Source organism: Acipenser ruthenus, chromosome 24 (assembly GCF_902713425.1).
Source record: "Acipenser ruthenus chromosome 24, fAciRut3.2 maternal haplotype, whole genome shotgun sequence".
Classification (NCBI taxonomy): Eukaryota; Metazoa; Chordata; class Actinopteri; order Acipenseriformes; family Acipenseridae; genus Acipenser; species Acipenser ruthenus.
Window position 1 is genome coordinate 15,629,553 of NC_081212.1, and position 144,179 is coordinate 15,773,731.

At 41.8% G+C, this 144,179-nt stretch overlaps 3 protein-coding genes across 7 annotated transcripts; 2 read left to right on the forward strand and 1 right to left on the reverse strand.

Moving 5' to 3' along the window:
• The first annotated feature begins 24,825 nt into the window (after positions 1–24,825).
• LOC117429066 (uncharacterized) lies at positions 24,826–44,434 on the forward strand. Its single transcript, XM_034048219.3, has 3 exons — positions 24,826–25,110; positions 29,205–32,585; positions 38,699–44,434. Exons 2-3 carry the CDS (start codon positions 29,249–29,251, stop codon positions 39,799–39,801), a joined length of 4,440 nt encoding a protein of 1,479 aa, XP_033904110.3. The 5' UTR covers positions 24,826–25,110; positions 29,205–29,248; the 3' UTR covers positions 39,802–44,434.
• Positions 44,435–47,821: 3,387 nt separating this feature from the next.
• On the forward strand, positions 47,822–75,034 carry LOC117429167 (mucin-2-like). Of its 5 annotated transcripts, none has more exons than XM_058998441.1 (15): positions 47,822–48,017; positions 49,552–49,642; positions 49,977–53,197; positions 55,162–57,969; positions 58,574–58,638; positions 61,856–62,016; positions 62,723–62,847; positions 64,230–64,288; positions 64,755–64,891; positions 65,916–66,040; positions 66,855–66,916; positions 67,725–67,879; positions 68,639–68,748; positions 69,896–69,967; positions 73,783–73,872. In XM_058998441.1, exons 2-15 carry the CDS (start codon positions 49,588–49,590, stop codon positions 73,786–73,788), a joined length of 7,161 nt encoding a protein of 2,386 aa, XP_058854424.1. In that variant the 5' UTR covers positions 47,822–48,017; positions 49,552–49,587; the 3' UTR covers positions 73,789–73,872. The 5 variants fall into 5 exon arrangements, with proteins under 5 accessions (XP_058854424.1, XP_058854425.1, XP_058854423.1 ...); XM_058998440.1 differs by having other exon boundaries at positions 47,823–48,017; positions 73,789–75,034; XM_058998442.1 differs by lacking the exon at positions 69,896–69,967 and having other exon boundaries at positions 73,789–75,034.
• A 24,479-nt stretch (positions 75,035–99,513) lies between these two features.
• Positions 99,514–117,344, reverse strand: LOC131700633 (mucin-5AC-like). Its single transcript, XM_058999170.1, has 3 exons — positions 115,570–117,344; positions 99,970–101,413; positions 99,514–99,578 (listed from the first exon to the last, which is right to left on the reverse strand). The coding sequence occupies exons 1-2, from the start codon at positions 117,148–117,150 to the stop codon at positions 100,088–100,090; spliced, it is 2,907 nt and encodes a 968-aa protein (XP_058855153.1). The 5' UTR covers positions 117,151–117,344; the 3' UTR covers positions 99,514–99,578; positions 99,970–100,087.
• Between the last annotated feature and the right edge of the window lie 26,835 nt (positions 117,345–144,179).

Consider the following 144,179-nt stretch of genomic DNA (forward strand, 5'->3'; position numbering starts at 1 on the left):
ATGATATTTTTAAATGCAATAAAAGATCTGTGTGTGAACACTTTGATAGGTCAGCAATGTGAGAAAGCTTTGCATTTTTGGGATGTTCTTTATCGGTTTCTCTTGCTTTTAAAAGAGAATTGGAGAGGCAGCTTCGGGGGCGGTTTGCTGCTGATCTGCTCAGCAATGGCAGTTAGCTGACGGTCATGCTGATTAGTCCTGGTATGAAGAGTCTGGTAAGACATAGATAAACCAGCAACACCAAAAAAGGGCACTGTCAGTGGTTGCCTGTACATTGGCCTAGGTTTCTCCCCCTTAAACCAATGTTGTAAGGCACTCAACAAGTAAATGCAAGTTAGTCGTGTCCATCTGTCAAAAGTAAATATATTATAAATGTGTTATAAGATCAATAGCTATTTCTGTATGAGGCTGTCTGTGTGTTACTGTCTGTATAAAGTGCAGGATTAGGGTTACTGTATCCTTTCTTGATTGCAATGTTCAATTGGTACAATTTCTATAAAAGAAATAGACAGTTAAACAGTTATTGCCAACCTTAACCCTATACTGTCCAAGCATTTTTGAATTGAGAAAAGCTACTTTATTTATGTAACTAGATTCTATGTCTTGTACAGAACACTTTTGTCTTCCCGTCTGGCAACACATAATGTACTGCAGATAAAAAAAATCTGGTTTATGAGGCTGGATTTAAAAAATAATAATATAGAGGGGTGGCTAAGCATTGTGCCAGATGTGACACAGAAATGGGCATTACAGTTAAACAAACCATCACAACTGTGCTTTCATCTACAGTAAAATTGGTGTCAATTTTTTTGTCTTACGGTAGGGCTAAGGAAAGGCTTAAAAAATAATTAACAGATAGATTTTTTTCCATTTTCTCACCAATCATTATTTAAAATGTCTGAAGTAAATTACCAACAATTCATTAAGATTAGATCATTTTATATGCATTCTGGAACCAAAAAAAGGTCAATTGTCAAAATGCATGTCAGTGCATTTTAAGAAGACCAATACATATTACAATATGTGTTCTTAACCGGTATTTGTGGTCTAAAAAACATTACTGTACATTGATATTTTTTTCTGGACTTTTGGAAAGATGAACCTCATTTGTTTTTGAAAACACATCCAAATAAAACACAAATAATTGTCAAAAAAATAGTAAACACGTCCGCTTTTTTGAATATGGTGACCTTTCAATTTTCTAGCTTTAAAACATTTCTATACATCTGTTCTTTGAAACAAAACAACAACAAAAAAAATCTGAATGTGTATGCTAACTGACAGTTAAAAATCAATATGCCCTTCATAGATAATCTGGCTGGAACAACCATTTAAGTCTATGCTGTCCTCCATACATTACTCAAATGATTTTTTCTTTTTGTATGGAAGTGTCTGTTTGACAAGAGAAGGTGACAAATGACAATGAACTTACAAACTGTAAGCATTAGCATTATTGCAATAATTTAAATGGTAATAAATCATCTCTTTGAAGGCATATGGAAATAAGTTATGCAAAGGTTGTGTTAAACGGTCTGGCTCATGCATGTTAAGCATGCAGACATGCATTAACACTAACCAATGGTAACATGTTTTGCATGTCAGATAATTTTACTTTCTGTAATTACAATTTTAGATCCTGTATTTGAATAGAGCAGATAACAATAGACAAAGAACAAAGACTGGGAATTCCAACAATGCCAAACACCACATCAGACCAAAATGATCACACAGTTATATCAAATATGTATACAAACACACAAGTGTTGAAAGATCTACCATTGAATAACTAACCATATACCTCACTTTGGTATCAACCTTTCACTCATTCAAATCCAACGACAGAATTGGTAAAGCAGAAATAGAGCTGTGTGGCAGGGCAGGAGAAAAGCCCTGCACATAATGAAAGGGGCAGGGTTAAGCTCTGCATGTACATATATTGTATTGTGATTTAAAATGTATTGTGATTTTGTAGTCCACAGGAGGGGTGTCATGGCCGAAGGCCTAAAAACTACATTTTCCAGAAGCCACTAGTGGAAAACACTGAGGTGCATTTGAGGGAATGGTACATTTAATTATTGCTTGGTTGTAATTGTTGGTATGTGCACAGATATATAAGCTTGGCTATTGTTGTATGGGTTTATGGTTATTTAAAACGAGTGAGTCTTTTGTTATTGTTTGGCAGCCTCATCCTTGTAAACCCCATGCAGAAGGTGACCATCTCCAGATAATTAATTGATTAATTTTATTGCTAGTCTGGAGATGGTCACCAGTCACCTGCAGCTTTCCTTGTTTGGGGTAGGTGTTCAGGAAGGAGAAACATGTGCAAGAGAGAGAGAGAGAGAGAGATAATAATGAAAGTAAAAAAGTAAAAGAAAACTAAACTAAAACAATTGCTACGCGTGCAGGAAGCACAGTGTTTGTTTTGAGTGTCAGGAGATTTTGTGCTCGTGATTTGTTTTATTTAAAACTTTTACTTTGCTCTGTGAGCAGTGTTTTTGTTCAAACTTTTGATTTTATTTTTGTTAATAAAAACGGCGCAAGAACACGCCTTTCACCCGAGTACCTGCCTGTATGTTGTCTGTCAGCTTCTGGTCTGGGACCGTCACCCTCGGTTACCCTGTCACAGATGGATATCAGCTTTTTTATTTAAGTTTAGGTTGAAAGGGCTGTTATATAAACGTACACGGAGTGATGTGTTTATTTCACAAGTGGGGACGCATTGGTTATTTGGCCGTTATCATTTGTGAAATAAGTACGCCCCTTCTATATATCAAAATTGCAACACTGAAATGTATCTGCATTTTGTCTTTGAGACACTTAAATATATACTAACGATAACCTACATATATCTTGGATATGTGTAAAGAATGCATCCGTAACTGCTATTTTTTTGTATAGGGCCCTATTAACAAAGCTTTAACTCATTTAAATAATTATTATAAGTAATTTAAATAAGTGTTTTGAAGAATAAAATAAGCCAACAAAGTATTTAGAACAATTAATGTACAACTCTTTTTTTTTTTTGTCCAGACATTGTTTAAATACCTTATTTGGCATTGTGAATTGCCATTATTACCAGCATCTCAACTCATAACATCCTGTTATTACAGTATCTGCATGTTGACCTCTTTTCATTAATGTTTTTGGTCAAAAAGTCATTGAAAATGATTATTGTTATTAATGATTGATGTAATGTGATATAAAAAGCAGTGGCCTGGCTGACAAAGAAACAATGCCCTTTTCATTGTACATCTCATCTGATATATAGAAGGGCAGATGTGTTTTTTTTATGACGTGTTTTAAATATTTATGACGTGTTTTAGCTGGTTATTTACATAATAATAATCCAGTTTCATAAAGCACCTGTGATACCAACACCTCAAAGAGCTGAACAAAAAATAAAAAACTGTTACTAAAAATCGACTTTTAAACGAGACTTGAACTTTTTTTATTTAAACCATTGTTACGCGTTCATGCATACATGCAGTTGTCAGTTTATGTTGAACTTTGTAATGGCTTACATTTGGGGCTGCCGACATGGCGTACACACTTGTTGATTCAACAAGCACCTGTCATTGACGTAGTAAGGACTCACACATCGTCATTTTATAATTGCAGACCACACAAAATAAAACACAAAATCATTTGTAAAGGAGTCATAAATGTTTAAAATGCCTATTTGATACCAGGAAAAAAAAATCCATGCCTTAGGTGTACACCGAAGAGATAATGCAACATTAAGTATGAATGCAAATAGCAGTAGGACACACAATATATCAGACAATGGGGTCATATTATTCAGTTTCTAAAATAAAACCCACGCAGTGTGCCCTGTGATAAAGCTCCATTTAATATCTCTATATTTAGCTACTTGCTTCTGTATTAGGCGAATTTCCTTTTGGAGCCCCATAACATGATCCGGCACCCCAAACAAAGAGAGAAAAAAATAGCATAGTGCCGCTGGGTGAAGCGATCAAGAAAACATGTTCAGAATGTTGTTTCGTTCACCCGAAGGCTGAACAGGAAGAGGATTTGATTGTGCAGTGATAGGCCTCTAGGCTCTGCAGGTGAGTGTGCCTCGTGGTAATGGTTGCTAGGTAAGAAAGCCTCTAGGATACTAACAGAGCAGCAGAACGTTTCTGCCTCAGCCTCCCAGGGACCTGCTCAGTGCCTGGTGGGCTTATAGCACTGGTTAGAGCACCTGCCAGTCTAGACTGTGCTACTGTAGTCCCACCAAGGACTCCAGAAATGCCTCCTCCAATATAGACAATTAGCAGGAGCCTAGAGCGGTGGGACTGTTTAGATGATGCAACAATAGCTAGAAATGAAGGTATGTTTTTACATGTATCTTTACACACTGCTGTCCCCATTACCATCATCAAAGGGACCCCTCTCTCACTCATAAATTAACACTTGAAATGTATTTGCTTACGATTGTAAGTCGCCCTGGATAAGGGCGTCTGCTAAGAAATAAATAATAATAATAATACAAGGTCATACAAATTGTTGTTGAGCACTATCTCATTAAAACCAGTTTTGCAAACCAGTTTCTCAAAATGGCTTTCAGTCAATCAGCCCTTCAATTCCACCTGCACTGGCCACTCACATGGTTGGGTTGCTCTGGATACCTACCAAGCAGTAAGACATAGATAAACAAAAGCAGGATCACAACAACACCCCGTGTCCTGACCCTCCAGTTCATTGACCAGACCTCATGGGAACAAGCTCCACAACACCCATGTGAGAGCTGTTATGCAAACCTTAACTCTTTCCTCAAAGTCCATGAGATAAGCAGTGAGAAAAACAGGAAGTCCTGTCCTCAGGTACTGTATACAGGATTTTACTTGAGCACTATTTATTTCAGTGCATGTTGTGATGTGCATTAAATTGTTAACTTTAACGGCCACTAAATTCAAATCTACTGTACATTATACAATATAGCCGTCAAATTTTGTAAATCACTAAAAACAAGAGGCTTTTGATATAAATTTGTTTACAGGATCTCTTTGAAATATTTAAAAATTTCGTATGAAAAAGGTTTTTTTGGTGATGTATTTTTAATAGGATCAGTTAATTTAATTTTTAACTGACTCTCTGACAATTTCTTTGCCTTCAGTTTCCACATGGGGTTTGCCAGATTTACTAAGACACTTTTGTGGTCTCAAAAGGTAGTTTATATATATATATATATATATATATATATATATATATATATATATATATATATATATATATATATATTTATATATATATACAGTACTGTGAAAAAGTTTTAGGCAGGTGTGAAAAAATGCTGTAAAGTAAGAATGCTTTCAAAAATAGACATGTTAATAGTTTGCCTTTGCCTTCAAAACAGCATCAATTCTTCTAGGTACACTTGCACACAGTTTTTGAAGGAACTCGGCAGATAGGTTGGCCCAAACATCTTGGAGAACTAACCACAGTTCTGTGGATTTAGGCAGCCTCAGTTGCTTCTCTCTCTTCATGTAATCCCAGAAAGACTCGATGATGTTGAGATCAGGGCTCTGTGGGGGCCATACCATCACTTCCAGGACTCCTTGTTCTTCTTTACGCTGAAGATAGTTCTTAATGACTTTCGCTGTATGTTTGGGGTCGTTGTCATGCTACAGAATAAATTTGGGGCCAATCAGATGCCTCCCTGATGGTATTGCATGATGGATAAGTATCTGCCTGTACTTCTCAGCATTGAGGAGACCATTAATTCTGACCAAATCCCCAACTCCATTTGCAGAAATGCAGCCCCAAACTTGCAAGGAACCTCCACCATGCTTCACTGTTGCCTGCAGACACTCATTCGTGTACCGCTCTCCAGCCCTTCGGTGAACAAACTGCCTTCTGCTACAGCCAAATATTTCAAATTTTGACTCATCAGTCCAGAGCACCTGCTGCCATTTTTCTGCACCCCAGTTCCTGTGTTTTCGAGCATAGTTGAGTCGCTTGGCCTTGTTTCCACGTCAGAGGTATGGCTTTTTGGCCACAAGTCTTCCATGAAGGCCACTTCTGACCAGACTTCTCTGGACAGTAGATGGGTGTACCAGGGTCCCACTGTTTTCTGCCAATTCTGAGCTGATGGCACTGCTGGACATCTTCCGATTGCGAAGGGAACTAAGCATGATGTGTCTTTCATCTGCTGCAGCAAGTTTCCTTGGCCGACCACTGCGTCTACAGTCCTCAACGCTGCCTGTTTCTTTGTGCTTCTTCAAAAGAGCTTGGACAGCACATCTGGAAACCCCTGTCTGCCTTGAAATTTCTGCCTGGGAGAGACCTTACTGATGCAGTATAACTACCTTGTGTCTTGTTGCTGTGCTCAGTCTTGCCATGGTGTATGACTTTTGACAGTAAACTGTCTTCAGCAACCTCACCTTGTTAGCTGAGTTTGGCTGTTCCTCACCCAGTTTTATTCCTCCTACACAGCTGTTTCTGTTTCAGTTAATGATTGTGTTTCAACCTACGTATTGAATTGATGATCATTAGCACCTTGTTTGGTATAATTGTTTAATCATACACCTGACTATATGCCTACAAAATCCCTGACTTTGTGCAAGTGTACCTAGAAGAATTGATGCTGTTTTGAAGGCAAAGGGTGGTCACACCAAATATGGATTTGATTTAGATTTTTCTTCTGTTCACTCACTTTGCATTTAGTTAATTGATAAATATAATCTATTAACATGTCTATTTTTGAAAGCATTCTTACTTTACAGCATTTTTTCACACCTGCCTAAAACTTTTGCACAGTACTGTATATATATATATATATATATATATATATATATATATATATATATATATATATATATATGTTAGCTCAAAGAGCCAGCTGCCCAACATTTCGATATGTTGTACATATCTTTCTCAAGGGAAGGGAGCAATATGATTTCATACATATTTGAGCTCTTCTTAATAAAAAGCTATTACTGAAAAAACCTTGTATGTGGACCAGCATGGATTTTCACACGTAATTGAGTACATCAGGACAAACGTTCAAAAATATTATTGACAGCAAGAAGCAAGAAGCTTTGTATTTAGTCTTGCTATAAACTGAGCTGAGATATGCAAAGGAAAGACATGAATAGGACAATCATCCATTGCTGAAACAAATGCTATGGACCTTGCATTCATAAGGTTGGACTCTTGTTGTGAACGAGCATTTAAAGAGATGAAAAGCTGCCTGAGGTATCTTCCCTCTTCTTACACTCAGGGGAAGCACAGATAAAGCACAGCACAGGTTGCACTGATGTGTGAAATGCTGTTTACAAGTGGAGGCTGACTGGAAAGCAATAGCAATGTATTCCCTCACTGACAATAATTGTGTTTCTATGCTCTTCAGATTGAGCTGAGAATCAAGCCTGTTTCAAGGTGCTATTAGAAGTCGTAACTGTTAACTCAGGGCAATTCTGCATCATTTTATTCAACCTACCAAACAACATTATGATATTTTTAATGTATATTTCTTTTTGTCTATAATAATTCAAACGTTGTGGAAGTTGCATAAGACTAAACGGAAAATGTATACCCCCTGACTCTGTTTATTGTGTTATTATTGATGTCTTTAATCATCTTTCATTTCCATTTCTGAACTCTTCTGGTGAAACATCCAGGGCTCCAATAGCACACAAACTGAACACAGGTGGTCAGTAGCAACGAACTGGTCAATTGCAATGAGCTGGGATTTAGTTCTTAGTTCTAGACTAAGTACTAGCTAGTATGATAGTGCTGGGTTTTGTGTTTTGTTTACATTTTCATTACATGAGAGTAGCTGTTATCTACTTCATGCTAATATTGGACTTGGCTTTCTCACAGATAAAATGAGATAGTGGTGGTGGGGACCAACCAAGACGTAACTTCACTATAATATATAAGGCTTCAGTGCTTTTCCTCCAGGTAATGTGGATTTCCTATTGGCCCGGTGTTAATTGCTGAATTGTAATGCTGGCTTTAGGAATCAGCCTATTTGTGGCTTCCCTGGCACATCAGCACACACAACGGCGGCGATGCTGGCTCCAGGGATCGACCAAGGTGCGGCCTCCCTAGCGCCTCAGCATGGCAACTGTCTGGAATGGGCTGAGTGGAGCACTGAGGTCATCAGGTGGGCACCTCCCATCTTCAGTGTTTTGTCGAGTAGCCCACGACACCTCAGGAAGTTTAAAGAGTAAGTAGCGGGGTTCTGAAAAATATAGTGTTACGCATCCCCCCGTGTTGCTACAACTGTTTAAATAACGTACCTGTCATTTCCAGACAACTTTTTACACTTATAACCTTAAACTCTGTTTCTACCGCAAAATTGCTATGTGTTTTTTTACGCATTCAATTTAAATGTAGTGCATATTTCTGATTTTTCAATGCGTATAAATGGCAGGTACGCAGCTTATCTGGACCGCTGAGTGCACTACAGCGACCATTTTGAAAAGAACGTTGAAACAGACTTTAAAGTTGTAAGTGTAAAAAGTTGTCAGGATGTTAACAATTAAAAGAAAAATTACAGGCACGTAATTTAATCAGTTGTAGCAACACGTGGGGACGTATAACGTTGTGTTTTTCAGAACCCTGCTACTTTACTCTTTAAGTTTATTTAAACTATTTCAATTTAGCGTTCTTATAATTCCTGGGAATAAAATATCACAGCCAGTTAGTAAAATGTAAACACTTTTATTTAATCCCAACACCGTGGTTTACAGGACTGCAGTATACAGAAAGAAAACACAAGAAGTTTATTTTATAAGAACATAAGAACATAAGAAAGTTTACAAATGAGAGGAGCCCATTCGGTCCATCTTGCTCATTTGGTTGTTAGTAGCTTATTGATCCCAGAATCTCATCAAGCAGCTTCTTAAAGGATCCCAGGGTGTCAGCTTCAACAACATTACTGGGGAGTTGGTTCCAGACCCTCACAATTCTCTGTGTAAAAAGGTGCCTCCTATTTTCTGTTCTGAATGCCCCTTTATCTAATTTTCATTTGTGACACCTGGTTTCTTTTTTCAGGTCGAAAAAGTCCCCTGGGTCGACATTGTCAATACCTTTTAGAATTTGGAATGCTTGAATCAGATCACCACGTAGTATAATTCTGGTTGCTCTTCTTTGCACTCTTTCTAGAGGAGCAATATCCTTTTTGTAACGAGGTGACCAGAACTGAACACAATAGTGTAGATGAAGTCTTAATAATGCTGTAGCAGGGCAGAGCCCTGCCTGTAAATATTGTTGTGTGGTGATTTGGTGGTGGTTGGCAGGGATGGGGTTAATTTCCTGTCCCTGCCAAAATACATGTGAGAATGTGGCTGGAGCTAATTGAATTATTGATAATTAGGCTCCAGCCACATGCTATAAAAAAGGGGTAAAATCCTTTGTTTGGTGGAGGTGTTTTGGGTGAGTGGTTGTTGGTTTGTGCTGTGTTTATATTTTTGAAAAAAGAAGTGTAGTGAAGGCGAATGCCCAGCCTACCTTTTTGTATTTTGTTTAAACCTTTTGTTTTGGCCCTTGCGCCAGTTGTTTTGTGATTTGTTTTACTGTGAAAGTTCTGTTTTGTTTAACTGTTTTATTTTTGCTCTGTGAGCAGTGTTTTGTTTGTCTTTTTGGATTTCCCTTTTGTTGATTAAACTGTGCAGAAGCGCGTTAACTGCAGTTCCTTGTCTCTGAGTCTCCTTGCCTGCCGAATAACATCTGGGCCCACGACGCTACCCTGTCACAAATGCATTGTAAAGTTTTACCATTACTTCCCTTGATTTAAATTCAACACTTTTCATAATATATCCAAGCATCTTGTTGGCTTTTTTTATAGCTTCCGCACATTGTCTAGATGAAGACATTTCTGAGTCGGCATAAACTCCTAGGTCTTTTTCATAGATTCCTTCTTCAATTTCAGTATCTGTGTCTGCCCAGTTCTGAATGCTGTCTAGATCATTTTGAATGACCTTTGCTGCTGCAACAGTGTTTGCCACTCCTCCTATTTTTGTGTCGTCTGCAAATTTAACAAGTTTGCTTACTATACCAGACTCTAAATCATTAATGTAGATTAGGAATAGCAGAGGACCTAATACTGATCTCTGTGGTACACCACTGGTTACCTCGCTCCATTTTGAGGTTTCTCCTGTAATCAGTACTTTCTGTTTTCTACATGTTAACCACTCCCTAATCCATGTGCATGCATTTCCTTGAATCCCTACTGCGTTCAGTTTGATAATTCATCTTTAATGTGAGACTTTGTCAAAAGCTTTCTGGAAATCTAAATAAACCATGTTGTATGCTTTGCAATTATCCATTGTTGGTGTTGCATCCTCAAAAAATTCAAGCAGGTTAGTTAGACACGATCTCCCTTTCCTAAAACTATGCTGACTGTCTCCCAGGATACTGTTATCATATAGGTAATTTTCCATTTTGGATCTTATTATAGTTTCCATAAGTTTACATATAATAGAAGTCAGGCTTATTGGTCTGTAGTTACCTGGTTCGGTTTTGTCTCCCTTTTTGTGGATCGGTTGCAATTCTCCAGTCTGTCGGTACAACCCCTGTGTCAAGAGACTGTTGCATGATCTTGGTTAGCGGTTTGTAAATAACTTCTTTCATTTCTTTGAGTACTATTGGGAGGATCTGATCCAGCCCAGGGGATTTGTTTATTTTAAGAGCTCCTAGCCCCTTTAACACTTCTGCCTCTGTTAGGCTAAAGTTATTTAAAACTGGATAGGAACAGATTGACATGTGGGGCATGTTGTCCGTATCCTCCTTTGTAAAAACTTGTGAAAAGAAATCATTTAATATATTTGCTATTTTGTCTTCGTCTATGATTTTGCCATTTGTGTCTCTTAGACATTTAACCTCCTCTTTGAATGTTCTGTTGCTGTTATAATATTGGAAAAACACTTTGGAATTGGTTTTAGCCCCCTTAGCAATGTTCATTTCTATCTCTCTCTTGGCCTTTCTAACTTCCTTTGTGACTTGTGTTTGCAGTTCCAAGTACTCTTTCTGTGTACTTTGTTTTTGGTCCCTTTTAAACGCTCTGTAAAGTGTCTTTTTTCGCTAAATATATTTTTAATTGATCTATTAAACCATTTTGGCCATTTTGTTTTAGATTTAGATTTGTCTACTTTTGTGATGTAATTGTTTTGCGCTTCTAGTACTACATTTTTAAAAACAACCATCCTTTTTCTGTGGATGTTTTCTCTATTTTATGCAGCGACACAGAATTTAAATGCATTAGCAATCTAGTAAGAGAAAAAATACAGGGAGAGCATAGACACAGAGGACACTGGAATCAACCAGTGGCCCTTGTATTGCTTTCACCTCTGACCCTTTTCTACCGCTACCCACTTTCTTATTGTTTCTTATATACCTTATCACTGCTACTTTTCAGCTTACTTTATGACTTATTACATCTTATTTTTACAGCCTACTTTACAACCCTCCACCCTTTTCCCCCAGGAAACTGTTTGTTAATAGTTTCTGTGATTAGCCATTCATTTTCCTGAGATATGGTGCAATTGTTTCATATCCCCCTCTAGCTATACTTACATTCCTTTATAGGGAGTTGGTTACTAGGCATTGTAATATTTACCTTATTTTGAGAACAGAGAACACATGTGCAATAATATTAATCCATAACTTTTAATACCTTAAATTCACTATCTGCAGATACCAATTGCAATGAAAAAATACAGGCTGCAAAGTTCAGGATCAGCTGATCCCGTTTCAGTACAGACCTCAGGGTTAAACTGATAATTTTTACTTTGTGTGTGGGAAATGGCAATGAGTGGGGGTGGGGACAGGACAGTAAGAGGACTGGGGCCGGTACCGGAGAGTAAGAGGAGAGGGAGGGGGACAGGAGAGTAAGAGGAGAGGGAGGAGAAAGGACAGTAAGAGGAGTGGGACGGGGACTGGAGAGTAAGAGGAGTTGGTCAGTACAGGAAAGTAAGAACAGAGGGAGGGGGACAGGAGAGTAAGAGGAGTGGGACGGGGACAGGAGAGTAAGAGGAGTGGGACGGGGACTGGAGAGTAAGAGGAGTAGGGAGGGGACAGGAGAGTAAGAGGAGTGGGACGGGGACAGGAGAGTAAGAGGAGTGGGACGGGGACTGGAGAGTAAGAGGAGTGGGACGGGGACTGGAGAGTAAGAGGAGAGGGAGGGGACAGGAGAGTAAGAGGAGTAGGGAGGGGACAGAAGAGTAAGAGGAGTGGGAGGGGACAGGAGAGTAAGAGGAGTGGGATGGGGACAGGAGAGTAAGAGGAGGGCTGCATTCTTGTATTGCATATTTCAACTAGAATTTTAAAGCTTTATTTTATACGTTTTATTTTTTCTTCATTCTATATTTGTGTATAATTATAATATTACTCTTCCTGTCCAAAATAAATAGCCATATTTTACAGTATGTGTTAAAATAAAACATATTTTTAAAGATTACATTTTTACTCTTTCAGCATTCGAGAGTGAGATATCCTGTATATCAATTATATGTATCTATAACACTCAATGCAAAGATATTCAGCACCTGCTGTGAACAAGAATAGTTCTCAGAAATTAGAGAAACAGTCCTAAATATGATGGGTATGTATGTTGTTTATTTTAGGTTTGACGTGAATATCACAAATGCTAGTACATATAAAACGTTTTATTGCATATATGTATGTAATATAAATAGGAATACACAAGCGGAGAAATATATATATTTTTTATTTTTGGATCACTATCTGCACTTCAGTAACATATACTGGTAACTTTATACAGATAGAAATCTGTACTCCTGCATGTTCTCAATTGCAGTGAACACAGTGTATCAGTGTCTGCCCCTAGATGATTGTAAAACAAGGTGTGAAGTTAGTCCAGTGATTATTTAGAGGAAGAAGCTGGACTAGCTTGTTACTCATATGAATAGACAACCTTGTTGTGTATCTTCAACATATTAAACAAACCTAATCCTGTACATGTGAGTGTAGAGTAGTGGTTAGGGCTCTGGACTCCTTACCGGAGGGTTGTGGGTTCAATCCCCAGTGGGGGACACTGCTGCTGTACCCTTGAGCTAGGTACTTTACCTAAATTGCTCCAGTAAAAACCCAACTGTATAAATGTAAAAAATAATGTGTAAAAAAATAATGTAATATCTTGTAACAATTGTAAGTTGCCCTGAATAAGGGCGTCTGCTAAGAAATAAATAATAATAAATAAAGTGACCAGAAATTCATTTCAATTCTGTCTATTGTAACTGCTGATACTTTAAAAAACATGTTACACCATTAAAAGGTTACACTTAATAAATGATTTGAGCAAAAAGCCTGTCTTCTGGATTTTACTGACAAGTACTATAAATAATTGATTTCTTGCAGCTAGTTAAAATCCACTTTGTATTTCCCACATTCACAATGGGGACGCTTGTAAATGTACAGACCTCGCAAAGCCACCCTCTGGAGCAGGCCTCTTTTGAGATGGCTGGACCTATGATGGCTGCATTTATACTACAAATAGCTGTCCTAAGAGCTAAGCCGCCTCAACAGGGTATTAGGGGTTGGGCTCGAGCCTTAAGCTTTAGGTTGCTGTTTCTTTGTTGTTAATAGAGCCTTAAGTTTCCACTGTGTACAATGGGGTTCATGTCTAGGTGCTAAGTCAAGCTTAAGGGATTTTTTTGTTTTTGTTTTTTTAGGTTTAGAGATCGACAAATTGTTAGTTATTTTTCCCATGCATGTGCATTGTGACAGGGCAGAGGCCCTGCACAAGTAAAGTGTGTGTTTTGTGGCTGACAGCCATCTTGGCTCAGGTGTAGAGGAACTGCCTGGGGCCAAGATGGCTGCCTTTGCTCAGCCACACAATGCACATTGCTAAAAGTGTGGAATGTGGCCAGGTGGTAATTGAATGATTGACTGTCAATTACCCCTGGCCACATACTATAAAAGGGTTCAGTGGAGAATGGTTCAGTGGAGAATGGTTCAGTGAAGCAATGTTGCCCATCCTGAATGGAGAGAATAAGAGGAAAGTATGAGAAATAATACACTGAGATAGCTGAAGCTTGGGTGTTGTTTTGTCTTGTAGTGCTTAGAAGTTTTTTTTTTGTTTAAACCTTTTATTTGGTTTTAGTGTTTTTGTTTTCTGTTGAAAATATTTAAAGTGGGCCAAGGTGCTTAAACTGTGTTTCTGAGTCTGAGTTTGCTATTTCTGCCGCTGGCCAGCCTTGACCGCATGCCACTACGCCACAAGCTTCATGTGAAAGAGTTAGGATCTGGGTTTACTTTTGTTGGAGCTGACATGATGTGATCAGTTTATGTGTAGATGTCAATTCTTCTGGAGAAAGAAGTTTAAATACTGACCTTTTCAATTTGTGTGTAGATGTGATGTCAGTTCTTCTGAAAAAGGAAGTTTAAATATTGACCTTTTCAGTTTGTGTGTAGATGTGATGTCAATTCTTCTGGAGAAGTAAGTTTAAATACTGACTTTTTCAGTTTGTGTGTAGATGCTACTGGAGCCGTGGATGTTCACGTCACAAATTGGCAAGCCTGAGCAAGGTGGATAAAAAAGACCACATGGGGTTTGCACAGAAATGTAACTATGTAACAAACTCACTGTTTCTGTGGGGGAAGAAATTATTGTTGTGGTCATTTTAAAAGTCCACCTTGCAGAAACAGAAAGAACACACACTGTGATAACAGATACATACAGGTTATTCCTGTAACATAAGAAAGGGTCTACAGTAGAACCTGGGAGGGGATACCATTGGCAATCAGGAGGGCATCTGATTTAATAAAGATTTACAACTGAGCTCTACCCTGGAGCTAAAATAGAAACCGGCTGGAGAAACTGCTCGATTGACCAAGATGATACCCTTTCTGCCCTTGCTTAATCCTTGCTAAAGTGAACTGGTTTCTCCCTGCCCTAACTTTATTGAACCTCTGTGACTGAGATATTGGACCAGCTTAAGAGTAATTCTGCCTGGCCATAACAATGGATTTTGGGGGAACAGATACAGATTAATATCTTCATTATCCAGCCCCAGGAAGGAAAGCAGGGAAATGTAAACTGTTTTCATTTAAAGAAGAAAGACAAGGCAAACGCAAGCCTTTTGTTGTTAAAAACTGTAAACATAAGCAAAGTTAACATCCAACTTCTCAGAATTACCAGCATTAGTATTGTCATGATGATGCTAGAGAGCAAAGAGGTGTTGAGAAGAGAGGAGAGAAAAGGAGGAAGAGCAGGGGCAGCAGCCTGGAAGAGGTGAGTGGGAAGGGGGTCCAGAGCACAAGTGGTGGGTTTATGGTTCTGGAGCAGGGAGCAAAGATTGGCATCAGAGAGGGGCGAGAATAGTAGGGGGAGCAGAGGACAGGCGGTGGGTGGGGAAGGGGGCGAGGTATTTAACAGTTTGCAGATGTTTGTGATTTTGGAGGAGAAGGAGGCAAAGTCATGGCTCTGCTTTTTTATCCCAGGCTCTTCACTTTCAATTTTCATTCCCGGCAGGAAAAATAGATTTTGCACTTACAATGTCTTTCTGTTGGAAATTGTAATTGATGACAATTACAATGACATTCATAGTCAATAACATGTATGCCTCTTGCAGTGCACTGCTTTGCTGGTTCTCACTGTCTCTGACAGTCTTCTATCAGCGGTGTATGATACTTTCGACCATATAGACACTGGGAGCCAGCGAATTCACTGACGACACTGTTTTTAAGGGGAGTCAGCCAATAAGACTCAACAGAACACATGGTTTTAAAAAGTCAGTATGCTAACAACGTTGTCATTGCTATGCTCAAACGATTCTTTTTTTTGAGTTCTTGAAAGTGCTGGAGAAACACAATCATTCCTGCTGAAAAAATTGACCAGTATTGAATCTTTTAAAAATAGTAAAGTTATACAAACAACAGTTAGACAGAAAATAAGTCATTTGTATTGATGTTTGAAATGTATGTCTGCACCTTTTAATTAGAGGTTTGAATTAATGTAGAATTCAAGGGGATGCAGAATATTACAACACAATATTCTGTACCCCATAAAATTCTGCATCACCTGCTTATTGTACTATATGCAATCAAGTGGTTTTTAATTAGTAAAAAACATTGTACCGTAATAATGCAAACATAGACTAACCCTCACCCTTATCCTAATCTTAACATTAGAAAAAAGTGTTCACTTTGGGATTCCAACAAGGCAGACCGTGGCAAAAGAGCAGAAGGCGAATGCCAGACCATGGGATTGCATATAGTACAATAAGCAGGGGATGCAGAATTTTATGAGATGCAGAATATTACACAACACCGGAACCTCCGAGACGAGCATATTATTATTATTATTATTATTATTTATTTCTTAGCAGACGCCCTTATCCAGGGCGACTTACAATCGCAAGCAAATACAAATACATTCAAGTGTTACAATATAAGTCATACAATAAGAACAAGAAATACAATAATTCTCAAGTGTGACAAACCACAATTCAATAATACAGCAGATAATAGTGAAAGTTACATCAGGATATGATTAAGTAGTGATAGTTACATCAGGATATGATTAAGTACAAAATACTACAGATTAAACACTTGGGAGATTACAATATTCTGAGGTACAGGATTAAATGCAGTAAAATAGGGGGCAGATAAGAGCAAAATAAAGCATATTTAAATGAAGGGTGATAGTGTCCCAGGATACAACAGAGGAGTTCTACAGGTGCTGTTTGAAGAGGTGAGTCTTAAGGAGGCGCCGGAATGTGGTCAGGGACTGGGCAGTCCTGACATCTGTAGGAAGGTCGTTCCACCACTGCGGAGCAAGGGTGGAGAAGGAGCGGGCTCGGGAGGCAGGGGAGCGTAGCGGAGGTAGAGGTATTATTTTGTATTTTTTTTAATAGCGAGAGAGAATGTATGCATGTCTCCAGTCATATGTGGTTTTCACGATCATCTCGTCTTCTTGCCAAAATTGGTGCCATAGCCTTATGTTTTCACATATTTTCACTGATTTGCCCCATTGCCGCTGTACTTTTTGCATCCAGGGCAGGTCAAACATCAGAAAAAAAACCCTCACAAATTGTGCGTCCCTTCCAGTGATTTAAATCAGGCAGTGTGTGATGCCCGCTCGCAAAGATTTTTTAGACCTCCTCCATTGAAATGCGACGGTCGCATCGGGCAGTGTGTTCCGGGCTTAATTCTTGATTTTTTTTTATGAGTATTTGTGGCAAAGTGCCCCCCCTGTGTATGTTATATGTTACGTGTTGTGTGTAAATGTTGGTGTATAAGCATTGGTACACGGGATATAAGCGGGTCTGTGTTTCACGTGTGTGTAAATTGTGTATTTGTATTTAGGCACGGGGATGGCACATCACATCACGTGCAAGTAAATTGTAATAATATGTGAGCACGGGGAATTGCACTTTAATTAATTCACGTGCAGTTGTACCGAGATTCCAATTGAATGATTGACTAGCAATCGAGTCTTGGTACAACTGCATAAAAGCTGCATGTTTTCACTCACTGGTGGTTGGGTGTTCGGTGAGTGGAGAACGGGAGAGAGAGGAGAAAGTAAAGTAAAGTAAAGTAAAGTAAAGTAAAGTAAAGTAATTAGTGTTTTCACTCACCGTGTTTGTCCGTTTGTCTGTTCACTGTTTAGTCTGTTTTGTTTGTCTCTTTATTTTGGCGTATAGTGCCGTGTCCCGTGTTTTTGTGTTTAAAACCTTTTATTTTCTGTTCTGTTAATTATTAAATGCTGAGCGCTTTAACCAAAACTCCAAGTCTCTGTGTGTTACTTCCTGGCTCTGGTCTGACACCACCCACTCCGGCCGTCTTTGTGACAGTATTTCATGTCTGAAATTAAAAAGATGTTATCCCGAAGATGACTGGCTACTCTTGTAAATATACTGCATGTCTGTAAAATGACCAGCCCCTACGTCAGTACTACTGTAAAACGGCCAGCCCCTACGTCGGTACTACTGTAAAATGACCAGCCCCTACGTCACTACTACTGTAAAATGACCAGCCCCTACGTCGGTACTACTGTAAAATGACCAGCCCCTACGTCGGTACTACTGTAAAATGACCAGCCCCTAGTCAGTACTACTGTAAAATGACCAGCCCCTAGTCAGTACTACTGTAAAATGACCAGCCCCTACGTCAGTACTACTGTAAAATGACCAGCCCCTACGTTGTTACTACTGTAACATGACCAGCCCCTAGTCAGTACTACTGTAAAATGACCAGCCCCATGACAGTACTACTGTAAAATGACCAGCCCCTAGTCAGTACTACTGTAAAATGACCAGCCCCTACGTCAGTATTACTGTAAAATGACCAGCCCCTAGTCAGTACTACTGTAAAATGACCAGCCCCTAGTCAGTACTACTGTAAAATGACCAGCCCCTACCTCAGTACTACTGTAAAATGACCAGCCCCTACCTCAGTACTACTGTAAAATGACCAGCCCCATGACAGTACTACTGTAAAATGACCAGCCCCATGACAGTACTACTGTAAAATGACCAGCCCCTAGTCAGTACTACTGTAAAATGACCAGCCCCTACGTCAGTACTACTGTAAAATGACCAGCCCCTACGTCGGTACTACTGTAAAATGACCAGCCCTAGTCAGTACTACTGTAAAATTACCAGCCCCTAGTCAGTACTACTGTAAAATGACCAGCCCCTACGTCAGTACTACTGTAAAATGACCAGCCCCTAGTCAGTACTACTGTAAAATGACCAGCCCTACGTAGGTGCTACTGTAAAATGACCAGCCTTTATGTCGGTACTACTGTAAAATGACCAGCCCCTAGTCAGTACTACTGTAAAATGACCAGTCACTACGTAGAAAATGCGTAGTTAATTTACATTTATTTAGAACGCATAGTTTTTTATGTATTCTGGTTGGTTGAAATATTTGTCTAAATAACGCGTTTTTGACCCAGATGGCCTTCCATACACTATCCCCTTTTGCTCTGTAAACTAATAATGTATGCTCTCCCATTAAAGGTTTTTGAACGGACTTTATGTGTCAACAACTAATACACAAGCCTTACGCAATCTTCTCGATGCCAAAGGAATTTGTTATCAGAAACCACCTCAGAAGAACCTGTTGTTTCTGTTGGGATTGCGTAAGTTTAGCAGCAGATGTGTGGTAATGGAACATAAATATCACTGAGCGGGCTGAACTGTCCTGTACCGCAAGTTAGGGCAGTTTAAAATACGTACGTTCTATGCTCAGTTATTCTTGAGGCAAAAATACACTTCCTACAGGGGTAAGTTATCAAGGAGGTTATGTGCAATTACTTGAGTGCTTTTTATTTATTTTTAAATTTCTTTGGTTTACTATAAACGTACATTGTTGTTGCCTTTTAGTTATCGAGAATAATAATAATAAAACATGTTTGATAACGGCAGTAAAGTGCATTTGCATGGTGGCAGATGTTGGCAAATGAATGATGTCTTGTAGTTTGTGTATTTTATCCCCCCACTGGCAATTGGGCAAATCGCACCGACTGGGTGTTTATATAGAATCTGGGGTGAAATGTACACTATGACACACTTTCTGGATTTTAGTTTTGTATTGTGGGAGTGGCTACTTCTTAACGAATGTGTCAAAGGGGTGGATTTGCTTAACCAACACACTGCCAGGAAAAGCCACCCTGGATTCTGTTTACAGCATTGGACAATCACCCTAGATTTCATTAACCACCTGCTGTGGTTTTCCTGGCATTCATCCCTAAAAATAGGTGGTTGACAACCAGTGCTGTAAAATTCTCTAATAAAAGACGGTATATGAATATACTGTATTAAAACTTAAATCAGAAGAATTGTAGAATTAATCCATAAAAATATATGAAAGGCAAGTGTGTAGAGTGTAGGTGAATTTGCATTTTTCCATTGCCGAGAAAGAGCAACAGGAATACATACAGTGCCTGCCCACTTTATTAGTTTTTTTACCCATTTGCATTGGACCCCATCCACCATTGCATATGCAAACTGGGCTTGGTCCAGGGCACATGTGAAGATGATCGTGCCACAATCCATAGGGCTGGTATTGGTATGACCACGCAGACTCCAGGACGTCACTGCGGCAAAATGCAGGTGAAGCCTATATTAGGCTGAACCGTCTTTCCACAAGCTTGCTTGTACGGAGCTGAGGAGAAGGCCAGGGCCCCTGGTGAACCCGGCTAGCATTTGGCAGTGACTTTATGGATGTTAGTTTTTGCAACTCTCAAACCTGCCGGCACATTTATTGCAGGGAATGTTACGAATGGAAGAGAAAAAAAGAATTGTGCGGTTACAGCTTCAGTAAGTCAATTTTTATTGATTTTTTATTCATTTATTTTTTCAGTTTTACAAATGTCTTAGGTGCTCATGAGTGGACCAAACTACTAATATCTGTTTGATAAACTGAATAAATGAGTGAAAGAGTTTAATTGGAGTATAAATTCCTTTACCGACACTACTATATTGAGAGAAAGCATTTGTCGCATTGATGACTTCTGCATTCACCTCACCGGTGTGCAAAATTTGTTGGAATAGAAGACTCATTTTAACCACACTAAATATTCATTTTACATATTAACAGGAACAGCTATTTAAAATATACATATTATTTAAAAAAATACTTAAAAATTCTGTTTAACACAGATGGTCCAGTTTTACAAATGACTTCTTTATACCTGTTTCACAAAACAATAGTTCAAGACATAACAACCGTTTGGCAGACGTTAGTTTTGCTAATCTAAAGGATTAAAATATATTTTTCTTTCAAAGTATGTTTTTCTTCTATAAAATTTAACTAGATTTAGCAAGACTGTTGTCTAGAAGTGGTGTGTGAAACTGGCACCAGGTTTGCTGTATTGTACTTCCTAAACCATACTCAACAAACATTACTCAACAAACATTGCTACCTGTCTTAGTGTGTGTTCAGGAATATAAGTGAAACAATTCCTTCTGAAAATGGCACTTACTAAAACAAGTTGGTTCGTGTTCTGTATCTGGCATATCAATTTATTCTACGAACACTAATTATGTATGGTGCAATGTCTTACCTTCTAGATATTACAAACAAACCAGGATATGACTACATACAGTCCTGTGTCTAAGAACCAACTAGGCAAGCGGCAGACTTTAGAAGCCATTTTTTCAGAGGCAGATTTTTGTAACTGTTCATGGGGTCTATTCAGTCTATCTAAAGGGTGAAAAAATACTGCTACTGTTTAAATCATGAAAAATAAGCCCTTCTTGGTTTATATATAATACATTAAAGAGACTCACACCGTTAGAGATTTTTTGTTTTCTTAACCTTGATCTGAATGGAAACTATAGTTTTCTGGTATTTATTTTGTACAAAAACATATATAATCAGCATGTACAGTTGTTAATGACCAAAAATAATCCTACAAACGTTTCAAGGATATGTCTTTATAATGTAATGCAATGCAATTCATCATCTCCGATACTGTAGCGGATTCTGTAAGTTGTTCTATTTTTGTATGGACAGCAAGCTGTTTCTTCTCAAAACTAGTAGGACGATGTGTGTGGGTTACTCCATAAACAAGACAAAGTGCCGGAGAGGAAGTACCCCATTAATCAAGATTTGATGTAAACCCACAAGAATGAAGGTTAATGCAAGACCTTACCTCATGGAAATGTTATGGCCCCGCAGTAAACAGGGATCTTTTTAGTGAGGTGCTGTAAAAGTGATTGACTCCAGAAGGATCTGGCAGACTTCTTTTTCAGTGGAGGAGAGTATGTTACTTCATGGGGAGGAATATAAACTGGCAATATCCTACAAGATGAATGTGGGTCCTGTGATCTGGACAATGTCAATGTTGTGTAAAAAAGGAATACGAGGCTTCACTTGGGTTGACGGAAGTGGACGGCTCTGTTCCCCTTCAAGCAAAGTCAGCTCAAAAGTTGCTACGTTAATTTAATGAGCTAAAAGAGCCCCTTTAACTCTGTATTAATGACGTTGAGGTTTTCATTCAGGGGGAATTTCTTGAACCACGTATTAACATAAAAACGAACTCTTGAACTCTCCTTGCATACAACGTGACCAGATAAGATAACTGAGTAATATAGCACATCAGCACAATGTGTGTTGATGTAGGATATCACCAAGCCTCAGGGTGCACTGTGAGGCACACACCCTGGAGTGCCAGACTGCCATTATACAATGACTATGAGGTCATTTAAAATTATAACCAACTACAAAAAATGCAGAGAACCATAGCGATGTCCTGAGATTTCACCATGGCTACGACATCACCCACTGAAACTTATGAGAGGACAATCCATGCCATTGAATAATAACTTATATAGAGTTTCTGTAAATTGACATTACTTATTACTTAAATATCAATACAATTATATATGAATTCTGAACATTTCTAATACCCAATAACAACTGTAAATGTAGATGTGGCAGGGCAGCAGCCCTGCACGTGTACATAGTGTGGTTTGTTTAAAATGCATAAATAAAGTTTAATTAAAATCCCATTCCTGCCAAATACACATGTGGAATGTGTCTGGGTCTTGATTGAATAATTGACATGGTATATAAAGGGAGCCAGATGTTGATGCTTTGTTTGGGGAGGAGGGTTCATTGAGGCGAATGCCCAGCCTGAACAGTAGGAGCAAGTTTGATTTGGGGTTTGATTGGTTTATTTAAACCCTTTGTTTTTGTCCCCAAACATTGTTTATTTGTTCCTGTTTTGATTGTGTTTTGTGAAAAAAAGTGTGCAACTGCTCAATGAAAGTATATCAATACAATGTAAACTCAAGTGTTGTGGCAGGTTAAATGACTTGGAAACTTTGTTCCAACAATCTTGCGACGGTAATGAGATGATTGAAGATCATAGCTGAAGAATCAAAGCCTGATTTCAGGTAAATAATGAGCACAGACTGCGCGCTGGTTTAACTGCCGTGACATATTTGAACTTGGTTCTTGGTTTTATGTTAACAAACACCCACAGTGTATTCATATAAGATCATTAAATAGGGCTTTTTGAAGGGGTGGCAGTGGCAGGGTGAAAGCCCTGTCGGTGCACGGGTGTGTGGGGAATATTTGGTAGCAGGGAAGGGGTTAAATTCCTCCCTGCAAAAACATGTAGAATAAATAATGAAATTATTAATTAGGCTCCAGCCACAGGTGTATTTAAAGTTTGATCATGGGTAGTAGAGGAAGAATAGTGATGAAGTTCCTGTGTGGTATGGTTTGTTGTTTTGCAAATAAACGCGCGTGAGCACTTAAACTGTAAGCTTTCTGGTCTCTGAGTATCCTTGCTGACGCGACCCCATCACACAAGGTTATGCAAATTAAACTTAAAGCTTAAACAAAATATTATGGTCCATTTAAAAAAATGGGTAATTAAATAGCGCGTGGTTCCAAATACCTGTTGCAAAGGAGTTGAATACATTGTGTGGCAGCAGTATAAACTGACTTTGCCTTCGTGAAAATAGTCAAGGAAATGAAACGATCTACAGAGAATTGTTAAGGGATTTGTAGGAATTTATTCTGCTCATGAGTTAATATGATATTTTTTAAAGGCCTATTTATTCCTTACAAGGGTAATTTAACGTCAATAATGATCGTTTAAATAATACCTGATTCTAACAGATAACCTAGTCTGGGCACTCACTTGTGATTATAGTTCACACACTTTGTTTACATTCGGCAACAGCCTTGTGAATATGAAGTACATCCCTCGGGTTGCTTAAAACCCTAAGTAATCTACTTAGTCGGCCTCTTTCCTTTACAGTAAACGTCCAGTGTGAGTTAACATACTAAACTGCCACCACCAGGTCTGATTTCAGGAGGAACATTTGTATGCTGTTTGCAAAAATTCCACATGGTTCTAATTGCAATTACTCAAATACTGCGATTTTTTTGTTTGTTTCTTTTTATGTGTTATGTTCAGGATCCCTATGATAATCACCAGAAACACTGTAATGGTCATTTTTTAAGGATATGCGAAAGCCAGATATAAACTTTGAGTTTTAAAGTTGTCCTCTTTGTGGGATCGCTTCTATCTCTTAAGCAGATGTTTTTACTACTTTTTCCCCAGTTATCTTTAGATGCACACTAAGACCGCAGTTTATAATGCACTTCTGCTTCATGTCAAGATCTCTCACCTGATTAATTCCAACACACATGCTGTGATCTACACTGGGGCCCCTTCCTGCTGTCTCAGATAATTCTGTTAAGGAAATATGTGTTTAGCTTTATGATGCTTCTACAACTGAAGTTTAAAACTTCAATAGCTTACTTATAGTATAACTTATAAATACATGTGATGCTATTTAGTAATTACACGCACTAACGCAGGCACGCACACACACACACAGACTGCAGACTGACTAACACTTCCATATAACATCACATTCAGATATTCTCAATAGTTTATGCCAAAGAATATCCTTGGAAAGCATGGCTCTCTTCATGGTGTAGGTGAATTACAGTATCCACAAAACCAGTTAACTGGACTTTTATCCCCAAATTAGTCCTGTTCCTTACATTACTTTTATAAAAGGCACATTTATGATATTGACAACTATTATTGAACATCTAAAAAAAAAGCTTCGATATAACATTGGTTGCAGAAATTCCTGAACGTGCCCTGATGAGCCAATTTGAAGAGCGTGTTTGCCCCGACCTCAATGAATTTTAAGGGTAATTAAAACAGTACACGTTTAATGTGTAATTAGCATGAGCACTCGCATAACAGCAGCCTCATCACGATATTAATAAACAAAACAAAAAAACACAAAGGGCGAAAAATAGGACAGGTCGCCGCCATCAGAACCTCTGCCCCCGATTCAAAAGAAAAGGCCTCACTTTTCTTTTTCACTTGGCTGCTTCTAATTGGCTGCTTTGTTTCCAAAGTATCATGAGACTTCCCTCAGTCCCGGCAAAACATTCGCTAGAGCGCGCGCACACAGAGCGAGAGTGCTGGCTGCACAGACACTGCTACAGACAAGCAGTTGCATTTCTGCAGCGGGACGACTGCTGTGGATGTGTAATTAATAACAGCTTTGCGGATACGAAACCCTGATATTATTCACCCGTTTCATTAATATATCCTGATATTAACCTCTAAAAATGTGTTTTTTGGATACAAGAAGATGCAGGTGTTTGGGAAAAACTAGTGATCATCCAATTCGTAGCAATACAAAGGTACGGTCTTTTCTTACAGTTGTGTTTGATTTGAAACTGCCTAAATGTTGTAAAATGTTTAATTTTGATGTCAATAAAACGACAGTCGAGTAGAACATCTCACAGCGTAGTTATCCAGTTGCACTTAGTTTGTGAAGGTTTCGTTATAAACTTTGTTAATGGGAAATTTTATATACGCCCAGAATATGTTTTGAAATATTTTTTTTCCCACCACAATTAACTCGGCTGTTTTATTTTCAAAGTAGGCTTTTTTACTGTTTGCACTATGCACAAACTATAGGCTGCCTTTTGTAATTTGGCACTTTACAAATATACGGTGAGTAGCTGGCGTATGAATGTGTTTACAGCACAGAGCTGAAGACTTAACTGAAGTACGCTAATGGTTTATGTTACATCCTAAACAAACAAGACATGGTTTTAATAGTGGAAGGGTGAATAGCTGAAGACAACAAAAGCATACGTATTACTGGTGCTGCTGCACTGTAGTTGGTAACCGGAATAAGACATTAGTACCTGTATAACTAGATCTAGCCAAAATGATGCATGTAGAATGCGCTAAATTTCGATTAGCTCAAGTGTGTAGAATTCAGTGCTTCTGGGCTAGTGGTCTTTCATACATTTCTGCTTGGTAAACCTGCATTGGCCTCACGCGTATTTTTGGCAAATAATTAATTGTATGTGAGCGGTGAACGATACGTTTCAACCTCGATCTGACTTCGAAGAAGGGTGTTTTTTTCACTTACGTCAATTGTTATGTTTACATCGAAAAAGAGGAAGCACGCTGTGTTCCTGAAAATAATTACATTTGACCCTGTCTTGTTTAAAAAAAAAAAAAAAAAAAAAAAAAAAAAGCTTTGGGATTACAGCAAACTTTAACGTGCAGCGCCAACGAGTGGGTGTTGGTCTTGTATGCGGGGCTATGCTAATTAATTTGGGAGATCAGGCATCGTTACTAACGTAGACGTGTGTTTTAAAATGGTTGTTTATAGCAATGTAAAATATTATAATTTTGGATTATTTAAGGATTGTTGTGTGTGTGTGTGGAATGCTTAAGAAGTAAATTAGTTTAACAACTGTGGCCAGAGACTGATGCTGTTCTGTCCATGGTTGCGATTGTTAAATTTCTATTCCACGTTTCATTCCATGGCATTGTACCGTGCGTTGTTTGGTTTGATGTTGAGTTATAAGCGTTTCTTAACACGAGATCTGCAATGCAATAACAGAAGCCAGGAAGTGTATTATTTTGTGTGAGATGTTTAATCGAGTCAAAATTGAACTGGCCTACCCCTCCAGGCATAAGGCACTCAAAACAGCACCCCATTCAGAGTCTGTTAACGTTGATAGTTATCACGATACAGTAAATTACATGCGAAACATGCAAGTGTTTGTAATAAAACATGGTTTGCTTTGTGTTCTGATTAATCTTTTTTTTTAAAAAACAAACAAAAAAAAAAAAAAAACTATTACTTGTATGAGTTTTGCAAAAACTTCTGAACCCGACAGTGTTTTTTTAAGTTCTCTACAGTAACCAAATACTGAAGTGCCGCCCTCTCCATGACCTCTTGTTTTCTATACCGGTGTAATTCAAGAATTTATTTAGTAATATGTATAAGGACTGGCAAGCAGTACCTTGGCTCCAAAATATGTATGCATTAGTTTTCCACAATACTGTAGGGACACAAATGAAATGCACTAGGGAGTGGTCGTGTTTTTAGCGCTCACAAATGCTTAAGATAGTTGTGAATGATGCAATGTTTCCACTGTAGGTTATAGATACTGAGTAGTTGACGTTACCATATCCGCATTGGCTCAGATCTGACGTTGCCGTCTTCAGCTGCAAATGATCTTAAACTAATGTCCTGTCGGTCTGATGGTGCCGTTCAAAATGAGGTTTCTTGTATTCCCTGAGTACTGCTGTCAAACAGTGTCTCACAGTGGTAACAGTAAAGTAGTACTGTGCAATATGTTGTATAACTGTATTGATTTGATAATTGTTTTACATTCTTTGTTTCTGAAAATCAGAGAACATTTTACTGGTAATTAGTGCATTTTCTGCTGTAGCGGAGCACAATACTGTCTCCATTTACCCTTTGTGTGTAATCATGTACTGAGGATGCAAACCTAGCTCTCACTGACACTTAAAGTGTATTAAAGAGATTTTATGTTCTAGATATATATATATAAAAAATGAGATCCTCAGCAACAGGTTCTTGCAACAATTAAGGATGCATTGAATACGTTCGGAGCAAATCCATTGAAACACGTTTTCGCAGACAAGATTCCAAGATGGCGGAAAAAAATTGCATTCGCTGACTGCAAATGCAACACTTTTCTTCCAATAAAACTATTTGGCATAACACTGGCACTTGAGTCATGCTTCACAGTTTAGACTTAGCAACATGACTCTTAGCAAGAATTTAGGATAAGTCCTTAATGCAAAAAAAAAAATCCATTATTAAGGCCACACTGTTGATTTTAAACATGCCGATGTCACAGCCTAATCCTCACCTAACTTTCACCCCCATGAGAATTAGCCTAAAATACAATTCACAAGGGTGAGCATTAGGCTGCGACACCGGCACACATGTCCAATGTCACTGTGCTGCTTTCCATCGTTAAATTATTTGCTGTGGTCAACAATAACCTGCCTCCGCTTAGCTCGGGCTTGACAAAAACATCCTCTACACACAGTGTGATTGAAACATTGGGGCGAGGCTGCTAGATACATTACAGACTTGGCTTCACAAGCCTCGTTCATTTTTTTTTTTACTAATACATTAAATGCAGAAACTATCGATCTGTGCATGAACATTATTGTTTGCAGGTTACCGTGTTTTTTTGCATACAGTCTCACATTAAACTTTAATTCAGGAGTTAAGGGATGATTTAATTGTGCAGCAGATTCCCTAGTTAGATGATGATCTGATAATCTCTTCAGCCAAAGAAGCAAGCACGGTAATTTAAGACGTCACCATAATGAAAAACAGTATGTAGCGTGAGTTTTGCACTAAAGCAGGATCAGCTGTTGCAGGGAAAACCAAGTTTATTTCTCCAAACTGACCATTTTTAAGGTGAAAGCAGAATGCAGAGACAAGTGGGACTGTAGTGAGCAAGTGTACTGCTGAGAAAAAAAAAACATTTAGGGAAAAAATAAGCATGGGAGCTGCAGCATGCTGTTTCCCATATCACAGCTACACAATTAAAAGTGCATCACCAATCCCATACACATTTTCAGCCAGTCTTGTATTGCAGGGGCCTTGATACTCGGTCGTCCATTTTTCTTGTTGATCTTGCCTTGCTGTGAGCAGACCACTACTAGTCTAGCACATGCTTAAACCTTGCAAAAATGCACCGCTTTCCCACTGGGAACCTCACGGTTCTACTTGGGTCTTTTTTTTTTTTTTATCTGATTTTTAGAGAAAAGACAGATATCATTTTAGCTGTGTAAAAGTTTCTATGCTTCTGGCTTAAAGCCAATACTGCATCTTGAGAATGAAAAAAGTATTTACAATATTCAGTTCCAAGAAGTACCTTGTGACGTTTGACCTGAATTTCAACTTCAGGCTGTATTCCAACTGCAAGGCTGATGCCTAAGGGAAATATTTTAGTATTGCTAAACCAGCCCCAAAAGGTCCCAGAGTGGCTCACCTGATTAAAGCATAGCCATGTGGTGTGTAGGGCAGGTCAGACACATTGACTGGCAGTCCAGCGTGTTAGGTAGGCAAAACCGTCAAGGACTGTTTCTCCTTATCACACAACAATGGACACTATTAGCCTGGTGAGTTCAAGTGGACACTTCCAGGGCTGGCTTAGTCCTCCCACTGACCTTCAGTTCTCCTGAGCTGTTGGGAATTTTCTGTGGTGAAGGAATGTAATTGGACATTCTTAAAAAAAAACCCCGCAATACAGTGTTCTGTTGTCACACATCTGAGTTCCTTTATTTTCACTAGTTTCCACTAGATACTTGGTTCCATTTCTCATATAGGCTTCTTTTTAGCATGACATTTATTTTATTTTATGGAGATCATATTAAGCACAAACTAATTTCTTTGCTATTCTGTAATTCTCTAATGTGTGTTTCTCTTTCTCTGCAGTCCCCCTTCCTTCTGCCAAGAAATCCTCAAAGAATAAACAAACTATGATGGCCAGCAAGCGAACCCTAGGCTACGTGGACCCTCTGGTCCATAGCAAGGTCCCCCGTCTGGAGACGAGAGCTGACCATGGGATAGCTACCGGCTTGTGCAATCCTGGAACTTACTCTCCTGAGTACAGTGGGACCTACTTCACCTACTGCCTAAAAGGCCAAGATGGAGCTGACCTTCCTGTGCAATGGAGTTCCCCAGGGGCTTACTTGCAGAATGGAAGGAACTCCATTGTCCACCCCTTGGCTGCTGAGAGGCCCCTTACCAATGGTCTTGTATTCAGGTCAGAGCCAGAGATTGCTGGCCAGGCATTCCATACTGAGAAGAGTTCATCTGTTTTGGTTCAAGACCGAATTGCAAATGATAAATGGGCAGATTTTATTGAAAGGCACGAGAACCTTACACACAGTCCCAATGCCCCCGGACTCCATGCTCCAATGGCTCTAAGGAAGTTGGCAGTGGGAAATGCCACTGGGTCCCCACAATCTGAGCATTCTGCGGTCCTGGCTGTCCCAAAGCCTGTCTACAGGAGTAGGGTGTGCTGCACAGACCCTGGGTGCAAATCCAGAATGTGCTTCAGCATAGATACTGGGGCTGACCGGGTTCCTGGAAGACCTTACGAGGGCGAATGGACTTCAGGGTCGGGGCTCTGCTATGCACCTCTGCCGCCCATGGAAAAGAGGAACGGCTTGTTTGAACCAGGGGTTCTGCAGCTGGAGCAGGGAAATGGCTGTAGACCACATCCCAAGGATGCTGGTCATGGAGGTTACCCAAGTTCTAGGCAGCCAGGGGCAATGAAGCTGCCCACTTTTGCAGAGCGAGACTATAACAGCCTGCCATATGATGGCCCCTCGCGGCCTTTGCCCATTCCCCCCACCAAGAGTTATCGCAGCATACAGCCTGCTTCCAAAATCTATCACGACATGTCACAGTCGCCTCCAAAGAACTACCATGAAATGCAGAGGGTGACGGTCTCTCACTCACACATGCCTCCCCCAGTCTACCAACCGAGATCTCCTGTTTCCAAATACCCCCAGCTGCACCAGAGGCATGTGTATCTCTGTCCGCAGCGAGGTCTGAACATTGAGAAAGCTGCAAGCTACAAAGATTTGGGACTGCAGCTTATGGGGGATGCTTCTCCCAACCAGCCCAGTACAAGAAACGCATATCCTGCAACCTCAGAGCAATATCTTTTCCACACTCCCCCACCTCTATATAGCACAGTTTCAATGCCCTATTCAGTGGTTTCAGCAGGTGTTCGGAATGCACCGTCACAAAGGGACTATGAACTTCCTTATTCGGGATACAAAGTGCCGCTGAGCCCAGGGCATAAGGTGAATCTTCCTGACGCATGTGGCACACACATTCGAATGGATTTTGCTGATTGTCCTGTGGATTGCACTTCCCAAAATCTCCAGGTAATGCCACCACACAATGATCTTGGCAGGTACCGGCCAGCAACCAGTGCATTCCAACCTGTTCGTGCATCTTACAGGCTTGAAAATCCAGCACATATTGTCCCGAAGGATGCTTCTGTAGCACGGCAGACCATGCAAGAAAAAACTTCAAATAATCTCCTGGAAGATCAGTCTTTCTGTCGAATTGGCCTTCACAAGGAAAGGAGTATCGCTGCAGTGGGGAAAAATAGAGGGGTCATAGCAGAGCATGGAGGTCAGAAGACTAATAATGATGATGATGATTATAATAATAGTAGCAAACTAAGTAGTAAAGGGGGTGCATGCAGTCCAATTATAATTGACTCTCCCCCCAGGAGGGAACACAAAAGCAGCAGTGACCTCTATGAAGTCACAGTCTCCAAGAGAAATGAAGAAAAAATGTCTGGGAAGGAAGACCAGAAAGCACAAGATAGTGGCAATACAGATAAATCTCTCTCTCCCTCCTCCCCCCTCATGCCTGTTATCAATAACGTATTCAGCTTGGCTCCGTACAAGGCCTACCTGGAAGCATCAGGAATATTGTCTTTTCCAAATAGCGAAAAAGAGGAATCCTCTCCATGTTCAAGGCAAAAAACAGAAAGGCAAGCGAGTGAAAGTTACTCAAAACAGGAAACTGAGAGGCCTGCTTCTAGGTCGTCCCCAATAACTGGTAGAGAAGACTCTTGCAAAAGAGAGACAGAGGCCAAAAATGAGGCTGCCGAGTGGGGAAAAAGAGAGAGCAAACAGGCTGTCTATGACACCAGGCAGCCAACCGCCCATTTTGATTTAAAGGCTGACAAAAGCAACTTCATGCAGCCAAACCTGGATGGCCATGTGGTCGAGGGAGAAATGGTTGGTGGTGTGAGAATGAATAGTCAGGCTACTGTGCTGGATCTCAGTGTCAAAAAACCTGGCAGCCAGAGCAACCCTTTAACAGACAACATTAGTGACTATAAAATGGGGGATAGAGCGATAGTCCATGAGAAAAGGGAGACACTGTGTAACTTGGAACGAATTGAAAAGAGAGATTTCCAAACTGTAGTTTCGACTCCCACATCTGAGAGCCCTGTGAGCAGCAGTACAACCACTTTCATGCACAAAAAATTCCAAGTCCTTAAACCGGCCCCCACAAAGCTGGTTGTGACTCCACCTCTGCTGCAGAATACGAACAATGAACCATCACCAACTGTCGAAAAACACCTTTCTGTCCAGTCCCTTAAGTTGCCCACTTTCAAGCTCATCCTACCAGATATCATTAAAACTGTTTCCCCTCGTGCACCGGAGGTGTCCCATTCCTTGAGTGAGGCTGACAGCAGTGCAAAGACAAACAAGCATTCTCACCGATATTTTATGGAACTCCACCAGTCCCTCAACAGATTGATTGCCAACTCCATGTCCCACACTCCTGAGGAAGAACTGAAGGGCCTATTGGCCAAAATGGAGGAGGACCATGAATCCAAATCCTTACCATCCAAGACGAAGAACATCTCCCGTATTCTGGAGGTCCTCAAAGACCCCCGGGGTAAGGAAGTGTGGCTAAAGTCTGGGGAGATTGCATCAGCCCTCAGCTGTATCCTGTCTCAACTGGAGATCTACATTTACACCAAGAACTGCCCCTTCCCCCATGTGATTCGGGCAGGGACGATTTTCATCCCCATGGTGGTGGTGAAGGAGACGCTGTTCCCACAGCTCCAGGGCTGCTACATCGACCAGGTCCTGCAGGAGCACCGCGTGGAGCTCCGGCCCACCACCCTCTCTGAGGAGAGGCTGCTTACTCAGCTGCAGCAGCGCTGCTGCTCCTCCAAACTTAGGAGGCTCCTCTCCCTCAAGCAGCTTCCCACCATCTACCCTGACCTGCTCAGCCTGTACTACCATGACTGTGTCCACAAACACTTAGGTAAGGGAAAGTCATCCTAATATATACTACCACCTGGTTTCCCATACAAGCTTAAAGTCAGCAGTAGTGTAATTTGAAATGTTATGTTGCTACACACTATTTGTGATATACAGTAAAGGCTGCTACACACCAGATGCGATGCAACAAGCGAAAATGTGCAGTGATGCGAGAAAATGAATAGAACCTCAGGCTTCTCCCCAGGCCTTTTCAGGCTGTCGCCGCCGGGCTGAAAGAACCCGATCCGCCCGTCTTGCAGATGCTACTGTGCCTTTAACAATAAGGATTGATTGTGCTTCTAGCAGAGTAGGTCACTTGCGCGTTGCTTGATGAAAATTAAAATCTTGGAACCGCATGACAGCTGTGTTACGTCTTGACACAACATTTAACCAATCAGAGCGTTGAAGGGGCGGGTTTTGTGTTAAGCACTTTGAGAGGCTAAAAATAGTGACAATGAATGCAGGGTTTTCAAAATAAGCCGGCGATCGACGCAATCCACCGCCTAATTTTATTTGCGCCGGCTACTTTTTATTAAATATTATTATTTTCGGGTATTATCATTCAGTCCATTTTTTGTTGTATTATTGTACTGTAAGGTGATATATAGTGCATAATAGCTATACATATGCTCCAAAAAAAAAAAGCATATTTCTTTTGTTGTGACATTGTAAAAATATGTACCGAGGTGCTTGTGAGAGATATTGGGGGTTCATGTATAGAGGCTGTATGCCTTTAAGAAGAAAGGCGTGATGGGATATCAGCTGAACACTTGTCAGCTGATGTACAAATGAGTACTGTTGTGTGAAAAAAAATAAAAGGTTAAAATGAACAGTTGCATTCATAAAGTGTAGCACACGGAAAAACAGATAGACGTGCATTAACAAAATGCCCTGAACACTTAACGTAAAGAAAACAATTTAAATGAAGCAATAAGTTCAATAATTAAGCTAAAAAGGAAGTGAAAGGGTTACCGGTTTTTTGGGAGTTTTTTTTGTGATAAACCTCCGTTATCTTTCCCCAATCAAATCGTAGAGTGCCTAAATAAGCACAGTAATTTACCATAATAAAAAACAGTAATGAAAAAAAATGTAGAACATAAAGAGCAACCAGATATAGTCAACGAAAGACAACACATTATTCAAATTCTTTGTCGTATTATATATTTAAGGTAAGGCAAGTTTATTTTTCCGTTAAAAGTGCTCCAGGCTATAATGTTCAGAATTCCTGGGGAGGACTCTGAACCTATACTTTTGATAAGTATCTTTCCCACCACAGACGACACGACCGGTGATGTGTGAGTGACACTGTAGCAACTCAAAATAAATTGGATTTAGTTCTATTTTTTGCAGTTTGTCGTGCGACAACTAGGAATTGGCCAATCAGAGGACAGCTTCAATGCACTTGGTTGAGCAGGGTGAAGCAGTATCCAAAATGACAGAGGAAACAGTAATGCTTGCTGTGGAAAAATAAGACAAAGGTCATTGCAATTATAAAAATACAGATTTGAAACAAAATATGGGAGTCCATTTCAAAGGAACTGGATAAGCCTGTTATGTATGATTTATTGCCGTATGTGTTGAAATACCGTCACAAGACACTCCTAATTTCCACATCATGTTGACAAATATGTACCAGTCTTGATCATAGTTTTGGCAATAGCAATGGGTCCCTTCAGGTGTGTGTGTGATCATGTCGCTGTGAAAGTATCTTGTTGCGTCTGGTGTGTAGCGGCCTTAAGAGGGCATCTCTAAAGAGTCGGTTCTTTTAGTGCCTTGAATTCTTGAGGATAACATATGTCCAGAGATTCAAGACTGGAGTGTAAATGGATCCACATTGTTGTTGTTCTCACCCTTTAAATTAGAATAGGAATGTACGTTGTGTATTCTTCATGGTTCTGTAAGTAGTCAGACCTGTCAAGAATGTTTGGGCCTGGTAGGTGAATCTAACAAGCTTTCCGTTGATTTCAGGTTACTAATTCAGTGCTGATTTGGGATTACACGTTCAAGCTGGGCATGAACGGTTGCTTATTGTAGAGCTTGGAAGGGATTTTTAAAATCCATCAGCCTGAGATTGTGAAGCAGGTGGGCTCACTTGTGGCATAGGTCAATTGCGGGTTTAGTTTACTACTTATTGCTCGTAAATGTCTTTAAGAAATTGATTCTGTCTAGTTTAAAGACCAATAGATTCATATTTGTTTTTTAAGCTTAAGTTTTCATCTACTTTAGGGACTGGTCAATAAGACACTTTTTTTTTTATTGTTTTCCTGCAACACAATGCTGCTAGTAGACTCTTGAACACTGTGGAATCAAATGTTTATTGGTCAGTCACTTTTACAAGAAATTAATATGTTGGTCTTTGTGGTGGATGAATCAGTTTCAGTAACCCTTTAACAAACAAAGTCCTGCCCTGGGAAAAGACTCAAATGAGTAGTACTGCAGAAAACATGCAGATTCCTGATCTGTACTGTGGGTTATACTACTTATTCCAGTGCCTTGATTTTTTTGTTTATGGTAATTTTGTCTATGGCGAAAATGTAAAGGACAAGTGAGATGGAGATGATCCGGTCCTGAAATGCTGTATAATGTATGAGTTTGGATACCTCGTTTTTTGTTCACGCCAAGGTTCTCCCTTAGGTCATCCTGCTTGTGTTCTCCGCCAGCACGAGAGCGACAGGATCAAGCTGCTAACGCTCTTCATTTCTAATGAGGCAGGAATCCCACCACTACCACTGAGTGCTAATTTTATAAACTGAATGTCAAGATCCAAAGAGCCCTACTTTACATGCCAAGACATTGGTGCAAATGGGGATACAGGGAACCATTATATTATACATTTTAATGCAAATTTGATGTACATTTTGACTAATAATACATTAAACTAAGTGTCTTATAGTGTACATATATTAGTATACTATAAAAAATAAATTTAATTCATTACAAATCCCATTTATTTCTTGCAGGTTCGGGTTCACCTGCTGGCCTTCAAAACTCAGCTCAGGTATCTCCTATTTTCACCAACTGACTCAGGGCGGGATACATCCAGTCATAGTTGTGGGTGACCCTGGACAAGTTGAGGTAATTCAAAGAACAAGTTTACTTCTGGCTTCAGTCATTATCAAGATTTAGTGTTCCAGAAGAGGATCAGAAAACCTACTCCCTTAAAGCTGGAGGGTATACGCTGTGTGTGCTTCAGTATGTACACTTTTAGCAGTGCTAGGTTATGAGGGGAGGCGAGGCTTGACGTTGTGATGTTAGTTACCAGCACTGAAACTCCTGAGCATGAAATGCGTTTCTTGTCATTTCTTGTGAGGAGCATGCTAGGTGTACCGTTCATCAGGTTTGTTTTCATGGTGCTGATCTGCTGCCCTCCTGAAGTCTGAACTGTTCTGTATCTACAGTACACTCAGTTTTCTTCTTCTCTTCAGTCCATAAAGGCAGTAACCCTAACCCTTACGATAAATTGTTTTCACATCCCGTATTTTTCTTTAACTTAAAAGACCACACAAGTAACTTTTGCGGACGGCCACAAGACAGACTTTTGTTGCTAGTGTGTTGCCTTGTAAATAGTGTGGTCACATGAGAGACAAGCCTGCTGTCAACAAGGTGCCAACATTCTGGCAACAAAATAACGCAAACCAATCATTATTAATTTTATGTGTCCTGAATAAAACTCACCATCTCAGAGGGAAGAAAGGTAGCTGCTGCTGATGTAATAATGGAAATTTTAGAGAGAGGAGGAAATGAGAATAAAGTGACAGTTCTATAATCAATCCTGGATTATGAGATGTGATTGAGAGGAGTTGATAGGAATGGAAGCTGGGTTTCCAGTGGATCTCTTTTGCTGCACTGCGGTCTTTTCTTTTTGAGAAACATCCATTCATTCCATTGAATATGTTTTCTCCACCCGGCTGAGGACTTGACTGAAGAGTGATGGTTGTTAGAGCGAACGTGGGAACTACAGGCGGATCATAGAGGGTAGTGGGGGACAATAGATCAGACTGGCTGTTGAGTGTGGAGGGAAATGGCTGACAGACTTCTGATACTGAACAGAAACTGCCAGCTCTTCTGTGTCATCCACAGATTCGACTGCCAAATATTGACCTTTCACCATGTAAAACATTTCATAGATTTGTTTTTACTTTACCTTGAGCCAAAACAAACCATAAAATGTTGTCCCATCAATTGCAACCAGTATTATTTGCTCCATTCCATGAAGTTAAACTTAATGTTTAACGTGACATTTTCAGTTTGCTTTTTTTCAAAAGTCCAAAACCACATTTAGCGTGACTTGTGGCTATTATACTCTTAAAAGAATTTTGCTTATAGAATGAAAGATCGAAGCACTGTCTGTTTATGGCAACCCTGAGAAGCACGTGGGCATAAGATTTTATTTTTTATTGTTTCTAATATAAACCGTCCCCAGAAGTTTCTGTCGGTGCCAGTGCTCCAGATAAGGTTTTGGATCATTTGAGTAATTCTCCAATTAAGACACTGTGAATAAAATGCAGCATTACCTTGAAGTCATGAGTACTTTCAATACATACTATACTTTTAATGCTAACTTATGGGGTAACCACAGACTTACATTTTAACTGTAATGTTACTTTGAAGCACTGTACAAAAACGTCTTTTTTTTTCCCTTATTTTTTCACTTTTTTCATTCTTTTTCGCAGTCATTTAATTCTGCCTTAATACTATTAATAATAGGTTAGTGCAGGAAGCTGCTCCTCTCTGTGTAGTTATCTGCTGCGTTCAGAGTATCCTCCCACTAGTACTAGGCTGTTACAGTTTTTGTAGCTTTCTGCAAATGCTCCTTTCTCAGTCTCTTGTGCTGCCCATTTTAAACTGTACCGATGCTGCACTAATGCAAATAAAAAAAACAATATTTTATTCCTTATTGATCGCCTTGCTATAGCAATATGAAGCATCCTGACTCTCTCCAAACACAGAATATTATATTTATTATATCGATTTCCCTTCCAAAAATTCATTTGACAGATAGGTAAATTGGTAGGCTGAGTGGGATAGACGGCGCAGAGAGAATGCATTTGCTTATTCCTCAGTCACAAACATGCATTACAAGGGAGTGGATTCAGTCGTGCTTTATTTAAATTATTTTAAACCCAGACTTACTGGTCACGTGTTTCTGGCATGTCCCAGGCTACAGTTAGCTGCCCGCCATGTCTATGATCCATTCTGTAGCTACCGCATGCAGTATATTCACAATTGACCATTGAGACTCTGGGAACAAATTAAGTACAAGAAGCTGATAACATGTGAAGAAGCTGTGCAGCAAAATTGCTATGCGTATTCTTTACACATTCCATTTCAATATCATATGTAATTCATATTTTATCAATGCGTAAAACACCAAGTACGCAGCTTATCTTGAGTGTTGGATGATGCTTATCTATTCTGTGTAAGTACAGTTCTCATCCGGAGTGCAGTCAGATTTAGTGATTTTTACCTTGGTAGGCTGCAAGAATTTAGAAGAATGAGTGGATGTTTTATTCCCCTGTGTAACTGCAAAAGAAAAGGAGGGTCAATTCAAAAGGACATTCCTGTAACTTTCATTTGCAGTTATAGATCCAAAATATACTGGACCACATGTTGGTAATTTTTATAATGCTTTCAAAGTGCTCAGCTCAGTGTGATTCAATACTGCTTAATTTGATATTCAGCGACCCATCCCACTTTCCAAAACTTCTTAAACTCCTCACTGAATAATAGCAATCTTGCTTTCCATCTTGAAATGGACAGTAATGAAGCTGGCAGTAATCTGTGTTGTCTAGTTGAGCTGGGATATAGCTAAATATAATTTCTATGATGAGTTTGTTTGCTCAGTGAAGAATATGTTTAACCCACAATATTTGCTAGTTCTGGGGAGTGATGGCTACCCACTATTTGCTTATGTCTCTTGTGATTAATTGGAAGGGGTTTACTTTTTTAAACAGTTCTCTAAAGGGTCTAAAGGTGTGTCAGTTATCAGAACTTGTCCAGATTGCTTTGTTGGTTCTGTCCAGCCCTCGAAGGTTTCTTCAGCAGAGTCGCATGGTCTTTATTTTGTGTGCATGCGATTGGATGTTTTGTACTGACAAGGTGGCTCTTGTCTTTCAGATGCAGAGTTCCACAGTGGATTGAAGAGAGAGTGGGGAGAACCTCCAGCAGAAAAGACCTTTGACCAAACAATGAAAAGGGAGCATTCACAAACTGGGCATCAACTGCCTAACAAGAGAACACCAGGGGGGTTAAAGAGCAGAGAGAGAGGAGAAATTAACTTCAAAAGGAAAAGAAAGGGCAGAAGAAAAAATGGCTTAAACAGAACTTTTGTGGGGAAGGGAAATGAGGATTCAGAGCTTGATTCAAACAAGGAGGTGAGGAGTGATCCTGAAAACTCGACCAATGCAGAAGAGTCTTGTCACAAGTGGGACAAGTCAGAAATGTTAGAGATCAAACTTGAGGAAGCTTCCTCTGAGGAGGTGGAGATGCCTGAGGGCAAAACAGGAATATCTTTCTGTAACGAGCAGGAGGTGCCTGATGTTAAACCACTAAGAGCAGATCAGGAGGCCAGTAAGTCCCCAATGGTAGTACAGAAGAGCTGCAGTGGCCTGGTTCTGAAGTTGAAACGGGTACTATTTAAAAGAAAACCTGGGGGGAGAGGCCAAAAGTATTGCCCAGAGCCAGACTCTAGAATAAAGGGGCAGCTGAGTTCAAGAGGAGAAGAGGTGCAAGAACTCCAGCATCCTCCCAACCCAGAGGAACCTCGGGGGAAAGTCCAGCCTGACGTCCCCCAGCAGAAGAAACGAGCGGCTGGTGCTGCAGAAACTCTGCGGCCCACACGCAGCACCTCCAAGGTCTTGCACCTTCGCAGCTCCATGGTGCAAATCAAATTCCACCGCCTCCTGGCAGTGCACCGTAACTCACTACACCACAGTGCCCGCCGGAGGAGGAGAGGAGTGCGGCGACCGGCGGTCCAGAGAGTCAGGCCAGCCACGGAAATCAACTACCCTGCCCTGGTGGGCAAGCGGATCCGACACCTCTATGAAGAGAAGGACAAGTCTGAGGTTTGGTACCATGGCGTGGTGGTGCGAGTGCACGAGGAGCACAGCAACCCTTTAAAGACAGTCTATGAGGTGCAATATGACAGTGAGCCGGAGTGGCAGTACTATTTGGAGCTTCTTCAGGATTATAAGAAGGGGTGGCTGAAAGTGGAGGACTAAAGGACTATTTTTGTGTATTTTGTGTGTCTGTGTTTGTGTGAGTTAAGAGTTGGGACCCAACTTACCATATGTGCTGCAAAGTTCAGTTTAGATATTTTTGTTATCTGCATGCTGTGTTTGCAAAGCTACTTGCAGTGCTGTCATTGCTTTGCTCTTGTGCAGCAGTGGAGGACCCAGGGGGTAGTGAAGATGGACAGAACTGAAGCAGTGAGAACTTAAGGCTCACTGTGTGCTTCACCAGCAAACCCACTGCACAACAGCAAAGCAATTCTGACACTCTTAGAATTCATTGTAGGGTATTGGAAACAACTAATGTGGGTTTGTGCATTGGGATGCAGTCTTGTTTTTAAATGTTTGCCTGTAGTGTACAGTAGGAGTGATTCTAGTAAAGGAGATGCTAAAAACGTCAACTGGAGAAGTTCCCCCTAATGGCCTTTTTTTTTTTTTACCCTTGAAACACCATTATAAGACTTCTTCAGATTGGGGGTATTGTAATGTACAAAACCGTTTCCATGGGTTTAAAAAAAAAACAACAAAAAAAAAAACTTTGAACTGATGGATATCGCTGTCATGATAGTTTTAAATGTTTAAGTGTTCCTAAAGAGTATGCAGGGTGTAGTGCTGAAGAAAGACATATCACTGTGACCTGAAAGTTCTGTATTTTGAAAAATAGTTCCTCCACCATGGAGGCAAAACAGAACTTTGTGATCCTTTCCCTTTTTATCAGTGCCCTTTGGAATCGGCCGATAGCAGCTAGCAGTTTGGCTTGCAGTTGCCTGTGTTTGTTGCTCTGGTTTCAAAGGTGAGGTGCTGAAGAGCATAGCTGTGAGTGAGACTTTAGCATGGCTCACACAGCTAAAAGTAATTTTTAGCAGCTTTTCTTCTGTTCTTTTAAGCGTAACAGTTTAAAAGTTTAAACCTTTAATCAACCTGGTTATATTTCTTCATAGTGTGCTTTTTTAAAAAAATAAATAAAATCAGTGGTATTTTGAGGAAAGACGATTCTGCGGATGTGTTTCTCCAGGCCTGACATTAACCCTTTGCAGTCCATTTATTCAGCGCCTGTCAGGCATGTCAGGTTCAATTTATTTTCACACAAGCTATTTATTTTAGACGCGTTTTAAAAGTATTTTTTATTCACAGTAAAACCGATTTAAAAGGCACTGCATATCAACAGGACACTCGGTACTGCATCTCCAGCCCCGCCCCACCCCTTGTTCGATGTATTTATAACATATCTCTTCATAGTCGTGCATACCGATAAATCATCTCCTGATCACTCGTTTTATCACCAAACTCCTCAGTAAGCTATCCAAATCATTATTTCATTACTATAACATCTCCAAAAGCTTGGCAAATGTCTGCGATATTCTGTGAGCGCTGGATGCGGAAGCAGCTATCTTGTTTGTTTGTCTGTTATGTCTGTGGTGAAGGGACTATGCGTATTGCTCAGATCTGCCTCAGTTGTGTGTTATGTGTTGTGGTGTGTGTGTGTGTGTGTGTTTTTTTTTTTGGCTTCCATCGGCCTCACTCAGCCATTGAAAGCTTTTCTCAGCTTTTTCCGGAGAAAAAACTACTAGGGACCTGTGCTTGACATCTTTGTGATGGTGTCGGACATGGTCCGACATCGGCCTGGAAAGGAAAAATTGTAATGTCGGACCTGGTCTGACATAAGACCGCAAAGATTGTTGTCGTGCTGCTGTTTGTTAGACTGAAATGTTGTTTTATGATTGACGACTGGTTTCACAGACCCCAATAAGCACTAGGGATGGGCGCGTGTACTTGTTTATTCGAATAATTGATTAGAAATGTGTTAATTGTTTAGAAAATTACTAATTGTATAATCGGTCTTGTATTGCAACAAATATACGTGGTCTGAACAGACCCATTAACTATGCTAAGCCTGCCGCTGCACCACAAGGTATTACTATAAATACATATTACATAAATCATTATTTCTGTAAATTCTCTAAATTATTCAAGCTCCTGATAGATGAAGAGGCAATTTTTTAGAATTGCAGAGTGATACCAATACCGTAGCTAATAAAATACAAGAGACTACAAAATAGAGGTATTTTACAATGTGGTATTGCAAGGCTCAAAGTTAACATATATTTGGTGGCATTTTGTTACCCAAAACTCTTAATTTGCTACTGTTGTGTTTTGGTTTTTTTTTTTTATGCAGTAGCATTTTTCTGATGCTTTGCTTTACGCAGCAGTTTATATGACCGACCCAGAGTGAACATGTACATAATTATCTGCGTTAGTTTTTTTTAAACACGTACATTATTAGTATCTTGCCCCATGTAGATAAGCGCGAGGCCCACAATGCAAATTGTTTTGTACAGTGGAGTACAAATACTTACGGTACCAGAACAACGTGGGTAGAATTTCAAGGTGGGAAGTTTATTTTATAGACCAAAAGTAAAGTTAAATAACTGTTAGAAACATTACGATTTTATAAGATAACAGGCAGTGTGTATAAAATGGTAATTTAATCTCTCATGGAGAATGGTGGCTCTGGTTTTGTTCGAATGTTAACCCTGGTTTCATCCTCGTTAAAAATTAACACATAATAGGTAGATAATTAATTATTACTTTATCAAAATTCTGACTACGACAAAAAACAAAACAAGCGCAACTAGCTAGCTGTAACATTACCATGATCCAAGTAACGGCTTCCTTGTTTTATCAGTACAAATAAGATGAAATACAATCCTGAGGTGCATTAATTTATCTGTTTTTTCATTCTATAGTAGATTGTCACTACCTTGCGTATTTCTCCTGTTTAACTAGTGAAATGTGTGCATACAGCAGTGTGGAGTAGTGGTTAGGGCTCTGGACTCTTGACTGGAGGGTCGTGGGTTCAATCCCCAGTGGGGGACACTGCTGCTGTACCCTTGAGCAAGGTACTTTACCTAGATTGCTCCAGTAAAAACCCAACTGTATAAATGGGTAATTGTATGTAAAAACAATGTGATATCTTGTAACAATTGTAAGTCGCCCTGGATAAGGGCGTCTGCTAAGAAATAAATAATAATAATAATAATAATAATACAGATTTATGAACAAGCCAGTTGGTATAACACGTTGCATGAATCATTTAAATGTAGCGGTACCGTGCTGGAATTAGCTTTCATTTTCAAAACGGCTTGGTTGTAATTGTAACTTTATAATTTGTAAGGTCATACAGAAATGCAGGATTCGACGATAATGTGGCTAACTTCTAGCCCTGGGTATTGTTGCCAGTCATGGTATAATTATTTATACTTCAACTACTGTGGTTAATATTTATAAGCAAGTCGATATCAAACGGGACATGAACGAGATTGCAGCCGATAACTTGAGATTCCAGTCTAATGTTGAAAAAAGGTGACAAACAGTAAAATTCACACTTTGCATAAAAAGACTGATTTACTTGAACAGCATCGGGACACTTTTAGTATATGACATTCAATGATTTAACATTGGCTCTGTACAACATTCATGTAGCAAAACGTAGACCAGGACCTGGGGGTATGAACTCTATTTAATGAGATATTACTTCATGTGAATATGTATGCATACTGTACTTGTATTACGAAAAGCTGCTGTCATAATTCTGTGATTTTCTGTAATTTTTTTACAGATTGTTTTGGTTTTATGTAAGCATTGTTTTTGGCCAGTGGCACGTTGATGTAAAGTACAATAGTGTCATTGTTTAGGTTGTGTATTAGATTATTAAAATATACAGGAATGCCCATCCCTGCTAAGCACTAGTCTTGGACTACCATGCCAAGGGTAACTTTAAGTAGTTCAAGGTTAGTGGAAATCGAAGTATGTGAAACCAGCTGAGAATGGTTTAACCTGTGGCGCTTTTAAAACTGCTAGAACGATACTATAAAACACATGGAATACATGCAAAGTCATTTCAGATTAATCAGTGACTTTACCCCAAAGTTTAATCTGCTCCATTTTCAACTACGTACCGTTGATTCCCATTGATTGAGCTCCCTTTAACAGCTGTCAGTGTGTATTCTGTTATTGCCTTCAAAAAACACTTCCTCCTACCTTATGACACTTCAGATGTAGGTCCCTTTTTACTAAGATTTCTCTTTTGAGTAACCTTGAATGGTTTGTTTTTATTGGAAGTTAAATGTGTTCACGTGTGTGGTTTGTGTGGTTTTTTTTTTTTTTTTTTCCCTCAGTCTCTTTAATATTACACATTCCATTCTGTTTGGATATACATCTCCAAGTACAATTGGAGAAATCATCTTTATCAGCCGCTCTCTCCTGGTTGCTGAAACAGATTTCTGTCATTTCTTTGCTCACCATTTGCTAGTTTCCAATGTTGTCTGACTGGACAGATTTTTCCTGGAATACTCAAAAAACTGAACAGTTTTATATTGCTGTAGAGTCCTTATTTTTGTACTTTAAGATAGTGTTGATGATTTTTTTAAAGGTTTTATTTAAATCCAGATTCTGTGAATTTAGAAACGCTTCACACCCCATAGCGAGGCTGTGGTTCTAGGATCTATACTGCTAGACCAGTGTTGTGTTTTAAACTGTTTGTACAATAAGCTGTCCAAGTACAGTATCTTCACTTTAATTTAAGATGTTGTACTTTTTAATAAACCTTTTCCACATATACAAACTGTTTTGTTTAATTATTTGAAATCTAAGATGGAATATATTAAACTAATTACAGAACATTATTTTTTTTTTCAAGGGGACAATAATACCATAATCAATATTATGTTTGTTTCAAAGGAATGCATTTTTAAACTTTATCTAACCAGTGACTGATAAAGCAAGTATTTGCTCTTTGTCTATCCTATCTCTATCTATCTATCTATCTATCTATCAGTTACTAGCAGTGTTGTGGTGTTGCAGTCAAAAGAGGTCCCTTTGTTTCATTTTTATCTTTAGTTGGATAGGGAACAGAGAACCCCTTTGACTGCTGCCCTCTGACACTACCCTGAAACCAATTGCTATATAAATGCTGAACATGCCACTATGGTTGGACTTCCATCACAGAGAGAGCTTTCCCAGAGTACACTCAACACTTCTTGATGGATGGAGATATTTGCTTGCATAGCAGCAGTGCAGTGCTTTACACTTTCAACAATGTGAGGCACAGATCACGTGTCCAATGGTTATTTTTAATGGGAGTTCCACCTTGGCTAGATACTCCAAAACGTCCGTAGCACAACTATCTTCAGAAGAAGTTTCTCCAGGAACAAGATGGACACTGATTTGAGTGGCTTGTGAGTAGCTGAAGATAGGAATCGCTGAGGAATAGTCAGACATGTCTGTCAAACCTGTCGCTGGTTACCCGTGATGTCTTCCTTAAATCCTTTTGAGTGTTATGAAGTCATACTCTGCTAAGGTTCAGATATTTCAATCTAATGCAAGCAGTGTTTTATTGTGGGAGGCATACGTAGCGAGATGTCAAGGATCTCTAAGGAGGTATTTTCCCCGATGGACAGAAATTAAATACTTGATGCCTTGATCAAAATAAAATGGGAAAACGTCTAAGTAATCCACCAGGGGGTCCTATATAGTTGAATATCAATGGCTTTCTTTACAATACAAAAAGGACAAGGGTCAGTAGGATGGGGATTTTCCATAAATGGAAGTTACCATAGAGGGTATAATTGCAAAAATGAACTTCTTTTACCACAGTCTTTTTCCATCTGTACTGACTCCTCTGTAGGCCCACTTGGAAACAAATACAATGTTGCAATAGAGCAGTTTGTTTTTATAAATATACCCTGTGGTAGTCCCGTTTAAAGCTAAAGCCACTTCCATTGTAAATAACCCAAGTTTGCAAAACTCCCATTCTTGAGACCCTGATCCTTTTTGTAAAGAAATGCATTAATATTTAAGTTTATAGCGCTCCCTAGGGGATGACTTACAAGGGTTCCCACCAGGGAAATCAATTGTGTTTGTATTTATTTATGTATGTATTTTTTAAATATGCCTCTCAGAATTTCTGTAAAATAACCAAGCACTTTAGATAGTGGTGCTAGGGGTGATGGTGTGGCTGCTGCTGTTATGCTGCAGCCCGTGTGCTCTGTGCTGGAGAGGTCTTAGTTCTACAGAAAATAAACAAGATGGTTACACCAAGTGTTAATTCCCTCCGGCAGACATGCTGTAAGAAGATGTTTTAGGTTCAAAACATGTAACGTTATTCTTTCCATTCATTCCTTGTGGATCCATTTGAACCTTTCCAGAACTACAGTAAGATGCTTGAACCTCAAGGAAGAGTATAAAAAACCCCAGGTCACATGATGGTGTTTATACACTGGTGCTGAATTACAAAAGTCCAGTAGACAGAACCCTGGGTGGATATTATGAGCACAGGTATATGCAACAGGAATATGATCGCATTATGCCAGGTTGGATTTGTCTTTCTGCAGGACCAGAAGGCATGTACTGGTTTGTGGCATTGTTTACATATGGGAGAAACACTTGATAATAATATCTATTTAACAATCAGGTTATAGTTTGAGATAATGTTAGTGTAGTCCATCCAGAGCCCTGCCCACTCATGATATGTAATATGTGTACCTCTTATTTATATATCTAACGCAGGATTCCTAAGTGAACCATCAGTAATGTGTGCAGATTTCGATTTGGAAGCACCTGCCAACCAAGCACCTAATGAAAATCTTATCGGGTCTACTGTCTGGCCATACTGATTTCTATGTGTTACAGAATAGGCAAAACCCTGGGAAAGTGCATCAAACACTTGTATATCAGCATTTTGTTAAAAGACTTGTTAGTCCGTTATGCAATACTACAATTCAGCAGTTCTACACAGAAGGCGGACAAAACCATATACTGTTTCATTTATTTGGAAATTATAGGTGACAGGGGCATGGTCTAAAAGATGGTATTTGTAATTGTATTACATTTATTGAAATTACTTTATAAAGATAATTATTAAAACATTAGTTTTATATTATTTAAATAGAGAAAAAATGAATACATGTTTTCAATAAAGACTTTGTCTTAAAGTTTCAAGTAATTTGGGAAATCAGACGTTGGTTTTCAAACGTTCTTCATAATATGTTGTCAATCACCATAGTGGTATGAAACATTTCTGTTGTGCCTGGTATAGAAATATAGTTTATTGCACGGCAGAACTTATTTTTTGTCTCATTACAGTTCGGTTAATAAATTATCAATACACAACGTATAAAACTCGCAACGGAGAACCTGAGTTAACCAAACGAGCAAGATGGGCTGAATGGCCTCCTCGTTTGTAAACTTTCTTATGTTCTTATGAGTATAGTTTTTTTTATTACTACACTATTGTGCCTTATTACTTGTTTTCTCGATCATTTTCGCTAAAAACAGTATATATATATATATATATATATATATATATATATATATATATATATATATATATATATATATATAAAATTTACAATCGCTACGTTTTCAGACGTGTTTTAATGTTAGCCGTTTTGGCTAATTATCCCCCGTCGCGGCCTAGCGCATTTCAAAGCCTGCAACGAAATTTCGCCCTTCACCCGGGTCTAGCACGTTCTCGGCTGATCGTTTTAACTAGCTTCAGGCATTTGAGGTAAGTAGCTGGACAGGACTACAATTAATTATTTTGATCCCGACTGTGATAAAATATTATTTTATTATTGTATTTATTGTTGGAAATGTTGAAGACCTCCAGTTTAACCGTCTCTGATGGACTATTTGTTCTCCAAAGCTGACGAATATACAATAAAATTGTTGTTTTTTAAAACAAAAATATATTAAAAGTTTGTTTTTCTATGTATTATTGTGTCCGTTTATAAGCGGGATAACACACTCCAGGGCTTGCGGGTTGTGTTCTATTAACATACGCCTGTGGTTAGTTTGAATGCACTCAGCTTTGGTTCGTGCATTCAACCCAAACACTGCCGGTAATGCAACACAACCCACACCCTGGCCTGTGCTATCCCTATAACAAGAATATGTGACTGCAGTTAAAATCCATGATCACATCAGATAGATAGATCTGCCTTATACAGGGTCCCGCGGCAATTGTATACCATCGTTTCCGAGGAATCTAACTGTGTTCTTTATCTCTATTGGATAATTAGAGGCACTTTTTATTTAGTCAAGGCCAATTAACTAAGATTGACACAGCTCTGAATCTACTTAGGAGGGAGCAAAGCCAAAGCCGCGGAAAGAACTTTGAAGATGCAATCGCTGTTTCCTGCTTAACGGTAAGAAAAAGTGATTTTTCCTTTGGCTAAAATAAATGAAGAAATAATAATGCTTAAGTAAATTGGCAAACATTAAACTCCTATTAAAACATTACGTGGTTATCCAAAGAGAGCTGTACGTGTTAAAACATAAGGCATATATTGGTAAATAACGTATTTGTGTGTCGTTTTAAACTGTTAAAGTTTATAGCAATGTATGGGCATATTTTCTTTGGAGTTGTGTACATGAATAGAAGTTCCAGAAATGGCGTGGGCCATTTTAATCCCTTCTAGAAAAACAAAACAAACAAAAAATGTACAACGTGTTAATACTAGTGTTGATGAGTACGGATAAGTCAACTGGCCATGCTGGTTTGAGGGATTGTAATGTTAAAGAAAACACTCACTTTATCATCTCTGTCCTGTAAATTTATTTTTCTGTATTTTGTAATCAATACATACATTATCAAATGTGTGAGCAAATAATAATAATTAAAACGGGCCATTGGAAAATTCGATCTTTTCAGCTCAAAGGGACACGAGACATTTATTCAAACGCCCATGCATGTGAAAATCATAACGTTATACAATGAGATCATCAAACTTTAAAACCTCATTCATACACTACTTCATTGTGTATTGAAGGTACCTATTTACCTGTTTGTGTAAGACACCGTCAATCACAAATGTTTGAAGTATTTGGAATGACCCACTTCATTGTTTAAACCCCTTTGCGTGAATCCACGTGGTTCCCACAGGGTGGGTGTTGTTAACCAGCCCACCTGCATTCAACAGTTTTGTTAGAAACAGAAGAATGATGACCTTCCAACATGTGGCAATACAAACAAATTGGTCCTTTTTCTATAGTTTTTCTCTACCCTGGTCAAACTTGAGTCCACAGTCCCAGGATTGAACCAATATTAATAAAAACATAAGACAAATACATCTGAAGGGTGGATTTGTAAAATAATTCAGTAGATTGTGATTTGAGCGTGTGTCTTAGAGCTTTCTATTCTGTATGAATTTGTTTCATTTCTTAAGAAGCACACTGTTGTATATCCCGGGTACTTAAATCTTCACCGTTAGAGCAGAAACGCAAAGGGAATTGGGAATTTTGAAATTATTTAAACAAAGGAGAGGTTTAGAACTACAAACAGAGCTGTGTAGGGATGGCAATAAGTCTCCCCTTTCATAACAGTTTGAACCATTCCTGGCTTTACTGGGAGTTTAATAACACACACTTGAGCTTGTTACCTATATACTTGTAGTAAAACCTGAAATGCATGGAAGTGCTATGCGATAGGAGTTGTATTGTAACACCTGTTACAGTACCTCTGCAGTGGTGTAAAAAAAAGTTGTAGAAATAAGGCTGGCGCAATAGACCTGTAACATAGTTCTGTTTTAAAATGACTAAAAAGCCCTTCTATTTGGCAGCAAGTAACCTTTTTGCTGAACTGCATATCAATCATACTGTTCTGTAGTGAATAGTGTTTTGATTAGAAGGGAATATTAACATTTACAAAATGACCAGCACAGTCTCTTTCTCTATTTCTAGAAACCCTTCTCTTTTGAAGCAGTTCTCAATCTGAAAATGTTGCAGATTTGCCTTCTGAAATTCCCTTTGCTTTTAGTTTTATTTCTGACAGGTAAGTTGATCTCTATCTCTGTCACTATCTCAGAACACTGTCTCTAGCCGGTAGCCCATTTTATACCAGTTCAGAAAACTTCCCAAATGTTTATTTGACAAATGCTCAACAGCTTGATTTGAGAAGTTCTTTAATTTGAGAGAAAACCAAGTGATTTTGTCAAATTTCCATTAGGAGTTATTCTACTGTATTAACCTATACCCAGTCTCCTCAATTTGGATGGAAAACTAAAAGAAATTGCTTGTTGTATTCAATTAGCCAAGTGTGTAAAAAAAAAAAAAGTGTATTTTGCCTTTTCAAACTTTCAAATAATTTTTTAAAATATATATTTAAGGTTTTCAAGAGAAAGCATGGTCTTTCGAAGGAGAACTTTCAACCATTTTGGGAAAACAAAGAAGTAAAGACCTCTCAAATGCTCAAATGGAGTCAGCCGTTGCTACACATCACTTACCACCTCTGACAAAAAAAACGCAACCGCTGTACCTCCACTTTACACATATTCAGCAAGCATCTTCAAAGATATCAGCTTCGGCTCAGAATAAACAAAGAACTGCAAAACTATCTGGGTTCCTACCCAACAGCAGGTTCAGACGGGAGCCAGACTTCATCCCACCAGCTGCAGATGGTCCTCCCTCTTTTAGAGACTTCACTACTGAAACACATTTGGCCATGCTGGCAGCACCGCAGCCCAGAGAGACTGGAGTGGTTGACAGTGTAGAAATGAGAGCCTCAGAACATATAAGCTTGTCAGGAGAACTCCCTCTCTCGAGTTGGTTGGCAGATTCATCCTATTTAAAGATGGCTAAAGTGGGTCACACAAATCAGCTTTGCACAGGGATCCATTGTCCACAAAAGGATAACAATGTGCCATCTCAGCTTGCAGAAATAAAGTCTGTAAGCAGTGCTTTTACAGAAGAAATTGCCCTAGCACCAGCTTTTCCTCCAGCCCTGGATCGAGGTCTTTCTGTAGACCAGGACACTTCAGTGTCAGATACACCTAATGCCAAAATGGAGGCTGGACCTTTAGGTTCACACAGTAAAGATCAAAAGATTCATAAAACCACAAAATATATGCACCATAAACTGTTTAAAAGAGAAAACATTGACTTTGGACCCAGACTTGAAAATGATGTGTTGATACCTATGTTCCCATTACCAGTGAATATTGAGAAAGTCACTGAAGGGTCCAGCACTGTGAGGCCAGGCAGCTGTCATAATCGGTCCCATAAGAAAGCCACAATCCAAGGGTTCCCTTCAGGGCAACCTGCCAGTTTGCTGGAAGCCTTGGGCAAGTCTGCTGGGGGTCTGTCTTTGAATCAAAATCTAGTGGTTGATCCCAAGGATGAAAAGTTTAAAGATCTACAATATAGAAGAGCAATTGCAGTTTTCACTTGTACCTCAAACCCTTCTTTAAGCCCAAATACTTCTCATAAAACACCCAGCACACAAAGAACATTAACCAACAGTACTAGTACTTCATCTAAATTGGGGTCACTGAATGTTGCTGGCCATATGGTAACAGTGAGCAGTCCCACTGAGTCTATAACAACTCCCACTTTACCTTCTAACTTTCAAGGATCAATAGCCACCTCTCGGCAGGCTGAAATACAATCAACTTCAGAGCAGCACAATGTCTGGGGTCAAATAACCACGTCCAACAGAAATGAAGAAACGGGTTCACCTGACACTAAAAGCACCATCTCAAGTGGAAGATCCACAGTGTCTGCAGTGCCTTCCAAGATTGCTCCTACAATATCAGCCTTTCATAATGGATCTTCTACAACATTCCAGGGACAAGGCAGAAACCCTTCTCCTTCAAGCCAAAGTACTTCTCGTAAGACGTCCAGCACCCAAAGAACATTAAATAATGCTACTAGTGCTTCATCTATATTGGGGTCACTGAATAATGCTGGCCATATGGTAACAGTGAGCAGTCCCGTCGAGTCTATTACAACTCCCTCTTTACCTTCTAACTTTCAAGGATCAATAACCACCTCTCGGCAGGCTGAAATACAATCAACTTCAGAGCAGCACAATGTCTGGGGTCAAATAACCACATCCAACAGAAATGAAGAAACGGGTTCACCTGACACTAAAAGCACCATCTCAAGTGGACGATCCACAGTGTCTGCAGTGCCTTCCAAGATTGCTCCTACAATATCAGCCATTCATAATGTGTCTTCTACAACATTCCAGGGACAAGGCAGAAACCCTTCTCCTTCAAGCCAAAGTACTTCTCGTAAGACGTCCAGCACCCAAAGAACATTAAATAATGCTACTAGTGCTTCATCTATATTGGGGTCACTGAATAATGCTGGCCATATGGTAACAGTGAGCAGTCCCGTCGAGTCTATTACAACTCCCTCTTTACCTTCTAACTTTCAAGGATCAATAACCACCTCTCGGCAGGCTGAAATACAATCAACTTCAGAGCAGCACAATGTCTGGGGTCAAATAACCACATCCAACAGAAATGAAGAAACGGGTTCACCTGACACTAAAAGCACCATCTCCAGTGGACGATCCACAGTGTCTGCAGTGCCTTCCAAGATTGCTCCTACAATATCAGCCATTCATAATGTGTCTTCTACAACATTTCAGGGACAAGGCAGCATTACTGTCCCTGAAAGTGAGCCTACTACAGACTCATCTACTGCTAAATCAACCTCTGTATTCAGATTGCCTCAAAGTTCAACCATTGCAGCATCAACTGAAGCTTATACACAGTTTCCCCTAGTAGATTCTCTTGTAAGCACAGCATCAGTGCATTCTGGAATATCGAAGAGTTCACCAACAGTGTCCACTTCTTCAACAAACACACTATTTCCTAGTTTCCAGGGACAGGGTACTACACAGGAACCTCAGAGTAGATCCTCCAGACTGTATTCAAGTGCTGCATTCATATTATCTACGGTGTTTCCTACAATGTCAAAGACTACTGGCCATTCTAAAGGACAAACCTTTCCCAGACATTCCACCAGTCCGGTAACACAGTGGCCTGCTGCTCATAGCTTCCGTGGGACGAGCAATCCATTGACTGTGGCCCTCCCAGCAACACCCACAACATGGAAGTCTGGTCTGTCAACCCAGCCATCAATGACCACTCACAAAGCCATGCCTAGTAGTCATTCTGGGATGACTTCCGTTCTAGCTAAAATTACTGGCTTTATAAGAAATACCTCGGTGCCAAATTCATCTTACTTCGTTTCCCATTCCACCACAAACAATATCCTTTCTCTAACCACTGGTCAAATATCAACAACTGAAAGAAGCACAGCAATGTCTAGCATACTGGATTCCGGAACAGCAACAGAGTCCACTGAACTTTGGACCAGTAATACTGCCACCTCTACGGCCCCTGAAACCTCCACTGAGCTCAGTTCTCTGGTCCCGACAGTTACATCACCAACAAGCATGTCAGACAGGTCTACTACTGCAGATTCTGTCATTCTAAGGACCTTACCGGTACAGTTCATGCTTGGTGTTGCTGGCACCGTAGAGACCCGGAATATGATGTCTGAAAACCAGACTCTGGAGAGACAAGTTAAAGCTACTGTAAGTATTTTTAATATTCACAATGATACAGCAATAATAAGATTGGTGTAAGGTTAATGGGTCTGTACCAAAGTATAATTAAGTAAACCAATATGCTAGCTATCATTTTAAGTTTTGTTAATTCTCTGTGGCACATCAAAGCTTTTTTAGAAGATTTTAAAATGGTTATCCTCTTGCAACCAGAAAGATACCTGTTTGTTGGATTCTATTCCTATTGGAAGTATTGGTGTTTGAGAAATCAACTTTTAAATTTAGGAAATAGTAACAACCAATGGAAAACAGTACATTATAACATACACAAGGTTGCAAGAGGCAAAAAATCATAAAATATAAAGCCTAATAGAAATCTAATTGGAAGGTTTAAGCTTTGAATGTGCTAAACCTTTCATTCGGATATCAGAAACGATCAATGTTGGTAAAATGCATTTCTGCTATGAGAACTGAAATGCAAAGTTATTTAAAATCAGTATATTTAGCAAAGTTTGTTAAGATTAGCAGCTTTTGTGTTTTAGACTCCTATGAAAGTACCTATTTATTGAACAAATAGTTTTTCAACGGGGGAGAGGAACAGTGCTTTATATAATAATGGAGCATAACAAATTGATGGGTACAAGGAGAATGTATTTGTGAAAATTGAGTTCCTTTGTGCAGTGTGCTTACGAAATCATGCTAGTTCAGTTGTTGGCATTAGACCTGTATTGGGTAGAGAAACACTGACTTGATTGACTAACTATAATGAACAATCTAGGCTGTTATCACAGTTATAGCAGAGAGGCAGTCTGTGCTGTCACAGGGAAAATACATAGTTTGTGATCGATTGGGAGGCTAAGCCATTAAAGTGGTAAGAAGCATGATCTATGGTAAGGAGTGGAGGATTCTTCTGAAATGCTGCATACTTGTAGGGATTGTTATGAATTCTGTTTTACCCATCTCGTTTGTGTGTGTTGGTGGGGAGGGCTTATATGAATATATCTGTGTGACAACTTGATGCACTTTGGTAAAAAGGTCAAATGGTTGGGTAACTTTTTTTTAATGCAAATAATATCTTTCAAACTATCAGTTAATTACCCTTCATATTGTTGTCTGTTGAATCAATTTTGGTGAGAGTAGGATGATCGGTAGTTTTAAGACCAGCTTTATTCTGAAAAGCGTGCACCAAGTCATTATACAATTGTATCTTTGTATTGTAAGTAAAGACTTACTGCCTTTTAATTTCTTGGGAGAATTAAATCTGTGTAATGGCACCAAAAATAACCAAGTTACTATTAGTTTTTTTTTATATTCATAGTTCAGTTCAAATTTACACTTGGCTTGCAATACCACACTAATGTAGATGGCATACCTGATACAACTAATTAGTGCCAATTGAACAATGTTAATTTTTAGGGTGTAGTAATGATTTAAAATATTGTAAACATCCAAAAGGCAGGAACGCTTAATGCAAAAGGCTAGATCTTTTGTTTCTTGCACAATTGAAGCCAACTATAGTATACTAAATGAGACTATGGCTATTTAAAGTAACAATCATTTTTGGTGTCGCTATATCTCCAGATGCTGCCATCAGTTTGAATTTGTTTCCCAAAATCTTTTTTGTTACTTGGTCATTTTGTAGCATTTTGATATGGCAGCTGTCCTGAAACACTATTTATGAATGTGTTAATTAAATGGAATAGAAGCTAGCAAGCATCTGAAACATTATCAGGACAGTGCTACAGGTTGTAGTCAGTGAAGTGGTCACACCGTCACTTTGTTTGTGAAAATTCATCATGCATGACTCTACGAGAACTGTTCTGGGTGATACAGTATTCACTTCCTTCAGTGTTTGGGTCGTTGTGCAAAAAACACAAATGAAGCAACAGCATCAAGCGCCAAATCAAGTACCCGGTCAACCATATCTTCTATGCCTTGCAAGATTGCTCCTACAACATCAATAATGTGAGCTTTTATCTTCTGCAACATTACAGGGGAAAGGTAGCACACTACTCTCTGAAAGCGAGCCTACTACAGAATCATCTACTGCTAAATCCACCTCGGTCTCTGGAGTGCTTCAAAGTTCAACAATACCAATATCCAGATCTTCAGTTTCTCCGAATACTACACCACTTCCCATAAGACATTATACTACAAAAACTTCAGGTACTCAAGAAATGAGTGGCCCTCCAACAAGTACCTCTGTGTTCCATTCATCAACCTCCATATTCAATTTCAACACAAGTGATGGTCTTTCAACACTACAAATTACAAGTGGAACTAAAACAGTGTTTTCAAGCACTGTACACACTTTATCTAAACTACTTCCAGAGCTATCAAAGACAACTGACCTTTCCCTAAAGCAACCCTTTGACACAGATCCTACCAGATCTCGAGGTATCAGTGAAATGGGCATTCCAGTAAAAACACAACCAGAGCTTAGAGCAAAATTAACAACATGGCATCCAAGACTGTCAACACATTCCTCATGGATCACTCTTCATTTGATGGCTGGCAGCCAGTCGGGAGATATTTCAATCACAGAAAAGCTTCCTGGTACCCCAAGTTCACATTCCAATTCCGCCACCAGTGATGGGCTTTCAACAAAGTCAAGTACATTGTCTGCACTGCAGGGACAACCCTCCAGGAAGACTGCGACTCAGCATGTCAATGGATTAAGCATTCCATTGGCAAGATCTGCTAGCCCTCGAACAAGGGGGGCAAGTCTGTCTCCTCTGTCCTCACTGACCACTCTCGATGTTGGCGCTAGTACCCAGTCAGCTTCTACTTCAGTTACAGCAAAGATGATTGGCTCTCCGAGTACTCCTATTCCATGTCCTTCTTGCTCCTCTTCTCATTCCGCTGCAAGGGATGAGGTGTCACCTAAGGAACTCCAAAGTAATGCAAATAAACTGTTCTCAAGCACTGTATCCACTTTATCAGCAAAGCTTCCTAAAGTGTTGTATACAGGGTCAAAAATGACTGGCCCTTCTCCAGGACAAGCCTTTCTCACGGATTCCACTAGTGAAATGACTTCTCAGGCTTCTGTTGAGGGAGTTGATGAAATGAGACATGAAAGTCTTCTATCGATGTTCAGGAAATTGAAGCCTATCCTGCTGACCCGGTCATCGCTGACGAATGTTGATGTTTTAGGTACAAGCCAGCCAGTCAAAGTACGGATTACAAGTAGGACTCGACAAACAATTTCATCTTCCTTCACATCCTATTCTGCCGTAAGTAATAGTATTTTAAGCCAGGGCACTAAGAGTAGAACTTCTAAACTATTTTCAATACTGGGATTCACAATATCTGCATTGCAAAGACAGACCTTTCCCACAGATCCCAACGGTAAGATGACAACTGACACTCCCACTTCGGGAGTTGGTGAGACAAGCAATCCATTGACCAGATCTGCAGGTCGTCTTGGAACATTCATAAGCATGTCAACGCAGTCATCCAAGATTGTCGATTTGATGGCTCGTAGCCAGCTGGGGTCTACTTCAGTTCTAGCCAAGATGATGGAAAAAGGGTATGTTCTAAAGAGTTCAAGTTCATCTCATTCCACGTCCCATTTCAGCAGCTCTCCCACAGAACCCACCGAGACTACGCATTGGACGGGAACAAGCTATCCACTGAAAAGCCATGGAGGTCTTCCAGCAACATGGAGGCAAAGACTGTCAACTCAGCCTTCACAGACACCTCTTGATCTGACTGCTCGTAGCCAGTCAGGGCATACTACAGTCATGACAACCATAAAGGGCTCCCCAACAAGTACCCCCGTGCCAAGTCCATCTTGCTCCATAACACAGGAACCCAGGAGTACAACGGCTACACTGTTCTCAAGCACTGCCTATACATTATCTGCACTGTCTCCTGGCGTGTTGCCTACAGCATTAAAGACTACTGACTATTCTCAAGTCGGTGAAGCAAGCAATCCACTTGCAAGATCTGCAGGCCTGGAGCAAAGAGTGTCAAACCAGTTCTCGCTGATAGATGTGACTGCTAGCAGCCATTTGGGGGCTACGTCAGTCACAGCAAATGCTACTGGCTCTCCAAGTTCCCCAGTCCAAAGTTCATTTTATTCCCTGCCCCAATCCAGCACAAGTAATGGTCCTTCAACACCGCAACCTAGTACACAATTTCTGATTGCTAAAACAATCCCTGCGTTACTGTTGCCTACATTGCTTCCTGGGAAGTTCCATTCAGTGTCACAAACTACTGACCATTTGAAAGGACTAACCCTTCCCACTGATCCCACCAGTAAGGTACCATCTCTTCCTAACGGGCAAGCAAAGCTGACTTCAGCCATAGGCTCTCTAACAAGTACATTGGTGCCCACATCCTCTTACTTGACATCTCCTCCCACTACAGGAGATGGTCTTTCAATAGGGGAACCAAGGAGTAAAACGTCCAGCCCTGGGTTCATGTTGTCTGCTCTGACTGTTAAGCATTCTCCAGGACAAATCTTTCCCACAGATGCCTCCAGTGTGGTGACTGCTTCTCAGAGTGTCGGTGGAACAAGCAATCCACCGACAAGATCTGCAGGTCTTCCAGCAACATTCACCACTTGGAAGGCAGGGCAACCGCCAAGTAGTAGTCTGTCTCTGCTCATGTCAGTCAAAGCAAAGGCTACTGGAACTCGAACTACCTCTGTGCAAAGTTCAACTCACTTGGTATACAATATAGCCACAGCTCCAGTGAAGGCCTTGCCGCTGCAGTTCAGGTTAAGTGTGGTTGATGCCAGAGGTACTCGGAAGAAGGCTTATAAGAAAAAGAATCTTGAGAGACAAATCAAAGCAACTGTAAGTAAAATGAGAACCGGTTATGGCAATGGGGTGTGTTTTTTTTTTTTTTTTTTTTTTTTTTTTTTTTTTCTCCCCCCAAACTAGTGATGAGGCAGGAATTTATAAACCCTGGAATATGTATATCACTTCTGTTATGACAGTGTCATGCTGCGCTCTTTGTATTATATAGTGTATGTTGCCAGACAGCTATTTACATTTTGTGTTTGGTGCAAGGAACACCGTCTAGTATAGTACTCAGGAATGTCCATACCAAGTTTCATCAAAATTGGATGAGTGGTTGTGAAGGTTTTCTAAACCATATAGGGTTGAAGCATGCCAATACAACTGTGTGGTCATAGGCCTGTACTGTATCTCTGCAGTGCATTGCCATGACAACAAACCAGGATCAGCTTTAGAAATGTTATCAGTTACAAAAGACAATAGGTGTACATTTCTGTACTTTTTTGCCATTTTACGAAATATACTCTAATTTCACACTCTAATTGTTGTGATTTATTGCTATGTAATGTACATTTTTGCAGTGAACAAGGCATTTACCTTTGTCTCCCTCTAGTGGTGTGTAATGGAGTTGTTCATTCTGTTTTCTTTCTTTTTCCCTTAGATGGACTGGGCTTTCACACGTCAGTATGATGGTACATTTCTGGAAACGAGGATTCACACATTTTTGTGAGTTGTCTTTTTAAATTAGCTTGTGCTCGATCACTGGCTTACTGTAGATTTAGATTACTATGTTTTATTGTATTGCCTGACTGTCCTGATTGTCTGTCTGGTCAGCAAAACATACTATTTTAACTTATACCACCTCTTTACTGGTTATGAGTAATGCAAAGCAAGAAAGCCTGGAAACCAGTTAAGTTAGTACATTTTAATTAATTATGGAAACACAATGTTCATATTTTGTTTTTCAAACAATCGTAAAATCTTGAAACATATATTTAAAAAGAATTTGATTAGACACATGTTTTGGATAATGCCTTGTATGAAGTATTTCTGCAGCAATACTAATCCTGCTCCTCTCCCTGTTAGTCTGGATGAGGCAGATCTCCATTCCTCAAGCTGTGCAAGTCACTTCTCAATTTCTCCACCAGAAGGAGCCACTGAGTGATTGTGGCTGCACATTTTCTATTCCTGAAGCTGAGCTTCATTACACAACACCGCAGCTATTTAACAGTATATGAAGTTTGTTGTCTGTGTTGCTCACTTCTTTTTTTTTTTTTATAACCTGGGTCAGTGGGCCATGGTGTATTAACAGTTACCTGAAGCCATCTCTGCCAGTCCATGTCATTATGAGGTATTCATCGGCATAGAACTGGTGTAAACCCCTCAGTACTATTAGGTACAACAGACTCTGATTTGTTTTCATTTCTGTGTATTGTACTTGTCAGGGGAGTGTGGCCCTATTGGTTATAGCTTGGTTAGTCAACGTGGGGTTCAGGGGTGTCGCAACAGTTTAGGGGGTGGGCAGTTTCTCAGAGGGGTAATATAGTTCTGTTTGGGAGGCAGACACTGAGAAGCTGTTTGACCTATCAAGGCTTCCCCTTTGTCAAAACACCCTTTGCTCTGGGCTGAATGAAATTGTTTTAAATATTTAGCGCTAGTGATGAAATGAATGGAGCTTTCTCGTTCAAATATTCTTTCATTTGGAATTAGCGAGAATTTTTATAATAAACAGAAATCCCTCTGGAATGAAATAAACTTGGTACCCCATTAAATCACCTATGAAAGAAAGCGGGGAAATGCTGTTCTGGATACTAGACCATGTTTTTAAGACCGCATTAATGCATTGCATGATATCTGCTTGATAGTAATTGTATATGTATGCAATAAGGCCTGACAGGGTGTCTGGGTACGGATGCCTCGGGGCGTTGTGCCACTCGAGACTTGGAGTGCCATAACCCCCCCCCCCCCAAAAAAAGTCTGTATATTGGATTTAAACGGACACCCTGAAGGGCCTTATTGAATTTATAATCCAGATCAAACAGAAGTTTTATTAAATATCCTTGCATCAATAAAGTAGTCCCATTTATAACTTTGAACTACACAAAGTTAAGCTGAGAATTTAATTGAAACATGCAAAAGTAAGAATCTTTATTTGATAGTGTTGAATTGTACATTGCTGTTAAAGATCCACCAGGGGGCGAAGTTGAGACGGCACAGAGTTAGAGTTTTAAAGACGTTATTTGAAGTGACAGTCAGGGTGAGTGTGTATTGACAGATTCCCCAGTTTTGTTTTGTTTTAATTTAGACAGTGGTTTATTCCAACTCAGACTAATGTAGCTTGGAATGTTATATTCGTCTCCCATGGGCATTTCTTACATTTCCATAGAAATCCCTTAGTATTTTATAAAGATTCTTAAGATGTATATCTCCCACAGTTGAGAATTTGTTTTTTGTTTCAGCCAGTCCTGAAAGACAGCTTTTTTTTAGTGTGTGTGTGTTTTTTTGTTTTGCTATCTTGCAGTTCATTTAATTGTTCTTCATCCAGATCGGCATGTCTACTTAATACTTTTGAGATTTTTTGCTGGTAATTGGTCACTCAGTTTTATAGTTACTGTACATCTGTAACTGTAAACAAGCTGGCTACTGGTACTTCAAAATTCTGTGAGGCCGTGCAGTGATTTTCAAATATGTGACAAGGCTCCAACTGTCCGCATCCATCCAATATATGGACAGCTGGAACCCTGTTCGACCAATCACATTGGTTGTTTCACATTCCATTGCCAGACCTGGATCATAAATTCTGTTGTACTGTATTAACGAATGCGAACATGGTCATTTGTGGCAAATATATTTCAAGCAGAGTTTGTTCCCATATTAGAATATTTGTCCCAGCACTAGTTTTAGCTGTTCTAATAGTCTTATTTCATGTTCCACTGTACAATTTATTTTTTCTTGCATTCCATTATTGGTAATGGTGCTCCTGACATGGGGAGGGGTCATGGCAGGTGTCAAGCCACTTCAAAGGGGGTCCCAGCTACTGTAAATTTGTATGAAGGCCCAGTGACTCTGGTGAGGTTTCTCATTGTGGCTTTTTTTTACCTTGTGATTTCCTTGTGCCCTTCGCATGGCTTTACACCTGGGAGCAAAAGTATTCTCCGCTCCTATACTCTAAATGTCCTTGAGTCACAAGAGTGACTGCAGAAAGCAGAGATTACCCGATCACATCTTCCCACACAAGCCTTGGGACTTCTGTAGATAAGACATAATCCCACTCATTGTGTTAAGTTTTTGTGCATCACTCCCTTCCCATTAGAATTTAACACCTAGTCAAGCCCTCAAGCAGTCACACCCCCTCCAAACTCAATGTGTGTGTTTTGTTTTCCCCATTGATTGGCATGTCCTTATTCTACGTTTCTACGTTTTAAAGATCTTGAGCATTGAAAGTGTGTTGTGATAAGTTAAACAAAAGTGAAAGGATTGAAGTGAAGGGTGACACACATTATGAACTTGCCTTCTTTTTGTGTTCTAGAAACTAGAACGCTTAGTTTAATGCAGAATTTCTTATTTGAAATGTTATTTTCTGTTTATACTGGAAAATGTCCTTATCTTCACAAGAAGTGATCTGAGCTGGATAATGGCAGCGCATTACAGTGCTCCCTTGTTATAAGGCAGTCCTTTATACTGTGGAGTCGGGTAGTATGGCTCCCATTTGCCCCATGGTGCACTTAAACTAGCACTGGTGCTCCCTTTTATAAGACATGTCTCTTACGTGAGGCTCACACAGTGTGTTGGAGAGTGCTGTAGTAAAGCCCACACCTCTGTCTTTGCTGGCCTCCTGTTCTCTGATCGCTACCCAGCAATGACAGTATTTTAAATGGGGAGCCCTGTAGTAAAGCCCACTCCTGTCTTTGCTGGCCTCATGTTCTCCCTGTTTGCTCCACAGCAATGACAGTCTGGCCACAGTGCATGGGGAGGTGGTGTTCCGACAGGAATGCCAGCCCCCCACGAGCTCCGACATCGTCCGAACCATCGTCACGTATGCCGAGCGCTTGCCTCCTGGGGGCGCTCCATGGAAGATTGATATCTGGTCTGTGGAGTCGAATGGTAAGTGACGTCTGAGCTCATTCTAACAGTGTGTTCACTCATGCCTCCAGGAGTTTTCATTTTCCAAACACTAAACCATGGTACTGTACCGTTTGTAGGAACTGTATTGTCCCTGTGGATTACCTTTTGAATTAAAGAATCTTGTGCCTGTAATCACCTAAACTGCTTTGTTTTGAGGCAAGTTGATCATGACCTGTGGCTGGGGATTCATATGTAGATATAGTGAAGTTAGGCGACTGTCCATACTTCCAAAAACTGCTTGTCAAAGTGTGATGAAACTTGCTATGGGCCACCTTTTTAACAAGTCATTGAGCATATCCTAGTCTGACTTTATGGAGGCATCTTTCATGTGCATACAGTGGATGTAGGTCAAGGTGTATTTACAGCTGGAGGGGGGATGATCGGCACTGACATGATTGGTATTTTAAGGATCCATTGTGGGCAACTTGTAGTCCAAATGTAGGGTAGCTAACCTTCTATTTGATTGATTGTTTTCTAAATCTTTGCTTGTTTTATAATGGAAACAGAAGAATCAACGTCCAATCTTGCGAATCCATAACATATTTGAGAAATTCTATTTTGGGGTAAAATTTAACAGATGTCATATGCCATTTATTCATCAGCCCCAGTAAACCTAACTCTCTCTGGAATTCCACGTACTGTTGACATGAATGTTTTACCGTATTCCCTAACTTTATTTAAACAGGGTTCAGCCTGACAAACCTGCTTCCCGAGAAGCTGTCAGTCAGGTTTATTACCCTGCAAATGGGCCTTGCATCACCAGGACTCCCTCAGAGTAGATTTGACATCCTCCAAGGGCTGAGCAATAAGGTATGCACAAAATTGGCTTGTATCTTTTGCTCAATATTTGTGTTGATATTCTCTGAATTTCAAATCGATGCTCTTTCATCGGCAGCACCGAGCTGACAGGTAAATGATGGCATGGGTGTACACTGGGGTACATGCTGTTTTGTTGCAGTGCTTACTCCTTTCGTTTTAGTATTGTTCAGTGTTCGAGTGTATGGCTTCAGATGTATTCAAATTCAAAATGTTTTTAAGAAGTTGTCCTTGTAGTGATTTGCAATGCATCTGCCCTGCTTTCTGTCTCCAGCATTCTACCATTACTATTATTTATTTCTTAGCAGAAGCCCTTATGCAGGGCGACTTAAAATTGTTACAAGATATCACATTATTTTTTACATACAATTACATTATTTTTTTTACACTATTTTTACATAGAATTACCCATTTTATACAGTTGGGTTTTTACTGGAGCAATCTAGGTAACATTGTTTGGCTGCATACTGCTTTAGAACATAAGAAATTGTAAAATGAGAAAAGGCCAGTTGGCCCACCTATGCTCACTCGCTTTGATGCAGGTGTGGTCCGTTAGCACCTGGGAGAGAAAAACAAACAAAAAAAACCCTAACCAGGTTAGTAGGGGAAATGAATTCTCTGGTGTAGGGCTTGTAACTAGGTAGTCCCCAGTTCAAATCCCAGGTCACTCACTGTGACCCTGAGCAAGTCACTTAACCTCCTTGTGTTACGTCTTTCGGGTGAGATGACGTAAGTGACTCTGCAACTGATGCATAGTATACACACCTTAGTCTTTAAGTGGCCATGGATAAAGGGGTCTGCTAAATAAATTACTACTAATTAATAATAATAATTATTATTATTTATTGTCACCTTTTGGCTCTCCTTTCTAGGCGAGGCAGATTCAGCTCTTTGTCTATCTTATGGCATGCTCGTGTTGCTGTCCTCTGTACTCTCTCCAATGCCTTAATGTCTTATGATATGGGTACCAGAACTGTATTCTAGGTGTGGTCGTACCAGTGCATTGTATACTTTTAATATAGCTTTTCCTAGATTTGAATTAATCTGTCTTGGCTATATAACCTAACATTCTATGTGCCTTTTTTTTATAGCTTTTCCGCACTAGTCTAGTTGGCTTAAGAGATTCACCCACTATTACCCCCAAATCCTTTGTATATAGCTTCCTCTATTTCACTACTATTCAAGTTGTACTTGCCTCTAATGTTTTAGCAGCCCATGTGCAAGACTACATTTATTCACATTTAAATTATGTATCAGCCCAAGCTTGAATCTTTTTATAACATTTATAATATATATTTAATAATGTGGGATAGGGACTTGAAAAATATTAATACCGATTTATTAAATTAATGACATGTGTTGTGTTTGGTATCCAGGTTGAAGAAGCAATTCAATTTCAATACCCTGTGCAGAAGTTTATAATTGATAATGTAAGGTAAGTTGTTTTGCCCCCACAGTACATAGTCCTAGCAAAAGGATCATGTGAAGGCAACAGTGTTACATTGTAAGTTCCCTATTTCTAGAGAAAATACAGTGAAATAAAGTAGAGCAGATGACCGGTTTGTAAAATAGCACCGGTCAGTGGGAGCCTTCCATGTCAAGAGACAGAATACTGGTGTGTGTGTATATAGTAACAGACACAAGAATCCTGGTGTGTGTGTGTGTGTGTGTGTGTGTGTGTGTGTGTGTATATAGTAAGACACAGAATACTGGTGTGTGTGTGTGTATATAGTAACAGATACACAATACTTGTGTGTGTATAGTAAGGTGCAGAATACTGATGTGTGTGTAGTAACCGACACACAATACTGAGGTCTGGCCAAGGTTATAACCGGGTCTGGTTCCTGGTCTGCCTGTCCTTGCTGGAAGCCTTGCTAACCCTTTCCATCCCTGTTGGACAGGAATGTGCGTGGAGACCTGGAGGTTGAGGGGGCAGTGTTCCTCAACACCAGAACACACGTCAACTCTCAGGACATCCTGCGCCTGCTCTACAGACTAGCCAACCAGTCTGTGGATCTGACCAGCCTCAATGTCAATGGTATGGTCTGGGGAAACAAGTCCCCCTGCTTTTGTGCAGAGTACACGTTTAGGGAAGTTATGCCAAGCCTATATTTTACTCTAGGTAAAACCCACCTAGAATACTAGAATGTGTTGAATTTGTCACTTCACTACATTGTTGCACTTGAGAAAGGTACAGAGAAGGTCAACTAGGCTAATCGCAGGACTCTGACCTAAACTATGATAATGTTTAAAAAAAAAAAAAAAAAAAAAAAAAATTAATAATAATTAAATCTGTTCTGCCTAGAAAAGAGGGGGCTCAATTGTTTTATAATGGAATAGATAGTTAACCCAAGTCACTACGTCAAGTTTAGCAGAGTTGAACCAGTGGTTTATTATCTGAAAATCTGAATATACTGAAGGATTGGTATTGCTGGGAGCAAAGAGACTTGGGATTTCAACTTTGATATAATCTCTCTTCTGCATTTCTCTTTTTTTTTTCTGCCTAAGAAATGAAAAGGAATTTGATAAATACATGCACCCAATAAAGTGTGGAGTTGTGATTTAAATGAAGGAGTGTGTTGTGTGTTTTTTTTTTTCTGAACTTTTATTTTGAAAAATGCAGTTCTAGTAGTAGGATTTGCATTATTGCAACGAGGCACTTTTGCCTCTGGGTCTGTGTTTTACACAAAGGAATAGAAAGCTCTTCAATCTGACCGTCAACCAATGGAAATGATAACGCAGTGTCATGGTGTCTATCCATCTTGCTGTTATTGAAACACACACACACACTGCCCATGCACTTCTGTATGTTTCTACACATGTATGTCTTGGTTTATATAACTGTGTGTGCACATCTGTTTGTAGATCAGTCTATCTTTCTGTTTTTATATGTGAGTTTCGCTTTCTACACGTTCACTCCATGGATAACAGAACAGTGCAGTAATATAAAGCATTTTGGTCTGTGCCAGTACAGGCTCAGCCTGCACAAGGCATGTATTTGAGAGACGGAGTGTCTTCCACAGAAGGCCCTAATCCCTGTCTCGTGGTTGCTTCTCTCCCAGGTATTGGAGCCGATGTCCAGATTGTCCCTCTGAATTTCCGGATCCTAAACAGGAAGTACGAAACGGGCCTGCTGGATCGCACTTCAAAATATTTTAATGCTCTAGGAAATGAAGCTGGCAGCAGTGTGAGTATTTGCTAATTATACATTTTTATGTTAAAACAGGCTGTGCAAAGGATTTTCCAAATATCCAACAAAGCAAACCATTAACGTGAGCAAATGGAACAATATTCCCTGTTCTGTAGTTTAGCCTTTTAGCTTAAAGCAGACTTTTTTTTTGTATTTATTTATTTTTTTTATTATAAACAAGCTTTAGTTTTGAACTAGTATTATCTGTAGGGTCGAGCTTCTTTCCTTCATGGTGTCTTACCTGGATGTTGCACAGTGATCCAAATAGGAGTTGATCTGTATCTTCCAGCTTCAGGACAAAATCCAGAATGAAAGCATCCATTTAAGAGCTAACCCAATTTGTGTAAACGTGTATAGGGCACTACACTTGTTGGGCCTTTCGCCACAAAGTAACTTTACCAAAGGAAATTATATTCATTCATTCATTCATTCATTCATTCATTCATTCATTCAATTGCTGTACATGAAGACCGACCTGAAATGCTACATTTTCACAGGGACACAACAGATGCTTCTTTAGCTTGGTCAGGAATGTTTTTTTTCCACAGATTTGTAGTATAAGTTGGGCAATGCCTTTTAGTCTCCATGTAATTACAGTAGCTTCCAATAAGAATACTAGATATGTTAAGACATTCTACTGTTCTATTACTAACTCTGCTTGCAGTAAGAATCTTTCAATATTAGAATATGGTATTTTGACTTGGTAGCAGTGTTTTTCTGCCACTTGGTGTCTGACTGGCTACTGCAGTACTTCTGGAATGCTGCACTGCATACAATGTGTTCCTCATAAAATCTGTTTTTGTCTGTGCAGGTGTATGCTGTACTCAAGCTACAGTACAAAACATTAATGCAAGTGGTGATTCGAAAGTTTACGTGAGTTTCTTTTTTAACTTGTGTATATTAAGGGATATGTTGTAGATCTAGATGTAATTATTATTTATCGTTGTGTTCTAGGTTTTCATGATGAATTTCGGTTAGTCCTGCTTGGATCATTATATACCATGCTTACTAACTATACAAGCAAAAGATCCCCCCCCAACCACTGGTGCAGCTGTAATCTTGCTTCGACTTCTTTCAGAAATTCAGCATTTAGAAGTGGTTAAATGAATGGGAGTAGTTAGGCTTGGTAAATGATGTAAGCAGAAACAGATTAACACATTAGAACAATATGAAAATAATCCCTTAAGTGAAGGCTTGCCCAACTTTATTTAGTTTAATAAACTATAATTAGTATAATAGCTTGCTGTGCTGTACATCCTGGAACGATGTTTAACAGGTTCCATTGCATGTAAAACAGGGTTGCAACAAATACCTGGACTGGAAGGCCAAGATGTTTCCAAACAAAACCCTGTTCTGTACAATAAAATGTGTGATTGAAAAGCAATTTACTAAAACCATAAATATATCATTACACATTTTTATTGTATGTACAAGAGCATGAATAAGTCCAAGTCTTAAATGAAAGGTCTTTTATATAATGATGCATTCATTGCTCTGTAGTCCTCATGTAAATCCTGTCTGCTTGTTATGTGGAAACCTTACCTGAATGCATAACATTTCAAGTCGTGTTCGTTCAGATATTGAATGAAAGAGCCTGCTGTGGTCTGGTCAGATACAGTGGTGCCCCCTGCCTCCAGTGTTGATGGCTGAAGAAACTGCATTGTCTTGGTGTGTGTTTCAGGAAGGGCTCTGTCATTTTGATGTCTGACCTGGTGTTTGCTCCACCTGCTCCAACTCCTAAGGCAGTCCTGGATTCTCTGCTGGACTCCATCGATTCCAATGAGAGCCTGGGCGGGAGCGCCCTCCATGTGGATCGCTACTCTGTCATAGCCGGGGGTGAGCGCTGAAGATCTCCACTATGGCTGTCCGAGCTCTTTACAGTCCGCATGTATTTCCAAATCTCAAAAATAGCAGCCTTTAAAAAAACATGTATACCTTTTTAAAGGAAGCAGTTTAAGTCTCCTTACCAATGGCCTTCACCACAAGTGATCTGAAGACATGCCAGATGGGTTTATTGAACACAACACAAACATAAAACAATGTGTAACTAAAAAAAATATATATATCCTAAATATTTTATATTTGGGTACTACTAATGGTAATAAATCAATATCAATATTTTATTCAGCATGTTCAAAGCTGGTAGTCCTAGGAAGGAGGGGGTTGGGGGGTAAAGAATGATTTGAACAATTAGTGAGTCATATTAGCACAGCTTTAAAAATCTTTATCATGGGCTCCCTTAGCTTTGTGCTGAATACATTTCTAAACTTAGTTTACACTACTCTTCCTGGTACCATATTTCTTCCTATGTTAGTCCCTTGCATGGTCTGCCAGATGCCCATTGGGATAGTGGCCAGGCCATGGACAGTGTAACGTTCAGTTGGAAAACGGATTATAGACTGCAGAAGGAACCAGCCATAAGCAGCCCCAGTTTGATATTGGAATGAATTGAACCACGTAGTTAGAGTGGTTTCATGGGGCAGATGGAAATGTTGGTGAAACGCTTCATGGTGACTGGAAATAGGCAAAGGCTCATCAAGTTCACCCTGAGGATTTCCATAGTTTTGTTTATTTTAAACATTGACTGCCTTCCAGGTGTGACGGTGGAAAGACCCTTCAAGGATCAGAATGTGCCAGGGTACGGAGTTGCCATCATTGTTATGTGTGGACTTGTATTGATTGGAGCCCCATTTCTAATACTGGCGGTATGTATGATTGTTTTCATTTGAGGGCCAACTGGAGGAGGCTGTTGACGCCATAATGGATTGTACCAAAGAGGTAGCGATGTGGGGGGGGGGGGGGGGGGGTAAATTGCTCCTTTTATATTCTGATTGGTTCAAATTAGATAAGATGTTTTGTAGGGGGCTGTGGATTTTCTTTAAAGGATCCATTGTTCTATTTTGCATTTATCTATAAACCTACGACACAAACCTCTGACATCAGAGCCCACATGAATCAAAGTGTTATTTATTTTTAGCTTGGTGTTGTACTTTATCTAAAATGGTGTAAAATGAGATTATATCTGGCCCCTCTCTGTTCTCTTATCTTGCTCTGAAATCTTGCTCTGGGTGTGTCTTTTCGCATCAGTTTCATCATTGTTGCATATTACTCTTGCAAAAACTTTTTTGGCTGTTTCCTTAATTGGTGACGTGACACCTATGTAAGGGATTAGCAGAAACGTTGGTCTACTTTATTTTCGCCATAGTTCTATATTAAGAAGTGCAAGAAAACCGCACCTTGTAATGGCTGCTGATTCTGGTAAAATGGTAGGGTGTGTTTGTTCCTTCTAGTAAGTGTACAAGGAAGAGCAAGAGAAATTAATTTCAATGCGCCACAGTGTTTCCAAATAGTGGCAACACATACTGCACAACTCCATAACTGATATCCACACAAGGCTGTCAAATAACTCTGGCTTTCATGCAAGAGCCATTCACTTCCTCCTTCTATTTTTATTTATTTATTTTGTATGATTAGCAAGAACACAATTTTAGGAAATGGCAATGAGTTTAAAGAAATTAATATGTGTTCATGATTTTTAATCCAAAGTGTCTGCCATCTCCTTGAATAATTAAACATTCCAGAACAACTTGCTATGGGTCAGTTTATACAGTATGTATAACCTTTTGTTTACAGTAAATGGTGTTGTGTAGTCAACAGAAATGTGCCAGCAGGAGATGCATGAAGTATTACAAAAGATATACATATCTTGTCACAGATCATCTGGAAATCTCAATCATCTCTAGCAAACAGGGGGCAAACATCTCTGCTTTGGAAGCCGGGATGGTGTGCTGCTGTTTTAAAAGGCTGCTGCTTCTGTCTGTTTTGTGCTCATTGTGCTGCTTCCTGCTGTAGGTCCTACGTTTCGGATTGTGCAGAGCCTCGAAAGGAGAGGCTGCTGGGAACATTGAGAGGAACGTTGATCAGGTACAACAGCACTCTGTCCCCAACTTCTACTTGTGTGGTGAATCAATCGTTCACTTATATCCCCCATGACAGTGGTTCCCAACCTTTTTCAATGCAGAGACACCTTGGTGTTTGAGATTTTTCCCATGGAGCGCTTGCCATGCATTTTCACAACAGCATTTTAAAGTATTTATATAAAGTACCCAACTTAATGAGATTCCGGGGCTTGAATCTTCACAACCAGGTCAGCAAGAAGTCATTTTTTCACATTGCAAGTCGCTGATGACAAGGTTTCTTTTTTTTTTTTTTTGCTTACATTTTATTACTTTTACGTTCTGAATGCTGTCTAGATAAATGGCATCTCAATTTTGCAGGTTTAAGAGTTTTTTTTTTTGTTTGACAAACCTGACAAAATGCATTGGGGCTTCGGGTTGTCCTTGGATCATGTAAATGTGCTGGTTCCTGCAACCATTACCTCGTGTAGTAAATTAATCTATCCATTTCTAACACAACTTATTGCACTCACAGTCGCCAACCTCGCTCGATGTACATTTATAATAAACACTGGGAGACGAGGTGGGTGGTAAGCAATTAAAAAAAATGATATAATTGGAGAGTGTAGAGGATGTTACTTACCACTTCTGGTGGGCTGTGATGTGTAAATTAAACAGGATTGGTGGCACACAGTCAAAAGGATTTATAGCATGTTGGTTAAATATGACGGCGCCAAGAACAGACTACACATTATTTCCAGAAGTGGTGTCAATACTAATTCCTTTTGGCATATAGTCTTGAGATTTTAAACCTGGCTGAATAAACCCATATAATAACATAGAGCTGAAATCGATCATTCACACTACAATACAGTTCTCAAGTCAAGCTACAAATGGGTCTATTCCTATATCTCTGGCAACACTGTATATTGTTGAAAATGAAAAGTACTAGAACAGTTTTTTTGGTTGGTTTGTTTGTGGGTTTTTGTTTTTTTTTTTTAAATTTAGTCATTCCAACAGAGTTAGGAATATTCACACCACTTTTAGTGGTGTGAAAAGACTGGGACAGCCAGATTACTTTTTGTTTGTCGTGTGCCCCCCCCCCCCCCCCCCCACATGAACAGTGAAGAATGAGCACAGATTAGAAAGATGTGCAAATAAGTCCAGTAATTGATAAGACAAATGTCTTCATAATGTGTAATTATTTAGTTAGTATTTGTTTCACATTAAAAAGCTGTTTCAGTTAATGGCGATGCTTGGTATTGCATCAAAGTGACCTGTAATATATAAATTTATAAACACACCATAATAAAAGAAAACAGATGAAGGGGAAACGTGCAGACTACATACATATCTTATTATATCACACTGTTACAGCTGTTTGTTGTGTTGCTTAGTAATAGCAGTAGCACAACGTGTGATTATGTAGAAATGTATGTGGGTTTTTTTTGTTATGTATGAACTGCATAACTTGAATTTTTGGGAGTTGTTTGCAAACCACCTGGAGTTTACTCACAAACCACTGGTTGGGACCTACTGCCCTATGATATGTATTGTGGTACAGTATCTGTATTGATATGTCAATGATAAAGTTGTCGGAGAACGTGAGTTTACATTCGGTGGGAAGAGAATAAACACTAGTCGACTTACTCTAGACTTACGTTGTGAGTAATTACAGTATCCACCACTTAAACCGTCCAGGGTTATTGAGGACTGCCGTTTTATATCTGGCAAATAGCGTTTGCCATTTCCATTGATTTCAAGAACAAAGGCATAGTTTGTACCGTGTTAAGCACAGCGTATATTTCGGGCAAACTCAGCTGTTTGGATCTTGTTACATACCATTCACATAGATTTAAATAACAGATGCACTGCATATACGGTAGTCATTTTGAATGTCTGTTTATTGTGTGGGATTTTAGACCGTCCATCACTTACTGCGGGTGAATCATGTTAACAAACACACCCGTTCTAAGCGGTGGCGACTATCAGTCTTTCCGCGGTGTGTGTAGGAATTTTTAAAACTTAAGTTTCACTTAAGCTGTTTCTTCAGTTCCCTCAAACCTGTTTGTCGGGTTTTTGCAGTAATGTGAAATCAAGCCCCCCTTTTTGAACTTGGGAGATCAAATTAGAATGCGGTATTTTAGTTGCAGTCCTTCCTTGATTTAGTCTCCTACACTGTATCACTAAACATTCTGTTTTGCCTCCTCACATTTGGTCACTGACAGCATTGTGTTTTCACCATGTTCTCTCTTGTTGTGGACCTGTTTTTAGTTTGGTAACATCCATTTGGTACCGGTATCTGAAATTAGGCTGGGGGTTGTTAGACCCCTGGGAACTGAAGGTTTAAGAGTTCTGAGAAACCAGGACAACCTCATATTTGTTCAGTCTTTGGTTGTAATAGTAAACACATTTGCCAGATGATTCAGTGTCTACTTATTATATTAACTTACCGGTAGTTTACACTAGTAATGAATAAATAGATCTGTAGTGATTTTAATTTCTGAAATTCAGTGGTAGTAATGTAAATGTGTCTTACATTACTATATTATATTGGTGAGGTCACTAAAATAAGTAAAAAAAACAATTTAGTTTGATTTTAAAGACAGTTGTCAACCCAATCGGTGAATTGGTCTTCAGTTCCAGAAGCAGCTCTATTGATTGATATTGTGTGAAAATGTATCGCACCTTACAGTAATCTTATGTTTGCAAATGCAGTATCCACCCAAAACCAATCCTCACAGGGGTGTGTGCCAAGTATTGTAAAGGGACTGTACAGTGAACATGTACTTAATCTACCTGTATTGTATTAGCTGTAACTGGAAATAAGGCTATAAATGTCTTGTCTATAGTGATGTAAACATGTACTACTAATTATAAGAAATAAAATACTGTCAGCTGCCCCTGAGTGAATAAAGAATACATTGATAACAATGATGTTGCATTTCTTGAATACAGTAGGTTGGTGTGATTCAGGATCTGTGCTTTTGTTTTATGTATGTATGTATGTATGTATGTATATGTGTGTGTGTGTGTATATATATGTGCCTTGGAAAAGTATTCAGACCCCTGACCAATTCTCTCATATTACTGGATTACAAATGGTACATTGAAATTTCGTTCTGTTTTGATATTTTATTTTAAAACACTAAAACTCAAAATCAATTACTGTAAGGTGACATTGGTTTTATGTTGGGAAATATTTAAGAAAAATAAACTGAAATATCTTGCTTGCATAAGTATTCAACCCCCACACATTAATATTTGGTTGAGCCACCTTTGGTGCCACAGATTCTCAATGGGATTGAGATCAGGACTTTGACTGGGCCACTGTAGGACATTCACCTTTTTGTTCTTGAGCCACTCCAATGTTGTTTTGGCCTTGTGCTTGGGATCATTGTCCTGCTGAAAGGTGACTTTCCTCCCAAGCTTCAGTTTTTTAGCAGACTGAAGCAGGTTCTCTTGCAGTATTTCCCTGTATTTTTTGCTCATTCCTTTCTTCCTTCAATTTTAACAAGATGCCCAGTCCCTGTTGATGAGAAGCATCCCCACAGCATGATGCTGCCACCACCATACTTCACTGTAGGGATGGTGTGTCTTGAGGCATGGGCAGTGTTAGGTTGCCAAGGAATGTTTTGTGATGTTTGAACAATTGACTGCAAAAGGCTGCTTTATGCACCTGTAATACTTCAGTCTGTGTGGGTGTGGGGGGGGTGTGTGTTTTTTTTTTTTTGTATTCAATTGCTTTAATGTAGGGTCATGTGCCGTTCATATTCATCACTGCAACTGAATCCTGTTTAATCTGTCTTTTAATTTAATTTGTATTTTTTTCTTTCTCCTGAGGTATAGGTCAGGATGAATAACCTCAACCCCAGCTCTTCTCGCACGTCCTCCTCCTTTGCCCTTTGAGGAATGCAGTGCAGGTTCCAGTAAGGGATTAAGCTCCAATATCTGTGACATTTGCATCACATATTCCACTTACCCAGGAATACGCTTTCTTTTACTGCAAGATACATTTTGAATGTTTTGTATGTTAACGATGCTGCAGTAACTAACAGAATCCCATTGTCTTGGTTTTAAAGGTGTCTTTATCAAGCCTTTAAAAATGCTTTCTTACATTTAACATAATTCTCCAAGCCCTTGTTGTTTTACAGTCCTGGTGCACAGATGTGCTAGCTTTTTTTACTCCAGTAAACACCTCAACACTCAGTTCATGGTGGAAGTGCTTTGATCTCTCTCTGCGTGCTGTGTTGCTTGTAAATATACCCCACATTTTGTGCAACATAGAACACTAGGGTAAGGCCCAGGTGGGATCCAGTGTCCCCAAACACAGCAGGTATTGACTATCATGGTTAGTGAAAATAAAGTCTGAAAAAAAGAAGGGCTTGTGAGAATGAGAGGTCCAAATGATTACTACCTCATTACGGCAGTAATGTGGTTTGAGCAAGAAGTTTACAGCGCTGAGCTCAAGCAGTGATGCAGAGTGCCTGAGCCTCACTCCCACCTTGGTATACAGAAAATCACTAGAAAACAGTGCATTCAAGTATGTCAGTCATGATTTAAACAACAATAATAATGTTCTGAAGCCAATGTTCAGCTTGAGTGTGAATTAACTTATATTGAGACCTGCTGCTATTGTTCCCAAGTCTGTTCCATTTTAATGTATGCCTGTGTGGATGGGGGTGTCATGCTCAGAGTCATGGTGCTGACATGCCATTATATATATATATATATATATATATATATATATATGAATGTGTGTCAGTATGAAGGAACCTCTTGTAGGCAGTGTCTTGGAACAGATTGATTTATTACTTATTATTTATTAGAAGATATGGCAGTAGTCAATATTCCTGCCATATCTTCTATATAGTGATCTATCTACAAGTGAATTGGTAAATTACCAGTTGTGATAAAATGATGGAGCGCTGTGTAGTATAGCTTACCTGATATTTCAAATTGTTATCTGTTTATATATTTCTGTATCTAAATATCTATTTTTAAATAATGTATGGTTGTATTGTATGTGACCTATACATATTCAGTGTTATTTAAAGAGCGTAAAGATCAGTAATAAAATCTTATTTGCACTGTGTGTTTCTTTTTAAATGTGAATAATTTTTAGATGGCCTGTGCAGTTTCCTGTCCAGTAGGGGTTGCTCTTGCTGTTTTGAGACTCTGGGGTATGCTAGATTTTTCTTGAAGGAGCCCTGTTTGTTTGGGAAGCAATGTTATTGGTGGAAGTTTACAAGAATGTCTTTACAAGTGGAATCAAGAGAACAGTAGAACCTGTCTTTCTGGTTGGAATATCTGCTGTGTATTTTACAACAGCATTCAGTTAAAAGAATTAAGGCAACAAAATCTTTGGAAGTCTTTTCACTGACCCTCATTCTTCAGTGTCTAGTATTTCTTTATCGTCTATTTTCTATACATTGATTCCTTGTTGTTTTGCTGTTTGACTTGCGCGTGTTAGCTTGGGAAGTTCTGTTTGTTAGTTAAGTGTAAAGAGGGGATTGACTCGGCAGTGGGAACTGAGGTTGTCCAGTGAACTTCAGGCCTTCCAGAATGGGTTACAGTTGGGAGGTAACATTCAAATTGAGGGGAAAAAATAATTGGACTCTCCAAAGATACAATATAAAACATTTAAAATATGGAAGACTGAATTTTATATAATATATATATATATATATATATATATATATATATATATATATTATATAATTAAATATATATAATTGACGGTGGACATGGCTACAGTCCGACATGGTACTAAAGGATGAGCACTGTTTTAACATTCTAACCTTGTATTGCACTGTAATCTTATGTTTCCCTGTAACACTTAACTCGCCTTGGATAAAGGAGTCTACCAAATAAACTAATACTAATGTACAGTTTACTGATAGCAAACGCTAGCCTTGAATTCAAATTCTTAAACTAAATTGGGTTGCAGTGATGGGAGGAGTGTACTTCATGATCTCTCAAATTGTTTCTCTATCTATAGATAGATGGAGGTTTGAAAGGAGGTATAAATGCAGTGTACCCTAAGTTTAAATGATGATAAAATTCTTTAGGACAAAAGTGTGTATTTTAAAAAGGAAAACTGCTGTGTACCATTAGGTGCCAAATCAAAAAGAAAGGTAATGTAGGTACACAAATGTGAATAATTGATTAAAAAAAAAAAAACAGGATGTTTTAGACTAAGTCCTTCAGCTGGATGGAAAAAGCAGTGCGTAAACAAGTTGTCTTTCAAAAGAAAAGTTCCGGAGGATGATGACTTAAGAACAGAATGTTCAATCCAAGAGGTGACTAATTTGAACATAGTACCTGTAGAAAGTCTACACCCCTTGAACTTTTTTCACATGTCAGTGCCTCAGAGTTTCATACATTTAAATGAGAATTTTTTTCCACTTATCTACACACCATACTCCACACTGTTATGGGGGAAAAAAATTATATATTGAATACAAAACTGAAAGATCATAATTGGATCTTCAGCCACCCGAGTTAATACTTGGTGGAAGCACCTTTGGCAGCAATTACAGCTGTGAGTCTGTTGGGATAGGTCTCTACCAACTTTGCACACCTAGATTTGGCAATATTTGACCATTCTTTACAAAACTGTTCAAGCTCTGTCAAGTTCTTTGGGGAGCGCTGATGGACAGCAATCTTCAAGTCATGCCACAAATTTTCGATAGGATTTAGGTCTGGGCTTTGATGGCCATTCAAGGACATTTACCTTTTTGTTCCTTAGCCACTCCAGTGTAGCTTTGGCTGTATACTTTGGTTTGTTGTCATGCTGAAAGGTGACCTTCCGTCCCAGTTTCAGCTTTCTTGCAAAGGGCAGCAGGTTTTCCTCAAGGACTTCTCTGTACTTTGCTCCATTCATTTTCCCTTCTATCCTGCCAAGTGCCCCAGTCTCTGCCGATGAAAAACATTCCAATAACATGATGTTGCTACCACCATGCTTCACGGTAGGGATGGTGTCCTTTTGGGTGATGCATTGTGTTGGGTTTGCGCCAAACATAACACTTTGCATTTAGGCCAAAAAGTTCCAGTCGTCAGGCAACAAAACTTTTTGCCACATGGCTACAGAATCTCCTGAGTTTTTTTTTTTTGCATATTTCAAATGGGATTCAAGGTGAGCTTTCTTGAGTAATGGCTTCCTTCTTGTCATCCTACCATACAGGCCAGATTTGTGGAGTGCTTGGGATATTGTTGTCACATGCACACTTTCACCAGTCTTGGCCATAAAAGCCTGTAGCTCTTACAAAGTTGCCATTGGCCTCTTGGTGGTGCCATACACCTTCCACTTAATAATCGTCTTGCCCGTGCTCCAAGGGATATTCAAGGCCTTTGATATATATATATTTTTTATACCCATCCCCTTATCTGTGCCTTTCAATAACTTTGTCCCAGAGTTCTTTTGAAAGAGCCTTGGTGCTCATGGTTGAGTCTTTGTTTTGAAATGCACTACCCAGCAGAGGGAACCTACAGGAACTGCTGAATTTATCCTGAAATCATGTGAATCACTACAATTTAACACAGGTGGAGGCCACTTAACGTGGTGTGTGATTTTTGAAAGCACTTGGGTACACCTGAGCTAATTTAGGATTGCTATTACAAAGGGGGTGGACATTTATCCAACCAAGCTATTTCAGTTTTTATTTTTAATTAATTTTCTACAAATTTCTAGAATATTTTTTTCACTTGTAAGTTGTGGGGTAGGATGCGTAGATAAATGAAAAAAAAACTATTTTAATGCATTTTAATTCCAGGCTATAAGGCAAAAAAAGGTGAACATTTTGAAAGGGGGTGTAGACTTTCTATAGGCGCTGGAAATTTGCTTTCTTTTTGCTTCCTGGCTGCATAGCAGTCATTTTTCCACAAATTGTAATGTCTTCTACAGTGTGGTCATTTCGTGTTAATGTCTGGCAACAGGAGATGTAGAGGTGTTAATTCTTATACTTCATATATCTTCCACGAAGTGATCAGCTAAACCCTGTTTTGTTTCTTCAATTGATGTCATTTCTAATAACTTACCACCAATATCTGCATATAAGCTAATTATGGCAAACCCACGTCCAGCAGTTTCTGTTTGTTTCTGAAAAGTCACAAATCTGCCAATCCTGGTCTTTTTAAACGAAACAAATGAAATGTGTGCATTTTTCAGAAACTGGTTTTCCAGACACAACTTTTAATTGTATTTGTCTTTCCTTTTTCACTCCATCTCTCTATCTCCTGTAAACACACCCTTCTGTCACACACAGCCACACCCAAAGCAACCCCTGCATGTACACCATTTACACTCTCCTCATTCTTCTCCCCAGGATAGCCATATTGCCCCCTCCTAGCAGTGAGATGTCCTGCTCGCTGCCCTCACCCAGGAAACTGTCCTGTAGGCTCTGTGGGGCCTGACGAGGGCAGTCCCGTGGGGGGATTGGTGCTAGCTCAGTGTCCTGGTGGGCTGTCTCAGCAATGGTCCCCCACCCTGCCGGTGATGTTTGTGTAGCCCCTTGGTAAACCCCCTGCTGATAGGGGGCAAGCCGGTCCCGTTAGAGGACCACCTTCTGCCCCCGAGTCCGCAGCCAGACCTGGTACACCACCTCGGAAAGCAGGAGAAGAACCTCATAGAGCCCCTCCCACTGGATCTTCAGTTTAGGGCTTAGTCCCTTCTTACACTCGGGTGATTGCACATAGCTAAAAACACTTTGCAAATTAAACTGTTTCTATCAAAGAGTCAGACATCTTGGCCGCATATACCTTTCACTCAAAAAAGGTGCTCGCACTTGTACAAGGGAAGGGTTTTAGGGTCACTCTGTGACAGTACAGTGTGTGAGAACTGTTATTATTATTATTATTATTATTTATTTCTTAGCAGACGCCCTTATCCAGGGCGACTTACAATCGTAGGCAAAAACATTTCAAGCGTTACAATACAAGTAATACAAGAAGAGCAAGAAATACAATAACTTTTGTTCAAGTAAAGTACAAGTTTGACAAACCACAATTCAATAATACAGCAGGTAATAGTGATAGTTACATCAGGATATGATTAAATAGTGATAGTTACATCAGGATGTGTTTAAATACAAAGTACTACATGTTAAAAACTTGGCAGATTACAGTATTCTGAAGTACAGGATTAAATGCAGTAAAATAGGTGCTGATAAGAGCAAAATAAAGCACATTTACATGAAGGGTGATAGTGTCCCAGGATACAAACAGAGGAGTTCTACAGGTGCTCTTTGAAGAGGTGAGTCTTAAGGAGGCGCTGGAATGTGGTCAGGGACTGGGCAGTCCTGACATCTGTAGGAAGGTCATTCCACCACTGCGGAGCAAGGGTGGAGAAGGAGCGGGCTCTGGAGGCAGGGGAGCGTAGCGGAGGTAGAGCTAGTCTTCTAGTGCAGGCGGAGCGGAGAGGTCGAGTGGGGGTGTAGGGAGAGATGAGGGTCTGGAGGTAGCTGGGTGCAGACTGGTCAAGGCATCTGTAGGCTAGTACAAGAGTCTTGAACTGGATGCGAGCGGTGATCGGGAGCCAGTGGAGCGAGCGGAGTAGTGGAGTAGCGTGGGCGAAGCGAGGCAGAGAGAACACTAGGCGGGCAGCAGAGTTCTGGATGAGCTGGAGCGGACGGGTGGCGGACGCAGGGAGGCCAGCCAGGAGGGAGTTGCAGTAGTCTAGGCGGGAGAGTACCAGGGCCTGGACCAGGAGCTGGGTAGCATAGTTGGTGAGGAAGGGTCGGATTCTTCGGATGTTGCTCAGGAAGAATCGGCAAGTGCGTGCCAGAGTGGAGATGTGCTGGGAATAAGAGAGGCAGGGGTCCAGGGTGACTCCAAGGTTCTTAGCTGAGGAAGAGGGAGAGAGTGTGGTAGATTCCAGAGGAACAGAGATGGAGAGATCAGAGGAGGGGGAGGAGGAGGGAAAGAAAAGGAGGTCAGATTTAGAGAGGTTGAGTTTGAGGTGATGCGAGTGCATCCAGGAGGAAATAGCAGACAGACAGGTAGAGATACGGGAGGAGATGGTGGAGTCAGAGGTGGGGAAGGAGAGGAAAATCTGAGCATCATCAGCATAGAAATGGTATGAGAGACCATAGGATGCGATGAGGGGGCCCAGGGAGCGGGTGTAGAGAGAGAACAGGAGAGGACCCAAGACTGACCCTTGGGGGACTCCAGTTAAGAGAGGGTGAGGTGTGGAGGTTGCTCCACGCCAGGTTACCTGGTAAGTGCGGTTGGAGAGGTAGGAGGAGAACCAGGCCAGAGCAGTGCCAGAGATCCCCAGGTCAGCAAGAGATGATAGTAGAATAGAGTGATCAACAGTGTCAAAGGCAGCAGAGAGGTCGAGGAGAATTAGGACAGAGGAGAGAGAGGCAGCTCGGGCACATTTAAGTGAGTTGGTGACAGACAGGAGGGCGGTTTCAGTAGAGTGAGCAGAGCAGAAGCCAGATTGGAGAGGGTCAAGCAGAGAGCTGGCGGTGTACAGTCCGCTCGAGGGTTTTGGAGAGGAAGGGTAGGAGGGAGACAGGACGGTAGCTCTGGAGGGAGGTGGGGTCGAGGGTAGGTTTTTTGAGGAGGGGAGTGATCGAGGCTTTTTTGAAGGCAGAGGGGAAGATACCAGAAAGTAGAGAGGTGTTGAGGAGGGAGGAGATGAAGGGGAGTAGAGCAGGAGCAGCAGCTTGAAAGAGGTGAGTGGGGAGGGGGTCCAAGGCACACGTGGTGGGTTTGTGACCCTGGAGCAGGGAGGAGAGGTCAGAGTCTGGGAGGGGCAAGAAGGTGGAGAAGGAGGGTGAGTTAGTAGGGGTTGCAGTGGGTGTAGGAGTTGGAGCGGGAGGGGGTGCGGGGGAGGGAGAGGTGTTAAAGAGTTTGCGGATATCTGAAATTTTAGAAGAGAAGAAGGAGGCAAAGTCATCAGGGGAGATAGAGGAGGGAGGAGGAGGGGGGGGGAGGGTTAAGGAGGGAGGAGAAGGTAGAGAATAGTTTACGTGGGTTGTTAGTGGAGGCTTGGATTACAGATTGGAAATAAGCACATTTAGCAGAGGAGAGAGTAGAGGAGAAGGAGGAGAGGAGAGTGCGGTAAAGGTCTAGGGCAGCAGGGAGTTTGGTTCTCTTCCATTTCTTTTCAGCAGATCGCAGTGTGATTCTTGCCGAGCGGAGCGCAGAGGAGAGCCAGGGATGGGGAGGGGAGGGGCGAGCAGGACGGGAGGTGAGGGGACAGAGGGAGTCGAGGGAGGAGGTGAGTGAGGTGAAGAGGGTGGAGGTAGCAGCGTCTACGGAGAGTTGTGAGAAGGAGTCGATAGGAGGGAGGTGAGAGAGAGCAGTGGAGGCAAGGACAGAGGGGGAGAGAGAGCGGAGGTTACGGCGAGAGGTGACAGTGGGGGTAGGAGGAGCAGGGAGAGGGGGGAGAGACAGAGAAAAAGAGATGAAATAGTGATCAGAGAGGTCCAGGGGGGTGACAGAGAGGGTGGAGGGGCAGCAGGCCCTGGAGAAGGTGAGGTCCAGTTGACGGCCAGCTTTGTGGGTAGGAGGGGACGGAGAGAGACAGAAGTCGAAGGAGTGCAGGAGAGGGAGGAATCCAGCAGAGTGGCTGGGGTTGGAGAGATGGATGTTGAAGTCACCCAACAGGACAGTCGGGGTAGACAGGGAGGGGAGGGAGGAGAGTAGATAGTCGAGTTCATCCAGAAAGTGAGTGAGAGGCCCAGGGGGGCGGTACAGAACAATGAGCAGGAGTTGACAGGGAAAGGTTAGTTGGACTGCATGAAATTCAAAGGTACTGACAGAGAGAGAGATGAGATCGGAGGGGACAGAAAAGAGTAAGGAGGGAGAGAGGAGAAGACCCGTCCCACCTCCCCGTCCAGTGAGACGCGGGGTATGGGACAGGACGTAGAGAGAGGACAGGGCAGCAGGAGTAACAGTGTTATCAGGGGACAGCCAGGTTTCAGTGAGAGCAAGGAAATCGAGCGAGAGGTGGGAGGCAAAGGCAGAGATGAAATCAGCTTTTTAAAACAGATAAGGTGTTCTCTCCTGTAAAACCATAGTGTCTCACCCATACCTGTCTCTCACTTTTATCTTTGTCTATCATATTGAGCACAGCATTCTAATCTGGTTGTTTCACCAAGTTATATTTGTAATTTTGTTCTTCCCCCTGATAAACCGGTTAGACAGACTACATGCATAAACAAACCCTTGTTTTTTTTTGTGGTTATGGCTTTTTGGCGTTGATGTCAAGGGAACTGTGACTTTGTCACGTTTTCACTTTTCACGTTCTCTTTTATTATATTATTCGCTCTGCACACACTCTTAACTCAGGGGAGACGTTAAGGAGGACAGAGATGTTTAAAACTCCTAGTGGTTTATGTTCGAGCACTGGACGAGCGGTGTGTCCTTAAAACCTTTTTATTTAATCAAGAAAATCACTCAGACTCATTTATTCAAAGTTTTACGAATCAGAGCAACATCAGCGCTCCTTCGTTTTATTAAAATGCCTTTAATATTGGTTTAGTAGTTTGCGCATACTACCAAAACCCGAAAACATGTAACAATAATTAGCAATCCTAAATTTATTACAAGCTTCAGCATTTAATACTTCAATAACATAATACAATTATATGTATTCAGTGCAGCCCTCAGGCTGGTTAAGCACAAAGCCTACAAGCACCCACTGCTATATTTTAGCACATTCAATATAACACTCTTAATACTAAAGCATAGTTTCAAAACCTCATAGCAATATAACCAATAAATGTGAGATACAATAATACCATTAATATGCTTACCTCCTATTATAAGGAAGAGTAGCGTGAACAAAAGAGAAGGACTGTTCTGTAGAGATCTGCAAAGGATGGACCACACATAGCTCTGCCAAGCTTGATTGTGGTGGTCTCAATGTGATCGGCCCAGGGTTTTTATACAATTTTCGTCCCATTGAAAGCAATGGGAAGCCCCAATTAGATCCAGTCATCAATCTATATTGACAGTCCTTATCTCTTGGCAAACAGTAATCTCTAAAGAATTCAACCAACTCCTCAGACTCAATTAAAGTCATATGCCAACAAATCAACAACATTTAATAAATCAACACTAGCCCATGTTCTCATCCACTCATTCTTGGCCCCCCTCCTTCATCTGAAAAGTTAGGTGAAGCAGAGTTCACAAAATCCCTGCAACCTTGATTCACTACTTAATATGGGTGCATTATAAAAAGGAGTGGTGTTTTAAATATATGCAACACCAATATAAGAAAAGTGGTGTTTTTTGAATATATGCAACACCAATAGTTATATCATAATATAGCAGTTATAGTTATAATGATTATAATTGATTACATGAACTTGGCTTTCAAAAATATATTCCCTCATGTCATCTCACTCTCAAATTAATTCCATTCTTTCCTTACAGGTGTGTGTTTAGCAGGTATTATAGGGAACTTCAATCTTATATCTTTTTAATGTAGAGTTTTCTCCTTATGGAAAACCTAACTATTTTACTGAGCTGTAAAGCTGTAATGTTTTTCTCCTATGGGCCCCTGGTAGCTTGAACTTAATTGACATCCAGATGACCCTGTATTTTTCAGCTATACACATACTGGCTAAAACCAGCTTGCTGAAGACACCTCTTTTCTTGCCAAGTTTAATAGTGATTAATGTTCCCTAGAACTTTCCTTACACCTGTATCTTACATGCTTGTTCCGCCCGGCAACTAACTATCTTAGGTGCTAAGACCATCCGTTCTAACTCCCTATTTTTGCAGTCCGGCCCGATACTATAAGCCTTCTGATAAGAAAATTCCGGCTTCTTCCCACCGAAGAGGCCTTCCAGCAGCTAATATTAATTTCTCCAAGGGCAGGCTGATAGAGAGTTCAAGAAGACAGGTCACATAGAGTTTACTCTCCTAAAACCTATCTCCTGCTTTTATTCTTCATTATTCATTCAATCCTTTTATTTTGTATTTTAAACACAACATATTTTTATGCTGCGTCTTTTAACTTCAGAGTCAAACTAGTACATTACTTCTTATAGCGTATGGCTGCTAACCTTATTACTTTCTGCTAGCAGCAGTATATCAGCAATTTTACAATAGGTTCTTATTCAATTTTTCTGCTCTCTATTTGTGGTGTATCTTCTGACAATGCTTATTTTCTTAAGTTAGAGTCTGCTTTTACTCTAGGTTGTTCTTACTCACCTACTTATTTTAAAACTGAATTACAAGCAGAAACCTACTCAAAGCGAGGTCTTTTAATCCTTTTCTGTTTTTCTCTTTCCCTTAAGAATACTCCTAACTCCTTTTCCCTTTATATTCAGAAGTTATAATTCTTGAATGTAAGCACACAGTAATTCTTTTCATTGAATTAGGACTCAGTTTTTAACTATGCTCATCTTGATAGAAAACAGCTTCAGGTATGCTATCATATTAAGCAAAGTGAATCATATGATCTTATACATAAAAATTGTTCATAGTATTTCATACTAACAATAATTATCACTACCTATAATTATATGTTACCACAACAATCTATACCATTTAAAGCAAACATATTAACATACATCTATTAGTACAGCATTATTCTGTATTCAAGCTGAAAAGTCTTAACAGAGATTTCAGCACTAAATTCTGGGAATCGTGCCAATTTTAATAAGAGACGGCTCAAGGCCGGCCAGTGTATCAAGTTGTACCAGATTCTGTTTTTCGGTCTTACAGAGAGAGCACTTTACAGTATTTGTTACAGACTAAAGATTATTCAAACATTACAAATGGTTACAGCACATATCATCTCATTAATACATTTCATTTTTAAATCATCCAGTCCATGTCCAATGTTTCAGCTCGTTCCCAGCAGGACTCCACTTCTGTCTTGGGTTCAGCTCGGGTCGGCTCTGCAAACACCATAATACCTATTTTGCTCTACATTATTAGTGGGCAGACTTAATACAACTGAATCTGAATCAATCGAGGAGCCGTGAACTCTAGCCACTGAAATTCTCCATGCAAAGGAATCCAATTTCTTACTACACATAATAACTGGTTCGGGGTCAGCCGTGACAACTTGATCATATGAAAACCTGCCAAGTGATACTGCGCTTTCAATTTGAACTTCATTCTCGTGTTGGATGTATAACATCTATTGTAAGCATGAACCAGTTGAACAAAGTTCAATATGTTGGTGTTTTCTGTACTCTGAATGAATGTGCAGGTAAATAGTCTGCGTATAGTCTTGGGCTTAAGTGATAGCAGAGACTGTAATGTGTGAGACAATGCGCTTATCAATACTGATAATTACACCTTATCTGTTTTAAATGTCAATGAACATTTTATCAGTTTCCAGTCAACACAAAAATCAGATTGCAAAGTCCTTGCAATACGCAACTAACAGTATTCATTGTAACAAACATAAACTGTTTTCCATTCCAGTCCCTCGTTCACTTGCAGCAGGTGCCTACAATAATAATAACTTTAAATACAACTTTTTTTTAGTAACTTGGCAGCTTATGCAGCAAGGCAGTATCACACATGTGCCTATAATATCTGGTGTTGAAGTAAGCATGCCCCTGTTTAAAACTATTTACTGTCATAACAGTAAATATTATGACATATTGAGCTAAATGCATTATAATATTTCTGACCTCTTATTTGTTACAATTGTGGTAAGAGGAGCCTATCCCAATGGACTGATTGAAGCACTGAAGCTCTGACTAAATTAGTCACTGCAAGGAGAACACGTCACAATTGGGGACAATTTAAATGTATTATTTAATAAAAAGGAAAACAATAGGAAGCTATATGTGTAGTTTCACAGGCAACATGTCTGACTGAACCCCTGTTCTTGGAACCCAGAAGGCATAAAAGGAATGTAATGATACTGCTGAAACCAGTCTGAAATGAACTGAAAAGATTTCCAGATTCAACTATGCCACTGCATCAGCATTGTTGTGCTAAACATGCTATATTTGCAAAGTATCTCCCAGCAAAGACTACCAACTGCCCTGGCATTTGTTCTGAATCCATCCTCATCCTTAAACCAGATACTTCCCCTCTAAATCAAGAGTCATACAGCACTGCTTTCAGTATGTTACGAAATGCAATTAAGACAATCCATGGTCTATATTACAATATATAGCCTTCGTGTTGTAATGAGTTAAATACTTACCTGCTGCAGTCATTAGCCAGCAGCACAGTCTATGCTTGAAAGCATGCCAGAGACGCGTTAATCTGTGTAGTTTTACATCCCCTATTGATTTGACAGATTTTACACCATGCATTCATGTAGAGTAAATGGACACTGCAAAATGTTTTATTTAAGAAAAGTGTCATCATGACTTAACAAGAACAAAACTTCAAGAACAGTGTTCTCAAAATGTAAAATGACCATGAATGAAATGTAATCTGTGCTGTAATCCTGTAAATTTTGAGATTATTCTTGAATGTTTTTTACCAGTCACTCTTTCTAAGTCTTTGTTTTAGATTAGAAGACATTTTACTGATGTATTACTGGATACACTGTAAGAAGCTCCTATATATAAAAACCAGCTCATGTTTACAGAAATTTGATTCATTTAGGTGTAGATAATGTTGATTTGGCTTTATCTTACAACATTTTCCAACAGTGATGCAACAGTGTTATAGAATACCTGTCTACAAGTTTCATTATTTGTTCTAGATATAATTATTGCATGACTGACAGCTCCTGTGGCAATATGGACACACCTTTCTATCTGAAATGACTCAATAAAGGAAATGCATTGTTGTAAAAATAAAATTTTCAGTAAATGGGTTGGTTGTTTATTTTTGAGTACTTTTGGCACTGGAATAGAAATAAAAACAATGCTGCTGAAATGTGTCTTGTGTCTTGGAGGGACAGGTTTTTATTGGATGTTTCTTTCATATTGTAAAGCTATATAGTTTTCATCTTTCTGTCTTGCTTAGTACAAATAGTGATGATTTATTTTAATGGGCAAACAGTCAAACAATAATGTGTTGGTAAGCAAGTGATATGCATTTGATGCATTCAGTTGAGGTGGCGCCTCATTATGGTGAAACCTGCTTCACCGTTCTGGGACAGTTTCCCAATAGCTACATTAAGCAATATTGCGTGAGCAATGTTTCCAAACTGTAGTGTTTCTCTGTGTTCTATGTGTCTCCAGACATTCTTGAATTTCTATTTCATTTCACAGGTGGGTGGCCTATAGTAGTGTGAGATACCGGAGGAGGTTTAGATGAACTAATATGCAGCGCACACACACACACACACACGCACTGAGCTCTGGCTCAGGAACTGGTCTCACACACACACACACTGTGAGCTCTGGCTCAGGAGCTGGTCTCACACACACACACACACACACACACACACTGTGGGCTCTGGCTCAGGAGCTGGTCACACACATGCACACACACACTGTGAGCTCTGGCTCAGGAGCTGGTCACACACACACACACACACATGCACACACACACTGTGAGCTCTGGCTCAGGGGCTGGTCACATACACACTGTGAGCTGTGGCTCAGGAGCTGGTTTCAGACACACTGTGAGCTGTGGCTCAGGAGCTGGTTTCAGACACACACACATACAAATACTGAGCTGGTCTTAGACACACACACAACTGCAGATCTCTTTCAGGTGAAGTAAGACTTCAAGAGTTGGAAGAAGAACTGTTGTTTCAACTGGAACTGAAGAATAGATTCAGCGCTCTTCAAGATCTGCAATAAAGATGAAGTAATCGAGGTAAACAAAAGATTGAATACATTGAGCTCTGCAAGACAGAAAGAAAGCACATTACTGAGGATATACCGCTGTTCAACTGTAGGTTGGTAGAGAAAACTATTGAAAACATCAGAAGCATGAAGCAAGCAAAACAAAGACTAATCGTTGAGGAAAAAACAGATTTTAGCAATCAAACGAGAATGGAACTGCTTAAGTCTGCCTGTCGTAAGTCTGGGTGCAAATGGAGGTCGTTTGGACTAACGAGAGATTTGGACTGATCACCTCAGTAGCTACAGGCCTGTGCTCGCTGCTGCCAGGGTGAAGTACTTCTCTGAAATCATATCCATGGGACATGGTAAACCAAATATTCTCTTCAAAACCATTGATCAAATCCTGCATCCAGCCATCCATAAATCCATCTCCCATTCATCCTCCTCTCTTACCTGCCATGATTTCTCCTCTTTCAGAACAAAATCGACACAATTTATTCTACGCTGTCCTGCCACAAACCCAGTATAGTACTTGACCACCTTGACTCCCCTCTGATTGCCCCACCTGGTCTCTCTTCTCTCTCCATTACTGATATCTCCAGCCTAGTGTGGAAATCAACTACTGCCACGTGCCCCTTGGAACACTGGCCAATAATTCTCGTCCGTCTCTTCTGACCTTGCTCCTTCCATTATGCACACTTTCAACCTTTCCCTGGTTTCAGGCCTGGCTCCAACTCTCTGGAACTCTCTCCCAGCTTTAGTGAGTGTAGCTCCCATCGTCGCTAGCTTCAAATCAGCTCTCAAGACTCAATTGTTCTCTCTTGCTTCCAATGCTCTGTCAGCCTGATATCTTTTATTAGTTGTTGTCAAAATTGTTTCAGGTTTTTCACTCCATCTTATTCGTATAATTCTGTATGACACACGCATTCACAATGTTTAGAATTCACATCCTAGGCTTGTATTTAACGTATTTGCATTGTGTTTTACTGTTTGTATTTAATGTACTATGCCCTGTATTTCACTGTATTTAATGTATTATTATATTGTTCCTTGTTATCTTGTAAAGTGCTTTGTGATGGTGGTCCACTATGAAAGGCACTATATAAAATAAAGATTGATTGATTGATTGATCAATAACCACAAATGGATTTTGAAGAGAGTTGAAGACTTTTACAGAAAATGATATCAAGATGAAAAGAGCAATGTAGCAGATGACGAAGGAGAGACGGAAGAAACAGGTTAAGCACGGTGTTGGGTTTACAGGGTGTAGTTTCGAGGATGAACCACTAGAGGCTATCAAGATACTACAAAGTAGAGGCCTTCATGGGTCTACCCGGACCCAAGGACCCGAGACCCGACCCGTACCGAACGGATATTCGGGTGCAAAATTGTCATGCAACACTTGGGTCGGGTCGGGTCCAATTTTGTTTACTCAGTAATACACGCTGTCAATTGCTATTAAAGAGAGTATTAATGGAATGTCCAGACAGAAATTTACGTGCAAACCAAATATGTTTATTATTTTTGTTACATGATAAAAGAATGGTGTGAGGGAGGGGGTGCTGGAACAAATAACAAAAAGAATGCAGCCTCTTGGCTTGCAGAGCACAGCAGCAGACACATGACTCATATCGAAGGTGTTTCTTTTAGATCATTTTTAAAGGTCAGACTAATGGATTTGTTTATGAAGGACGTGAAAGAAAAATGAATTCCATGAACAAAAGCTCACAGAAAAAGTCTGCGGTGTGGGAATCATTTGTTGTTATTGTGGACAAAGAAGGAAAATAAGTTTTGCAAACCACAAATTTTACATCTCAGTTCCTTTTTGCTCTTGTGTTAGGTTTGTAATAATATCACGCATTTACAAGCTCGTACTTCAGTTAATTTGATTTTCAGATAATGTATTTATCTTGGTATCTTTTACACAAACATATATTTAATTTTAAAGTCCTCTGTGTAGGTTCATAATGGAATAAACACTAGGTCAGCCAGATTTCCAAGTTGCAAAACACTGTTTTAATACTGTATCTACTTGTGTTCCCCTGTTTTTACGGGCCGGGTCTAATAAGAATTGTACATCGGGTCGGGTCAGGTTGATTAATTTGGACCTGTGAAGACCTCTACTACAAAGTGAATATAGGTGCTTCTGGTTGAAGGGTAATGCAGCACAGCTGTACTATTAGTGAACTGCTAATTAATAATTCAACATAGTACTTAAACAACGGATGTAACACTGTTCAGGGTTGGTGGAAATGAAGGAGTTCATGGCATATGTGTATGTTTATCAGAGTGAACAATTGGAAGTACTGGGAAAAAAATATAAGTGTTTTTGTTCGGGTAAACAGCTGAGCTGTCCCGTCTTAGCCAGGGCAGTTTTATGTTTAGTTAGTCCTCATCATCGAGGTAAGTTTTGTTTTGAAAGTTTTGTTAAGTAATCTGTTTAAAACTTTTCTTTTCTGTATAAACAATAAACATGCGCAGAATTACTAAACTATAATACTGTCTCTGGGTGAGTGCTGTTATTGCCGCTGGCCAGCCTTGACCATCAGTCATGTTACCACACATGGTGGTAGCAGTGGGATAGCACCCCCTTTGACCCAACTGGGAACTGGAAAAAATAAATTATAATAATAAATACAGTTAATAAACAATTCGCCATGGAAGACATTCTGAGGGTGTTGGTGAATGCCACGGCCACCCAGCGGGAAACAACCCGTATGCAGCGTGAGCAACTGAAAACCCAACAGCAGGCAAGCCAAGCCCTGTTAGCACAAGTGGCTCAAACCCAGCTTGACACACAAATTGATTGAAAAAGTCATTGTGTTGGAAGAAAGGTGGGCACCAGCAATGACTGTGAAACCCAGCCATGTTCTACAGAAAATGACCACTGGTGGCATTGTGGAGGCATACCTCATGTCGTTTGCAAGGACCGCAGACAGAGATCAGAGAGCAACAATGGGCTGGTATTGTTGCATCATTTCTCATTGGGGATGCACAGAAGGTGTCAATGATCGGGACATGACAGCGGCTGAAATCTACGATCGTCTGAAAGCTGAAATCCTGGCCCAGGAAGGAGTGACTACTGCAATAAGAGCCCAGCGCTTTCATGACTGGCGATACCGTGCTGGACCGGCTCCTAGATCACAGATGTTCGATCTGGTACATCTGTCAAAGAAATGGTTCGTCAGCCTGGGTGGTCGAGAAGATGGTCATAGATCGTTTTCTGCAATTCCTGCCGACCGATTTAAGGAAGTTTGTTGGCCAGGGTAACCCTGATACTTTGAAAGATTTTGTGGTCGAAAAGCAAATAGCTGCAGAACACCCCTACACGTCAAAGCGGGACAACTGGACACCCCCCAGCCCGAGGAGCTGGAATAGAGGGAGTACCGGTAAGACTTATACTGGGAAAGGGGGCATGGAAGAGCAACCAAAGGTCATGAAGGGACTGGGTACCAATGATGATAGCAGTTCCCGCACTGAGCGGGAGAAAACATATAAGGATATAAATTTAATGAGTTTGGTCACATAACAGTCCAATGCCCAATGAAAACGAGCCCATGGAATGCAATATTGGGAATTACTGTGGGTGGACACAGCTTGTAAATACAGTTGAAAGAGTACATTTGTAATTATGGTAATAATTACAAATTACAAATCATGTATACATAATGCGAGTAGGTGTCCTCTCTAATATCCCTCATGAGGTAATACTGGGGCGCGAATTTCCAACTTTTGAAATATTGGTTGAAATTAAAGGGCAATTGAACGGCTCTATACCCAAGATGGAGTGAGGTGAAACGACCCCAACAGAGAGCCTGGGTGAGCTTTTCCCAGTCACTGAGTTTGATTTGTTCTATTGAGTGTAAAAAAGAAGAAAAAAAGAAAAACCAAAAGAGAACGCAGTTAGGACAAGATAACGGGAACCAGAAAAAAATTAAGTTATGACATTTTAATGGGAGAAAGTATGGTAAAACAGTGGTGACACAGTGGAAAATAAATTCAGTTTTAACATGTGTTTTATGTATAGATACAATGCAACAGATACTCAATTATCTCAAAGAATATCTTGGTATCCCTGAATTGATCATTTATACCCCTATAGAAATCTGGAAACAACTTTAATGGGCAATCTGACCCTTAAGTGAAGTTATAACCTGAATATTATTAATTTACTACGCTTACTGTAATGGTGACTGCCAAGACCAGTATTGCAGTTTTTTGGGTTAGGATTTAGCATTGCTAAAAAGCTGAATGTCTGACCCTGTCAAAGGGAGCCTCTTATCAAACACTAGTGAAGTACCATTACAACACAACCTATCAAAAAACACCTGTGAAGACCCCTTACATTATAATGTAAAAATATAACAACAAACATCAATTTATATATTACATAGTTTATTTGCTATAGAATTCAAATGATCATACATTTACATACACAAATATGGTACATTAGTTTTTGTTCAAAGATATTTAATGTACTATCGCTGTCTTCTAAACAATTATATAATACCTTTTCATACACAAAATCCCAACAGGGAAGACAGACAGCATGACTACAGAAACAGAGCACACTCTGGAAGTGTGAAGAGCAAAAGAAACAGGCTTTCTACACAGCCACTGCTGGAACCATTCCAAACTGTTTAAATGGATACACATTCATTTTCAATGGAATCTTCTTTCTATTAAACCCTTTCAGGTTTGAAATGTGTGTTTTGGTTGTATTTGGCCTAGCCTCAGATAACTCTTCCAGGGGATCATTAGTACTCTGTGTTCATACACAGAACTGCTCTCCACTGTTCTGTGCTGTGGCTTTTATTATTACACTTTCTTTCTCTTTTGTTGCTATGCCCGTTAAGCCATTCAGACCAAAATGTGTTTGTTTTTCAAGGGTAAAATAAAAACTAGGTTAAAATGACTAGATTCCCCCATTGAAGTGTGATACATAAATTAAAAACATAATTAATTAATTAATTACTGTGCATATTATCATAAAAAAGGTTTAAATGAAAGATGTCTTCATTTTGCTTCCTGGTCCCATTTTTCTGATACTGCATACACATTCATTGCCCTGTAATATGAAACAGAAGGTCAATTATACACCTGAAGAAAACCACAGCAGTGAACTTTATACCTCTAACATTTCTTATGGAATGATGGGTTAGTCTGAATAGTCTATGCATTCACTTTATCAGAAAAATGTATACCGGTATATTGTGTCTACCGCTATGGACAAATGTCTTGCATCACCCTATAGAATTAACACATTTTGCTTCATAAAATCAAATGAACCCTGCTGAATAATGTTATATTAACATATTGAATTACATACCGCTTTGTAGTTTCCATATACTTAACAGAAAACTGACAACAATTAAAAAATGTGACATTTTGAGATCTAACCTGAAATACTGTTAAATAAAAGATTTAAATTATGTTCACACACACACACACATATATATATATATATATATATATATATATATATATATATATATATATATATATATATATATATATATATACACAGTATATATCATTTTAAATTAGTCTAAATCCTAAAATTCTAGGTAATGTAAATCATCTGGCCATAGCTATATAACTGGATTTCACATTTTACATTTCAGATCAAACTACAAGAAATACCAGCATTCAACTATAATTAGAAAAGGATTCAGTATCATCAGCCAATCAGCTTCCAGATCTAGTGGGCTTTTAATAGACAGTAGATGCCCACTGGAACATCATAGCATCAACTGTCAATCAAACTTAAAATCCGCACAAGTGTATTTTTTTATCATTGTGACTTGCTGCATTGAACAGCAAATAGTAAACAAAGACACAATTGGTCCAAATGTATCTTATTATCAATCAAAACCAACGGGACACAAAACTTCAGTCGCGGTCAACTACCAGACGGTAGAGCATTCATTGACAGGCACTATCGCTTAAATATAGCTTAACTTTTTAATTTTTTTTTATTTAGTCGTTGCCAATTATTTTTTTATTATTTTCTCCCAATTTGGAATGGCCAATTATTTTTAGGCTCAGCTCACCGCTACCACACCTGCGCTGACTCGGGAGGGCGAAGATGAACACACACTGTCCTCCGAAGCGTGTGTCGTCAGCTGACCGCTTTTTTCACACTGCGGCCTCACCATGCAGCCACCTCAGAGCTACAGCGTTTGAGGACAATGCAGTTCTCAGGCAGCTTAAAGGAAGGCACCTGGTCAGACTACAGGGGTCAGCTGGTGCGCGGTGAGCCGAGGACACCCTGGCCAACCTAGCCTTCCCATAATTCTTATGAATAAACATGTCTTATTGTGCTAGTTTTTTTTTGTTTTGTTTTGTTTTTAGAATTAATATGAATAGGATTGGTCTTACCCAAAAGAGTGAGCAGTTTAGAAGTCATAATAATCTGGTGACCTCAGAGAGAAAGCTTGTGCTAGCTTCCTGAACAGCCCTGTCTTCAAGGCCTGAAAACAAGAGGAACAGGAGCAGAATTACACTGGGAAACAACTTTCAACACAGTTCTAATGAGGCTATAGATAAACAAGAACTCTGGGAGCAAAGATACTAAAAGAAAATAGATTGTGATTTATAGTTGAGGAAGAATTGTGAGTGGTTGTGTGGATTGGTTTAGTATCCCTCAGCAGAACATGTTCTGTAGGGTGTAGTTACTGAGACACCTCCATCACATGATAGCTTAGGAGTGGAATTCATTAAAGACACACAAACTCTTTCATTTTGTCATTTTGTACAGTACTTGTATTCCATCAAACACTTATACAAGTTTATATGAGCAGCTTTATATGCATCTTATAACTGAAGTGTGTCTTATCTAACACACTCTGGTATTCTCTCTTGTCAATGTATTAAATACATGAAGGTTCTGGTAATGTGTTGCATTTCATGCCATTAGAACAGCCTTTTCTTTGAGCTTAAGGTTATCATAGCAATCCAATATGGTTAGTTTGGCCTTGTTAGGTTGCAATCCGTCATCTATTTATATTCCTGAAGCCAACTGTTTACTTTTACTTACCACAATAATGAGTATTGGGATAATGAGGATGGCCAGGCCACACAGTACAATGATGGCAACAGCAAACCCAGGGAAGGGTCTGGGAGTGGGTGGCGCTGAAGAAAAAAGGAAAAAACAATAAATTTGAAACAAATACGCATGCATGTCTCGCATCTCGGATTTGGATATATAATAATACATCTATCAACCCCCCCAAACAGTATGAGGAATGTACCTGGCTTCCAGTCTGCAAACCCTGCAAACGTACAGTACAGCACATTGGCCATCTTCACAGTTTAAAGTGGTTGTAGCTAACAAAATAATTTGATGTTTTCCACTTCTGTGTGCTGAATAAGTCTCGAATGTGCAGTTTTAAAGGACACACATAATAAAGCAAACGTTTATTTTAAGAAATTATATCTGGTACTATACTAGATTAATGAAATATCTTTTTGCATGTGTAGTTTTGTATTTTTTTTGTTTTGTAGTTTTTTTGGAGAGGTAAAATATGCCCTCCCCTTCAACACCTCCTTTCCTGTCATTAACCAGTCATTCTTTTTCAAATAACTGACATGCTTTACAGCCAGTTACATGCTTTGACCCAGAAGACACTGCTGAGGTGAAATGACAAAGGAAGTGAAATATGTAACAGACTCCTGAAAAAAGGCATGTAAACTGAGAACCTAAAAAAATATAATCATTTCTAATTAATAGAAAGTTACAAAATAATCCTGACATATAGAATATGATTCTTTTCGTAAGGCCTAATTTAAGTGAATCCTAAGCAGGGTCTTATTAGAGCATGCATGTAGAAGTCTTTTTGGAAATGAGTTTGCACACCCTGTATAGATATTTCTGAATGAACACAGTATAGTACCTGGCGGGTTAATGGAAGTGGAGTCTATTTTCAAGCCTTCTGTTTCCAGAGAGGGGACCCCATTAAGTAGGATCTGAGACACCCTGCTTGGTGAGGTCGGTCCTGGGGAGAAGGTCACCTCTGTACTGGCAACAACCGAGCCTTTCCTGTGGAGAGAGGGGGGCATCATGAATATCACACACTATCATACCTCCTGGACTTACAGCAAAAATATATCAGACAAAACCATATGGAGGAGTGTCTACTGATCTGGATTAGAACCCGTCAGTACACATGACTTCTAGTTGGAGATTATTTGCACAGAGATCAAGGATAATCTAACCACTTATATACAAACTGAGTATTGAAGAGGAAAAGGGTACGGAAAGAGCTAAAAGTACTATACATTAAAAAATACTTACGTGAGTTTCGTTACATAGACTTCTGAAAATCCTTTCTCATTTCCAAAAAGCTTCTTTATCTGTGAGAGATTGAAGAACACACTTGTGGTTAAAACTGTGTTCACAACTCTTTGATTAGGGTATTGTTATTGTCGCTGTACAGTAACCCCACTTAAGCAGTGCAATCCTGAATCTCCCACAGAGTCCAGTTACTCACCGAGGTTGTGACTTGTGTGCTGAGCTCTTTAAACTCTGTGGAGCCTCTGTTAGATAGGCCATTAGAGAAGTCTTTGTTCAGTATTCTCAAACTAAACAGGACCATATCAAATTGTGCTTGATTTTCTGTTGGGTCCAAAGAAAATACAATTAGCAAATACTTGATGCATTATTGTTATTGTTGCTGTTGGATGTTGATGCTCTGTAGTCCTATACAACCAGTAGATTCCAATTATATTCCAGTCTGAAAGCAATAAGACTTAGTGCCCATGGACTCCATGATGTTGACTGTAGATGTAAGCCTCCTGTCCCTGTTAACATACCATTGACTTTCAGGGTGTATCTCACATAGCGTACAGGACTTGTGCTTGCAAGGATACCATCAATTATCTTGCTTGGGTTCACAATTATGGGCGTGCTGAATTGATATTCCACCTTGGTCTGGATCCAATCATCAGAGTTGCTGTGAAAAAAATATATCATTTATATTTTTTCTATACATAGATGGTCAATTCATAAAGCCTTAGTAGAACCTTGGTGTATTTTGGGTGGTTGGAGCTGGGGCTCCTCCCTCATATCATCCTGCTAAATTACTCGTCAGTCACTCTGAAATTACCTGTCAGTCACCCGATTTAAACTTTAGCCAACTCCCTAATTTTTGTTTTGCTTTTCAGGGTCCTCCCTCCTCCCTTCCTCCTCCGCTTTGCAGCGTCTCCTCTGAAGCTCACTACCCAACCTTAGAGGCTGACACCGTCATCTCATCCTCTGAGAGGAAGCTTCCCGCTGCTCAGAGGAGACCCCCGACCAAAACTTTTCTAACTACATTTCGTTTTCCATTCTTTTGCTTAAATCTATTCATTTGCACCAGTGCCAGTCTCCCCCTTGGGCACTTAGTCTCTTATTCTAGTAATACCCTTTACACAGGCTTGACTCCTGCCTCATGAATTGTTTGAAACCATTATTTTCTACACAGATTACCAGTCTCGTTTCTGTTCAGTACTGACCTCAGAATAAATTAATTAGACAAGTAACACTTTAGTTTAAGATCGGCGATGATGCCTTTATACGTGTGTGTTTAAAAGATGTTATTAATAAAAGCAGACGATCACAATATACTGTTATAAGAACATTTACTTACTTTATAACATGATATGAAGCTTTACAATAGTACTGTCATTGAAATGTTCTGATAATAAACTGTAACTCTTTGTTAATAATCATCAAAACCTTTCATTACACATTTACAGATGTGTATAGTTTCAGAAATAAATTATTAAAATAAAACGTAGAATAAAATACTTTTTACAAAGTGAACAATAGTTTTTACATTTATATTTATAGTAATGTTTGCTGGCAAAAAAAAGCCAACACATGTATTCATTTGAGAGCAAGTACAATAGAGCATTACTGGAATGAGTCTGTTTTATAAAATATCTGACTTGAAATACCTAACCCTACTTTCAGTCCCCAAGGCCATATTAAGCACAGTTGGGTGTGCATCATTTCTGATTTTATAAGCAGCATATCGATATTAAACAGAACATACTGTAGCTTTTTGAAAAGTCACTTACCTGAAGTTTGCAAAGGCTGAATTTACCATTGTTTGACCATAATATTTTTCAAGGATAGGTTTCAACTGAAAAAATAGTAAAAAAAATAAAGTAATGTCTATATCATAAAGGAGCCAGAAAACAGAACAATTATTATTATTATTATTATTATTATTATTATTATTATTATTATTATTATTATTATTATTATTATTATTATTATTTTGTATTTTATTTGAGTAGTAATTGCAGTAACTTTAAAACATATAAATGTGTTGACAAGACTTCTTTACCAATGTTCATGTAATTATAGTAGTTGTATTAGTTCTCACCCAATTATTGATTTTATCATTGAGTTGAATTGATTCTGCAGATATGCTACTGGTCAGTCCTGGTGTAAAGCCGTCTGTAAGGAGAAATTCTGTAACAATCCTGAGTGGAGGCAGTGTATTCACACTAGCAGCTGTAAAACAAAGACAAAAAACACAAAGAAAGAGACAAATTAACCAAAGCAATGTGTGATGTAATCTGTGCCACATTGGTGTTGATATAACTCATTGGTGAGTCATATTCTGCATGTTCACAAAGCTGCAAAGATGAGCAGGTTTTAGTACAATTAAGAGAGATTTTACCAAACACACTTTTATTGTGAATTCTACACTGCTAAGATGTAACACGTAAAAGACATGAAAATGAATCTGCTTGAATAAATTCCACTTACTGTCTGATTTAATGCTTGTTCTGTCCAATACTAGGTCTCCCACATTTCCTGATCCATTCACTGCTGTGTAGAGAGCTCTGACAATGTCCGGATTGCTTGGGGTCGTGGAATTAGCTTTGAATTCCAAATCTACTTCTAGAATGACTGATCCCGGACTGGAAAGGATCGAAAAATTGTAAGGGGTTTATGAATAAAATATGATAAATTAATAATGGCTAAACAAACTGCATGGGCATTGTGAACAGGCTGGCTGTAGGGGTGACGTCAGGGCAGAAAGAAACACACAGACAGGTAGTACTGGCAGGTGAAACTGTAGCGCTGCAGCGGACAGTGCTTTTAATAACACACACAAAAAATAAAATGTTGAACAAAAACAGCACACGGCACTTGAGGCCAAAATAAATAGACAAACGAAACAGACATTGGACGAACACTAAACAAGTATCGTGCGAGTCCTCTGGCACGAGTAGCATTTGTTATTTTGCTTACTTTTTATTTTCCCCTCTCTCCACAACTGTCTCCACTCATCGAACACACAACCCTGAGTGAGTAAAAGAGTAAAACGTGCATCTATATATACTGTTGTGCCGGGATTCAATTACCAATTAATTATTCACTTGAATCCCAGCACGCTCACATACTTTATCTGCACGTGAAGTGATTATGCAATCCCTGTGCCTAAATACAACTATATATTTTAAATCCGTCATGCTACACAGACCCATTTATATCCTGTGCACCAATACCTATACACCAACATTAATAGACCACACGCAACATATAACACATAACACACACATGGGGGGGCACACTGCCACAGGCATTTACAGATACACCAAAATATTTTTTGGGGGGAGGGAGGGTGGGGGGGGGGGGGGGGGTGGGTCTGTAAAATGATTGCATCGAATACCTGAAAAACCTGCTATTCAGCATACAGTACTGTAAACATGTTTCTTTAAAAATGTATTGTCGGTAGAATTAAATACATTTAGTTTTAATTGAATTTAACACTGGAATACTTTCTTTTAATGTGTTATAGTTCAATAATTGATATGCAAGTAACCTGTTTGTTATATGGTTACCTTTATACATAAATTATAACAAGTGAATTCAACATGAAGCAGCTCTTACCTGAATCTTCTAACTACTACTCTGACGAAATTAGCAGGATACTGCGCTCTGTAAACTCTACCAACCTGGAAAAGATCAGAAATTGTATTTGAGTTCATCTCATACTGATAGAAATATGCAGATTTGTATGTTACTTTCCAGTTTGCATGGGAACATATCAGCAGTTTGACATGTATACACTCTTTATGTGATATGGTATTGGTGTATGCATATGTTCTTAACACTGATGTCATACAGTTAAATGTTTTAAGCTTTTTTTAGCTGTACAGCTGATAAGATTTTGTATGGTTTGAATGAAACACATAATCTGTGAGGGTTTCCAAAAATATTGAAGCTAAATTTTGAACAAATACTAGGATAAAATGTATATTGCATATCACAAGAAATAATGTATGCTAGAGTGAAATAACACATTTGATGTACCATATTTAAAAAAAAAATCAAATACAGACTTACATCTCTGGTAACTTTATCACTTAAGTCTTTGAAATCCTGTGACTTCTCATCTCTCAGGGTTTCTTTGAAGTCCATTATCATTCTGAATGAAAGTGGCATGAATCTAGGACCATTGGGATCAGAAGTAGTTTGAGTGGTTGTAGTAGGGGCTGCACTGGTTGAGGTTGTAGTGGGGGCAGCTGTGGCTGTGGTCGTAGTTGTGGCTGCAGTGGTTGTAGTAGGGGCTGCAGTGGTTTTGGTTGTAGTTGGGGCTGTAGTGGTTGTAGTGGGGACAGCTGTGGTTGTGGATGTAGTTGGAGCTGCAGTGGTTGTAGTTGGTACTGCAGTGGTTGTAATAGAGACTGCAGTGGTTGTAGTAGGGGCTGCAGTGGTTTTGGTTGTAATTGGGGCTGCAGTGGCTGTAGTGGGGGCAGCTGTGGTTGTGGTTGTAGTAGGGGTTACAATGGTTTTGGTTGTAGTGGGGGCTGTAGTTGTTGTAGCAGGGAATGCAGTGTTTGTGGTTGTAGTGGGGATGGATGTGGTTGTGGTGGTAGTTAGGGCTGCAGTGATTGTAATAGGGGCTGCAGTGGCTATAGTGAGAGCTGCAGTGGTTGTGGTTGTAGTTGGGGCTGTAGTGGTTGTAGTGGGGGCTGCAGTGTTTATAGTTGGGGCTGCCGTGGTTGTGGTTGTAGTTGGGGCTGCAGTGGTTGTAGTGCGGGATGCAGAGGTTGTAGTGGGAGCTACAGTTGTTGCAGTGGATGCTGCAGTGGTTGTGGTTGTGGCTGTAGTGGGAGCTGCTGTGGGTGTGGTTATAGTTGGGGCTGCAGTGGTTGCAGCTGTAGTGAGGGCTGCAGTGTTTGTAGTTGGGGCTGCAGTGGATTTGGTTGTAGTTGGGGCTGCAGTGGTTGTAGTAGGGATGACTGTATTTGTAATTGGGGCTGCAGTGGTTTGGGTTGTAGTTGGGGCTGCAGTGGTTGTAGTAGGGGCTGCTGTGGTTGTAGTGGGGGCGGCTGTGGTTGTAGTGGGGGCTGCAGTGGTTGTGGTTGTAGTGGAGGCTGCAGTGGTTGTAGTTGGTACTGCATTGGTTGTGGTTGTAGTTGGGGCTGCACTGGGTATAATAGGGGCTGCAGTGGCTATAGTGGGAGCTGCAGTGGTTGTGGTTGTAGTTGGGGCTACAGTGGTTGTAGTGGGGGATGTAGTGGTTGTAGTGGGAGCTACAGTTGTTGCAGTGGGTGCTGCAGTGGTTGTGGTTGTGGCTGTAGTGGGAGCTGCTGTGGGTGTGGTTATAGTTGGGGCTGCAGTGGTTGCAGCTGTAGTGGGGGCTGCAGTGGATGTAGTAGTGTTCGCTGTGGTTGTAGTGGGGGCGGCAATGGTTGTAGTGGGAGCTGCAATGATTGTGGTTGTAGTTGGGGCTGCAGTGGTTGTAGTGGGAGATGCAGTGGTTGTAGTCAGGGCTGCAGTCATTCTAGTGGGAGCAGCAGTGGTTGTGGTTGTACTTGGGACTGCAGTGATTGTGGTTGGGGCTGCATTGGCTGTAGTAGGGGTTGCAGTGGTTGTGGTTATAGTTAGGGCTGCAGTGGTTGTAATGGGGGCTGTAGTGGTTGTGGTTGGGGATAGAGTGGCTGTAGTTGGGGCTGCAGTGGTTATAGTGGGAGCAGCAGTGGTTTTGGTTGTAGTGGGGGCAGCAGTGGTTGTAGTGGGAGCTGAAATGGTTGTGCTTGTAGTTGGGGCTGCAGTGGTTGTAGTGGGAGATGTAGTGGTTGTAGTGGGGGCTACAGTTGTTGCAGTGGATGCTGCAGTGGTTGTGGTTGTGGCTGTAGTGGGAGCTTCTGTGGGTGTGGTTATAGTTTGGGCTGCAGTGGTTTCAGCTGTAGTGAGGGCTGCAGTGGTTGTAGTGGGGGCTGCAATGTTTGTAGTTGGGGCTGCAGTGGATTTGGTTGTAGTTGGGGCTGCAGTGTTTGTAGTAGGGATGCCTGTATTTGTAATTGGGGATGCAGTGGTTGTAGTGGGAGCTGCAGTGGCTGTCGTAGGGGCTGCAGTGGTGGTAGTGGAGGGGGCTATGGTTGTGGTTGTGGTTGTAGTTGGGGCTGCAGTGTTTGTGGTTGTAGTTGGGGCTGCAGTGGTTTGGGTTGTAGTTGGGGCTGCAGTGGTTGTAGTAGGGGCTGCTGTGGTTGTAGTAGGGGCGGCTGTGGTTGTAGTGGGGGCTGCAGTGGTTGTGGTTGCAGTGGAGGCTGCAGTGGTTGTAGTTGGTGCTGCAGTGGTTGTGGTTGTAGTTGGGGCTACAGTGGTTTTAGTGGGGGATGTAGTGGTTGTAGTGGGAGCTACAGTTATTGCAGTGGATGCTGCAGTGGTTGTGGTTGTGGCTGTAGTGGGAGCTGCTGTGGGTGTGGTTATAGTTGGGGCTGCAGTGGTTGTAGGTGTAGTTGGGGCTGCAGTGGATGTAGTAGGGGCCGCTGTGGTTGTAGTTGGGGTGGCAGTGGCTGTAGTGGGAGCAGCAGTGGTTGTGGTTGTAGTGGGGGCCGCAGTGTTTGCAGTTGTAGTCGGGGTTGCAGTCGTTCTAGTGGGAGCAGCAGTGGTTGTGGTTGTACTTGGGACTGCAGTGGTTGTGGTTGGGGCTGCAGTGGCTGTAGTCGGGGTTGCAGTGGTTGTGGTTGTAGTGAGGGCTGCAGTGGTTGTAATGGAGGCTGCAGTGGTTGTGGTTGGGGATAGAGTGGCTATAGTTAGGGCTGCAGTGGTTAAAGTGGGAGCAGCAGTGGTTGTGGTTTTAGTGGTGGCTGCAGTGGTTGTATTGGTAGCTGAAATGGTTGTGGTTGTAGTTGTGGCTGCAGTGGTTGTAGTGGGGGCTCCAGTGGTTGTGGTTGTAGACAGGGCTGAAGTGGTTGTAATGGGGCCTGCAGTGGTTGTAGTGGGAGCTGAAATGGTTGTGGCTGTAGTTGGGGCTGCAGTGGTTGTAGTGGGGGATGCAGTGGTTGTAGTGGGGGCTGCAGTCATTGTAGTGAGAGCAGCAGTGGTTGTGGTTGTAGGGGGGGCTGCAGTGGTTGCAGTTGTAGTCGGGGCTGCAGTCGTTGTAGTGTGAGCAGCAGTGGTTGTGGTTGTACTTGGGACTGCAGTGGTTGTGGTTGGGGCTGGAGTGGCTGTAGTTGGGTTTGCAGTGGCTGTATTGGAGGCTGTAGTGGTTGTGGTTGTACTCAGGGCTGCAGTGGTAGTAATGGGGGCTGCAGTGGTTGTGGTTGGGGATACAGTGGCTGTAGTCGGGGCTGCACTGGTTGTAGTGGGAGCAGCAGTGGTTGTGGTTGTAGTGGGGGTAGCAGTGGTTGTAGTGGGAGCTGAAATGGTTGTGGTTGTAGTTGGGGCTGCAGTGATTGTAGTGGGGGATGCAGTGGTTGTAGTGGGGGCTGCAGTGGTTGTAGTGGGAGCTGAAATCATTGTGGTTGTAGTGGGGGATGCAGTGGCTGTAGTTGGGTTTGCAGTGGTTGTAGTGGGAGCAGCAGTGGTTGTGGTTGTACTTGGAACTGCAGTGGTTGTGGTTGGGGCTACAGTGACTGTTGTTGTGGTTGCAGGGGTTGTAGTGGGAGCTGAAATTGTTGTGGTTGTAGTGGGGGCTGCAGTGGTTGCAGTTGTTTTCGGGGCTGCAGTCGTTGTAGTGGGAGCAGCAATTGTTGTGGTTGTACTTGGGACTGCAGTGGTTGTGGTTGGGGCTACAGTGACTGTAGTTGTGGTTGCAGGGGTTGTAGTGGGGGCTGCAGTGGTAGTAATGGGGGCTGCAGTGGTTGTAGTTGGGGATAGAGTGGCTGTAATCGGGGCTGCAGTGGTTATAGTGGTAGCAGCAGTGGTTGTAGTGGGAGCTGTGGGTGTGGTTATATTAAGGGCTTCAGTGGTTGCAGTTGTAGTAGGGGCTGCAGTGGTAGTAGTTGTAGTTGGGGCTGCAGTGGATGTAGTAGGGGCCGCTGTGGTTGTAGTGGGGGCGGCAGTGGTTGTAGTGGGGGCTGCAATGGTTGTGGTTGTAGTTGGGGCTGCAGTGGATGTAGTCAGGACAGCAGTGGTTGTAGTTGGGGCTGCAGTGGTTGTAGTCAGGGCAGCAGTGGTTGTAGTGGGAGCTGAAATGGTTGTGGTTGTAGTTGGGGCTGCGGTGGTTGTAGTAGGGGATGCAGTGGTTGTAGTGGGGGCTGCAGTGGTTGTAGTGGGAGCTGAAATCGTTGTGGTTGTAGTGGGGGATGCAGTGGCTGTAGTCGGGTTTGCAGTGGTTGTAGTGGGAGCAGCAGTGGTTGTGGTTGTACTTGGAACTGCAGTGGTTGTGGTTGGGGCTGCAGTGGCTGTAGTCGGGTTTGCAGTGTTTGTAGTGGGGGCTGCAGTGGTTGTGGTTGTAGTCAGGGCTGTAGTGGTTGTAATTTGGGCTGCAGTGTTTGTGGTTGGGGATACAGTGGCTGTAGTCAGGACTGCAGTGGTTGTAGTGGGAGCAGCAGTGGTTGTGGTTGTAGTGGGGGCAACAGTGGTTGTAGTGGGAGCTGAAATGGTTGTCCTTGTAGTTGGGGCTGAAGTGGTTGTAGTGGGGGCTGCAGTAGTTGTGGTTGTAGTCAGGGCTGCAGTGGTTGTACTGGGGGCTGCAGTGGTTGTGGTTGGCACTGCAGTGGCTGTAGTCGGGGCTGCAGTGGTTGTGGTTGTAGTAGGGGCAACAGTGGTTGTAGTGGGAGCTGAAATGGTTGTCGTTGTAGTTGGGGCTACAGTGGTTGTAGTGGGGGATGCAGTGGTTATAGTGGGAGCTACAGTTGTTGCAGTGGATGCTGATGTGGTTGTGGTTGTAGTTGGGGCTGCAATGGTTGTAGTGGGGGCTGCAGTGGTTGTCGTAGTGGTCGCAGTGGTTGTGGTTGTTGTAGAGGCTGCAGTGGTTGGGGTTGGAGTTGGGGCTGTAGTGGTTGTAATTTGGGCTGCAGTGGTTGTGGTTGGGGATACAGTGGCTGTAGTCAGGACTGCAGTGGTTATAGTTGGAGCAGCAGTGGTTGTGTTTGTAGTGGGGGCAGCAGTGGTTGTAGTGGGAGCTGAAATGGTTGTGGTTGTAGTTGGGGCTGCAGTGGTTCTAGTGGGAGCTACAGTTGTTGCAGTGGTTGCTGCAGTGGTTGTGGTTGTGACTGTAGTTGGAACTGCTGTGGGTGTGGTTGTAGTTGATGCTGCAGTGGTTGCAGTTGTAGTGGGGGCTGAAGTGGTGGTGGTTGTAATTGGGGCTGCAGTGCTTGTAGTAGGGGCTGCAGTGGTTGTAGTTGGTGCTGCAGTGGTTGTGGTTGTAGTTGGGGCTACAGTGGTTGTAGTGGGAGCTACAGTTATTGCAGTGGATGCTGCAGTGGTTGTGGTTGTGGCTGTAGTGGGAGCTGCTGTGGGTGTGGTTATAGTGGGGGCTGCAGTGGTTGTGGTTGTAGTCAGGGCTGCGGTGGTTGTAATGGGGGCTGCAGTGGTTGTGGTTGGGGATAGAATGGCTGTAGTCGGGGCTGCAGTGGTTATAGTGGGAGCAGCAGTGGTTGCGGTTGTAGTGGTGGCTGCAGTGGTTGTAGTGGGAGCTGAAATGGTTGTGGTTGTAGTTGGGGCTGCAGTGGTTGTAGTGGGGGCTGCAGTGGTTGTGGTTGTAGTGGGGGCTGCAGTGGTTGCAGTTGTTTTTGGGGCTGCAGTCGTTGTAGTGGGAGCAGCAATGGTTGTGGTTGTACTTGGGACTGCAGTGGTTGTGGTTGGGGCTACAGTGACTGTAGTTGTGGTTGCAGGGGTTGTAGTGGGGGCTGCAGTGGTTGTAGTCAGTGCTGCAGTGGTTGTAATGGGGGCTGCGGTGGTTGTAGTTGGGGATAGAGTGGCTGTAGTCGGGGCTGCAGTGGTTATAGTGGTAGCAGCAGTGGTTGTAGTGGGAGCTGTGGGTGTGGTTATATTAAGGGCTTCAGTGGTTGCAGTTGTAGTAGGGGCTGCAGTGGTTGTAGTTGTAGTTGGGGCTGCAGTGGATGTAGTAGGGGCCGCTGTGATTGTAGTGGGGGCGGCAGTGGTTGTAGTGGGGGCTGCAATGGTTGTGGTTGTAGTTGGGGCTGCAGTGGATGTAGTCAGGACAGCAGTGGTTGTAGTGGGGGCTGCTGTGGTTGTGTTTGTAGTTGGGGCTGCAGTGGTTGTAGTTGGGGCTGCAGTGGTTGTAGTGGGGGATGCAGTGGTTGTAGTGGGGGCTGCAGTGGTTGTAGTGGGAGCTGAAATCGTTGTAGTTGTAGTGGGGGATGCAGTGGCTGTAGTCGGGTTTGCAGTGGTTGTAGTGGGAGCAGCAGTGGTTGTGGTTGTACTTGGAACTGCAGTGGTTGTGGTTGGGGCTGCAGTGGCTGTAGTCGGGTTTGCAGTGTTTGTAGTGGGGGCTGCAGTGGTTGTGGTTGTAGTCAGGGCTGTAGTGGTTGTAATTTGGGCTGCAGTGGTTGTGGTTGGGGATACAGTGACTGTAGTTGTGGTTGCAGGGGTTGTAGTGGGGGCTGCAGTGGTAGTAATGGGGGCTGCAGTGGTTGTATTTGGGGATAGATTGGCTGTAATCGGGGCTGCAGTGGTTATAGTGGTAGCAGCAGTGGTTGTAGTGGGAGCTGTGGGTGTGGTTATATTAAGGGCTTCAGTGGTTGCAGTTGTAGTAGGGGCTGCAGTGGTTGTAGTTGTAGTTGGGGCTGCAGTGGATGTAGTAGGGGCCGCTGTGATTGTAGTGGGGGCTGCAGTGGTTGTAGTGGGGGCTGCAATGGTTGTGGTTGTAGTTGGGGCTGCAGTGGATGTAGTCAGGACAGCAGTGGTTGTAGTGGGGGCTGCTGTGGTTGTGTTTGTAGTTGGGGCTGCAGTGGTTGTAGTTGGGGCTGCAGTGGTTGTAGTGGGGGATGCAGTGGTTGTAGTGGGAGCTGAAATCGTTGTAGTTGTAGTGGGGGATGCAGTGGCTGTAGTCGGGTTTGCAGTGGTTGTAGTGGGAGCAGCAGTGGTTGTGGTTGTACTTGGAACTGCAGTGGTTGTGGTTGGGGCTGCAGTGGCTGTAGTCGGGTTTGCAGTGTTTGTAGTGGGAGCTGAAATGGTTGTTGTTGCAGTGGATGCTGCTGTGGTTGTGGTTGTGGCTGCAGTCGTTGTAGTGGGAGCAGTAGTGGTTGTGGTTGTAGTGGGGGCTGCAGTGGTTGCAGTTGTAGTCAGGGCTGCAGTCATTGTAGTGGGAGCAGCAGTGTGTGTGGTAGTAGTGGGGGCTGCTGTGTTTGTGGTTGTAGTTGGGGCTGCAATGGTTGTAGTGGGGGCTGCAGTGGTTGTCGTAGAGGTCGCAGTGGTTGTGGTTGTTGTAGAGGCTGCAGTGGTTGGGGTTGGAGTTGGGGCTGTAGTGGTTGTAATTTGGGCTGCAGTGGTTGTGGTTGGGGATACAGTGGCTGTAGTCAGGACTGCAGTGGTTATAGTTGGAGCAGCAGTGGTTGTGTTTGTAGTGGGGGCAGCAGTGGTTGTAGTGGGAGCTGAAATGGTTGTGGTTGTAGTTGGGGCTGCAGTGGTTGTAGTGGGAGCTACAGTTGTTGCAGTGGTTGCTGCAGTGGTTGTGGTTGTTGCTGTAGTTGGAGCTTCTGTGGGTGTGGTTGTAGTTGGGGCTGCAGTTGTTGCAGTTGTAGTGGGGGCTGCAGTGGTTGTGGTTGTAATTGGGGCTGCATTGGTTGTGGTTGTGGTTGTAGTTGGGGCTCCAGTGGTTGTAGTAGGGGCTACAGTGGTGGTGGGTGTAGTTGGGGCTGCATTTGTTGTAATGGGGGTGGCTGTGGTGGCGATTGTAGTTGGGGTTGCAGTGGTTGTGGTTGTAGTTGGGGCTGCATTTGTTGTAATGGGGGTGGCTGTGGTGGCGATTGTAGTTGGGGTTGCAGTGGTTGTGGTTGTAGTTGGGGCAGCAGTGGTTGTAGTTGTAGTGGTTGTCGTTGTAGTGGGTGCTGTATTTGTTGTTGTAGTCAATGCCGCAGTGTTTGTGGTTGTAGGCGGGGCTGCTGTGTATGTAGTAGGGGTGGCAGAGGTTATTGTTGTAGTTAGTGCTTCAGTGGATGTAGTGGGGGCTTCAGTGGTTGTGGTTGGGGCTGCAGTGGTTGTAGTGGGGGCGGCAGTGGTTGTAGTTGGAGCTGCAATGGTTGTGGTTGTAGTGGGGGCTGCAGTGGTTGTAGTGGGGGCTACAGTGGTTGTGGTTGGGGCTGCAGTGGTTGTAGTGGGGGCGGCAGTGGTTGTAGTTGGAGCTGCAATGGTTGTGGTTGTAGTGGGGGATGCAGTGGTTGTAGTGGGGGCTGCAGTGGTTGTAGTGGGAACTGAAATCGTTGTGGTTGTAGTGGGGGATGCAGTGGCTGTAGTTGGGTTTGCAGTGGTTGTAGTGGGAGCAGCAGTGGTTGTGGTTGTACTTGGAACTGCAGTGGTTGTGGTTGGGGCTGCAGTGGCTGTAGTCGGATTTGCAGTGGTTGTAGTGGGGGCTGCAGTGGTTGTGGTTGTAGTCAGGGCTGCAGTGGTTGTAATGGGGGCTGCAGTGGTTGTAGTGGGGGCTGCAGTGGTTGTGGTTGTAGTCAGGGCTGTAGTGGTTGTAATTTGGGCTGCAGTGGTTGTGGTTGGGGATACAGTGGCTGTAGTTAGGACTGCAGTGGTTATAGTTGGAGCTGCAGTGGTTGTGGTTGTAGTGGTGGCTGCAGTGCTTGTAGTGGGGGCTGCAGTGGTTGTGGTTGTGGTCAGGTCTGCAGTGGTTGTAATGGGGGCTGCAGTGGTTGTAGTTGGCGCTGCAGTGGCTGTAGTGGAAGCTGAAATGGTTGTCGTTGTAGTTGGGGCTGCAGTGGTTGTAATTTGGGCTGCAGTGGTTGTGGTTGGGGATACAGTGGCTGTAGTCGGGGCTGCAGTGGTTGTAGTGGGAGCAGCAGTGGTTGTGGTTGTAGTGGGGGCAACAGTGGTTGTAGTGGGAGCTGAAATGGTTGTCGTTGTAGTTGGGGCTACAGTGGTTGTAGTGGGGGATGTAGTGGTTATAGTGGGAGCTACAGTTGTTGCAGTGGATGCTGCTGTGGTTGTGGTTGTGGCTGCAGTCGTTGTAGTGGGAGCAGCAGTGGTTGTGGTTGTAGTGGGGGCTGCAGTGGTTGCAGTTGTAGTCAGGGCTGCAGTCATTGTAGTGGGAGCAGCAGTGTGTGTGGTAGTAGTGGGGGCTGCTGTGTTTGTGGTTGTAGTTGGGGCTGCAATGGTTGTAGTGGGGGCTGCAGTGGTTGTCGTAGAGGTCGCAGTGGTTGTGGTTGTTGTAGAGGCTGCAGTGGTTGGGGTTGGAGTTGGGGCTGTAGTGGTTGTAATTTGGGCTGCAGTGGTTGTGGTTGGGGATACAGTGGCTGTAGTCAGGACTGCAGTGGTTATAGTTGGAGCAGCAGTGGTTGTGTTTGTAGTGGGGGCAGCAGTGGTTGTAGTGGGAGCTGAAATGGTTGTGGTTGTAGTTGGGGCTGCAGTGGTTGTAGTGGGAGCTACAGTTGTTGCAGTGGTTGCTGCAGTGGTTGTGGTTGTGGCTGTAGTTGGAACTGCTGTGGGTGTGGTTGTAGTTGATGCTGCAGTGGTTGCAGTTGTAGTGGGGGCTGCAGTGGCTGTGGTTGTAATTGGGGCTGCAGTGGTTGTAGTAGGGGCTGCAGTGGTTGTGGTTGTAGTAGGGGCTGCAGTGGTTGTGGTTGTAGTTGGGGCTGCAGTGGTTGTAGTGGGGGCTGCAGTGGTTGTGGTTGTAATTGGGGCTGCAGTGGTTGTACTAGGGGCTGCAGTGGTTGTGTTTGTAGTTGGGGCTGCAGTGGTTGTAGAGGGAGCTGAAATGGTTGTGGTTGTAGTTGGGGCTGCACTGGTTGTAGTTGGGGCTGCAGTGATTGTGGTTGTGGTTGGGGCTGCAGTGGTTGTAGTGGGATCAGAAGTGGTTGTGGTTGTAGTGGGGGCAGCAGTGGTTGTAGTGGGAGCTGAAATGGTTGTGGTTGTAGTTGGGGCTGCAGTGGTTGTAGTGGGAGCTACAGTTGTTGCAGTGGTTGCTGCAGTGGTTGTGGTTGTGGCTGTAGTTGGAACTGCTGTGGGTGTGGTTGTAGTTGATGCTGCAGTGGTTGCAGTTGTAGTGGGGGCTGCAGTGGTTGTGGTTGTAATTGGGGCTGCAGTGGTTGTAGTAGGGGCTGCAGTGGTTGTGGTTGTAGTAGGGGCTGCAGTGGTTGTGGTTGTAGTTGGGGCTGCAGTGGTTGTAGTGGGGGCTGCAATGGTTGTGGTTGTAATTGGGGCTGCAGTGGTTGTACTAGGGGCTGCAGTGGTTGTGTTTGTAGTAGGGGCTGCAGTGGTTGTAGAGGGAGCTGAAATGGTTGTGGTTGTAGTTGGGGCTGCACTGGTTGTAGTTGGGGCTGCAGTGATTGTGGTTGGGGCTGCAGTGGTTGTAGTGGGATCAGCAGTGGTTGTGGTTGTAGTGGGGGCAGCAGTGGTTGTAGTGGGAGCTGAAATGGTTGTGGTTGTAGTTGGTGCTGCAGTGGTTGTAGTGGGAGCTACAGTTGTTGCAGTGGATGCTGCAGTGGTTGTGGTTGTTGCTGTAGTGGGAGCTTCTGTGGGTGTGGTTGTAGTTGGGGCTGCAGTTGTTGCAGTTGTAGTGGGGGCTGCAGTGGTTTTGGTTGTAATTGGGGCTGCATTGGTTGTGGTTGTGGTTGTAGTTGGGGCTCCAGTGGTTGTAGTAGGGGCTACAGTGGTGGTGGGTGTAGTTGGGGCTGCATTTGTTGTAATGGGGGTGGCTGTGGTGGCGATTGTAGTTGGGGTTGCAGTGGTTGTGGTTGTAGTTGGGGCAGCAGTGGTTGTAGTTGTAGTGGTTGTCGTTGTAGTGGGTGTGGTATTTGTTGTTGTAGTCAATGCTGCAGTGGTTGTGGTTGTAGGCGGGGCTGCTGTGTATGTTGTAGGGGTGGCAGTGGTTATTGTTGTAGTTAGTGCTTCAGTGGATGTAGTGGGGGCTGCAGTGGTTGTGGTTGGGGCTGCAGTGGTTGTAGTGGGGGCGGCAGTGGTTGTAGTGGGAACTGAAATCGTTGTGGTTGTAGTGGGGGATGCAGTGGCTGTAGTTGGGTTTGCAGTGGTTGTAGTGGGAGCAACAGTGGTTGTGGTTGTACTTGGAACTGCAGTGGTTGTGGTTGGGGCTGCAGTGGCTGTAGTCGGATTTGCAGTGGTTGTAGTGGGGGCTGCAGTGGTTGTGGTTGTAGTCAGGGCTGCAGTGGTTGTAATGGGGGCTGCAGTGGTTGTAGTGGGGGCTGCAGTGGTTGTGGTTGTAGTCAGGGCTGTAGTGGTTGTAATTTGGGCTGCAGTGGTTGTGGTTGGGGATACAGTGGCTGTAGTCAGGACTGCAGTGGTTATAGTTGGAGCAGCAGTGGTTGTGGTTGTAGTGGTGGCTGCAGTGCTTGTAGTGGGAGCTGAATTGGTTGTGGTTGTAGTTGGGGCTGCAGTGGTTGTAGTGGGGGCAGCAGTGGTTGTGGTTGTAGTGGGGGCTGCAGTGGTTGCAGTTGTAGTCAGGGCTGCAGTCATTGTAGTGGGAGCAGCAGTGTGTGTGGTAGTAGTGGGGGCTGCTGTGTTTGTGGTTGTAGTTGGGGCTGCAATGGTTGTAGTGGGGGCTGCAGTGGTTGTCGTAGAGGTCGCAGTGGTTGTGGTTGTTGTAGAGGCTGCAGTGGTTGGGGTTGGAGTTGGGGCTGTAGTGGTTGTAATTTGGGCTGCAGTGGTTGTGGTTGGGGATACAGTGGCTGTAGTCAGGACTGCAGTGGTTATAGTTGGAGCAGCAGTGGTTGTGTTTGTAGTGGGGGCAGCAGTGGTTGTAGTGGGAGCTGAAATGGTTGTGGTTGTAGTTGGGGCTGCAGTGGTTGTAGTGGGAGCTACAGTTGTTGCAGTGGTTGCTGCAGTGGTTGTGGTTGTGGCTGTAGTTGGAACTGCTGTGGGTGTGGTTGTAGTTGATGCTGCAGTGGTTGCAGTTGTAGTGGGGGCTGCAGTGGCTGTGGTTGTAATTGGGGCTGCAGTGGTTGTAGTAGGGGCTGCAGTGGTTGTGGTTGTAGTAGGGGCTGCAGTTGTTGTGGTTGTAGTTGGGGCTGCAGTGGTTGTAGTGGGGGCTGCAGTGGTTGTGGTTGTAATTGGGGCTGCAGTGGTTGTACTAGGGGCTGCAGTGGTTGTGTTTGTAGTTGGGGCTGCAGTGGTTGTAGAGGGAGCTGAAATGGTTGTGGTTGTAGTTGGGGCTGCACTGGTTGTAGTTGGGGCTGCAGTGATTGTGGTTGTGGTTGGGGCTGCAGTGGTTGTAGTGGGATCAGAAGTGGTTGTGGTTGTAGTGGGGGCAGCAGTGGTTGTAGTGGGAGCTGAAATGGTTGTGGTTGTAGTTGGGGCTGCAGTGGTTGTAGTGGGAGCTACAGTTGTTGCAGTGGTTGCTGCAGTGGTTGTGGTTGTGGCTGTAGTTGGAACTGCTGTGGGTGTGGTTGTAGTTGATGCTGCAGTGGTTGCAGTTGTAGTGGGGGCTGCAGTGGTTGTGGTTGTAATTGGGGCTGCAGTGGTTGTAGTAGGGGCTGCAGTGGTTGTGGTTGTAGTAGGGGCTGCAGTGGTTGTGGTTGTAGTTGGGGCTGCAGTGGTTGTAGTGGGGGCTGCAATGGTTGTGGTTGTAATTGGGGCTGCAGTGGTTGTACTAGGGGCTGCAGTGGTTGTGTTTGTAGTAGGGGCTGCAGTGGTTGTAGAGGGAGCTGAAATGGTTGTGGTTGTAGTTGGGGCTGCACTGGTTGTAGTTGGGGCTGCAGTGATTGTGGTTGGGGCTGCAGTGGTTGTAGTGGGATCAGCAGTGGTTGTGGTTGTAGTGGGGGCAGCAGTGGTTGTAGTGGGAGCTGAAATGGTTGTGGTTGTAGTTGGTGCTGCAGTGGTTGTAGTGGGAGCTACAGTTGTTGCAGTGGATGCTGCAGTGGTTGTGGTTGTTGCTGTAGTGGGAGCTTCTGTGGGTGTGGTTGTAGTTGGGGCTGCAGTTGTTGCAGTTGTAGTGGGGGCTGCAGTGGTTTTGGTTGTAATTGGGGCTGCATTGGTTGTGGTTGTGGTTGTAGTTGGGGCTCCAGTGGTTGTAGTAGGGGCTACAGTGGTGGTGGGTGTAGTTGGGGCTGCATTTGTTGTAATGGGGGTGGCTGTGGTGGCGATTGTAGTTGGGGTTGCAGTGGTTGTGGTTGTAGTTGGGGCAGCAGTGGTTGTAGTTGTAGTGGTTGTCGTTGTAGTGGGTGTGGTATTTGTTGTTGTAGTCAATGCTGCAGTGGTTGTGGTTGTAGGCGGGGCTGCTGTGTATGTTGTAGGGGTGGCAGTGGTTATTGTTGTAGTTAGTGCTTCAGTGGATGTAGTGGGGGCTGCAGTGGTTGTGGTTGGGGCTGCAGTGGTTGTAGTGGGGGCGGCAGTGGTTGTAGTGGGAACTGAAATCGTTGTGGTTGTAGTGGGGGATGCAGTGGCTGTAGTTGGGTTTGCAGTGGTTGTAGTGGGAGCAACAGTGGTTGTGGTTGTACTTGGAACTGCAGTGGTTGTGGTTGGGGCTGCAGTGGCTGTAGTCGGATTTGCAGTGGTTGTAGTGGGGGCTGCAGTGGTTGTGGTTGTAGTCAGGGCTGCAGTGGTTGTAATGGGGGCTGCAGTGGTTGTAGTGGGGGCTGCAGTGGTTGTGGTTGTAGTCAGGGCTGTAGTGGTTGTAATTTGGGCTGCAGTGGTTGTGGTTGGGGATACAGTGGCTGTAGTCAGGACTGCAGTGGTTATAGTTGGAGCAGCAGTGGTTGTGGTTGTAGTGGTGGCTGCAGTGCTTGTAGTGGGAGCTGAATTGGTTGTGGTTGTAGTTGGGGCTGCAGTGGTTGTAGTGGGGGCTGCAGTGGTTGTGGTTGTAGTCAGGTCTGCAGTGGTTGTAATGGGGGCTGCAGTGGTTGTAGTTGGCGCTGCAGTGGCTGTAGTCGGGGCTGCAGTGGTTGTAGTGGGAGCAGCAGTGGTTGTGGTTGTAGTGGGGGCAACAGTGATTGTAGTGGGAGCTGAAATGGTTGTCGTTGTAGTTGGGGCTACAGTGGTTGTAGTGGGGGATGCAGTGGTTATAGTGGGAGCTACAGTTGTTGCAGTGGATGCTGCTGTGGTTGTGGTTGTGGCTGCAGTCGTTGTAGTGGGAGCAGCAGTGGTTGTGGTTGTAGTGGGGGCTGCAGTGGTTGCAGTTGTAGTCAGGGCTGCAGTCGTTGTAGTGGGAGCAGCAGTGTGTGTGGTAGTAGTGGGGGCTGCTGTGTTTGTGGTTGTAGTTGGGGCTGCAATGGTTGTAGTGGGGGCTGCAGTGGTTGTCGTAGATGTCGCAGTGGTTGTGGTTGTTGTAGAGGCTGCAGTGGTTGGGGTTGGGGATACAGTGGTTGTAGTCAGGACTGCAGTGGTTATAGTTGGAGCAGCAGTGGTTGTGTTTGTAGTGGGGGCAGCAGTGGTTGTAGTGGGAGCTGAAATGGTTGTGGTTGTAGTTGGGGCTGCAGTGGTTGTAGTGGGAGCTACAGTTGTTGCAGTGGTTGCTGCAGTGGTTGTGGTTGTGGCTGTAGTTGGAACTGCTGTGGGTGTGGTTGTAGTTGATGCTGCAGTGGTTGCAGTTGTAGTGGGGGCTGCAGTGGTTGTAGTGGGAGCTGAAATGGTTGTGGTTGTAGTTGGGGCTGCAGTGGTTGTAGTGGGAGCTATAGTTGTTGCAGTGGATGCTGCAGTGGTTGTAGTTGTGGCTGTAGTGGGACCTGCTGTGGGTGTGGTTGTAGTTGAGGCTGCAGTGGTTGCAGTTGTAGTGGGGGCTGCAGTGGTTGTGGTTGTAATTGGGGCTGCAGTGTTTGTAGTAGGGGCTGCAGTGGTTGTGGTTGTAGTTGGGGCTGCAGTGGTTGTAGTTGGGGCTGCAGTGGTTGTGGTTGTAGCCAGGGCTGCAGTGGTTGTAGTGGGAGCTGAAATGGTTGTGGCTGTAGTTGGTGCTGCAGTGGTTGTAGTGGGAGCTACAGTTATTGCAGTGGATGCTGCAGTGGTTGTGGTTGTTGCTGTAGTTGTAGCTGCTGTGGGTGTGGTTGTAGTTGGGGCTGCAGTGGTTGCAGTTGTAGTGGGGGCTGCAGTGGTTGTGGTTGTAATTGGGGCTGCAGTGGTTGTAGTTGGGGCTGCATTGGTTGTGGTTGTGGTTGTAGTTGGGGCTCCAGTGGTTGTAGTAGGGGCTGCAGTGGTGGTGGGTGTAGTTGGGGCTGCATTTGTTGTAGTGGGCGTGGCTGTGGTTGCGGTTGTAGTTGGGGTTGCAGTGGTTGTGGTTGTGGTTGTAGTTGGGGCTGCAGTGGTTGTAGTTGTAGTTGTAGTGGTTGTCGTTGTAGTGGGTGCTGTATTTGTTGTTGTAGTCAATGCTGCAGTGGTTGTGGTTGTAGGTGGGGCTGCTGTGTATGTAGTAGGGGTGGCAGTGGTTATTGTTGTAGTTGGTGCTTCAGTGGTTGTAGTGGGGGCTGCAGTGGTTATGGTTGTAGTCAGGGCTGCAGTAGTTGTAATGAGGGTTGCAGTTGTGGTTGGGGCTGCAGTGGCTGTAGTCGGGGCTGCAGTGGTTGTAGTGGGAGCTGCAATGGTTGTGGTTGTAGGTGTCGCTGCAGTGGTTGTAAAGGGGGCTGCAGTGGTTGTGGTTAGTGCTGCAGTGGTTGTAGTGGGGTTGGCAGTGGTTGTGGTGGGAGCTGCAATGGTTGTGGTTGTAGTGGGGGCGGCAGTGGTTGTAGTGGGAGCTGCAATGGTTGTGGTTGTAGTTGGGGCTGCAGTGATTGTAGTCTGGGCAGCAGTGGTTGTAGTGGGAGCTGAAATGGTTGTGGTTGTGGTTGTGGCTGTAGTGGTTGTATTGGGGGATGCAGTGGTGGTAGTGGGGGCTGCAGTCATTGTAGTGGGAGCAGCAGTGGTTGTGGTTGTAATCGGGGCAGCAGTGGTTGTGGTTGTAGTGGGTTCTGCAGTGGTTGTAGTCGGGGCTGCAGTGGTTGTGGTTGTAGTGGTTGCTGCAGTGGTTGTAGTGGGAGCTGCAATGGTTGTGGTTGTAGTTGGGGCTGCAGTGGTTGTAGTGGGAGCTGAAATGGTTGTGGCTGTAGTTGGTGCTGCAGTGGTTGTAGTGGGAGCTACAGTTATTGCAGTGGATGCTGCAGTGGTTGTGGTTGTTGCTGTAGTTGTAGCTGCTGTGGGTGTGGTTGTAGTTGGGGCTGCAGTGGTTGCAGTTGTAGTGGGGGCTGCAGTGGTTGTGGTTGTAATTGGGGCTGCAGTGGTTGTAGTTGGGGCTGCATTGGTTGTGGTTGTGGTTGTAGTTGGGGCTCCAGTGGTTGTAGTAGGGGCTGCAGTGGTGGTGGGTGTAGTTGGGGCTGCATTTGTTGTAGTGGGCGTGGCTGTGGTTGCGGTTGTAGTTGGGGTTGCAGTGGTTGTGGTTGTGGTTGTAGTTGGGGCTGCAGTGGTTGTAGTTGTAGTTGTAGTGGTTGTCGTTGTAGTGGGTGCTGTATTTGTTGTTGTAGTCAATGCTGCAGTGGTTGTGGTTGTAGGTGGGGCTGCTGTGTATGTAGTAGGGGTGGCAGTGGTTATTGTTGTAGTTGGTGCTTCAGTGGTTGTAGTGGGGGCTGCAGTGGTTATGGTTGTAGTCAGGGCTGCAGTAGTTGTAATGAGGGTTGCAGTTGTGGTTGGGGCTGCAGTGGCTGTAGTCGGGGCTGCAGTGGTTGTAGTGGGAGCTGCAATGGTTGTGGTTGTAGGTGTCGCTGCAGTGGTTGTAAAGGGGGCTGCAGTGGTTGTGGTTAGTGCTGCAGTGGTTGTAGTGGGGTTGGCAGTGGTTGTAGTGGGAGCTGCAATGGTTGTGGTTGTAGTGGGGGCGGCAGTGGTTGTAGTGGGAGCTGCAATGGTTGTGGTTGTAGTTGGGGCTGCAGTGATTGTAGTCTGGGCAGCAGTGGTTGTAGTGGGAGCTGAAATGGTTGTGGTTGTGGTTGTGGCTGTAGTGGTTGTATTGGGGGATGCAGTGGTGGTAGTGGGGGCTGCAGTCATTGTAGTGGGAGCAGCAGTGGTTGTGGTTGTAATCGGGGCAGCAGTGGTTGTGGTTGTAGTGGGTTCTGCAGTGGTTGTAGTCGGGGCTGCAGTGGTTGTGGTTGTAGTGGTTGCTGCAGTGGTTGTAGTGGGAGCTGCAATGGTTGTGGTTGTAGTTGGGGCTGCAGTGGTTGTAGTGGGGGATGCAGTGGTGGTAGTGGGGTCTGCAGTCATTGTAGTGGGAGCAGCAGTGGTTGTGGTTGTAATCGGGGCAGCAGTGGTTGTGGTTGTATTGGCATCAGCAGTGGATGTAGTTGTAGTGGGGGCTGCAGTGGTTGTAGTCAGGGCTGCAGCGGTTGTGATTGTAGTCGGGGCTGCAGCGGTTGGGGCTGCAGTGTTTGTAGTCAGGGCTGCAGTGTTTGTGCTTGTAGTGGAGGCTGCTGTACTTTGGGCTGTAGTAGTTACTGTTCAAAAAATATTTAAAATATTAGTACCATTTTTTATATATATTATTTTTTTACCCTGAATGTTATAACAGCTTTTCAGAAGAGCATGTTTGACTATTTCCACGAGCAAATAATCAATAACAGGTAGTTGTTTTGAAGCAATTTAAACTATCAAATATCTCACATATAAGAAATTGACCAACTGCCTTATGTTTATTTTGCCAGTTATTTAAGCTTTAACTACTTTAAACTTTTCTCTTTTTTCTATACAGAAACCTTTAATGTTTTTACTTAAAATTGTGTCCATTGCAAGCAAAATAAATGTTAATGTATCCAGACATATTTATATTTTTCTGACATTTTGGTTTTATTACACAGAATTGAATATTCATATGGGGTTTGTTAGGTACAGAAATGGTTGCATTACATTATTGTAAACGTATACTACCAACATTTGAAAATAAATGTGTAAAATAAACACCTATAGTATTATGTAATGGTATGGCACTTGCCTAACATATTTTATTAACTTTTGAAAATATATGCCTATAGGACAAAGACATTAGGCTTACCTGCTATAAGTAAAAGTATTGCTATTGTTTCCAGCCTCATTGTGTTTGCTGATGTTCCAACTGCTGACCAAGAAGACCCAAGAAGGGAAAAAATTTAAAATGTGCACAGATCTTGACCAATTATCATTCTTACAACAAATACACTTGCAAGACAATCTAATTAAAGTGAATTCATGAAATATGTTAAGTTCAACAAGCATGACCTATATAACGCCCTTTAAATGACATGCCTATTCCACACATGTTATGAAGTTCTTAAAATGACGTGAATCGGTCTATCCACTGCAGCCCTCACCATTGCTTTAGGGGTCTAATGAGTTGCAGTGGATGTGTAACTATCATATACTGCATTACTTTATATTATTTACTGTAATGGTTTAATGTTGCCAACATTGCTTGTAAGCTATCATCAGCACACTGACTGAACGGACTGCAAGGATTTCATCATACCACCAAAATGCTTGAGGAGGTATTGATCTTCATGTTTCACCACTTTGATAATATAATACATGGCCATTATTATTATACACAATGAATATTCAGGGAGTTATTTTATCACCATTGTCTCAATAAAACATAAAGAAACAGCTTGCAACACTTAAGAAGGCATTATCCAAAACTTTTACTTGTCAGGATAGCTTCACTTTTTATTGCAGGAGCCAACACTGCAGCAGTATTGGTGACATTGATAAATCATTTATATGTCACCAGAATCCTTTGATAGAATTAGCCATATTGTGCACATTCGGTGTAAATCATTATTATTATTATTATTATTGAAGAAGAAGAAGAAGAAGAAGAAGAAGAAGAAGAAGAAGAAGAAGAAGAAGAAGAATGTACACCCAATGTGCACAATAAGGCTGTAATTCTATCAAGGGATTCTGGTGACATATAAATGATTTATCAATGACCCCAGAAACATAAGACATAATTACAGTATGATATGTACAGTTTTAGTGTACTTAATTTCTTGTAATACATGGTGACATAAGAGACCGAAACAACTGGAGAAAAAGTGATTTTGGTCATGGTCGTTTCATAATTTAAGAGCATGGTCCAACAACAAACGGGCAACATGAAAAAAATAGGATTTGTGTCTATTTTTGCAATTTTGTCACGTGGCAGCTAGGAAACTGACCAATGAGGAACAGTTTCCCTTGTGTGCCTTCAGTAAACAATGGCAGAAGAAAAGATAATTCTTGCAGTATCAAAATACCCAGAGCTGTACAATAAAGGACACAACAATTATAAAGAAACAGCAATGAGGGAGAACATCTGTGTATGATTCATTTAATTTTACTGAAATAAGTATTCTAAAAAGCTATTATGTATTCTACATTTTTATTAGCTGTATAACAGGACTATCATTCGTGTGATTTTTTTCCAGCTGATGAAACAATCAGAGGAGAGTCGTCTATCACATCGCATGTACCTGTTGCCAGTCTCTTATTCACCAGTCATAGACACGCATTGCAAGTGAGTGGATTCAATCGTACATTTTTTTTTTTAAATAGTTTTTTTTTGTATTGAAAATCCAGACTTACTGGTCACGTGTTTATGGCAATGCCCAGGCAGGCTACAATTAGCTGTCCTGGCATACTGTAGCTACCACATGCAGTATATTCACAATTGACTATTGAGACACCGGGAACCAAAGAAGTACACACTAATAACATGCAAACTCAAAATTTCAATATCTATTCATACAAATAAAATTTAAATATCATCCAAAATTGATAGTTTTTCAATGTGTGAAACACCCTTTACCCAGACTATATAATATAATATATATATATATACACACACACAGTGGTTTGCAGAAGTATTCACCCCCCTGCAAAGTTTTTACATTTTGTTGGCACCTGAGCGTACTCCACAACGCTTTCACATTAGACTTTCAATGTAAAATCTACACAAACTACTCCACATTGATAAAGTTAAAAAATGCATATAGAATTTGCTGTCGTTCACTCTTATGAATAGCAGGTTGACGCTCAGGACCGATGAAAACGTTATGCTAATGAGATAATCGCTAAGCTTTATCTCAATTCGTTAAAAACATGCCTTCATAAATCGTTGGGGCTTAATGACACATCTGAATTATCTCTTATGAATAGCAACTGCCGGCTCTGAACGAAGTCCGATCATGTACTCCTGTTTTCTCATTTCGACAGTTGTTAACCCTTTATGAATAGACCCCCATATGTTTTATGTTTCAAAGCTGTAATGCACATAATACAAGTGCTTAGTTGTACAATAATGTAACTTGCTCAAAATGGTTCAGAATGATTAAAACATAGTTAATATGATGTGAACTGTTCCATTTCTAATACAGCTTCTCCAAGTCAATGTTTTTTTTTTTTTTTGCTGTTTTATAAAAAAAATGATATATATATATATATATATATATATATATATATATATATATATATATATATATATATATATATAAGTATAATCCATTGAATCATTAATAAAGTCAAATATATTACACATATTGGAAAATTACAATATAGCTCAGTACTGGTATTATTTATTTTATACAATCTTTTTTGCTCATCATATCAAGGGTGCCAATAATTTTGGAGGTGACTGTATAATCAGGTTTCATTTTTACAAATACACAACAAGAAGGGTGGAATGTGTTTTAAATAAAAAAAAAACAAAGAAGTTAAACTTAAGTTTTTTTTTTTTTTGTTGGGGATAGAACACTGGCTGTTTAGAGCAAAAACATGTTAATTGTAAAATAGCATTTGATAGGAATAGAGAAATACATTGTTTTAAAGTAAATAGAGAATATTTTACTAACCTCCTCTTTTGAAAAACATCTTCATATTGTAAATGTAAAGAATCCCATGAGTTGTGCTTCTGTCTGTATGTGTGAAGTATCACAGGTGTTGTGTGCCTGTCTTCACTCATCCAATATATAACGGGTGTGTTCGTTTTTAAATGACATTGCTGTGATCATAAATCATGTAACCATGACACAAACACTAAATATTGTTTATTTAGGTGAAAATACACCCAGACAGTACTTTGCTATACGCACCCATGCCCTTCCCAAAACGGGATACATATCTTTACTGTGTGTAATATGGAGTTAATAGTTAGAACATGTAGAATGTGTTGTGTTTTAGAATTAAAACTGGACAGGCCCTCATTGTTCTTTTGCACCAATCACATTTCTTTGCTTGGTTGAATTTGCACTATAATTTATACTACTTACAAATTAATACATTTTAAATCTACAAGAAAATGCTCACACTAACCAGTTTACTGTCAGTCACTCTTATATGAACAAAAGAGGATGGTTACAGTACAATAAAGATAAATCCATCAGCTCTTAGAAAGCTGACAGCGGTTTTAGCATTAAGCCCTGGTAAAATGCATGGCAATAGCTATGTTTCCATCCAAAAAAAACTCATGCGTATGAAAAAAGCATGACAATCAGGAGGGAAATAGGCAAAATTTGGTTAATTCATGCGAGCGAAAAAAAACAAAACTTTGATAGTGGTGGATAAAATGTATCCTGTACATTAAATTCGAAACAGAATTTGGTACAAGAACAGCGTGCAAACATGGCACACATAGCATTGACATCGGGTTCAGTGCAACATTTCAAAGTAGGGATCCAGAAGTGGAGACCCTGTGCGTGATGCATATGTAATCTTCCCTGTCTAACATGGAATTTGCTTTCCTTTTGTAAGGAATTTTGTAATAGTTTTTGCATTAGAACTAATTATTCTTTTCTAATATGTTATTTTCTTTAACACATTGAACAAAGAAGCTGGGTGTGGTTTTTTGGGTTTTTGAGCTCTAGAATGTAAGGCGAGAAGAGGCCTCTGACTGTTTGTCTATCTGCTTGCTTGCATGGGGGATGGAAGAATCTCAGAGATAACAGATTCAAAGGAATCTGAGGGGCTCTGACTGCCTGTGTGGTGTTGGTGAAGTAAAGGAATGTCTTTGTGAGGCTTGAAAATCGGCCATGTACACAGAATATAGTGAGGAGGGGGCAGCAGTGTGGAGTAGTGGTTAGGGCTCTGGACTCTTGACTGGAGGGTCTTGGGTTCAATCCCAGGTGGGGGACACTGCTGCTGTACCCTTGAGCAAGGTACTTTACCTAGATTGCTCCAGTAAAAACCCAAGGTAGGCCACCAGACCTGCCAGCAGGCCTGCAGTGGAATCAGAAGGTTTTGAAATATCTGGGTGTGTTTTTGGGAGGAGGGGATAGCAAAGGAAAACTGGAGTGGGGTATTTGAACAGTTAAAAGGAATGCTGCAGAGCTGGAGCTGGCTTATCACAAAACTATCCTTTAGGGGTGGAGTTTTGGTTATTAACAATCTGGTCACTTCAATGTTATGGCATAAGCTCAGGTGTGTCGACCCCCCCCCCCCCCCAACGTTTCTAGTAAAGGAGATATACTGTATATATAGTAGTAATCAAAAGTTTACATACCCCAATGGAAATTTATAATTTTCTATTAATTTCTCAAAAACAAAGAATTTCTGGAAAACTCTTTTGTAGCAAAATATTTGCTTTTGTGGATGAGAAAAATTTCAATATCATGATGCAGAACCTATTTCTAGAAAAGTCTAGAAAATGCTGGATTGTAGGTGAACATTCTTAGAGAGTATAAATGTGTTAGGCATAGGATGATTGCTGTCATTAAGTCAATATGGGAAAAAGTAAACAGCTATCTGAAAGCCTTAGGCAGAAAATTATTTATTGTCATAAAGTAGGCGATGGATACAGGAAGATTTCCAAGCATTTTAGTATCCAAATTTCAACTATTGTTTCTATTATCAAGAAGTACAAGACTCATGGTACTGTCATTCTAAATTATAAATTTCCATTTGGGTATGTCAACTTTTGACTACAACTGTGCATATATATATAATCCAGTGCTGGCAATGGAACGTGAAACAAGCAATGTGATTGGTCGAGCACGGTTCCAGCTGTCCGTGTATTGGATGGATACGGACAGTTCGAGCCTTGTCATATATTTTCGAAATCACTGCGCTGCCTCACAGAATTTAAAGTTCCGGTAGTCATCTTGTTTACAGTTACAGATGTACAGTAACTATAAAAATGAGTGACCAATTTCCAGCAAAAAAATCCCAAAAGTAGTAAGCAGATATTTCGATTTGGATAAAGAACAATAAATGAACTGGAAGATAGCAAAACAGAAAAAAATACTAAAAAAAAAAAAAAAAAAAAAAAAACGCAGCTTTATACTCACTCACCCCGACTTTGGTGGAATTTCCATGCGTGTTTTTTTTTAGCTTGAGACATTTGTTTGAGAAAAATGTCTAGTGTAAAATGCTTTTTTGGGTTTCCATTCGCTCAGTTTATTTTACTCGAGTAAACTGGGCTTTTCACCCGACGTCATGCAATGGGAAAGGTGGGGGTTGATATATAAAATAACTATACTGTTTTTGAAGATTACTAGTGACATTTTGTGAAAATGTGGTTTCCATGCGGAGAGAACTGGTACACGAGTGAATCTAAGCTGCTGTAATAAAGCAATATACCTCGTGCCTGCTTGGTTTTACTGCTCTTGCCCAAATTGTTGATCAAATGTCATTAGTGGGGGGGCATTTCGTTAGTAGTGAATACTGTTTCAACTAATTTGTCTTACGACTCATTAATTAAAAATGGAGTTATAAAATTAAATTGACCAACAGGTATTGCAGATTACCATGGCTGAAAACCAGCTGAGAAGTTATATATATTTCCCTTTCATTCAGGCAATACAGCATATAGGGGATCAGGTGATGCTGCGTATAGTACCCTGGCTTAGAAACACTACCCGTCCGGATGGCTGACAGCTGCTGAGGAAGCATTCAACACCACGCTTGGGCAAATACGGGTAGTGGGCACTTGAAAGGGAGGTGGCGGATACTGATGAAACGGTCTGAAGTGCAGCATGAATTCATTCCCAGAATTGCCACTGCCAGCTGTATCCTGCACAAACTCTTGTCTCACAAGAAAAAAGCGGCACTGCCTTTCAAAACAAGCCCAAAACAAGCGCAACTCATGTTAGAATATGGGTATTTCTGCAAATTCCAACCCGCGACTCTGAAAAAACAAGCCCAATCCCGCTTATTATAAGTGGACTTGGCAACTGTGAAGGTTACCTCAGCCGCCAGTTTCAATTGGACAGCAGCGATCTGAGGAGGCTCATGCTGTCAGAGATTCTCTCCTTTCTTTTAAATTGTGTTGGATTTACTGTTGTGTTAAATATTAATGATGCAAACAAATAAAACACAATCAATACATTCATTTGCAATTTTATTTGGTCAGTTCTGAGAGGGCATGTGAGAAGCTGACTTTAGTGGTGGCGTCAGACCAGAAATAAACACACAGCACTGCGAGTGAAATGGTGAGTGAAAGCACTGCTGCGTTGTTTATTAAGCACGGAAAAATAAAAGGTTAGAACAAACACAAAAACACTTTGTAAAATAAAACGGCACAGTAGCCAAAACGAACAGACAATAAACAGACAGACAAACAAGTGGACGAACAGACACAAACAAGTACCGTGCTGGTTCTCCAGCACGTAGTAGCAATCTTTTAAATAGTTTTTTCGTCCTCTCCACACCTGTTCTCCACTCACCGAACACACAACCCCGAGTGAGTGAAACATGCATCTATATATACTGTTGTGCCAGGATTCAATTACTAATTAATTATTCACTTGAATCCCAGCACGTGAACTAATTTGTGCAACCCCGTGCTCACATACTATTAAATACTTTAAATGCATGGGAAGTGAAGTGCAATCACCGTGCCTAAATACAACTATATATTTTAGATCACTCATGCTACACAGACCCATTTATATCCCGTGCACCAATATCTATACACCAACATTAACACACCACACACAACATATAACACACAAATGCACACAGGGGTGGGGCACATTGCCACAGGGCACCAACTTGTTGGTATATATGTTGTTGCTCTGTTTTGGGTGATCGAGCTGGCTCATGACATCCAGTTCACCTATATTCATTAACATGGAGGGCAGACACGCATTGCCTTCAGACATAGCTGGAATCAAAAAAAGGATGGGAATTAATTCATTTAAGCAGCTGAATTGCTCTTCGTGTTTAACTTTAGCATAGTTTTTACAGCAAGGGTATTCTATAAATTTGACAGTTTCTATACAAAGAGGTATGCTAACAGCACAAAATTAATAAATTTGTACTTGTGATTGGCTGAGCCAGTGATAATTTGCTAAATGATATGGGGTGAGAATTAGGCTAGAGGGGTGATGTTTAGCCTAGGCTAATTCTCACTATGGGGTGATAATTAGCCAAGGTTAAAATTCATGGGGGGTGATGGTTAGCCGGGGTGATTAGGCTGTGGCACCGGACGGGCATTTAATTAAAACTTAATAACACATATCAAATACTCTACAGCTATGCCCAAAAGTTTTGCATCATCTAGAATTTTAGGATTGAGACATCATTTTTTTAAAACAAAACCTACATGAACATAATTTAGACCTTTTATTTAACATCACGTAATCAAAGAAACTACAAAATGATATCGCAAAAGTCTACTACAAAGTGGTATGTAATTCAATATATTAACGTAACATTATTCAGCATCTAGCAAATCTGTGTAATTTCTTGAGTAATCTCTTTAAAGTTCTATAACACTTAATAACACCATGTCCATGTGCTAAACTACAATCTCATAAGATCATTTCTTTGAGGCATTTTATGAACTAAATTCCCTCAATATGTTTTTACAGACCTAATTTCAAGTTTCAAAGTCGAGATTTCAAGTTTTTCTTTTTTTTTCTTGTTGGCCCGAATAATACTTTCTTAATACATGAACATGACATTTAAATGCATCAAATTACTAAAAAGCTGATTGGAAAAAAAAACGTGTTGTGTAATTTATAAAATTATTTCTACTTGGGATGTTTAAAAAAAATGTCACTGTTTAGTAGAATTTGAAGACACATTTTCCCTGGCAAAAATGTTTCTTTAAAATGATTTTTTTCTTTCAATTTAGTGTTGCTAACCTAGTTTTTAGATTTGAATGCTACTCTGGAATATATATATATATATATATATATATATATATATATATATATATATATATATATATATATATATAAAACCAAATATGAAGTTTTGTTGTGGGGTCCGATGCCCAGGATGAAATAATTCTAGATGACTCACTTATTTTCAGCCTCAGAGTTTAACTTACAAAGTCCGCTTGGGAAACAAACCTTACTGAGTCCAACTAAAGCAGTGGTCTTGGTCCTTTGGCAAATGCACCAAGTCTGGTTAGCTTGCCAAACCTCAATGTGATCAACTGCTGGACTTGGTTCTTTTCCACATTGGAAACAAACTATACAAGGTAACCTGACTCGGAAGTAAACATTTTGCGAGTGTACCGTATGTTTAAATGGTAATAGCTTGTCACAAAGACGGCCGGAGTGGGTGGCGTCAGACCAGAAGCAGGAAATAAACAGACAGAGAGGTGTGGTTTGGTGAAGCTGAGCGAAACGCTCAGCATTTAATAAACAGAACAGAAAATAAAAGGTTTGAACAGACAAAACACAGGGCACGGCACTATACGCCAAAACAAAAAAAGACAAACAAAACGGCCTATACTTAAACAGACAGACGAACAAACACGGTGAGTGAAAAACACTTCTAATTACTTTATGTTGTTTTATTTTCTCCTTCTCTCTCTCCCGTTCTCCACTCACCGAACACCCAACCACGAGTGAAAGAAAATGTGTCTATATATACTGTTGTGCTGGGATTCAATTACTAATTAATTATTCACTTGAATCCCAGCACGTGAATTAATTCTGTGCAACCCCGTGCTCACATATTACATTTAACCAGCACGTGAAGTGATTTGTGCCCTCCTCGTGCCTAAATACAAATCTACATTTTTAAATACACGTGAAACACAGACCCGTTTATATCCCGTGTACCAATGTCTATACACCAACATTAACACACGCACGCAACATACAACACATAATATACACACAGGGGCGGGGCACATTGCCACATATACCCCCCCCCCCCCCTGTGCAAAGCACACATGGCCTCAACGGCCACCTCCCCCCTTAAAAATCCAGCAGTCCAGGACAAAGTCTCGGGCTGGGAAGGGAGGCTTCAGACGTGCTGACAGCTCCCAGACTGACTCCTTCAGCCAGGGCAGTCCTGGCAGCGGAAAGGCTGCTTGGGGAATGGTCTCCTGACCTCCCCTCTTCTTCGTAGCGGGCAGCTCCCTCTTCCGGAGCTCCGGCCACAGTATCTTCTGCAGCACAAGTGCTGCAGTGGGAGCAGGTCTCCTGACCTCCCCCACGATCTCCGGCAGCGAAACTGCTGCTGGGGTTGGTGGTCTCCAGACCTCCTCCCCTTTCTTCATGGCCGACAGCTCCCCTTTCTGGGGCTCCGGCCACCGTACTCCCTGTGATGGAGGTACGGGAAGCAGAGACAGCTCCTGCTGTTCTGCTTCTGGCAGTGGCGGAGGCAGAGCCAGCTCCTGCTCCTTTGCTCCTAGTGGAGGAAGCGGTGGAGGTGGCGGAGGCAGAGGCAGCTCCTTGCGGTGGAGGCAGAGGCCATGGGGCTGATGCTGGCCACTCAGAGGGAGGCTGTGGCGGTGCTGGCTCCCTCTGCTGTGGCGGCTGGGCTGGTGTGCGCCGTGCACCAGCATCCTGCCCTTCTCCCTCCCAGAAAAATTCAGGGGGTTGAGCCTGTAATTCCTCCCCTTCTGGCTCTTGGGACGGCAGCGATGGCTCCTCCCCCTTTAGCTCTCGGGATGGCAGCAGCAGGTGAACCAACAGGCATGCTTCCTCTGCTGGTGTAGATGGGGACAGCAGGCATTGTTCTTCTGCTGGTGGAGGTGGAACCAGCAGGTATTCTCCCTCTGCTGGCAGCTTAGGTCCTAGGGCTGTGGAAGCCCCGACTTCCCTCTCTTCGGGCTGTGGATGCACCGACTCCTCCCTTTTGGGCTGTGGACGCACCGACTCTCCCCTCTTGGGCTGTGGACGTTCGGGCTCCCCCCACTCAGGCGTAGGACGTTCGGGCTCCTCCCACTCAGGCGTAGGACGTTCTTCTGCTGGTGGAGGTGGAACCAGCAGGTATTCTCCCTCTGCTGGCAGCTTGGGTCCTAGGGCTGTGGAAGCCCCGAATTCCCTCTCTTCGGGCTGTGAACGCTCTGGCTCCTCCCGCTTGGGCTGTGGACGCTCAGGCTCCTCCCGCTTGGGCTGTGGACGCTCTGGCTCCTCCCGCTTGGGCTGTGGACGCTCAGGCTCCTCCCGCTTGGGCTGTGGAGGCAAAACTAGCAGGCCTTCTTCCTCTGCTGGTGGTTTTGCTACCTGGGCTGTTGTAGTTATGACCGCCTCCAGGTAGCTGAGGACCAACTCCACACCTTCCTCCCAGGTGCTTAGGGTCTGTTCCCTCTCGTAAGCCTCCCATTGTTCCCTATCCATCAACCGCAGGATCCGGATGGCTACTGGTATAGACTGGGCCTCCAGCCCAGCATTTTCCAGGATCCAGTCCCGCACTTTGATGGCGTCTTCTGCCATTTATTTTTATTTTTATTTTTTTTCCTCTTTTTTTTTTTTTAATCCAAAAATGCGGTTCCTGCTCTGGCCTGAGTCCTGGAGGCGCTGTAGATCCCACGCAGGACACCACGTGTCACAAAGACGGCCGGAGTGGGTGGCGTCAGACCAGAAGCAGGAAATAAACAGACAGAGAGGTGTGGTTTGGTGAAGCTGAGCGAATGCTTTCGCTCAGCATTTAACAAACAGAACAGAAAATAAAAGGTTTGAACAGACAAAACACAGGGCACGGCACTATAAGCCAAAACAAAAAAAGACAAACAAAACTGACTATACTTAAACAGACAGACGAACAAACACAGTGATTGAAAAACACCGCAGACCGAATTACACAACTGGAGAAAGAAATGTCGTCTCTTAAAGACAAAACCCAAGATCTGGAGAACAGAAGCAGAAGATCAAACATTCGCCTAGTCAGCCTTCCGGAGGGCTCCGAGGGACAAGACACAGTAGGTCTTGTCGCCCAACTGATACCAAAGCTAGTGGGACAAGACCACTTTAAAGATCCCCTCATTATAGAGAGAGCACACCACTCCTCGGTGCCCAAGCCAGGTAATGCGGATAGACCAAGGCCTATCATCATGAAACTTTTAAATTTCAGAGACAAAGAGAGAATCCTCTGCTTAGCCAGAAAGAAAAATGAGCTTTACTACAACGGCAAAAGGATGTTTCTCTTTCCGGATTTCAGCATTGAACTTCAAAATAAACGCAAAGAATTTAACCAAGTTAAGAGGAAGCTTAACGAAAAGGGAGTGAAATACGCATTGACGTATCCGGCTAAACTCAGGGTGGAGTACAAGGGCATGAAGAGGTTCTTCATTTCACCACATGAAGCTGAAAACTTCGTTCGGGAGATGGAAAAGAACTGACAACCTGAGGGGGTATAACCGAAGATTTTCTCCCTGCCATTTGCTTTTTGAGTAGCAGACCTTTGCGTTGGACTGGCGTTGGACTCACTCAGCTATGTTGCCACGATCAGTAGATAAGTAACCCAAGACAAGAGTCACTCACGTTGCTGTTTCTTTCTTCTAAGTTTTACTATACTTTTAAAGAATTATTATTGACATACTTAGAATATATTATTATTATTATTATTATTATTATTATTATTATTATTATTATTGTTTTAATATTGTATTTACTTCTTCCTCTGCCGCTATACTAACTACGCTGGTAACTAATTTAAGTGTGGAGGGAGGTTTATCCTGCTAAATTCACTTTAAGATCTGCAAAAAAAAAAAAAAAAAAGCAGACATTGTCCCTAATAGTAAGATTATTATTTGATAGTGAATCTCGAGTTGGAATATAAACGGTGAGTGAGAAACAATAGACATGCTTTTGCAACTGGCTGATGGTTTAAATGTAAACTCCAATGGCATCGGGTTATATAGTTAAGAAGGCTACACACTTCTCTCTTTCGTAGTGTTACTATTATTCTGAATTGTGTTAAAATTATTCAGATCTAAGTCGCTTTGTAGTACAGCATTTGAATCGGATGCAATTATTTTAAGCAGACTTTCCCAGTAGGAATCAAAGCAGTGTCGTTTAGTTTAAATGGGGAGGGTATGTTGGGAACTAATAACTATTTGTTCTCTGGTGAAGGTCCTGGGTCTTATAGATGCATGGCAATCTCTGCACCTAACTGAAAAAGATTTCTCCTTTTTCTCTAACGTACATAACTCCTACTCTAGAATAGATTTAATACTCACATCTCAAACCTTGCTTCCAAGAATTATAGATTGCTGCCACTCTCTCTGATCATTGCCCCTTAAAAATGATACTGGATTTGGGGACTGGAGCCCCACCTTCACATAGCTGGAGATTTAAACCCTATTTACTTAAAGAACCTGAATTTGTTAAATTTATGGAAAACCAGATTGACCTGTTTTTAGAAACAAATAAAAATTCATCCTCACATGGGACAATTTGGGAATCCTTAAAAGCCTTTATGAGAGGACACATTATGTCATATGGTGCTTATAGACAAAAGAAAAAGAGAGAACAGCTTAGCACACTTGAAATGGACATTCGTAAACTGGAAATAGAACACGCAAAATCTAAAAACTCGGACATATTTATTCTACTGTCTCAGAAACGACTGCAATATAATAATCTCTGTACGCAAACAGCAGAGGCTGCAATGGCAAGAACAAATTTTCATTATTAGGAAAACGGTAATAAAACAGGAAAGTTACTGGCATGGCAGATAAAAAAAGAAGAAAATAATAAAATAATACATTCCATTAAAACAAGTAAAGGTACTGTTATACATAAATCAGATGAGATTAATACATGTTTTAAAGAATTCTACAAAGAGTTATATAAATCTGAAATGGGCCCCGACCATACAAAAAGTAAAAAAATTCTCAGTAAACTGCCCCTGCCTAGGATTAATGAGGTCCACAAACTTGCATTGGATGCAGAAATCTCAGAAGCCGAAGTTCTTAAAGCAGCTAATAGTTTGCAGGGTGGCAAGGCACCAGGTCCTAAGGAATTCCCCATTGAATTCTATAAAGCATTCATGGATAAATTGAGAACACCTTTGACAGAGATGCTGAAGGAATCCCTGCATAAGGGACAACTACCCCCAGCTCTAGAATTAGCAACAGGTATACTTTTCCCCAAACCTGCTAAAGATAAACAACTATGCAGCTCATATAGACCGTTATCGTTACTTGATGTAGATTTTAAAATCCTGTCCATACTTATTGCCTTGAGGCTTGAATCTGTTCTATCCACAGTTATACATGAAGACCAAACAGGGTTCTTACAACACAGATTGGGATCTGACAATCTTCGTAGATTATTCCACATTATACATCAGTCACAGACTGCAATAGATCCTAGGCTTGTGGTGTCGATGGATGCAGAAAAAGCATTCGACCGCATAGAATGGGAATTTGTATTCCAAGTCCTGGATTATATGAATTTTGGCCAAAATTTTATTAATTATATTAAAACACTGTATAAATGCCCCAAAGCCCAAATTTTGACAAATGGAATCATCTCTGAGCCTTTTCTTCTAGGTAGGGGCAAAAGGCAGGGATACCCCCTTGTGGCAAAGTGGTTAGTAAGGGGAACAGGTGTAGCGGTGATGCGGTGCAGGAGTGACAGGCAGACAACGGTAATCCAGTGGAAAAATGCTTTATTTTATTTTAATTCCTGGTCTAGTGACCATAAATAATAAGCCCCGGCAATACACAACGATGTGTAGAGCGCGGGGATGAAAACACAGGTTTACAGTCCTGGATAAAGAAAACAAAAACACGTTCACCCGTCTCGGGTGCGTTCAGTCGTGCTGGTGGTGAGTGAATACACTTTTTATTCCGTGACAGTTCGTGAAGTGGTGATCCGGCTTGTGCTGGCCCAAGGCGACAGCTCCGGATGTGCTTTAGCTGTCTGGTGGTTTCAAAAACACAGACAGTTATTGTACAGTGATAAACAAACACAAACACACACACACGCAACTCTCTATAGAGTAATACAGTATTTTTACTAACGTCCTTCTCGGTCCTTGGCTTAACCCAAACGAAGGAAAAGAACAGCGTTACCCTGGCCCCTATATGTAATCCCGCAAGATATCTAGGTAAACGGTTGCAGCTGCCTTATCACTTGCAGCTGCCCCTCGTTTACCTGTCAAATCAATACGGTCTTACAACAGAGTCTCGCTTTCTTCCAGGCTGACCCACTTCCCGGTCCTGGAAACAAACTGTCAGGCCAGCCCTTCCAGATACTTCTCCTCCCGTTCTTTAGTGCCCTCACAGGTAGGGAGGAAGATTTATCACCAGAACTCATTGTATTTCTGTCACATATCCCACCGCTCGGAGTGGAGCCGAAGGAACACTCGACTAAATCTACCTTTCCCATTGCTCCCCCCTCCCGCGAAAAATAATCCGCATTTTGGTGGTCTTTCCCCGCACGGTGTACCATATGGTACATGAAGGGCTGCAATGCCAGATACCACCGAGTTATCCGGGCATTGCTGTCCTTCATTGTGCTTAACCACTTGAGTGGGGCGTGGTCTGTGACCAGATCAAATGAGTGTCCCAGCAGGTAGTATCGTAAAGAGTGAGTAGCCAATTTAATGGCCAAACACTCTTTTTCGACTACGGAGTAGTTACGTTCCCGAGGTAACATTTTTTTGCTCAGGTACAATATCGGGTGTTCTACTCCAGCTACTTTTTGGGACAAGACTGCACCCAAACCTACATCCGAGGCGTCGGTGTGGAGGATGAATCTCTTGGTGAAATCTGGGGTAATAAGAGTGGGGGCCTGGCAAAGTTTACGCTTAGTCGTATCAAACGCCCCCTGACACTCAGCTGACCATTTAATTCAATTTGGCGCACTCTTTTTGGTGAGGTCGACTAACGGGTTAACCACTGTGGCGTACTCGGGGATGAAGCGGCGGTAATAACCGGCTAAGCCCAGTAGTGACCTGTGACAGGTAGCTGAGTGGGTGGTGACATCACGGCAGAAACAGGAATACAAACGACAGAGAGAGGTGGAGTTTGGTGGAGTTCGAATGCTTTCGCTCAGCATTTAATGAATAAACAGACAGAAAATAAACGGTTGTAACAAAAACACCGGACACGGCACTTTAGGCCAAAATAAAACAGATAAACAAAACAGACTATACAGACAAACGGACACGGACAGACACACAAACACGGTGAGTGAAACCACTATCAATTTACTTTATTTTATTTTACTCTTCTCCACACCCGTTCTCCACTCACCGAACACCCAACCCCCAGTGAGTGAAAACATGCAGCTTTTATGCAGTTGTACCGAGACTCGATTGCTAGTCAATCATTCAATTGGAATCTCGGTACAACTGCACGTGAATTAATTAAAGTGCAATTCCCCGTGCTCACATATTATTACTTTTTACTTGCACGTGATGTGATGTGCCATCCCCGTGCCTAATACAAATATACAATTTACACACACGTGAAACACAGACCCGCTTATATCCCGTGTACCAATGCCTATACACCAACATTTACACACAACACATAACATATAACATACACAGGGGGGGCACTTTGCCACATGACCTCACCTGTGTCTTGGTTTTGGGGATCGCTGCATCAACCAAAACCTGGATTTTGGTGACCACAGGTCTCACCCTTCCATTTCCCATTAAAAATCCCAAATATTGAGTCTCTGTTTTGGCAAACGCACATTTTCTCAAGTTAGCTGTCAGCCGGGCTGCTCTTAGAGACTGAAGAACGGCTGCAAGCCTAGCCAAATGCTCTCGCCAGGTGGAGCTGTAAATGACCACATCATCAATATACGCTGCTGCATATTCATGATGTGGGCGTAAAACCTGGTCCATCAGTCTCTGAAAGGCAGCAGGCGCACCATGTAGCCCAAATGGCATGGTTTTAAAGTGGAACAGCCCTTCTGGTGTTGACAATGCGGTTTTCTCTCTGGAGCTGCGGGTTAAAGGGATTTGCCAGTATCCCTTCGTCAGGTCCAGAGTGGAAATAAACCTCGCTTTTCCCAGTCTGTCTAAAAGCTCGTCGACCCGAGGCATGGGATACGCATCCAACTTAGCAATAGCGTTTACCTTTCTGAAATCCACGTAGAAGCTGTTGGTGCCGTCCTTCTTAGCCACTATGACAATGGGGCTGCACCACTCGCTCCTGGAAGGTTCAATCACCCCAAGCTCGAGCATATCCCATACCTCTTTGCGCACGTCACTTCGTCGACTTTCCGGGATCCGGTACGGTCTCTCTCGCACTGTGACACCTGGTGGAGAGATAATGTCATATTCAACTAAGTTTGTTCTGTCGGGCACGTCAGAAAAAACATCGCTGAACTCCTCAATAAGCTTACGCAGCTCTCTTTGCTGATCTGTAACCAACTGTTCCCCCATTGAAATCGCTCTTGTGCTCGGGGTCTCTGGACAGGGGCCTAAATCATCCTCCATATTGCCTGGGGCTATAAATAAGACCTCCCTTGCCTGCCAAGGCTTTAACATATTAACATGGTAAATTTCACGTTCATTCCGGCGATCGGGCTGTCTAATTTCATAATTTACTTTCCTATTTCCGAATCACCTCATACGGCCCCTGCCATTTAGCACACAGTTTTGATTCTGATGAGGGAAGTAGCAGCATTACCTTGTCCCCTGGTCGAAAGGTTCGAATCCGTGCATTTTTGTTGTAATGCTGCTGCTGTCGGTGCTGAGCCGATCTGAGGTTGTCTTGGGCCAAACGACCGACCAAATCCAGGCGATCTCTTAGTAGGAGCACATACTTCACTACATTTTTAGACGAGCCTTTGTGCTCCTCCCACCCCTCTCTCAGCAGGTCGAGAATGCCGCGAGGCTGCCGGCCGTACAGGAGCTCAAAGGGGGAGAACCCCGTTGAACTCTGCGGCACTTCTCTCACCGCAAAAAGGAGGTAGGGAAGAAGCGATGCCCAATGTTTCTGCTCTTGTGTTACAAATCACCTCAGCATCGACTTTAAGGTCTGATTAAAACGTTCAACCAGACCGTCCGATTGTGGATGATAAACGGACGTCCTGATGGAACGTATTTTCAATATTTTGTACACCTGCTGTAACGTATTGGACAGAAAATTGGTCCCGTGATCGGTCAAAATCTCCTTGGGGATCCCTACTCTAGCCATAATCTGCGCTAACTCGGTGGCTATTGCAGCGGCACTAGTGGACCTCAATGGAACTGCCTCCGGGTATCGCGTTGCATAATCCACCACCACTAATATATGCGTATACCCGGAGTCAGAAGGTAGCAAAGGGCCCACTATGTCCATTGCAATGCGTTCAAAAGGAGTGGAAATAATCGGCAGTGGGACCAAAGGGGCGGGGCGCACTCGGGCGCATTCTACCCAATAGAATCGAGCCAATATCCTTTCCCTCGTCTTCTCGGCTCCAAGGTGCCCCGCAAAAGGGATATCATGTGCCAGCCTCATGACCTTGGTCCGACAAGACGGGGGAACCAACAATTGTGTTACAGGCTGTCCTGTGCCCGCGGCTAGGTTTACCCTATATAGTAATTGCCCCTTGATACTGAAATGTGGATATACTAGTGCCCCAGCGCCGTCAACATCCTTACCTTCAATGGACCGGACCTGCCCCCAAGCGTGCACCAGTGACGGGTCATTATGTTGGCCCCACACTAGGTCCGCGCTTGAGTACCACGGGTCCGGTACATTGAGAGGGGCTGGAATAACCTCTGCTCTAGTCGGTCTAGTAACCTCGCTCTCTCGGTCACACTGCGTTCCCACTCCCTTCGACTGGCGTTTGTTACCATTGCAGCACTCTCCCACCAGACCCCAGCCTTGTCTCACAAATGTTCCCTCCCATTTCGCGGTCCGTCTCTCCTTATTTGTTTTTCTAGGACGGAAAAGAAGGGAAAACATTTCAGTGTGAAAAGGAAACACATCACCAATTCGTTCCTTTTTTTTTTCTCTGCCACGTTTACGTGTGTGGCTGAGACTGCCATTATTTGCATCAATTCTTTGAATTTTGGCCAGTCTCGACCCAGAAAAACTGGGTGTGGCAACCTTTCCGCCACCCCGACTACAAAGTGACGTTTTATCGGTCCTACCGATAAATATACTTTTAATGTGGAGTATGCCGCCGTGTCTCCATGGATACAGGAGATGGCCACTTGACCTCGTGGCCGCCATTACACACCGCCCAGGAGAGCTGTCCTAATCAAGGTCTGCTCACACCCTGTGTCCACTAATGCATGGGTTTTCACATTCCCTAACACAACATTAATCAAACAAGGCCCCTCCCGACCATTTTCCCCACGCTTACCAGTTTCAGGTGCCCAATTGCACGTGGCCACGTCACACTCCATGGCAGCGGGGCATGACCTGGCCAGATGTCCCGGCTGGTGGCACCTAAAACAGATAGGAGGGGCAGAGGGGGCATAGGTCAGAAATCTGTCCCGCTGCTGGTATGGCAACGGGGCAGGGGCAGCACCTCTACCCCAGCTGGGGGCCAACCTTGGTCTCCATGGGGGGGAGGCAAGGGGGCCCAATGGGGTCGGTGCTCTAGGAGGTCTTGGTCCCTGGAACGCAGGGGGTGGTGGTGGTGGTGTTGGAGGAGAGGGAGGGAGAGGTCGGCTGCTCCGAAGGGCAGGGGCCGACAGGATCCTGATCCGGGCAGAAGTCAGGGAGTCCTCGAAATCTTCAGCCAATTTGACCGCCTCCTCCAGGGTGTCGGGGTTGTGGCGCCGTATCCACGCCTGGGTCTCGGCGCCGACCACATGGCAGAATTGCTCCACCACAATGGCTTCCCCCATCTGCTGGGCGGTCTTCTTCCTGGGGGTCAGCCAATGCACCATGTGGTCGCACAACCGCTCTGCAACCACCCTGGGGCGTGTCTCCGGGGCTCTCCGGTACTCCCTAAACCGCGCCCGGTGGGTCTCCGTAGTGATGTTCAGACGGCGGAGGAAAGCCTGCTTGACCAGGTCATAATCGGTGGCGTGATGGTCGCTCATGGCTTGGTAGGCTGCCTGAGTCTCCCCAATCAGGCAGGGTCCCAACTGGCTGGCCCAGAACTCCCGCGGCCAAGCCGCCGCGGTAGCCAGCCGCTCGAACGCCACCAAATACGCCTTCGGGTCATCCTCCGCCGACATCTTCATTGCCCGTGCCTTCGGGGGCGACATCAGCAGTGTTGTGGTAGGGGTCGTCGCTGCAGCAACGGCCAGCCCTACCCATTCAATGAGCGCCGTGTAGCGCTCCTCCTTCCTTCTCTCCTCTGCATCGCGTCTGCTCTCCAGCGCCTGTAGCAGCTCCGCCAGTGCGTTGCGGTCCATAGTCCCGTGCTCTGACACCACGTGTGGCAAAGTGGTTAGTAAGGGGAACAGGTGTAGCGGTGATGCGGTGCAGGAGTGACAGGCAGACAACGGTAATCCAGTGGAAAAATGCTTTATTTTATTTTAATTCCTGGTCTAGTGACCATAAATAATAAGCCCCGGCAATACACAACGATGTGTAGAGCGCGGGGATGAAAACACAGGTTTACAGTCCTGGATAAAGAAAACAAAAACACGTTCACCCGTCTCGGGTGCGTTCAGTCGTGCTGGTGGTGAGTGAATACACTTTTTATTCCGTGACAGTTCGTGAAGTGGTGATCCGGCTTGTGCTGGCCCAAGGCGACAGCTCCGGATGTGCTTTAGCTGTCTGGTGGTTTCAAAAACACAGACAGTTATTGTACAGTGATAAACAAACACAAACACACACACACGCAACTCTCTATAGAGTAATACAGTATTTTTACTAACGTCCTTCTCGGTCCTTGGCTTAACCCAAACGAAGGAAAAGAACAGCGTTACCCTGGCCCCTATATGTAATCCCGCATGATATCTAGGTAAACGGTTGCAGCTGCCTTATTACTTGCAGCTGCCCCTCGTTTACCTGTCAAATCAATACAGTCTTACAACAGAGTCTCACTTCCTTCCAGGCTGACCCACTTCCCGGTCCCAGAAACGAACTGTCAGGCCAGCCCTTCCAGATACTTCTCCTCCCGTTCTTTAGTGCCCTCACAGGTTGGGAGGAAGATTTATCACCAGAACTCATTGTATTTCTGTCACACCCCTCTCCCCAATCTTGTTCGCTCTGTCTATTGAGCCTCTTTCAGTTGCAATTCGATCCAACCCACAAATCAGGGGAATAATGTACGGTCCAATAGAATACAAACTATCTTTATACGCAGATGATCTCCTTCTGTATGTGTCTGACCTGGATACTTCCTTGCCTAATGTATTTCAAACCCTTTCTGAGTATAGTGCAGTATCTGGTTATAAATTAAACTATGATAAAAGTGAAGTGATGCCCCTAAACAATAGCATTAACAGCAAAACTCTGCAGTTGGTTCGATCTTTTAGGTGGAGTCCAAATGGTTTTAAATATTTGGGGCTCCAAATAACTAACTCCATAGATAAAGTTTACCAGGCTAATTACTTACCACTACTAGATAAAATAAAGAATGATCTACAAAGATGGACTGATCTACCCCTATCCTTAATTGGCAGGGTGAATATCATAAAATGAATGTTTTGCCTAAATTCTTATATTTATTTCAAACAATTCCCTTAAATTCCAAAATTGTTCTATATTAAAATTCAAGAAATTGTTTCTAAATTCCTGTGGCATGATAAACATGTTAGAGTAAAGGCTTCTACACTTCAGGCACCATTTATCAAGGGGGGAATGACCCTTCCTAATTTTAAACTATATTATCTCACATCACAGCTTTGTGGTATATGGGTATGGCTTAATTTAGACAAAGTTAATGCAACTTGGTCATCCATAGAACAACATATTGCTGACCCCATTCCACTGAGTGCGCTCCCATTTATAGGCTCTAGAAAAATGTTGTCAACAATAACTAATAACCCTGTCATACTGAATACATTCAATTGCTGGCTTGAGAGCCACACACTTCTTGGGCTACAGCATAAATTATTTAAATACACCCCACTTAAAGATAACCCTTTTATTCCCAAGGCTATAGCAGACGGGATTTATGGAATTTGGAGAAAAAAGGGTATTGAACATATTGGAGACCTGTATAGGGACAATATTTTTTTAAGCTTCACACAGATAACTGAGGTATTTGGAATACCAAAAACACATTTCTTTAAATACCTACAAATTAGAAATTGGGTGAGAACAAACTCAAAACATTTTTTTTCCAAAATCTCCTGAATCCCCCTTGGAAAAAGAAATATTCAACATTTTATCTTCTAAGGGGTTAATTTCTCGTATGTACAATGTTTTGAATAATAATCTGAAACATAACCACACTGGGATTAAAGTGAAATGGGAAAAGGACTTGCAGTGTGAATATACATTGCAGGAGTGGGAAAGACTACTGGAAAACTCTCAGCGATTATTAACAAGCACTAAACATAGACTGATACAGTTTAACATACTGCACCGTACTTACTACACACCACACAGACTGCATCAGTTCAATAAAAATAGCACTGCAACCTGCCCCAGATGTAAAGTGGAGATGGGGAATCTCTTGCATATGCTATGGAGTTGTCCAGTCTTAAAGACCTACTGGGATAGTATACATCTCAATATATCAAAGGTGCTGGAAACCCATATCCCACCAGATCCCAGAATTTCAGTTATGGGGGACGATTGGGAGTTATTACATCTGAGCACTTACCAAAAAAATGTGTACTGCTTGCAATAACAGCAGCCAAAAAGTGTATTCTTGTGAACTGGAAGTCTGAACATTCTCCTCCTCTAAACCAGTGGTGGAGATAATTAACATCATACTGTACCCCAGAAAAAATCATGTACAGTGTAAGAAAATCTCCTAGGGTGTTTGAAAAAACATCGGGTCCTTTTATTAACTACATTCCCAAAATCGACTTTCCCCCAGATAATGGGGATACATCCAATGGTTGATCATAGGCTAGTCTGTGTGTACGTGTATGTATGTGTATGTATGTGTATATATGTGTATATGTGTATGTATGTGTATGTGTATATGTATATATGTGTATGGGTGTATGTGTGTGTATATATATATATATATATATATGTATGTATGGTTGTATGTATATACTTATGTATGTGTGTGTGTATGTATATGTATGTGTATATGTATGTATGTATGTACTGTATATGTATGTGTATGTGTGTATATATGCCTTTGTATGCATTTTGTGTATAGTGGTTAACCATGCAGGGTAAATGCAGGAATGTACAGTATACTGTTGAGGTATGGATGAGTAAGCAGGGGGTAAATGTGTATTAGCAAAATTAAAATCTGTAACCCAGGATGTAACAAAGATGTATTGTTAGAGAAGTTGTTTTAGTAAATAAGACTTGTGGCAGAGCAGGGCTCTGCCCTTAGAAATACTGGCAGGGAAGGAGTTAAATTCTCCTCCCTGCCCAGATTGATTGCTTCAGGTGGGAGCAATCAGTCAATTAATTATTAAATTATGGACTTAGCCACCTGGCATAAAAGGAGGCCTCAGCCTCCCAGTTAGAGAGAGTTCTAGAAAGAGGAAGCAAGTGGTTTTTCTGTGTGTGCTGTGTTTTCTGTTTTTGAATCCAGTGAAGGCAACGCCCAGCCTGGACACCTTATTTTGTAGTTTCGTTTTGTGTTTATTTTGTGCCTTAAAAACCTTTTTATGTAGCCCTCGTGCCGATTTTTTTGGAATTTTTGTATATTTAAAACTTTATTTTAAAACTGTCTCTGAGTCTCAAACCTCTGTCATCCTTGCCACAAGATTCTAATTTTATTTATTTATTTTTTTTAATATCTCACTGTGGGGGGGGGGGGGGGGGGGGGGGTGTTAGTTGGCCTGTATTGTTACTCATGTTTTTGACTTAAAAAACAATAAAAATATCGTTAAAAAAAAAATAAAAAATCCGGTTCGCACACCATATAAACGAGCCGAGTGCACTTGCAAACTGCTTTGTGAACACAAACAAAGTCAGTCCTGAAATGGACCCAGTGTGAATACAGCCTTATACCCTCCAAACTATAGCCTCCTCTACGCCCACCCTCTCCCTCCATTGTGTGTCTGGTAATTCTGTAAGGGCTTTGTAGTGGGTGACTTTCACACAAAGCCTGTACAAATCTTTTTTCTCTGAAGAGCTGAAACGAAAACTCCAGAGAGTCCCAAAGCACAAGAGATGCCCTGGTTGATCACAGCTTTGGTCTAGAGCTGGTCCAGCCTGCAGTGCAAACACTGTGTGTTTCTGGGAGTGCAGCCCATCCCAGAAAAAGTCTAGCAGCAGTCTCTGGATTTCCTTTAAAAGAGATGGTGGGGGTTCCACGCACATTAACCTATGCCAGAGCATTGAAGCAACCAGATTATTTATAATTAAAACTATCTCTATTTGTTATTTATTTCTTAGCAGACGCCTTTATCCAGGGCGACTTACAGTCGTAAACAAAAATACATTTCAAGAATCACAGTACAAGTAATAATACAATTAAGAGCAAGATAAATACATTGACTTTGGTTGTAGCAAGTACAGGTATGATAAAATACGATTCAATAACGGAGTAGATAACTGTGTCAGTGATAGTTACATCAGGATATAATTAAATACAAAATACTACAGATTAAATAACACTTGACAGATTACAGTGCTCTAAAGTACAGGATTAAAAGCAGTGAAATAGGAGGCAGATAATAGCAAGTAAAGCACATTTAAGGAAGAGTGATAAGTGTCCAGAGGGAAAAAAAGAGTTCTACAGGTGCTGTCTGAAGAGGTGAGTCTTGAGGAGGCGCCGGAAGGTGGCCAGGGACTGGGCAGTCCTGATATCTGTAGGAAGGTCATTCCACCACTGCGGGGTCGAGATTTCAAGGGAAAGTGTGTCTTCAACAAAAGCCACCTCCAACTGCAATCTCCCCTTCACCTGATCTAACACTCCCTTCCAGTTCTCCAGTGCTGTACCCTCCCCTCCCAGGAACACTCCAAGATGCCAAAACACCCTCTGGTTCCCCTGCAGCCCCCACCCCTGGTAAATCTGGAGGTCTGGTACCTCCCAAGCCCCCATCAAAAAAGCATTGCTTTTAGCCCAATTGACATGAGCAGGTGACACTTTCTCAAAAATATTCTGGCAGTAACGCAAAACCTTAATATCCTGACTATTTGTCACAATCACTACTATGTCATCTGCATAGGCCACCACTTTGAATGATTGATTTGGAATATTTGGAATAGAAAGGCTAAGAGCTGCCTGAGTTTCTCAATGAGGGGCTCAATGGAGAAGGAATATACCATCCCAGACAGAGAGCACCCTTGGCGGATGCCTCTGCACTGGGAAAGGAGAGCTTAACACACCAATACCTTCAGCACACTGAACACGTTATTGTGGAGCAACTGAACTTTCTCCACAAAATTGGGGCTAAAACCAAATTCTCTAAAAACATTAAATAAATATATGTGGTCTACCCAGTCATAAGCTTTTTCTTGATCCAGGGAAATTAGACTAGCTTTAAAACCAAAGGGCTTGGAGGCTGCTATTAGATCCTGGATTAAAAACACATTATCAAAGATAGATCTGTTGGGTACACAATATGATTGATTTGGGTGCACAATAAGGTCCATCACAGTTCTCATGTGGTTGGCCAATAGCCTTAGACAGGATTTTAGAATCAGAGCAAAGGAGGCTTACAGGACACCAATTCTTCAAGTTACATAGGTCTCCTTTTTTTTGGCAAGACTGCGCGCCTGCAGCTCAAAGGCAGCTCTTTTTGCTGTATACTTTCCTGAAAGACTTTAAAAAGGTCTCTCCCCACATGAGACCAGAGCACTTTAAAGAGCTCAACTGGCTGTCTATCAATTCCTGGTGCTTTGCCATTATTGAGTCCCTTTAGAGCCTCACTGAGCTCATGGAAAGTTAATCCTCCCTTGAGCCGCTCCTTGTCCTCTTCAGGAACCTGCCGGACCTCCTGGGACTCCTCTACAGCTTCCGCTGTGTGCAAGTCAGAGTAGAAAGCTGCACCATGCTTCTGGATCACCTCAGGCTCCCCAGCTCCTGCCCAGTCAGGGTCTTTAGACAATGGATCAGCTTACGCTGAGCTGCCTTTTTCTACAACCCAAAAAAAAGTATTGAGTTTAGGCGTCCACTAGTGAAAGATTTTGAAACCTGGAGCGCACCAGTGCCCCCTGTACCCATGCATCCAACAGATCAGCCAGTTGTTTGGGGGGTTTTCAAGCTTTCAAACAGCCTGTTGTCATAGCCAGACTGCAGAGCTCTGTGTAGCTGAGTGATGTCCTTTTCCAGCTCTCTCATGATTATAGCAGTGCTCTGTGTAGTGTGTTCAGCTTCACCTGCACTTTTGCTACATCCCACTTGCCTTAGTGAAGAAAAGGCATGTTTTTGCCCCCTCCATCTTTCCCAAAAAAATGTAACATTTGTGTGCATCTTGCACAGTTTTGTGTTAAAATGCCATTATGATTTATACACTCTTGGTGAGGGAATAATAATTTTCAGATTAACCATACTATGATCTGAAAAGCCAACTGGATGAATATGTGTAACTACATTTAACTGGTGTTTAAAACTCTATCTAATCTGGCCAAAGATACCAGACCAGGAGACCCTTTTGCCCAAGTGTGCCCATGTCTATCATTAGAGTGTAGATTCCTCCAAGTAGACAGCAGTTCATGTAGTGTTAAAACAGCGAGCAGCTCCCTGACTGAGCTGGGGTGGGGCTCTGAGCTGTTTCTATCTAATTGCTCATTTTCAGTGCAGATGAAGTCCCCAGGCAACAGAACAGTCTCTTCACACTGATACTGAGCCAGCGCTCCAGTCAGGGTTTGAAAAGAAAACACCCTCTTTCTGCTGTCATTTGGAGCATAAATATTGCTATAAACTAAGGTTGTATTTCCAACCCATACCTAAACCATATAATCGTCCTTTAATTACTTCTATTACTTTAAAATAATCTGGACAAAAAATGTTGCCAAATAAAATGGCTACTCTTGCACTAAAATTAGAAAGGCTGTCCCCTCTCACTCACTGACCCAGTCTGTCTGATTATTATCATCAGTGTGTGTCTCCTGGAGGAAGCCGACACTTATCTCTACACCCATTCACATTCAGAGTCCCCAAACTAAGAGTTTGCATTGAGGGAGAACAGAGAGATCTATAAGGGTT

What these genes read in the sequence shown, in the direction of transcription:
- LOC117429066 (XM_034048219.3), top strand. Translation starts at nt 29,249, where the DNA reads ATGATGGCCAGCAAGCGAACCCTAGGCTACGTGGACCCTCTGGTCCAT. An exon ending in CTGTGTCCACAAACACTTAG is followed by an intron (nt 32,586 to 38,698) that starts GTAAGGGAAAGT and finishes CTTGTCTTTCAG; the next exon opens with ATGCAGAGTTCCACAGTGGA.
- LOC117429167 (XM_058998440.1), top strand. Translation starts at nt 49,588, where the DNA reads ATGTTGCAGATTTGCCTTCTGAAATTCCCTTTGCTTTTAGTTTTATTT. An exon ending in CTGGTCTGTGGAGTCGAATG is followed by an intron (nt 62,017 to 62,722) that starts GTAAGTGACGTC and finishes TTATTTAAACAG; the next exon opens with GGTTCAGCCTGACAAACCTG. An exon ending in TTTATAATTGATAATGTAAG is followed by an intron (nt 64,289 to 64,754) that starts GTAAGTTGTTTT and finishes CCTGTTGGACAG; the next exon opens with GAATGTGCGTGGAGACCTGG.
- LOC131700633 (XM_058999170.1), bottom strand. Translation starts at nt 117,150, where the DNA reads ATGACTGCAGACCCCACTACCACCACTGCATCCCCCACTACAACCACT. An exon ending in ACCCCACTACAACCACTGCA is followed by an intron (nt 101,414 to 115,569) that starts GCACTAACCACA and finishes TGCTCCCACTAG; the next exon opens with AATGACTGCAGCCCTGACTA.